Here is a 144,179-nt window from a genome sequence, read left to right as displayed (position 1 = left end):
TTTTTTTTTTTGTAATGTTAAAATAATTGAAAGTTAAAAGGAATTAAGAATTAATTAAAGGATATAGAAAAACTTTGTATGTTCTTACATATACATATATATTTGTTTAATTATGTTGTATTATTCGAAAAATGGTTTTAATCTATCTTTGCTTACTGTCTGTTGTTTTTTCTTACTGTCTATGATTTTAACATTATTCCTATCGTCTATTTCTATTACCTTAAGGGGTTATATACCTTCTTTGTCGAAAAAAAAGAGGAAAGTTCGGATTTTTTTTTAGGTATGTAGCAATTATTTAATTACACGGGTGTTTTAATTTTTTGATAGTACACTTTATTAACTATGTTTGTGCAAAATTTCGTGGAAAAATATCAATTAGTTTTTAAGGGGTGGGTGTTTCCCTTAGAGGCCTTTTTTTTTAGAGCCTTCCGGTGATAACGCTCCTGGTCGAACCGGTCAATTGAAACCATAAAAGTAAAAAAATTTCATTAGTTTAGAGTAATATCTTGTGCTTGAACGAACGATTTTAAAATTTTTTATTTTTTTATGCGTACGGGAACGTTTTATGCTAAAAATGAGCTTTTTGGTCTCTAGAAATTTCACTAAAAAATTAATTTCGGCGAAAAAAAATTTTTGCGTGAAAAGTCGATCGTTCAAGCACAAGACAATTTCATTATGAACATTTAAAAAAAATTTGAAGTAAATCGCCTTAGTAGTTTTCCGCCAATCGTTATCACCGCAAAGTCATTTTTCAAGAAACACCATTTCGAGATATTCGCGTTTAAAGTTTCAAGTTCCGGTTCTAGCCGCTACGAGGTGCGCGGTTAGGAGCGCTGTAACTTTTTTCTACTGCTCGAATCTCTATGAAAATTTGGGAAAATATTCTCAAAGAGTTGTTCTTTAAGATAAAACAATAAAAAAAATTTTCGATTTTTTTGAAAATAAAAAAGGTATATAACCCCTTAAATGGTCCTAAATAATTCCGATCTAATTTGTGAACGGTTTCGTTCTTGAGTAAGACCTGGTCTCCGATTTTTAGGTCGAAGTTATTTACGTCTTTGTCGTATAGCGTTTTTCGCTTTTCTTTTTCCCTTTCTAGCATGGTTCTTGCCCGTTTGTATGCTGATTCTAGCCTAAACTTAATTTCCTTAGCATAATCATCTATGTTATATATAGGATCTATTTGATTTATTTTAGAAATATCTATAAATTTTCGAGCAGGTCTCCCAAACACTAATTCGTATGGGCAATAATTATGCGTGACTGATGGTGTAGTGTTGAAACAATAGGTGAAATATTTCAACCATATGTCCCAATCACTTTTGTCACTTGAAATATATGAACGGACATATTCGTTAAACGTTCGGTGACCGCGTTCAATAGTCCCTAAGGTTTGATGGTGGTGTGCAGTCGATGAGATGTTGTCAATTTTCATATATTTGCATAAGTCTCTTATTATACTGTTTTTATACTCTGTGCCCATGTCTGTTAGAATAACCTTCATTGGGCCGTAAACGAGTATAAAGTTTTCAAAAATTGCTTTTGCAACGGCAGTTGCGCTTTTATTCGGAATCGGTACTGTTACTAAGTATTTAGTTAAATCACAAATAATTGTGACTGCGTATTCGTTTCCCTCCTCCGAGCGCGGTAATGGGCCAATAGTATCAATTAATACTGTGTCAAAAGCTGATGTAGGTGTCTCGGTAATGGTCATTGGTGTTTTTGTATGAGTGATTGTCTTAGATTTTTGACAGGTCTGACATGTTTTTACGTATTTGGTGACTACTTTTGTCATGTTAGGCCAATAGTAATGTCGCCTTATTTTTAATAATGTTCTTGTTATTCCTGAATGGCCTCCCTCGATTGGATCGTCATGAAATTTTTTTAAGATTTCTCTTATACTTTTTTCATTGTTTTTGTCTACTATGGTCACTTCAGAACGTAGCGCTATTTGTACTTTTTGTAATGTACGGTTGCCCATTTCTTTAAATTCTCGTAGTAATACTGACTTTAGAATCAGTGCGCTGGGTGCCATTTGGAATTGTTTTATGTTTTGCACTCCGGCCTGTATCTCAAGCCTTTGGAAAAATTGTTTTAAATCAATTTTCCCATTAGAGTACAAATCATCAATTTCAAATTGTGAAATTATTCGTTTTCCTCGTTTAAACAAACACTTATGTTTGACGAATTTAAGTTTCACATATTTCCTGATGTAATTGTTATTGACAACGTCGTAGACTCTGGGCTCTTGAAGCTCTTGCTTCTGCAAGGGTTCCTTTTCTGATTTCTGATCCTGGTTTTTACGAGTTTCTGACCTAGTTGTAATTTTCATTACCTGTCAGTTTATTGACTTTAGGTCATTTATTGTGATCCTGGACAGCGCGTCCGCCACACAATTATTTTTCCCCTTGAGGTATTCCGCAGTAAAATCGTATATTTCTAAATCTAGCCTCATTCTTGTTAATTTTGAACTAGGGTCTTTCATTGAAAATAAATAAATTAATGGTCGATGGTCTGTTTTTACTATAAAATGTCTCCCATAAACGTATGGTCTGAAATATTTTATGGCCCAATGGATGGCTGCTAATTCTTGCTCAGTGGTTAACTTGTTGGATTCTCCTTTCGTGAATGATCGAGACGCATATGTAATTGGTAGGTGCGCGCCCCCATGTTCCTGCGTAAGTACTGCTCCGCAAGCGTATTTGCTAGCATCTGTTGTTATACAAAATTCTTTGTTGAAATCTGGGTATTGTAAGAGTTTTGGGCTCATTAAGGCCTATTTTAAATAATTAAATGCATCATTACAATCTTTATTCCATTCGAAGTGGACATTTTTCTTGCAAAGTTTTGTTATATGCCTAGAGTAATCTGCAAAATTTTTTATGAATCTTCTATAGTAATTACAGAATGCTACGAATCTACGCGCCTCATCTGAGTTTTTGGGCACTGGATAATTTTTGATTGCTTCGTATTTGTTTTCATCTGGTAATATACCCTTGTCTGTGCACCTATGACCCAGATATGTAACTTCGTGCATAAAAAATGAACATTTTTCTGGGTGAAGTTTTAAGTTAAATTTACGGCATAACTGAAATACTTTTGTTAAATTGTTAAACATATGTTGTTCAGAGCATCCTATGACTACTAGATCGTCCATGTATAGGAACGCCTGTGATGATTCGAGACCGGAAAATGCTAAGGTCATCATTCTCATGAATGAATTTGGTGCCACTTTTAGCCCGTACGGCAATCTCGTATAACGAAATGAACCTTTATTTGTAGAGAATGATGTAAGGTTTCTAGACCTTTCGGATAACTCTATTTGGTGAAATCCGGACATAAGGTCCAAGCAAGAAAAGTATTTAGCCCGTCCTAACTGATCTAATATATCTTCTATGCGTGGTAAAGGAAATTTGTCAGCTAATAATTTTTTGTCAACCACTAGTCTCCATCGTTTTTCTGTTGAATTTGGTAGACATTTTTTTGGAACCAACAATAATGGACTGTTATATTCTGAAATTGAAGGTTCGACTATACCATCCTTTATTAATTTGTCAACCTGTTTGTTTATTTCTGGCTTTTCACTTTCTGCATTTCTATAATTTTTTATATATACTGGTGTTTTATCGCTTAAACGAAGTTGTTGTTTATAAAAATTGTTAGCTGATATCGGTTCCGATTCAAGACCGAATATATCACTATAAGTTGTACACAGTTCTGATAATTTTGTTTGGAATTGAGAGGGGAAACTTAGTTTTGGGTTTGAGTACCTTGGGCTTTTGTATATCATAGTTTTCTAACGACTCGAATTTTATTGTGTTAACATTTAAACTAATTGTTTCGGAGTTTGTATTTAAAAATCGGACTGTTGCACAACCCGTGTTAACTAATGTGCTCGGAACCAGCACACCTTTAAATGGTTCTTGACTCGGAATAAAAACGGACGATTCTGTTGAGTTAATTTTCACTGTTCTAATTACTTCTGCTCTAGATGGCAGTAAGAGAGTATTTTCGGAAACCGAATTGTGCATTGGAATTTGTATTGAAAAAGTCAGGTTATTAGGTCTTAATACTAAAGAACCCTGTGAGTCTTGAAAATCTAAAATGCAATTGAACTCTTTAATAAAATCTATCCCCAGAATGCCATCGCATGGAATCGGAAAATCAGGTGGGACTATTTGAAAATCGTGTGGTATAATGACATTTTTTGTTTTAAGCTCCACTAGCGCTAACCCCAAGGATTTTATAGAACCTTGTCCAATTCCCGTTATATTCGAAATTTTAGAACTGTCTAATTCGGGGTACTCTTGATTACGTTGTTTGAGTCATGAAATCTCGGCTCCCGTATCTACTAACAATGTTAAGTTTGTGTTGGTTTTTTCATTTTTAACTTTTATGAAAAAACTGAGGCTGATATTGATTTTATATATTTTTACTGTTCTTCTTCTACCGTCAAGGGGTCCTCCTCGTTTTCCTGTGTGACCCTAACACTCCGATTAGAGTTATTTCCGCGGTTTGAGGAGTTTTGGACTCCTTGCGGCGTGGTGTTGTTGTGATAATAGCCACGGTTATTGTAATTACCACGTCCACCACCACGGTTTCCTCTGCCCCGGTATGTATTATTTCCTCGGGAATTGTTATGGTAATACCGATTATTATAAAATAATACGGCGTTTGACTGTCCTGTTGCTTCGGTACAACTGTTGACAAATTTAGTTACGGCTTCGTTCATGTTTGTGAACGTTCCCGCCTGCATGATAAGTTTTACCTTATCGATTGAGCAGTTTGTTGTCATTGCTTTTACTGCATTTTGGGTGCTATATTTAGATGCTAATTCTAATGATAAACCATCGTTTATATAAGCCCCTTGTAATGCTCTGGTCAAATCTTCTATTTCTTTGGCATATGCATTTGCCGTTTTGTTTTTCTGCTGTAAATTCATAAGTTTGGCTGATAAAACTTCAACCGACTCCCCTTTGACTGATTTACTCAGCTTTGCCACAATTGCTGCTATTGTGTTTTCCTCTCCAATAAGGTTGCGAGCATGTCATTTTAATTTTGTCTTTATTAATTGGACTGCCGTGTTTTCATATGACTCCTTTATTCCATCTACAAGCTCCAAGGCATCTATGAAACTCCGTTGATTTTCTGCTTTGCCATCAAACTCAGGAATGAGTGAAGCCGCAGTTTTTAAGAATTGGACATTGGTTTGGGCCATTGTTGTCTCTTCCAAGTCCTCACTTACTTCTGTTTTGCAGACTTCTAATGGCCTTTCGAGCCCTAAGAAATCTTCACAGGTATCTTCCTTAAAAATATCAGCCAACGAATTATCGTGGACGTCTGTGTTGGCAATTGTTATATTTGCCTCTATTGGTTCTTTAAAGTTCTCTGGTATATGGAAAACAATCTCATACTTTTCGAGAGCTTTTCTTACAATAGATATAATCTGATTATGTATAAGTATTACTTGACTTTCATGACAAGTAGATACTGATTCTCGACTTACTGCTATCGCTCTTCTTACTTTGTTGGCGTTAATGATAATTTCGCCCAAATGTTTTTCGAGCGTTTCTTTCCTTATGTGTGTATTTTTATTAACACACTTATAACTTCTCAAAATCTCGGTCTTTTTATTAGCCAAGAATTTTTCTAGTCTTAACCATTGGCTACTCATTAGCCTGATTAGCAATATTTAGGCTGATTTTGAATTGTATATTTCCTGCCAGCATTTCGTTGCGGTCTAGGGCAGATTCAACTTTCACTTGAGGAATAGTTGATAGTATTATTGCCTTTTGTGTACTTGAGCAGCTTATCAATGGTGAAAACCGTAAGCCAAACTCTTCCATGTACTTATATTCAAAATCATATATTGTAATCGGCTTATTATATTTTCCTAAAATGAACTTACTTCTGTTAACGAACTCTGGGTGTTCTACAATTACTCTCTCTAAAGCCTCCTTAGTTGTAGCCATTTCCCTATACCGCTATGATAAAATATTTCCCTTAGTTTTAAAAGTTTGTATTTCATTTCCTCATGTAAGCAAAGATATGGAATATATATATATATATATATATTTTTTTTTTTTTTTTTTTTAAATATTTATATATGCATATATAATCTTTTTATTAATTTTCGTGAAGAATATTTTTGAGTTGTTCTCTTTTTTTTTTTTTTAAATTTTGTCGAGGTCTTGTGCTCGGCTCATGTGTTCTTTATACAAATGTTCCCTTTTGATACATTTTTTATAAGTGTAATGCACTTTAAGCACTACTTGTATCAATAGAGCTACAGTTATTATTATTAAAAGAATATACATGGAGTTAAAAAGAGGAGTGTTGTCGACAATGACATTGTTCACGACATTAGCCGTATTGTCTTTTATTTCTTCCTCTTTTGAGCTCCACAGACCCATTTTTGCTTTATAATGTGATTAATTATTTTTTTTTTTTTTTTGTGAGTAGGGGGAAGGGCCGGCTCGCTGGCCGGACACTTGAGAAGGAATGTGTTAGTTTGTATGGGCATATACAATGTATGTATTTATGTAATTAAAATAAGAATTGAAATCATTTGCATGTGCCTATACAACGGATATATTTATGTAATTAAAATGGAATTAAAATTATATACTCCGCTCGCTACACCTCCCCCGTTAAAATGAATGACGTATATTTATGAAGTCATTCTAAAATAGTTTTTTAAAAGAATGAATATAAAATCAAAAAGAAATAAAATTGAATGCAATTGTATGGAATGATATGATGATGCATATATGTTGGGTGTTGAATTGTTTTTATGTGGGTCTTATTTTTAATTTTCAAAAAAATTTTTTTTTTTTTTTTTTTTTTTTTTTGTAATGTTAAAATAATTGAAAGTTAAAAGGAATTAAGAATTAATTAAAGGATATAGAAAAATTTTGTATGTTCTTACATATACATATATATTTGTTTAATTATGTTGTATTATTCGAAAAATGGTTTTAATCTATCTTTGCTTACTGTCTGTTGTTTTTTCTTACTGTCTATGATTTTAACATTATTCCTATCGTCTATTTCTATTACCTTAAATGGTCCTAAATAATTCCGATCTAATTTGTGAACGGTTTCGTTCTTGAGTAAGACCTGGTCTCCGATTTTTAGGTCGAAGTTATTTACGTCTTTGTCGTATAGCGTTTTTCGCTTTTCTTTTTCCCTTTCTAGCATGGTTCTTGCCCGTTTGTATGCTGATTCTAGCCTAAACTTAATTTCCTTAGCATAATCATCTATGTTATATATAGGATCTATTTGATTTATTTTAGAAATATCTATAAATTTTCGAGCAGGTCTCCCAAACACTAATTCGTATGGGCAATAATTATGCGTGACTGATGGTGTAGTGTTGAAACAATAGGTGAAATATTTCAACCATATGTCCCAATCACTTTTGTCACTTGAAATATATGAACGGACATATTCGTTAAACGTTCGGTGACCGCGTTCAATAGTCCCTAAGGTTTGATGGTGGTGTGCAGTCGATGAGATGTTGTCAATTTTCATATATTTGCATAAGTCTCTTATTATACTGTTTTTATACTCTGTGCCCATGTCTGTTAGAATAACCTTCATTGGGCCGTAAACGAGTATAAAGTTTTCAAAAATTGCTTTTGCAACGGCAGTTGCGCTTTTATTCGGAATCGGTACTGTTACTAAGTATTTAGTTAAATCACAAATAATTGTGACTGCGTATTCGTTTCCCTCCTCCGAGCGCGGTAATGGGCCAATAGTATCAATTAATACTGTGTCAAAAGCTGATGTAGGTGTCTCGGTAATGGTCATTGGTGTTTTTGTATGAGTGATTGTCTTAGATTTTTGACAGGTCTGACATGTTTTTACGTATTTGGTGACTACTTTTGTCATGTTAGGCCAATAGTAATGTCGCCTTATTTTTAATAATGTTCTTGTTATTCCTGAATGGCCTCCCTCGATTGGATCGTCATGAAATTTTTTTAAGATTTCTCTTATACTTTTTTCATTGTTTTTGTCTACTATGGTCACTTCAGAACGTAGCGCTATTTGTACTTTTTGTAATGTACGGTTGCCCATTTCTTTAAATTCTCGTAGTAATACTGACTTTAGAATCAGTGCGCTGGGTGCCATTTGGAATTGTTTTATGTTTTGCACTCCGGCCTGTATCTCAAGCCTTTGGAAAAATTGTTTTAAATCAATTTTCCCATTAGAGTACAAATCATCAATTTCAAATTGTGAAATTATTCGTTTTCCTCGTTTAAACAAACACTTATGTTTGACGAATTTAAGTTTCACATATTTCCTGATGTAATTGTTATTGACAACGTCGTAGACTCTGGGCTCTTGAAGCTCTTGCTTCTGCAAGGGTTCCTTTTCTGATTTCTGATCCTGGTTTTTACGAGTTTCTGACCTAGTTGTAATTTTCATTACCTGTCAGTTTATTGACTTTAGGTCATTTATTGTGATCCTGGACAGCGCGTCCGCCACACAATTATTTTTCCCCTTGAGGTATTCCGCAGTAAAATCGTATATTTCTAAATCTAGCCTCATTCTTGTTAATTTTGAACTAGGGTCTTTCATTGAAAATAAATAAATTAATGGTCGATGGTCTGTTTTTACTATAAAATGTCTCCCATAAACGTATGGTCTGAAATATTTTATGGCCCAATGGATGGCTGCTAATTCTTGCTCAGTGGTTAACTTGTTGGATTCTCCTTTCGTGAATGATCGAGACGCATATGTAATTGGTAGGTGCGCGCCCCCATGTTCCTGCGTAAGTACTGCTCCGCAAGCGTATTTGCTAGCATCTGTTGTTATACAAAATTCTTTGTTGAAATCTGGGTATTGTAAGAGTTTTGGGCTCATTAAGGCCTATTTTAAATAATTAAATGCATCATTACAATCTTTATTCCATTCGAAGTGGACATTTTTCTTGCAAAGTTTTGTTATATGCCTAGAGTAATCTGCAAAATTTTTTATGAATCTTCTATAGTAATTACAGAATGCTACGAATCTACGCGCCTCATCTGAGTTTTTGGGCACTGGATAATTTTTGATTGCTTCGTATTTGTTTTCATCTGGTAATATACCCTTGTCTGTGCACCTATGACCCAGATATGTAACTTCGTGCATAAAAAATGAACATTTTTCTGGGTGAAGTTTTAAGTTAAATTTACGGCATAACTGAAATACTTTTGTTAAATTGTTAAACATATGTTGTTCAGAGCATCCTATGACTACTAGATCGTCCATGTATAGGAACGCCTGTGATGGTTCGAGACCGGAAAATGCTAAGGTCATCATTCTCATGAATGAATTTGGTGCCACTTTTAGCCCGTACGGCAATCTCGTATAACGAAATGAACCTTTATTTGTAGAGAATGATGTAAGGTTTCTAGACCTTTCGGATAACTCTATTTGGTGAAATCCGGACATAAGGTCCAAGCAAGAAAAGTATTTAGCCCGTCCTAACTGATCTAATATATCTTCTATGCGTGGTAAAGGAAATTTGTCAGCTAATAATTTTTTGTTTATTTGTCTATAGTCAACCACTAGTCTCCATCGTTTTTCTGTTGAATTTGGTAGACATTTTTTTGGAACCAACAATAATGGACTGTTATATTCTGAAATTGAAGGTTCGACTATACCATCCTTTATTAATTTGTCAACCTGTTTGTTTATTTCTGGCTTTTCACTTTCTGCATTTCTATAATTTTTTATATATACTGGTGTTTTATCGCTTAAACGAAGTTGTTGTTTATAAAAATTGTTAGCTGATATCGGTTCCGATTCAAGACCGAATATATCACTATAAGTTGTACACAGTTCTGATAATTTTGTTTGGAATTGAGAGGGGAAACTTAGTTTTGGGTTTGAGTACCTTGGGCTTTTTGTATATCATAGTTTTCTAACGACTCGAATTTTATTGTGTTAACATTTAAACTAATTGTTTCGGAGTTTGTATTTAAAAATCGGACTGTTGCACAACCCGTGTTAACTAATGTGCTCGGAACCAGCACACCTTTAAATGGTTCTTGACTCGGAATAAAAACGGACGATTCTGTTGAGTTAATTTTCACTGTTCTAATTACTTCTGCTCTAGATGGCAGTAAGAGAGTATTTTCGGAAACCGAATTGTGCATTGGAATTTGTATTGAAAAAGTCAGGTTATTAGGTCTTAATACTAAAGAACCCTGTGAGTCTTGAAAATCTAAAATGCAATTGAACTCTTTAATAAAATCTATCCCCAGAATGCCATCGCATGGAATCGGAAAATCAGGTGGGACTATTTGAAAATCGTGTGGTATAATGACATTTTTTGTTTTAAGCTCCACTAGCGCTAACCCCAAGGATTTTATAGAACCTTGTCCAATTCCCGTTATATTCGAAATTTTAGAACTGTCTAATTCGGGGTACTCTTGATTACGTTGTTTGAGTCATGAAATCTCGGCTCCCGTATCTACTAACAATGTTAAGTTTGTGTTGGTTTTTTCATTTTTAACTTTTATGAAAAAACTGAGGCTGATATTGATTTTATATATTTTTACTGTTCTTCTTCTACCGTCAAGGGGTCCTCCTCGTTTTCCTGTGTGACCCTAACACTCCGATTAGAGTTATTTCCGCGGTTTGAGGAGTTTTGGACTCCTTGCGGCGTGGTGTTGTTGTGATAATAGCCACGGTTATTGTAATTACCACGTCCACCACCACGGTTTCCTCTGCCCCGGTATGTATTATTTCCTCGGGAATTGTTATGGTAATACCGATTATTATAAAATAATACGGCGTTTGACTGTCCTGTTGCTTCGGTACAACTGTTGACAAATTTAGTTACGGCTTCGTTCATGTTTGTGAACGTTCCCGCCTGCATGATAAGTTTTACCTTATCGATTGAGCAGTTTGTTGTCATTGCTTTTACTGCATTTTGGGTGCTATATTTAGATGCTAATTCTAATGATAAACCATCGTTTATATAAGCCCCTTGTAATGCTCTGGTCAAATCTTCTATTTCTTTGGCATATGCATTTGCCGTTTTGTTTTTCTGCTGTAAATTCATAAGTTTGGCTGATAAAACTTCAACCGACTCCCCTTTGACTGATTTACTCAGCTTTGCCACAATTGCTGCTATTGTGTTTTCCTCTCCAATAAGGTTGCGAGCATGTCATTTTAATTTTGTCTTTATTAATTGGACTGCCGTGTTTTCATATGACTCCTTTATTCCATCTACAAGCTCCAAGGCATCTATGAAACTCCGTTGATTTTCTGCTTTGCCATCAAACTCAGGAATGAGTGAAGCCGCAGTTTTTAAGAATTGGACATTGGTTTGGGCCATTGTTGTCTCTTCCAAGTCCTCACTTACTTCTGTTTTGCAGACTTCTAATGGCCTTTCGAGCCCTAAGAAATCTTCACAGGTATCTTCCTTAAAAATATCAGCCAACGAATTATCGTGGACGTCTGTGTTGGCAATTGTTATATTTGCCTCTATTGGTTCTTTAAAGTTCTCTGGTATATGGAAAACAATCTCATACTTTTCGAGAGCTTTTCTTACAATAGATATATCTGATTATGTATAAGTATTACTTGACTTTCATGACAAGTAGATACTGATTCTCGACTTACTGCTATCGCTCTTCTTACTTTGTTGGCGTTAATGATAATTTCGCCCAAATGTTTTTCGAGCGTTTCTTTCCTTATGTGTGTATTTTTATTAACACACTTATAACTTCTCAAAATCTCGGTCTTTTTATTAGCCAAGAATTTTTCTAGTCTTAACCATTGGCTACTCATTAGCCTGATTAGCAATATTTAGGCTGATTTTGAATTGTATATTTCCTGCCAGCATTTCGTTGCGGTCTAGGGCAGATTCAACTTTCACTTGAGGAATAGTTGATAGTATTATTGCCTTTTGTGTACTTGAGCAGCTTATCAATGGTGAAAACCGTAAGCCAAACTCTTCCATGTACTTATATTCAAAATCATATATTGTAATCGGCTTATTATATTTTCCTAAAATGAACTTACTTCTGTTAACGAACTCTGGGTGTTCTACAATTACTCTCTCTAAAGCCTCCTTAGTTGTAGCCATTTCCCTATACCGCTATGATAAAATATTTCCCTTAGTTTTAAAAGTTTGTATTTCATTTCCTCATGTAAGCAAAGATATGGAATATATATATATATATATATATATATTTTTTTTTTTTTTTTTAATATTTATATATGCATATATAATCTTTTTATTAATTTTCGTGAAGAATATTTTTGAGTTGTTCTCTTTTTTTTTTTTTTAAATTTTGTCGAGGTCTTGTGCTCGGCTCATGTGTTCTTTATACAAATGTTCCCTTTTGATACATTTTTTATAAGTGTAATGCACTTTAAGCACTACTTGTATCAATAGAGCTACAGTTATTATTATTAAAAGAATATACATGGAGTTAAAAAGAGGAGTGTTGTCGACAATGACATTGTTCACGACATTAGCCGTATTGTCTTTTATTTCTTCCTCTTTTGAGCTCCACAGACCCATTTTTGCTTTATAATGTGATTAATTATTTTTTTTTTTTTTTTTTGTGAGTAGGGGGAATGAGCTGTTTAGTAAATCTATAAATGATGAGGTTATTAAGTGCACAACTTTTAGTTTACATATCGGCAATATACAAGTTACAATAGCTTTACTTATATTAAGTTTACACCAAAAGTTGTGTGTTAGTACATGAGTTTATGTAAAAAAAATAAGTTGTTAATGAGCTTAATTAGCGCACCCCGCGTAAACGCGTTGCAAGTGCTAAAAAAAATCAAGCGGTGAACTAATTATTTAGTCCGCTTCTTCTTCTCCCGGTGGAGAAGGTAATTTTTTTTTCTTGGCCGCAGCTTCAGCTTTTCCTGGTTAGTTTGGGGTCTTCCTTCCTTCGGTTGCGTCTCTAGTGCCTCTTGAGGGCTTATCTTTTTGTGGTACGGGTGTACCATCCATACCTATCCAACGGTGGCACAGCCAGCGGATATTGCTTGCCGTACTAGTACTCCTGTTTTGGATCCCTGGCCGTTGGCATAGTGGGCGGTCCTGCCTACCATGCGTTGTAAACTGATGCACTCTTCGTGGCGATGACAGACTTTTATTACCTCCAAAATGTTCGTAATCCCACTTTAATGGTTTAACCGGTAATTTGATAAGGGGTTGTTAAACCAATTGAAAATTGTTCTGTTTTATATTAATTCAAATTCCGATTAATTCCAACATGAATTGTTTGTTTAGTCAAAAAAAAAAAATCGTGTATTGTTTTTAAATTCTCCTCATTCGGTATCCATAAAACATACGACAATCGTCGGATCTAATTGGAGCCAACTTTAATTTCACTCCGCGTTAAAAAAATGTTTCCGTGTCCTGTCACGGTCGCCATATAATATCGGGAGAAATAATAACGCGTTGTCGTTGTGAGTAGTGTCTCTAGACTGCTCTTTATTCTCAAACATATATTCTTAAAGGCTAAAAACTGAAGTGAGCAGCGATAGGAGTATATACTTGCATTGGCATATTTTCCTTATGTTTATATATACCACGAGACGGCTGGCTTTAAGTGTTAGTTGGTGTGAAGGCCAGTCGTCTCCGTGGGAATGCATGGTCAGCATTTTAGGGCCGGCTCGCTGGACGGACACTTGAGAAGGAATGTGTTAGTTTGTATGGGCATATACAATGTATGTATTTATGTAATTAAAATAAGAATTGAAATCATTTGCATGTGCCCATACAACGGATATATTTATGTAATTAAAATGGAATTAAAATTATATACTCCGCTCGCTACAATAGATAATTTAGTTTTATTGAATTTCATGGCCAACAAAAACAAATTATGTATGTATCTATTAAAAATTCCATGTTTTTTCATCATTAATTTTGAATGGGTTGACATCATCATCATTACAAACTGGTTCATCTGAAAAAATATTAAAATAAAAACAGTTTTAATAGCTTAAAAATGATTATCAGTAACATTTTTATTGCCCAAAATATTTATTTTAAAATTCCTCAGACGTCACGTTGATAAGGACTTTTATAGACATGATTAGTCGCATGCAGTTAAAGCCAAGCATCATTTTTTTTCCATAGGATAGCTAAGCTGCCTTTTTCTTTTACTTAGTCGAAGCTATGTCGATTTTTCTATTAAGTTTCAATATTTTCGACGATTGCTAATATGACAGCAATATGATACAGTCGTCCGATTTTCATGAAATTCAATTGGAAAATCGAAAGTCAATAGAAAAACTCTATCAGGCATGCTCCGGTTTTCACTTTTTTTTTCGTTTTCGTTTTTGGGCGAAAACGTACGTTTTTGTTTTAGTTGCTCTGGTTTTCACAATTTTTTTGTCATCGTTTCGTTATCGGAACGTTTCATTTTTTCATCGTTTCTCACTGTTCAAACAGCTGACTTGTTTGCATTTATATTTTCAATTGCCTGTTTTAAAGCAAAAAAAAATTAGAAATTGATTGATTTAAGAAAATCAACACATCTTAGATGCAACACATGTGTTTTTAATATGTCTGACATTTCATAATTTCATTTTATAAGTAGTTTTAAGTGGTTGTTTTGTTCCACTACAAGTACGGCAGCATTGACGATAACTTTTGGCAATAGATTTATCGACCCCATAGCAAAACGAAAGTTGTTGTTGGCGACGGCAAATATTTTATTTATGAAATCATGATGGGGTCAGAAAAAAATTATTTAAAAAATAAATACGAATTAGACTGATCTACTGATGGTGTGAAATGAACATCAATAGACCAAGGAGTCGACTATTTTTTTCCTTTTGCAATTAAGAACTGATTTGATGTAGAAAATGGCATTTACTTTTCATTTCGACAAAAAAAAACTAGCCCATTTTTTTTTTTTTTTTTTTTTTTGTGAAAACAGTTCGAATTCGAATCGTCGTCGCATGCAGACGTGTATTTATTGTGCTCCGGGAAAAAAGTATTCAATAATATCAAAAAAGTGCAGTGACTGGTTTCGAAAATCAACAACAACGCGAAAAGACGCTTTTAGCGATGAAATCGCTAATGTTTATATTGATTAATTAATTAATTAATATAAAACATAACACTTAAAACTCGAACAATCTCAACCTCGATTGCAATGAGTCTAAACGACGTTCGCACACAACGTCAACGTGAGCAAGACGAGAGACGGCTCTCAGTACAAAGAAACAACGCTTACTTCATTTTCAAAGCAACCGAAAGTAATGCAAGCTCAACACAAACACGGTCAATTACCCCAAACTTGACCGAATTCTTAAACGTAGAAAGCGAAAGAGCGCGATCTTGCTCCCCATCGCTACCATCGATGTCTCTGCAGCCAAAGAGCGCATTAACTAGCACCGCAATTTCTTTGACAACGTCAACCGTAACAACAACAACAACCGCAACTGTAACGACAGCGCGTTTAACGACGTCATCAGTTAGCAGCGCAAACATTAATACTTCTGCCGCTGCGCTGCCCGAAAAAGAGAACAATAACAAGGAAAATATTAAGCCGGCTGTGCAGACTGGTATGGATCGGTACATCCAAATCAAAAGGAAGCTGAGCCCCCTTAACTCTCAACGGAAAATAACCCGTGGCAATGCTAACATAGCTGCAATAGAAACGCCCACGAACTCAAACCGATTTAAAATCTTGGCAGACTATGAGGATGACGCCGAATCTACAGAAGTCGAAAAAAGGAAGCCTAAGCCCCCGCCAATTTACATACGAGAAAAAAGTTCCAACGTTCTTGTCAACAAAATTATAGAGCTTATTGGCAAGGACAACTTCCACATAATACCACTCGTAAAGGGCAATATCCAGGAAACAAAAGTTCAAACGAAGTCTGAAGATAATTACAGAGTATTATCGAAATACCTCACCGACAAAAAAAATAACTTTTACACGTATCAGCTAAAAAGCAGCAAGGGCCTGCAAGTCGTACTTAAGGGCATAGAGCCCGAAGTATCGCCTGCAGAGATAACAAAGGCGCTACAAGAGAAGGGATTTAGCGCCAAGACAGTCTTCAATATCCTTAACAGGGATAGAAAGCCACAGCCACTCTTTAAGGTTGAGCTCGAGCCACAAATTAAGCCCCTAAAGAAATACGAAGTGCACCCTATATACAATCTTCAGTTCCTGCTGCACCGCAGAATTACAGTTGAGGAGCCGCACAAACGCAATGGCCCGGTACAATGTGCGAACTGCCAAGAATATGGCCACACAAGGTCTTACTGTAAACTGCGCCCGGTGTGTGTAGTTTGTGGTGAGCTTCATGACTCCGCACACTGCCCAGCGAGCAAAGATGACCAGAACTCGAAAAAGTGCGGCAACTGCGGTGGAAATCACACTGCTAACTATAGAGGTTGTCCAGTTTATAAGGAGCTGAAAAGTCGCATCCACCAGAGGGGATCTACTGCCCGCACCCAAAATAATCAGCGCATAGCCTCCAGGTCAAACCCTGAAGTCTTCTTCTCGTCTGCAGCCAGATCCTCACTAGGACCCATAAACTCTGCCAAAAATGTCACATACGCAAGCGCTTTAAAATCAGGACTGGCTACCCCAGCCCCAAAAATCTCACTGCCGCAATCAGCACACCAAGAACCGAACACGGCTCAGCAGCATCAACCGCCGGAGCAGCCAAAAAGTAACTTTGAATCTTTGATATGCAGTCTACAACAAAGCCTTACGGAGTTTATGTCGTTTATGCGTACAACTATGCAAGATCTAATGCGAAACCAAAATCTACTTATACAAATGCTGGTTTCACAACAATCCAAATAATGACTTCCCTACGAATATCTACGTGGAACGCTAACGGCGTTTCGCAGCACAAACTCGAGTTAGCGCAATTCCTTCTAGACAATCAAATCGACGTAATGCTGCTTTCAGAAACACATCTTACCAACAAATACAATTTCCAACTACGAGGATATACATTCTATGGAACAAATCATCCAGATGGTAAAGCACACGGCGGGGCTGGAATTTTAATCAGAAGCCGTATTAAGCACCATTACCATACGAAATTTTCTAAAAACTACATACAGGCCACATCAATAAATATACACCTAAATACTGGCAAGCAACTAACTCTAGCCGCCGTATACTGTCCCCCACGCTTCACCATAGCCGAAGATGAGTTTATGCAGTTTTTCAACTCACTCGGAGACCACTTCATAGCAGCAGGAGACTACAATGCCAAGCACACACACTGGGGATCTCGTCTCGTGACCCCAAAAGGAAAGCAGCTCTATAATGCAATTATCAAAGCTAAGAACAAGCTAGACTATGTTTCTTCTGGCACTCCAACATACTGGCCGGCAGACCCAAGAAAAACTTCCCGATTTAATAGACTTTGCGATTACCAAAAACATTCCTAAAAATATGATAAGCGCCGAATGCCTTTCGGATCTTTCATCTGACCACTCGCCTGTCCTCTTTACTCTACTCCGACACCCAGGAACATGGGATCACTCATCAAAACTGACCTCACATAAAACCAATTGGGTTAAGTACAGGAAGTATATCAGCTCACACATTGAGCTGAGTCCCCACCTCAGCGACGAAGCCAACGTAGACAGTTTTGTTAACTCACTGGAGTCTGTACTCGTCTCTGCAGCTCGAGTTTCAACACCTCAAACTACAAACACACAATACATTCAAAAGAAGACAAATCTACAAATCGAACAGCTCGTCCTCGAAAAGCGACGCTTACGACGAGAATGGCAATGTCACAGATCGCCATCTGCTAAGCAACGCTTAAAACAAGCCTCACGTCAACTTGATCAAGCTCTACAGCAAGAAGAAACGTATGTCCACCGCCGCTACATAGAGAAATTGTCAACTAACAGCACAAAACACTCACTATGGAGAGCTCACCCAACTATGAGCTCACCGAAAGAAACCGTGATGCCAATTAGAAATTCCACAGGCGGGTGGGCGCGAAGCGACGCAGACAGAGCCAGCACGTTTGCCAAACACCTTAAAAATGTCTTCCAACCAAATCCTGCCACCAATGCGTTTACTTTGCCGACTCTATCATATGAACCCCAGCCTCAACATGAGCTAATCGAGTTTCGCCCAAACGAAATCGTTAACATCATCAAAAGACAACTGAATCCGAAAAAATCCCCGGGCTGCGACCTCATAACTCCCAAAATGATCATTGAGCTCCCATACTGCGCCGTTTGCACTCTCACCCAGCTATTTAATGCCATCGCAAAACTTGGCCACTTTCCAGTGAGATGGAAAAAGTCAATTATAATAATGATAGCAAAGCCGGGGAAAGACCACACTATCCCCACGTCGTATAGACCTATAAGCCTACTCTCTTGCCTATCCAAACTCTTTGAAAAATGCCTAATGACTCGGATAAACACATACCTGAGAATCCAGGAAGGAATCCCGTCACACCAATTTGGGTTTCGTGAAAAGCATGGAACAATTGAGCAGGTCAACCGGATAACATCCGAAATTCGGAACGCGTTCGAAAAACGGGAGTACTGTACTGCCATATTTTTAGATGTCTCTCAAGCATTTGATAGAGTCTGGCTAGAAGGTCTAATGTACAAGATCAAGACAATGCTCCCCTACAGCACCCACAAGATTTTAGAGTCTTACCTTTTCGACAGAAAATTTGTCGTGAGGTGCAACACTGCTATATCTGACGATTACACTGTTGGAGCTGGAGTTCCTCAAGGCAGCGTGCTAGGACCAATTTTATATGTCCTGTACACAGCAGACATTCCGACAAGCACACGTCTAACAACATCCACGTTTGCCGATGACACAGCTATTCTTAGCCGCTCAAAATGCCCGACTCAAGCAACTGCGCAGCTAGCTCTTCATTTGGTCGATGTTGAAAAATGGCTGTCAGATTGGCGAATTAAAGTGAACGAACTAAAATGCAAGCACGTTACGTTCACTCTGAACAGGCAAAACTGCCCGCCGATTACATTAAACAACACCCTACTCCCACAAGCAAACGAAGTAACATACCTAGGAGTACATCTCGACAGAAGACTCACATGGCGCCGGCACATTGAAGCCAAAAGAACACACCTAAAGCTAAAAGCCAGCAGCCTTCATTGGCTTATCAACGCTCGGTCATCTCTTAGCCTTGAATATAAAGTCCTGCTGTACAACTCGGTCCTAAAACCTATATGGATGTACGGCTCCCAGTTATGGGGGAACGCCAGCAATAGCAACATTGACATAATTCAAAGAGTTCAGTCGAAGATCTTGAGAACTATCACCGGGGCACCGTGGTACGTTCGCAACGAAAACATACACCGCGACTTAAACATCCTACCAGTCAAAGAAGTGATCGCTGAACAGAAGGCAAAGTACTTAACCAAGCTATCGGTGCACCCTAACCACCTGGCGAGAGGTCTAACAAGGTTGAGCAACCAATCACGCCTTCGTCGCAACGACTTACCCACCCAGCGAACGACATGAGGGACGCGCAACCAGAATCCAGTCTTAGTATACTGTTAGTTTAATTTTAATGTTAAGATTCGCCAACTTATTGTTAGTCTCAAAATTAAGAGTAGATTCAATAAATAAAAGCAAAGCTATAATGAAAAAAAAAAAAAAAAATTTTTGAAAACGAAAAAATTTAAGTAACAAAAAACAAATGTGAAGTTAATTTAATTTATATTTTTAAACAAGTAAATATTATATTTAGTTATATCTTGTCGAGTTTTTGTGTTTGTTGCATTATAGTACGAATAAATCAACAATTTCGCTTTGTTGCAGATATGCATCAAAGTAGCTTAACACATTAAAAAAATACTGCAAATATACGAACTTCACTGGATTCTCCCAAACGGAGTGCGAAAAATGTGTAGTTTTTTTAAGTTTTAATAATAGAAATAATTGCTTTAAAAAATTTAATTTAAATTGACATATTTAAAATATAAATTACTATATATTAATATTGAATGAATGTTATTATCTTTCTAAAACACATATTAAAAAAATTTTCCTTTTAAGACCATTTGATGCAGAAGTGCATCACACCCCTTGTTGAATCATTTCATTTTATATGTTGAAGTTTTACTAATTAGATATATATGTAATTATAGTTAACTTAGGTACTCTTATATTAAGCTCGATCTGAATTACCTGAAGTACTACTCTTAAGCTAATAAAAATTTACATTCTTTTACTCCACCCGGGAGCTTAGAGCCTCTACAATTTCTTGTAGAGGATTCATTATCATTGATTTTCGATCGTACCGGTGATAAGCCAGTAGCGACTTATCCTAGCGGTGGGGATGCCACCTGGCGCCATCTAGGAGTGACGAAAATTCTATTGTTGGGTCCATAGTAACGTGGACGAGGGGGTGTGCGGGTCCGGGGAGCCGAAATTTGTTACTAATGTTAAGTGAGCGATAGAGCATAGAAGTGGTGGAGATTTGGAAAAAGAGACCGTTTCTTTTTCTCGGGGAGCCTGGGGCTCGACTTGAACCCGGGCCTTCCGAACCGGAGGCCAGCGCTCTACCTGCTGGGCCACCGTCCACCGAAGCTAATATTACGCTCTTTAACTCTCACTTGAATCTCTCTTGGATATTGAAATTCGCTCATTCTCCAATTATCTTGTTGTTATCTATGATTTGCATGCTTACATATACACGCGCAATTATGCCTGCGCTTAGCTTAAGAACAAATATTGGAAATTATAACGATCACTTGAGAAAAGAACTGAAACTGAAGCACACGCAAATTCATTACACTGTCTGTCCCGTCCGCTTACGCAAGTTGGCCTTCAATTATATTATTGATATTTTTGCTCTGAAGTTGCTTGTGGCACAGGGCCACATTAGTCGTAGACCCCTTTTTGGATCTACATTTGTTGGCGCCCCCCAGGTGGACAATTTTGCAAGGCGTTTTCGTTGGGACTTGGTTGGACTTCGGAACTCTTATTGGACTTTGACTTGGATCTTTTTGGGAAGTTGACGTTTTGGAAAATTTACCTATGGATTTTACATTGGCTAGGAGTACACAGGTAACGAGTAAAAGTGAACTACGAGGCATATAGTGTGTGAATATTTAATAAATAAATTTGGTGAAAAATATTGTGCGGCAAAAATAAAAAGTTGTTCAAGCCCTGCAGTTCTGGCTGTCACCTGGTGTCTCGTGGCATTCAAGCAATCAATGTGTAGGAAAGGAAAAGGCATATTCCTAAGTTGCCCTCTCTTTCTCACTCTTATAATACGATTTCGTTGCTTGCACCCGACCGCGGCCCGACTCCAAATTTGGCTTCTATTCTTTCGTTTTTCTAATTGCACTGTTGTCATTCTCCGTTAGAAACAAAAAATTGGTTTTCGATGGAAAATACGGCTAAGGGGCGCTCGACTTATGTATACTCTTTTGATGTTAAAGTTCTTCAAATATTAAATATAATATATGTATATATAAAGTTATATACATATATAATTTATTTTATATATACAACATTATTTAAATTATTGAACCAAGATAACCACAACATAACATTGCTTGCAAATATAGATATAATATAACTCGCGTGTCATTTATGGTCGGTTATACCCAAAAAAGAAGGGTATACTAAAAGGGTGCAAAATAAAATTGAACTGCTCATTCTTTTGCGTTGTGCGTTGACAGTTAGTTGTGAAATTACTTAATTTGCGCAACGGGCAGCGGAATTGTTTAAAAATCATGTAAGTGTCGTTAAGATTACAAAAATATTATGTCTTTTACTACAAACTTATTTAAATCTTTTTAGGATTCAGCCTGTTTGTACGATAAATTCGTTTGAAAGGTAAGTTTGCTTTAAACTAAAAAAAGTAATACATATATAATATGTAATAATAAAAATATTTTTTTTACCATAGATGGACGCAAAACAGCCGTTGTCCTGCAAATATTCCTCATAAATGGTAAACAAAAACTTTCTGATTTCATATTATTTATGTACTTATCCCTTATGTTTCAAAATAAGATTAATTAATAAAATAAAAAAAAAATATATATATATATTGTTTTTCATATGAATTTGGGGATGACATTTTAGACATTGGGCTAGATGACAACATCGCCTCCACGTCAGCAACGAAAGCATCAATAGCTTATACGAATTTTCTCCATACAAAATTTGTATAAGCCATCGATGCCTCGCTCGATGACTCGGACAAAATGGTCATCGAGAGCGACATGCATGTCAAATCCTTAAATGCCATACAACTACTTTATATGAAATGGCATCAGTGCGGCTCCAGGTGCTTCGGACACTGGCATCAGTGGGTAGTCGTCCATGTCATCCACGACAAGGCACTTTTGGAACTGCAGGGAGCCTACGCGCATACACACATATGTACATATGCACTAAAGCAAAGAGTGGACCGTAGTTCACTTATCACTCGGTGTAAAAACTTATATTATTCAAAACTCAAAATTTCCGGCATATAAAATACAAACATAAATTTGGCAATATACAAATATTAAATTATAATTTTGTGTGGTAACTTATTTGGATCACCCTAATTAATTTGCACAAGCCGCTGTTGAGCGCGAAAATTGTTGGTGTTTTCTTGTGCCTTACTTCCGTGGAAACCAGTAAAAGAAAAAAGAGGTCCCGTTGGAATTTATGCTAATAGAAAAGTGCGCATCGTTGTCGGTACAGTTATCAAATTTTGCTGTACAATTTTCTTCAGTTCTCTCTTTCGTCACTTGCGCTGCGTCGGCAGCGAACTTTCGTTTGTTGGTGCATTGACTTCGATTGTCTTTGCATTGTTCCCGTTTATTACTGCTTGGGCAGTGAACTTTGGTTTGATTTGCGTTTGATTTTGTGTTACTTCTATCGCTGCTTGGGCAGTGAATTTGGATGCCCATCTCATATACACACATACATATATGTATATATATAGTGCGCGAATTGCTTAGTGGTATTCGGCCACTTTCGGTTTAAATTTTAACATCTCGCCATACACACATATATATATAGTGCGCGAAGAACTTAGTGGTATTCGACCGCCTTTGTTTGAATTTAACAGCTCGACATACAGTAGTGGACACGAGTTTAGCACACTATGCAATCCCCATTTTTGAACTCCAATTTCACCTTTCCCCGGAGATTTTTCGAGGATTTTTTTTTACGTACGTTTGCTCTATTAATAGGAGAACATGCACCGTTAATTTTGTCCCAATCGCTTTTACCGTTTTCCTATACCAAGCCTCTGAACCTAAATACCTCAAAATCAGGCTGGACACCAGTTTAGCACACTCTTCAAATTTTTAGTTTTTAACAACGGCGGTCTCGTTTTTTTTGGTTAAAGTTAACTGATAATTCATGTTGTCATTAAGAGAGAATAAAAAGATGTGTTTGCAATCCCACCAGCTTCTAAGTGCTTAAAAGGACAGCAGGAAGTCATCCAGACTCTTAAATCAGCTGGAAAAACGATTTCAGAGATTTCTAAAGACTTAAAATGTTCCCGTAAAATGGCTTACCATGCTCTAGGACATATTAAAATCAATCAAAGTACCAAACCCACCAGGGCAAACCCCAGATCCCGAAAAACATATGAAAAAGAAAACCGACTTATCAAAAGTGTTTCTGAAAAATACCCTTTTAACGGCTCTAGAACAATAAATATCATCAATATTTAATGTAGATGTATACTCGAGGACTGCAAGAAGGCGATGAAATAATAAAAATGTCCGAGGGTGCATAGCTTTGCAAAAGCCGCACGTATCCAAAAAAAATTTGTATGCCAGATTTCAGTTTGCAAAGGAGCATTTGAAAAAACCACTGATTGTTTGGAAAAACGGTTTTGGAAAAAAATATATCTGATCGATCTATCAGATCCAAATCGATAAAACTTGGATTCATCATCCCACAGAAAATTTTTCCAAACAATCAATGGTTTTTTCAAATGCTCCTTTGCAAACTGAAATCTGGCATACAAATTTTTTTGGATACGTGCGGCTTTTGCAAAGCTATGCACCCTCGGACATTTTTATTATTTCATCGCCTTCTTGCAGTCCTCGAGTATACATCTACATTAAATATTGATGATATTTATTGTTCTAGAGCCGTTAAAAGGGTATTTTTCAGAAACACTTTTGATAAGTCGGTTTTCTTTTTCATATGTTTTTCGGGATCTGGGGTTTGCCCTGGTGGGTTTGGTACTTTGATTGATTTTAATATGTCCTAGAGCATGGTAAGCCATTTTACGGGAACATTTTAAGTCTTTAGAAATCTCTGAAATCGTTTTTCCAGCTGATTTAAGAGTCTGGATGACTTCCTGCTGTCCTTTTAAGCACTTAGAAGCTGGTGGGATTGCAAACACATCTTTTTATTCTCTCTTAATGACAACATGAATTATCAGTTAACTTTAACCAAAAAAAACGAGACCGCCGTTGTTAAAAACTAAAAATTTGAAGAGTGTGCTAAACTGGTGTCCAGCCTGATTTTGAGGTATTTAGGTTCAGAGGCTTGGTATAGGAAAACGGTAAAAGCGATTGGGACAAAATTAACGGTGCATGTTCTCCTATTAATAGAGCAAACGTACGTAAAAAAAAATCCTCGAAAAATCTCCGGGGAAAGGTGAAATTGGAGTTCAAAAATGGGGATTGCATAGTGTGCTAAACTCGTGTCCACTACTGTACATACATATATAGTGCGTGTACTGCTTAGTGGTATTCGGCCACTTTTGATTAAATATTTAAACATCTCGACATATATACATACATATATAGTGCGTGTACTGCTTAGTGGTATTCGGCCACTTTTGGTTAAATATTTAAACATCTCGACATATATACATACATATATAGTGCGTGTACTGCTTAGTGGTATTCGGCCACTTTTGGTTAAATATTTAAACATCTCGACATATATACATACATATATAGTGCGTGTACTGCTTAGTGGTATTCGGCCACTTTTGGTTAAATATTTAAACATCTCGACACACATACATACATATATAGTGCGCGTATTACTTAGTGGTATTCAGCCGCTTTAGTTGAAATTTTAACATCTCGCCACATACATACATATATATTGCGCGTATTACTTAGTGGTATTCGGCCGCTTTAGTTTAAATTTTAACATATCGCCATACACACATACATATATCGTCCGTGTACTGCTTAGTGGTATTCGGCCACTTGGGTTTAAATTTTAACATCTCGTCACACACACGTACATACATAAATTGGCATAAGGCGTGTGCATCGCTTACTGGCATTTGACAAGACTTGTTGCATCAATTCCTTTTTTGTTTGGTTTTATTTTACATTTAATTTCGTTTGTATAATTGTTGGCTGCTATTGGAGCAGAGTTGTACAATTATGCCGGGTAAAAAAGGAAAAGGTCAAGACAAATCGCTGGGCGAAACAACTTTAGGTCGCCTTGATACATTGTTAGATCAGTTTAAAAATGTTGTTGCTGATATTGAGCGTATTAAAACTACAGTTAAAAATTACTCAGGGTACGTTGACCCAATTGAAATTGATTGCCGATTGGAAATACTTGATCGATATGTTGGAAAAGCCTTTAATATTCAACAGGATTTGGATGACATTAATACCGAGCTTGTTTCTCGAGCTGATCTAGAAGACCTGTGTGCAACTACAAAGGCTCTGCTTAAAAGCAAAGGCACTAGTCAACACGTTATTAAAGACAATCATGCGAATTCAACAATGATAGGGTCAACTCTTGCTCAGAGCAAAAAACTGCCCCATATGAAACTGCCAAGGTTTGGTGGGGAGTATTCGGAATATAAGAATTTTATAGGACTGTTCGAAAACCTCGTTGAAAATGACCTTTCTCTTTCAAATGTTGAAAAATTTAACTATTTGTTGTCTTGCTTAGAGAAAGAGGCTTTAGGCACGGTGAAATCGTATCAAGTAACCGATGCTAATTACCCAAAAGCATTAGCTGCCTTAAAAAACGTTTACGATAACAGTTGCTTGATTGTGTTTGAGAGTATTTCAAAGTTATTCGACCTTCCAAAAATGCATGGAGCATCTGCGTCTTCACTGCGTTCGTTGATAGACACAGTAAGAGCGGTGTATGAGTCGTTGTTGTCTTTAGGAAATGACAAACAGATCTCCAACGCTATGCTAATACACTTAGTTATGGGCAAGGTGGATTCTACGACTAGGTCAAAATGGGAGGAGAATTTAGATTATACAAAACTGCCACTTTGGGATGATTGCGAAAAGGCCCTTAATAAAAGGTACCAGCACCTCTCTGCTGAAGAAAATTCTTCAGGTGGGGGAGCTTCTCGAGCTCAAAAATATGAGCGCAATGGTGGAAAGAAGGGAGGAAAAACGTCGCTAACAGTGGCTAAGCCAAATGAACAGCATAATCCAAAATGCTCGTTTTGCAAATCGGAGGATCACTTCATTCAATCTTGTTCCTCCTTTGCTGCTATCCCATGCAATAATCATTTTAAGTTTGTAAAATCGTTCCCCCTGTGTATAAATTGCCTACGAAAAGGCCACACAGTTACTACCTGCAAGTCGAGCACTTGCAGAGTCTGTTCAAAGCCGCATCATACTTTACTGCATAGGTATGCAACAGAATCTCAAGCTCCACCAGCACAAACTTCGACATCTAGTCAAGTGTCGTCCGCCAATCTCGCTGCTAGTGATTCTGACCAAGTCGTATTAGCTACCGCAGTTGTAAAAATAAAAGATCAGTTGGGATCTTACCATATGGCCAGAGCACTCTTAGACTCTGGGTCCCAGGTCAATTTTATTACCGAAAACCTGGCCAATATTTTGAAACTACCCAAATCGCGCAAGGATATAAACTTAGTAGGCATAGGCAAGACAAAATCTGCCATTCGGCATGCCGTTCAAACGGATATTGCCTCTCGTTTGAATCCCTTTGAAACGATGACTGAATTAAGCATATTAAAATCTATCACGTCCTATCAACCCGAAAGGCTTGTAGAAAATGTTGACATTCCAAGTCATATTGATCTCGCTGACCCCCTTTTTCATAAGCCGCAACGCGTAGACTTGCTGCTTGGGGCAGACGCTTTCTTCGATCTTCTTAAAGATGGGCGTCTGAGGTGTAAACAAGAGTCTTTAACTTTACGTGAAACAGTTTTTGGTTGGATCGTGTCTGGTCGTTGTAAAGCCCCACCAGATGCAAATGCTTGCTCAACGACGTTATTAAGTACAACCGGTGAATCGTCGTTAGACTCAATTGTTAAAAAGTTCTGGGAGTTGGAGCAAGCTCCAAATACTGCGAATCCAAATTTATATACCCCAGAACAGCTACTTTGCGAGCAATCGTTCACTGAATCTGTGAACAGATTACCTTCGGGCAGGTTAAGTGTTAAATTGCCGTTTAAATCTAGTCCGACTTGTCTTGGCTCGTCCTTTGAGACAGCTAAGAGGCGATTTCTTGGCCTGGAGAGGCGAATGGAAAAACAAGCGGAAGTCCGAGACATGTATATTTCTTTTATGAAAGAATACATTTCTCTTGGTCATATGAGTGCAATCAGTAACACAGTCCCGATTGAGCCACATTATTTTATCCCATACCAGTGTGTGCTCAGACCGCAAAGCTCTTCAACAAAGTTGCGAGTCGTCTTCGATGCGTCAAGCAAAACGTCATCACAAATGTCGCTTAATGACACGCTTATGGTTGGTCCAACGATCCAACCATCTCTCTACGCAACTTTGCTTCGTTTTCGATTGAATCCTTACGCAATTACTGCAGACATCACTAAGATGTACCGTCAAGTGGAAATTGACGAGACCCAGAGATGTTTTCAATTAATCCTCTGGAGAGAAAACCCGAAAGATCAATTACAAATATATCAATTGAACACGGTTACATACGGCACTGCGTCAGCACCTTTTTTGGCTATCCGGTGCCTGAAATATTTGAGTGAAATACACGCAACATCGCATAAATTAGCATCGAAATCACTTGCGAATGATTTTTATGTCGATGATTTATTAGCGGGAGCAGAAACGCCAGAGGAATTAGGGCTATTGCAGCAGGAGTTGGACTCTGTATTAAAACCATTTGGATTTGGTTTAGCCAAATGGTCTTCCAACTGCCAACAATTCCAAGTTTCTGATGCGTCCATTACAATTGGGTCGCAAGAAGACACCAAAACTTTGGGTTTGATTTGGAATCCCAGAAGTGATGTGTTCAAATACTCCGCAGACCATCTTTCACTCGATTTTGTGCCGACTAAGAGGTCTATTCTATCGTTTGTAGCACGTTTGTATGACCCACTTGGATTATTGTGCCCAATTGTTACTCGTGCAAAAATTCTCATTCAAGAAATCTGGCTGCATAAGTTAGATTGGGATGAAGCATTGCCCACAGATCTAATTGAGCAATTAAAATCGGTGACTAATTGCTTCTCGAATCTAGACTCGCTTAACATACCTCGACATATCGGAATTAGAAAAAATATTAAATACCAAATTCACGGATTCGCCGATGCGTCAAAGAGAGCATACGGCTGCTGCATTTATGTCAGAGTGGAGCATCGGAAGGGAACGTTTACCCGATTGCTCACAGCCAAGTCGAGAGTGGCACCTCTCAAAACCATGTCTGTGCCTCGGTTGGAATTATGCGCTGCTCACTTACTGGCGAAGCTATGGAGTGAAATCAGGGATCTGTTGAACTCACCAGTGGACGACGTTTTTTTGTGGTCGGACTCTGAGGTGGTGCTGTATTGGATCAAGAAGCACCCATCATACCTAAATACATTTGTTGCGAATCGTGTAGCAGAAATTCAAGAATTGACTTCACAAGCTGTCTGGCGTCATGTGCCTACCAACGCGAATCCAGCGGACATCCTTTCACGTGGTTGCTCAACTAGTGAGCTCAGGGAATCAATCTGGTTTACGGGCCCAAACTTCTTACAGGAAAATAAAACCTCTTGGCCAGTAAACTACCACCTAGAACCCCCCCAACGATCTCTCTGTGCTAGAGATGCGGAAGGATGCCACAGTCTTGATCGCGGCCGATGCACTGGATAATCCTTTTTTGGACCTCGTTGACAAATCTTCGTCATATTTGAAAATTCTGCGCACCGTATCATATATGCTCCGATTTATCAATGGAAAATCGCACAAAAAGACTTCACTCGTGCCATCAGCGGAAGAACTGAGTTCAGCGTTTTTAGCAGTGGTGTTTGCATTGCAGCGAATCGAGTTCGCAAATGAAATTGCGAGGCTAAATAAATCTTTGACGTTACAACCAAGTTTTCAGAAACTAAATCCATTCTTGTATCCTCATCAAGATGGCAAGCATGTGTGGTGGCTGCTTAGAGTCGGCGGTCGTTTGTTAAAAGCTCCTGTGCCACACAATGCTAAGTTCCCGTTGCTCATGCCAAAAGATAGCCGGTTCGTTAAAATATACCTGCAATACTTGCATCGTTCGAATTGTCATGCAGGTCCACGTGCTTTGATGGCTATTCTTCGGCAGCAAATTTGGTTGGTAAACGCTCGTCAAGCGTGTAATAGCATTGTACGGCAGTGTGTACATTGTTTTCGCTATAAGCCAGTCTTGGCAACCCAAATAATGGGAAATTTACCTGCTGATCGTCTTCACGGCAATAGACCGTTCGAAGTCAGTGGAGTGGACTTTTGTGGTCCAATTTTTGTAACCTTAGGAATTAGAGGGAAGTCAGCGGTTAAGATGTATATTGCCATATTTGTTTGTTTTGCCTCTAAAGCTGTTCACATAGAACTTGTGTCAGACCTCACATCTAAATCATTTATCATGTGTTTGTCTAGGTTTGTTGGCCGGCGTGGACGTGTCCAGAAAATTTTCTGCGACAATGCCACCAATTTTGTCGGTGCTTCCCGAATGCTGCAGGAGTTCAGGGACCATTTCATTGCCAACAAGGATGCCATTACGGAGTTCGCAGCCACGCGTGGGATCACCTTCTCGTTCATCCCGCCCCGAGCGCCCCATTTTGGCGGCCTATGGGAGGCGGCCGTGAAGTCAGCGAAGGGATTAATGGTCAAGGCCGTGGGCAGCGCAGTGCTCCGACAGGACGAGTTAAACACCGTCTTGGTAGAGGTGGAAGCAATTCTCAATTCGAGGCCCATCGTCGTGGACAGCTTCAACCCGACCGACGGCGAGGCGGTAACCCCAGCTCATCTGCTGGTCGGAGCAACGCTCGTTGCGCTGCCATTCGTCTCAAGTCAGCCAGTAACAGACGAAAAACTGAGCTTCTTGAAGAGATGGCAATTGATATCCGCCGTCAAGCAACGGTTTTGGGCAGATTGGCAAAAAGACTACGTCCTGAGCCTGCAACAACGACAGAAGTGGCTAAGCGAGAGCCACAATATACAAATCGGAACCATCGTCGTGGTCCACGAGGACAACAGTCCGCCTCAACAGTGGCTAATGGGAGTCATCGAGGAGGCCATCAAAGGCGAGGATGGAAAGGTTCGCGTGGCGGTCGTCAGAACTAAATCTGGCGTTTTCAAGCGGTCTATACGTCGATTAGCTCCGTTGCCAGTGGATGAACATTGAAGCCTTGCAGCCCTTCAACGCGGCCGATGTTGAATCATTTCATTTTATATGTTGAAGTTTTACTAATTAGATATATATGTAATTATAGTTAACTTAGGTACTCTTATATTAAGCTCGATCTGAATTACCTGAAGTACTACTCTTAAGCTAATATTACGCTCTTTAACTCTCACTTGAATCTCTCTTGGATATTGAAATTCGCTCATTCTCCAATTATCTTGTTGTTATCTATGATTTGCATGCTTACATATACACGCGCAATTATGCCTGCGCTTAGCTTAAGAACAAATATTGGAAATTATAACGATCACTTGAGAAAAGAACTGAAACTGAAGCACACGCAAATTCATTACACTGTCTGTCCCGTCCGCTTACGCAAGTTGGCCTTCAATTATATTATTGATATTTTTGCTCTGAAGTTGCTTGTGGCACAGGGCCACATTAGTCGTAGACCCCTTTTTGGATCTACACCCCTTTTTGTAAAAAAAAAGGGTAAAACCAACAAAAATTGAAAAACTAAAAAGAAGTGTATTTTTTATTTTCACTTATCTACCAACCAAAAAAAAAATCAAGAAAATCGGAGTTATTGCCATGTAAAGGGTTAAAGCGTTTTTCCCACAACTCACGTTTTCAAAGTCGGTACCCCTCATAACTTCAAAACTACTGCACCGATCCTTTTGAAATTTTAAACACTATTTCTGTACATGTTTCACAAGGTAACGCTGTCGAGTTTTTTTTTTCATAATTTTGATTTCGCAATGACAATTTAACCGATTTTTTCCAAAAAAAAATGTGTTTTTCACTTCAAAGTCTTCGAAAAAATTAAAAAATTGCAATTTTCAAAAAACCTTCACAGCGTTACCTGGCGCGAACTATTATCTAACGAATGAACTTTCATTTTTTGATTTCATATGATCCAGCACCGAGTTATGAGGGGCACCGCAATTCAACTTTTTTTGGCGACACGTCCGGACAATTGCTACCATTGCCATATTTTTTAATATTTTTTTGTAAAAATTTGATAAAACATTCATCTAATGTCATACTTTAATATACCGTTGGTTGAATAAATAAATTTTAACTGTGTCGTCAGGAAAAAAATCACAAAAACATGGCTTTTTTCGCATGATTTGACCTTACCCCCCCCCCCTTAAAGTTGTTATTGTTATAAATGTTGAACTTATTTATTTGTTTCTTCGTCAACGGAGTAACTTGCTTCTATTCTATTGGGTTGGCAAGAAAGTCATGTCGTTTTTGAAGTGAAAACTTCTTTAGCGGCGCTGAGCAGGGTAAAAACATTCAAACTCGCGTCAGGGTCCCGTTATGCTGATCGAAAAAGCGTAAGAGCGTGGGAAAGGGAGAGGAACTAGTATCTCCCACTCTTTCTACCGTGCCTGAGTCATGGTACAATTATACAAGGTAGTCTCGTCGGCTGCAAAATCGCCGTGCCTGAGTCATGGTACAATTATACAAGGTAGTCTCGTCGGCTGCAAAATCGCTCGGGTTTTTTCCCCCTATGGTTCAGTGCGCTCGGGATTTCGAAGTGAGAGGTTGTCCGCGGACGATTTTTTCTCAAAACGTTAACCCTTGTGTGCTTGTGAAAAATACTTGTTGCAATTATTGCAGCAAGCACATACAAGGCGTAACATGTAATATTGCAGAAAAATATTTTGAAATGTGAACAATATGGGAGCGAGTCCTGAAGGGCAGCTTTGTGTAAAAACCAAAAATTTCGGAAAAATTAATACGCATGGTCATATAACAGTCCTTTTTAAACCCCGTGCACAGCATAAGGGTAAAACGACAACATCTTCTTCTGTTTCTTTCGCACTTACGGGAAAACACCCTCTCACTCGCACTCATTGTAGTGCCCAATAGGGGGAAAAAAAAGCCGACGAGACTACCTTGTACTTACACTTAAATGGGTTCGAATCAAAACTGTTTGTTTCTTACTTCAGTTATCATAAACCAATTGTATCAGTTGTAAAAATTTGCGATGATGATTCTGATAATAACGATGGTGTAAAAGTCGTCGAAATTATGGATGGAAGTTGATTTTTCTGAGAGATAAAATTTAATGTAATATATAAATAACGATATAATATTATAAATAACAACATATAAATTGCCATATTTGTGTACGATAGCGCAATAAATAAACATTGTATTCTACCTCTCTCATAAATGATAGGTCTTTTATACTTATAATTAAACACAACGTTAATATTGAAGTTTTCACTTCTGCCGGCACTCCCGGAGTGCTACCGGTGTTTTTTTTTTCAATATTTTCAAAGATGATTTATTTATATCAGGACTTATAATTAATCAATTATGTATTGGCCGTTTTGTTCGACCACTAATGACCATTTTTCGGGCAGCTGCATAATTCCGCGCTCGAAGAACTTTTGGTCTTTTCCAGCAAAGAATCGAGACAAGTGGTTTTCGACAGCCTCATCTGAATCAAAGTTTTTACCATTCAAAGAGTTTTGAAGAGAGCGAAACAAATGGTAATCTGAAGGTGCTAAGTCCGGACTATAAGGTGGATGTGGTAGCACTTCCCAATTCAGCTCCGTTAATTTTTGCCGAGTGACCAAAGATGTGTGGGGCCTAGCGTTGTCATGGTGAAAGACTATACCCTTGCGATTAGCTAGTGCCGGCTCCTTTTCTTTAATTTTTTCCGCCAAATTGAATAGCTGGCGACAGTACACATCTGAATTGATGATTTCATTCCGTCCCAGCAGCTCAAAGTGCACTACACCCTTCCAATTCCACCAAACAGACAGCATAACTTTCCTCTGATGGATATCGGCCTTTGATGTGGCTTGGGCTGGCTCATCTTTCTTGCTCCATGATCTTTTTCGTTGGACATTATTGTAAACAACCCACTTTTCGTCGCCAGTAATGATCCGCTTCAAAAAAGGATCGTTTTTAATCCGTTGCAGCAGAGAATAGCAGATGTTGATACGCTTAGTGAGGTGAATTTCCTTTAAGTTATGCGGAACCCAAACATCGAGCTTGCTTACGTAGCCAAGTTTCTTCAAATGGTTTTCAACCGTTGTATGCGACACACTGAGCTTCTCTGACATCTCCCGCGTTGAATAACGCCGGTTTTCATCCAGCAAAGCCGTAATTTGTTCGTCAAAAACGGCCGATGGTCGACCAGAACGTGGGGCGTCTTTAACTCCAAAATCTCCAAGCCTGAATTTGGCAAACCAGCGCTGACATTGGCGATCACTCATGGCATCTTTACCATACACTTCGCACAATTTTTCGCGAGCTTCGACCGCTTTTTTTCCTTTTTGGAAGTAAAAAGCAAAATATGCCGAAAATGCTCACTTTGGTCCTCCATGTTTAATTTGCTATAGCTTCCACAAATGTTATCGAATAATTACCAAATTTTCGTCGATAGTACCTAAGACAATAAGCTTTAAAAGGTTCTAAAAAGTGTGACCCTGGTGCTCGATTAGTCGTAAATAAATTAGATTAAAAACGATTACTAAAAAAAACGACATGACTTTCTTGCCAACCCAATAGTTTTCTATTTTATTTATTTACTAGCAAACCCGGCGAACTTTGTTCTGCCTTTTTTTGGAAATAATTTCAAAAATAATCAAAAACCTACATTAATATTTAATTTTTATTTCTGTATTTTGGTACATAGGCGTCGATCAAGTTGTTCTTCCATGTTTCATTGCTTAATGATACATCTGCTGAAGATTTCTCGAAGCAATTGCTGACTATCGGCAATGGTCAAGTACCTGTCGATGAATCGAGCGGATTAATATCATTTCGAAATAATTTTTGTAATTTTGTCTCATCAAAAAAGGAACTTATCAACAATGTATTTGCAAACATTATTTCTAACTACAAAAATAAGGAATGGTTGAGTGAGAGAGCCATTTTAGCGGCTAAGAATAAAGATGTTGATGACCTGAACTACATAATTCAAAATAAGATCATTGGAACAATGCATTCATTCAAATCTATTGACTGAGTCACAAATGAAGATGAAGCCACCAACTATCCAATTAAATTTTTAAACTCTTTGGACGTGCCTGGCTTACCACTGCATAATTTACATCTAAAGGTTGGATCCGTAGTAAACATACTTCGAAACATAAACCAACCAAAATTGTGCAACGGTATGCGTTAATGGCAATAAATAAGCAGATTTTTTTTTTTTATAGGAAAAAATTACAAAAAAAATTAAAAACCTACTAAATAGGTTGCTCTTCACTTAAGTGCCTTGTAATACACGACATTTTTTGTTTTATTATCAGGCGCAAAAACAAACAACGCAGATGGTTTTCCGACCCGTGAACATGCCACGTATAATTGACCATGTGAAAAACATGAATGTTCTAGATTTAAACCACAAACTTTTAAGGATTGGCCTTGTGATTTGTTGATGGTCATGGCAAATGCAAGACGTATCGGAAATTGAATTCTTTTAAATTCAAACGGCATATCGGTTGGTATCATCGGTATTCTCGGTATGAGAACTTCCTCACCTTTGAATTTTCCTATCATTATCGTAGCGTAAATTACATTGTTCATTAGTTTTCTAACCACCAAACGCGTACCGTTGCACAGTTTTGGTTGGTTTATGTTTCGAAGCATGATTACTACGGATCCAACCTTTAGATGTAAATTATGCGGTGGTAAGCCAGGCACGTCCAAAGAGTTTAAAAATTCAATTGGATAGTTAGTTGCTTCATCTTCATTTGTGACGCAGTCAATAGATTTGAATGAATGCATTGTTCCAATGATCTTATTTTGAATTATGTAGTTCAGGTCATCAACAACTTTATTCTTAGACGCGAAAATGGCTCTCTCACTCACCCATTCCTTATTTTTGTAGCTAGAAATAATGTTTGGAAATACATTGTTGATAAGTTCCCCGGAGTCAACAATGGCAATTTAACTTTACCATTAAAGCAGCATAATCCAGGCGTTTCTCCGGAAAACTTCAGTGCACCGCAATACTCGCAAACAACGTCCATTTGCCCAATGCAAACGCTAGGATGCAAGCTGTAATCAGTGATGCAATCGTATTGAAACGCTGCTCGATTCAAATCAGCACTTGATAAATTTCTTCTGCGTCGCAAATGATCTATTTCTTGACCTCTGTTGTAAGCTCGACGATTCTGCATTGTCAACCGAGCCGTATTACGGATTGCCTCTCTTTGCTCTGCTGATTGAGAAGCACGAAGTCGACCTATTCTAACGCGGTTCTGTTCACGTTCAATGTTTTGTTCTTCTTCAGACCTTCCATTTGCAGTATTTTGTAGTCTTCTTGCATTACGGCTTTGTCGGGAAAGATTCGATCGTCTTGGTCGCGGCATTATTAATTAAACTTCCCTTCACTTCAATTCACAAAAAGCACGAAAAACTTCACTTCACTTCAATTCACCAAAATCACAAATAATTTCTACTCACTTTAAAAAAATTGAGTTAAAATGCTATGGTAGTGTGTGCTTGTCAGTTTGATGAGGTAATAACTCAGTTTATATGCGATTTTTGGTATGTCGAACGGAATAAAAAGTACCCTAACTCCTATTCCGGGCTCTAAGCTACCTTCCTACCAATTTTCAGCCAAATCTGTTCAGCCGTTCTTAAGTTATAAGTGGTGGAACTAACACAACTTGCTTTTATATATATAGATTAAAATTAGAACTAGTATACAATACTAAACCTAAATATTTAATGAGTACTAGCTAACAGGGCTTTCGACTCGAAACTTGAGTGTTTGTACCTTATATAATAAATTTAGCCTGGTTGACAAATTTGTTTAACAGGGCCTTCGACTCGAAACTTGAGTATTTGTACCTTATACAAGTATAATAAATTTAGCCTGGTTGACAAATTTGTTGATATTTATGATATTTACTTGAGAAGTGTTTTTTAAACAATCTGAGGGGTATTGTGTGCCAAATATTAAAGATCTGATTGTTTGTAATCGGCTGCAGGTGTCGAGGATGTGATCTACGGTAAGATCGTCACCGCATAGTTGACATGTTGGCCTAGTCGTTCCTATCAGTATGTGTTGGTCTGTGGATTGTGTGTGCCCTATGCGTAGGCGGATGAAAGTTGCGCATGCTCGTCGGGGTACGTTTGGTGGTGGCTTAAACTTGATGCAGTTTGGGTTTATGGTTTGGTATCTGTGCGTAAAAGTGCCCATTCGGATAGTTTTTTTCTTTGAGGTAAAGCTGAATTTTGCTTTGTATATCCTTGACATTGAACGGGGTGAATAGAAATGATGGTGTACGTCTCATTTCTTGGGCGGCCTTGTCAGCGAGTTCGTTTCCATTAATTTCTTGATGACTGGGTACCCAAAGAGTAGTGATTTTAGTTGCATGTAGACTCAGAATGTACCTGATTTCCTGCATTGTGGGATCGTTGTGATTCCATTTTCGCAGGGCGGAAATAGATGACAGACTGTCTGTACAGATAACAAATTTTCCAGTGCTTTTGGATGCAAAGTGGCAGGCTTTAAGTATGGCAAATGCTTCGGCTGTAAATATGGAGTTGTACGGTGGGAGCCTTCCTCCTGCTATTATTTTCTTATTGCAGTCGACCACCGCAAAGGATGTTGAGTTCGTGACTTGGGAGCCATCTGTGTAGATCCAGGTTTTGTTCTCGAGATCCTCTTGTGCACTCAAGAAACGTTGTTGGTATTCCAAATGGGAAGTATCTTTTTTTGCAGCATTGTATATTTTTGTGTTTATGTTTGGCTTTTTGGGGCCCCAATATGCTGGGGATTTTAAAGTCCTTCTGGGCTTAGGCAGAGCGAGGTCAAGCAGCGTGATGTAATTGGCGCAACGTCGAAGTGTGGAAAAGCATTTCATTTTCCTTTTCTGCTTGAAAATGGTTCCGAAGTCCTTAGCGAGTAGGCAGTTTGATGTGGTGTACAGCTTTGGGATGAGCATCATCGTTGTTTCTACTATCCGTTATTCAATGCTTGGCAGAATCTGGCCTGCCAATGTACATGCAACTGGAGAGGTGGGAAATGCGTGAATGGCGCGACGAACTGCTCCGTGATAGGGTGCTTGTATTTTTTAAAGTGTGATTTGGCACACCAACCGTAGATTGGCAGGCCATAGTCGATTTTAGAGATGATTAATGCGCGCGTAATTTCTATGAGGGTTGTTTGGTCATGCCGCAGCCTAAATCAAACCACTAATTTCAAATCGTAACGTAAAACCAAATTCTAGATGTTCTCCTTTTGTTTTGCTATTTGCCCTGCGCGGCAACACTGTTTTGATTGTCATTGCTAACTACCTTTGCACTTTTTGCTTATTCGCTTTCTGGCCTTGTCCACGGCAAGCTTCATAGCAGTTCGAATTTGTACACGCACATAGAAGGCACGGTCGCTGATCGCCTGCCAAATCTCGGCTCTATATACTTTCGCGACTAAAACGGCACAGACAAATCGGTCTGCCTGCCCATCATACTTTCGTCTAAAGCACAGACAAATCGGTCTGCCTGCTAACCTACCCTTTCGCTGCAAAAAGGCACAGACATTTCGGTCTGCCTGCCTAACCAAATCTACTACAACAAACTAACTTTGTACATTTAAGGCCTTGGTGCCAGGTTAATAAATAAGTGCATATTTAAGTCGAAATTTGTGCGTTATTATTTTACTTGGGCACCACCAAAGGTAATGGTCTTTGAAAAAGCTCACTGACCCAACATTTTGGTGACCCCGACGTGATAGTGATACTGAAACAATAAAACTTCGAAAAATCGAACAAATAATTTTATTATTTTCGTTCGGTTTAAAGTTGGTGATCGCGCATATATGTATGTACATATGTACATAAACGCAAGCTGAAAACTTCGCTAGAGTCTCGTACACGCCCGCCCCCGCGCATCGTAAAGTGCATTTTCGTATTCGCTTTGTGCCTTCGTTCCCGCTTTGAACGTTTTACAGCGGCGACAAAACGTTTGTGCGCGGGTTCATTGCCTACATTGCATATGCATTAGGCTTACACATAGATTCCGCTTCGTTTTCGCTGGCTTAGAATTTTGGCGCTAATCATTGCACAGTGGAACTCTTTTAGTGTGCAAGTGAAAAATTCTCGAACAATTAAAATCAAATTAATTAAAATGTCAACGAACCAAACTCTTTCTGCTCCAGTTGCGGGAGCAAAATATTTCAAGTTGAAGGCCGAGTCAATGCTTTCTAAAACGAAAGCCTTTGAGAAGGCCCTGACTGCCGACAAGCTCCAGGAAATGAGCGAGAAGGAATTGGAACTTCGTGTTCAACGCCTGGACGAGATCAAGACTGCCTTTTGCCAGATCCACGACAGACTTGAGCAGCTGGACTTTGATGAAATTGGTAGTGTGGTGCGCGATGACTTCGAGGAGCTTTTCATCTCAACAAAAACAAAATTGAATGTTGAATTGCGTAAGCGAAAAGGGACCAAGCGTCATAGCCCTTTGCACCCTGGCTCTCGGCCTTCGTCCGAGGTTCAGCGAGCTCCCGTGGCGGAACTAACCTTTTTATCCGTTCGAACGATGCATCAATTGGCGAGTGATGAGAAGAGAGGGCAATCAACACAGGAGGTTCTCGAAATCAACGACGTCCGTGATCAAATTCCTGACTTGGAAAAGGAAACATTTCGGAAGATAGACGATAGCAGCACCACGACGCTCGGTCTTGCCTGTGACCCTGTAGCGGATGTTTCTCGTTTTTCCCTTTCTTCCATACAGGTCTCTCCAAAGCCATCTGCCAAGGCCAAAATCTTCCTGCAACAAGTCTGGAGAGAAAGGTTGAAGTGTGATAAGAGCTCTCCTGTTGTCCTGTTACCATCTGACATGGGTCGTACCCATCAAATGGAGATTCTTCGACGTGCGTTGGATCCAGATGCTGATGGCGAACGAGAGGTGCATCTACTTTTTTCAAAGTCTCGTGTGGCACCTCTTACGGTTTCCAAATTGGAGTTCTGCACTGCCATGATACTAGCCCAGCTGATGCGGGACGTACGCAACATGGATCTTTTCGATTGCCCGTTTTATTGCTGGTCGGATTCCGCTGTAGCTTTATCATGGATAAGCGATGAGCCTTCACGTTTCCAAGTATTCATTGCTAATCGAATTTCTTTAATTCAAGAGCTATCCGGCGGCATGAATTGGCGCTATGTACCGATTAACTGCAATCCAGCCGACATCTTTTCAAGAAGTGCTTCCCCGACTGAGCTTCTGGAATTTGCCCTTTGGTTCAGAAGCCCAGCGTTTCTTCTCAAGAATCAGCACGATTGGCCTGAATCTTGTTTGCCTGCGAAGACTCCTCCCGAGTTCAGAAAGGGCATTTTGGTTGGCGTCTCTACCAAAGTGGATCTACCCTTAAAACGCAATCTCGTGAATTCCTGTCAAAAGATGACCCACACTTTCGGATTCGAATACAAATTTGCACGCCGTAAAAGACGTCCTGGTCTTGCCGTCAAATATGTCAAGATGGGCACTCAGATACTCATCAGATGTATCCAAATGAGCAACCTGGCTGATGACTACTGGAGACTGCATTCTAAGCAGCAAATTTCATCATCCAGCCCGTTGTCCTCTCTATTGCCATTCATCGATAGCTTCGGTCTGATGCGAGTTGGTGGCCGTCTACAGAATTCGTCCTTGGATTACAATGCGCAGCATCCTGTCATACTGCCACGCCAGCATCCAGTTACACGTGCCATTATACTGGACCTGCATCGGAGGAACTTGCATTCTGGTCCACGAGCTCTGCTCGCTCACATGCGCCTTCAGTTTTGGCCGATAGGTGGCCGGAAAACAGTGTCAGCTGCAACGTCAAAATGCGTCATATGCTTTCGTGCCAAGCCACAGCTTTCTCAACACATAATGGCTGACTTGCCCAATGATCGCGTAAACGCCACGTCTACGTTCATGGTTACTGGTCTGGACTTCTGCGGTCCATTTTATTACAAAACCGGAGTTCGAAGCAAGGTGCCTGTGAAAACATACGTCTGCGTTTTCATCTGTTTCGCGACGAAGGCGATCCATCTGGAGCTTGTCCAGGATCTTTCGACACAAGCATTTTTGGGAGCACTGAAGCAGTTTATTCTCACCAGAGGCAAACCTGTCCGAATATGGTCGAATAATGCCACGAACTTCGTTGGAGCCAAGAACGAGCTAGCTGAGCTGAAGAATCTGTTCCTATCGAGCCCCCACATTCGAGCGATTGAAGAATTCTGCCTGGAAGATTCCATTGAGTGGCGTTTTATTCCTCCTCGTTCACCTCACTTTGGAGGTCTCTGGGAGGCTGCAGTAAAAACGGCAAAATTTCATTTCTACCGTTCTGTTGGCCCATCGTTATTATCGTTCGATGAATTGCGCACTCTCATTTGCCACATTGCGGCGATTGTAAACTCACGGCCTTTACTCCCTCTTTCAGAGAATCCGGCAGATCTTGAGGCGCTAACTCCTGCACACTTTCTTGGAACAGTTCCACTGTTGTTGTTCTCTGAGCCTGACGTCACAAAGCTTAACTTCAACCGTTTGGACTGCTGGCAGAGAATTTCCTACTTCCAACAAATCTTCTGGTCACGGTGTCGTGAAGAGTACTTGACCCTGTTACAGCAATGGTCAAAGTGGCGCACTCCCAAACCTGCGCTACGAGTCAACGAGGTCGTCTCCACTTTGCCTTCATTGAAATGGCCAATACCCAGGGTCATGGAATTGGTGCCTGGATCCGATGGAGTCGCTCGTGTAGCAGTGATACGAATTTCAACTGGAGTCACTCGCAGAGCTGTCCGCAAGCTGTGCGTGCTGCCGAAGCTGGATCTGGTTGAAAGCCCTGGTCTTCCAACGGGGGGAGTATGTTTGGTCATGCCGCAGCCTAAATCAAACCACTAATTTCAAATCGTAACGTAAAACCAAATTCTAGATGTTCTCCTTTTGTTTTGCTATTTGCCCTGCGCGGCAACACTGTTTTGATTGTCATTGCTAACTACCTTTGCACTTTTTGCTTATTCGCTTTCTGGCCTTGTCCACGGCAAGCTTCATAGCAGTTCGAATTTGTACACGCACATAGAAGGCACGGTCGCTGATCGCCTGCCAAATCTCGGCTCTATATACTTTCGCGACTAAAACGGCACAGACAAATCGGTCTGCCTGCCCATCATACTTTCGTCTAAAGCACAGACAAATCGGTCTGCCTGCTAACCTACCCTTTCGCTGCAAAAAGGCACAGACATTTCGGTCTGCCTGCCTAACCAAATCTACTACAACAAACTAACTTTGTACATTTAAGGCCTTGGTGCCAGGTTAATAAATAAGTGCATATTTAAGTCGAAATTTGTGCGTTATTATTTTACTTGGGCACCACCAAAGGTAATGGTCTTTGAAAAAGCTCACTGACCCAACAAGGGTCTTAGTGTGTAAGTTATCCGACCCATGAAACCAGGCCACTTATGGCTTTTATAAACAATATTTTCAAACTCTGCATTTCCTTTGTCTTTGGCTTTGAGGCCCGCTCCTTTGTCTTTGGCTTTGAGGCCCGCTCTTAGTTCCCCAGCTAAGCTAAACAATTCAAATTTAAAGTAAACATCAGCTTCCGTTCGAAGCGCAATCAATTGCGCCGATTGAGTTTCAAGTCCCCACCAAATTGCATCGGTCAGCATAATTGAATTTCACAATAAGATGCGACAGTTTTATCTTAAGCTTTTATTCTAAACAAAAGCTCCTGGCCGAGGTTTATTGGAGCCGATTAAAAAGTTAAGCAGACAGTCCTGTTCAGATCGGCATCGCGTTCAGTTATATCTGTTAAAGTGTCTTGTGAAAAATTGTATTTATAAGTTAAAAGGTTTATCACCGAAATAAATATACAGGGTGGGCCATTTAAATTTGACCCATTTGGCAACCCTGTAACTTTTGACAGCGTCGACAGATCGTCAAATGTCATACCACGTTGGAAGCGTCAGTCGAAGACAATTGATACCATGGAACAATACACTCCAAAGGAACGCGCTCAAATTCTTCAGCTCTACATTAAAAATAAATTCTCAATTGTGTTGGCCCAGCAGGTAGAGCGCTGGCCTCCGGTCCAGGCTCCCCGAGAAAAAGAAACGGTCTCTTTTTCCAAATCTCCACCACTTCTATGCTCTATCGCTCACTTAACATTAGTAACAAATTTCGGCTCCCCGGACCCGCACACCCCCTCGTCCACGTTACTATGGACCCAACAATAGAATTTTCGTCACTCCTAGATGGCGCCAGGTGGCAACCCCACCGCTAGGATAAGTCGCTACTGGCTTATCACCGGTACGATCGAAAATCAATGATAATGAATCCTCTACAAGAAATTGTAGAGGCTCTAAGCTCCCGGGTGGAGTAAAAGAATGTAAATTTTTAACCCAACGTGCGTTTCGTAAAATGAATAAAGTTAAAAGTGCTCCAGTTAAAAACACAATTAAGTCTTTGTACGCAAAATTTGTAAACACCGGTAATCTAAGTAATGCCAGTCATGTATCCAGGCAACGAACAAGACGTTCTAATGAAAATATCGAAGCTGTACGAGCCAGTATTGATGAGACTCCTACGACATCGATATCGAGCAATGATAACCGAATTTCTGATGCCTATTATTCGTGAAAATGTCATGGATAACTTCTGGTTTCAACAGGACGGGGCAACTTGCCATACAGCTAGAGCAACAATCGATTTATTGCGAACATTGTTCCCTGGGCGGTTGATATTGAAAAGTGGTGATTTTGACTGGCCCCCAACATCACCAGATTTGACGGCACCAGACTTTTATTTGTGGGGTTATTTGAAATCCAAGGTATACACTAATAAACCAAAAACCTTAAGTCAACTAAAAGACAACATTAGACGTGAAATAGCCGCCATATCGTCTGAAACATTGACCAAAGTCATGGAAAATGCTGAAAAAATAATGCATTCGGCTGTCAGAGCTAAAGGTGCCCATTAACGTGATATCATTTTTAATAATAATTTGTGAAAAATCTCCTTGGACCAAAATAAATGATTTTTGGAATAAAAAAAAATTGTCCACTTTTTTTGTTTTTGTTTTAAGAATCAAGTGGGTCAACTTTAAATGGCCCACCCTGTATAAATAAAAAATAAAATATATTTTTTTAAATTCACCAACAACATCAAATTTAATTTGTATGCAAGAGTATTTAGATGATAGGAATTTAACAATGTTTAATCTAGTTTCAAGCTTTTTTCTTAGAATCTGACAGTGTTGTTGAAAAAGAAGCTTCGAGTCGAAGGTGATGCCCAGAATGTTTAAAAACTTAACATTTTTTATTGTGTGGTTATTCAAGACTAAGTCGGAAAGATTACATTGAATTTTACGGCAAATATGTAGTAACTTACACTTTTCGATAGCAAGAGAGGCACCAGAGGTTGCTCCCCACAAGTTAATTTCGTGTAATATTTCTAAAAAATTAGTTCTAACAGTGTTGATATTTTTTATTTTTGTGAAAATGATGGCGTCGTCTGCATACAATGAGACACGTATTTCTTTATAACGAGATAAAATACTATTTACTTCTTCAAAAAATAAAACCACAGACAGAGGAGAGCCCTGCGGAATTCCGTTGTGTAAAATGTGGGAGTTCGAGGTGACAGTATTTACCCGAACCCTGAAACAGCGATTGGTCATGAAGGCTTTAATTAAATTGTAAAGCCTTGGACCAATGCCCCAGCGCCCGAGTCGACAAAGTACGGCATGAATCCCCACGCGATCGAAGGCTCTTTCAAAATCCGTCGCCAGGATGGAGACGTGGTTTCTGATCGAAAGAGCGTTCGATGCGAAGTGTTGGATACGCAGTAAAGCGTCCATCGTGCTGTGGTTCTAATTAAATGCAACTTGATTTTGTGAAATTAAATTGTGGCAGTTAGTAAACCAGAGGAGTCTTTGGGATATTATGTTTTCTAAAGTTTTTCCTAGGCAGGATAACAGGGATATAGGGCGGTAGCTATTAATAACAGAGGGGGGTTTGTTAGGTTTTGGGATAGGAATGATGGTGGCTGATCTCCATGTATGTGGATAGTTGCCATCATTCAGCATTTGGTTAAATATACCCAAAAGTTTTGTTTTTAGAATGGGTGGTAGGTTTTCAAGCATAGGGTAAGATACCCTATCGGCCCCTGGGCTTTTTCCTTTTGCGTTTGCTAATGAGTTTTCTATTTCGAGCATTGTGAAGTTGGAATCTAAGTATGTAGCAGATGGGGACAGTGAGTCCAGGAGATAGGTTTCTGACAAATACCGATTTTTTTCTGCTATATACTCAGCGGAAAAATTGCTATCGGAAGATTATTTTGACCAAGAGCCGACAAACTTTTCGGCAATATTGAAGGACACAGTTAGCGTACCTGAGTCGGATTCTATGTATGTATTTGAAGGGTGTGGGCGGAATTCCAGCTAGACGTTTTATATCAGACCAGACTTTTTTGGAAGAGGATATCGGGGAGATATTGTAAGTAAATTGATTCAGCGAGTTACGCTTGGACGAGAGTATCGTTTTTTTTTAAAAAGAGCGTTTGCTTTTTTGTATTTGATAAGGTTTACATTATTCTTATTTGCCTTATAAAGGGAGAACAACAGTTGTTTTTGGTCCCTGAGTTACTGAAGCTCAGGATTCCACCATGGCACTTTGGCTTTATGGGCCACTCTTTTTGTTTGGGGTATGCTGCAGTTTGCAGCTGCACGTATGGCTTTTGTCATTTGAGCGACTTGCTGGTTTATGCAACCAGCTGCCCAATTTGCGGCTGATTTTTCGCCATTCTCCTGAAAGCGCTTCCAGTTGGCCAGATCTGTCTTGAATTTAGGCAGTGGCAGATTTTCTATATTTTCGACGATTGTTCTAAGGACAGCTATATGATAAAGTCGTCCAATTTTGATGAAATTTATCGAAACTCAAGAGTCATTAAAAAAATCTAAATTCAAAAAATCATGATTGACTGATGAAAAATATTATCATTTTGTTTTCGTTAATTCTCTATAGATTTTTGGATCTTTCCTTTGTAATCTATATGATATAGTTATCCGATTTTTATTTAATTTTGTTCTCGATTCAAGGGTTATTAAAAAATTCGATATTCTAAACATAATGCTCGTGGAGTTAAGAACAACCTCTTTATAATTTTTTTTCCATCGTTTATATATATATATATATATCTTTCCTATGGCAGATATGTGATATAATTATTCGATTTTGCGTGCATTAGCTATACTATTGATAAAGTTTCGGTAAGATAACTTTAAAACTAATTAACTAGTTTACATAAAACTGACAGGAGGAGGATCGTGATGCTTATCAAGAATATATATACTTTATGGGGTCTGAGGTATCTCCCTCACTGCGTTGCATTTTTTTTTATTTTACCAATCACAGGTGTATTTTTCTTTAAATTGTATTCATTGTTCAAAATTCTTAAGAACATATTTTACACATTTTAGTGCATGATAAAAAGCAATGGCGTTATAATTTTTCCGTTTTTGTTTGATTTTTTTCTTATGGGGGCTTTATGATATAGTTTCCTATTCAAACCACTCCAGCAAATGCACTGCCTTATTTTTCTTTTTTTCTTAGCAGAATAACCAATTAAGTGCTACTATGCACTATGGTCCAAAAGTCCATTTTTTTGGCATAAACTCTGAAAATTGACTTACAGACCTCAAACTTTGCACATTATTTTTTCTTTTTAAGAAGAGTAAGCAAAAAAAATTTTGAGTCCATGCGACCACGCCTTCTTTTGCCTCCCATACTAAATAATTCCTAGTATTATTCTTAAAAATTAAGATTCAGATAAGTTACTTACATTTATGTATGTGTAATAAATTTTAATAAATAAATTGGTTTTTGTTTTAAACATAGTCTTCTTCTTTTGCTTCTTCTTCTTCTAGTTCTATAGAGCATCCTTCGTTTAGGTCCTCATCAGAATCATATTCAGATTGCACATCCAATTCTTTTTCATTTGGGTTTTTGTTTTCGGCAGACGGCAACTCCAGAATACTTAAGGGGTTATATACCTTTTTCAAGCTCAAAAAATCGAAAAAAATTTTATAATTTTTTTTGATGTACATACTTTCAACAATTTATCAGCAAAATTTTTTAGAGATCGGGGCACTAGAACCTAAGATACAGCCGTTCATAGCGCACGGTGTACATGACTACATAATGTCCACCTAAAACTTTAAACGCGATTATCTCGGAATCACATTTTTGAGAAAAGGTCATTGCGGTGAGCACGATATCTCGGTAACCACTACATCGATCGATTTGAAATTTTGGGGGATTGTTTGTAGATACAATAGCTAGTTCGTGAACGAAGGAATTTTATTTTCGACAAATTTTTCTATTTTTTTGGGGCAAAAAACTAAATTATTAGACCTCGAAATATCGGTTTTTTTGAAAAAATAATCACTGTAACTGTAAAAAATTTTTTTTGTTTTCTCTGTTGAGCCGTTTCCTTGTTTTCATGCTCACCGTGAGCCACTACTGAAAAAAGGACTTCTGCGGCAAGGGCTGTAACTTCCAAAATTATGAAAATTTTCACTCGAAATTTTATACGAATTTACTTAAGGACACGTACGTTGATAAAATTTGTATTGTATTTCAATAAAACAATGGTAACATGGTAAAAAAAAATAAATAAAAACCCTGTATTTCTCTGGAGAAAAAGGTATATAACCCCTCAATACTTCTGTAGGAAGAGGTATTTTTATGTTTTTCCCTTCTCTTTTATTTAAACAAATGCTAGATAGTAAAGGATCCGAGGAATATATCGCCCTGTGGAAAAGGTCAGTCATAGTATTGATTCGACTATTTTTCCTTGCGTGTAAGAGTCTGTCCCTTTTGTAGATTTTATTCCGTGCCTCTGAAGCATTTTCGCCTAAGCACCCTACCTTGTGAATTGTTGGTGACATTGGGTACCACAGGTATTTATGCATATACAATAGAGTCCGCTTATAGCGACTTTCAAGGACCGACGAGTTTTCGTCGTTATACCCGGAAGACGCACTAAGCAAAAGGATATAAGTGTATAAGTCTATCTGGGGACCAATCAAACCATCGAGTTTTCGTCGCAATACCCGGACAGACACTATAAGCGGAGTCGTTATAACAGAATTCTACTGTATAAGTCAAACGTTTTCTTACAAAAAATTCGAAACTTTTCAGAGTTTATATAGTGATTACAGGAAATTGCTACTAATATAACGTGGAGCTTATTTAAAAGGGTTTTTCTTTTATAAAGGATTCAAAATGACTTATTTTTTATTTATATCTAATCTTTTCCTATATTCTATGGGGTATTTGCTCAGTTTTTCGTAAATCCAATCAGACACAATTGGTATTTTGCGATTGTTGCTGCGCCAAATATCGAAAAGATCGCTATGGCTAAACTCGAACGTCCCTGAATATTGTGGATTTGTAAGAAAAGGGGGACGAACGGGGAAAATGTGTTAATTAGCGTTGAAAAAGGACATTTATGTGAACAAACTGACGTTGTAAGTTTTTGTCGGCAGACATGGGGTCGTTTTTTTTTATCCACGAAACACAGGGGACGCATGTTAATTTTCTACAAAAATACACATAAATTGGACATTAAACTCAGCTCAAATACTAAAACTAAACATAAATATACAGTGAATACTACACACCTTGATCTTCAATTTACATTATTAACTTGAGTTTGTTTGGACAGATAATTTTTAATTGCACGTACAAACGTAAACAAAATAATTTGGCGCCAATTTCCTAATCCTAAACAACTGAGCGATGGCATTCTTTTGAAAGCTCATACAAAGCTTCAGTGAAGCTTTTAAAGATTTATTATTTAAGTTTTTAGAAGTATGATGTATTAACTTTAAGAATTTAAAACCAAAAATACAAAACATTAACATAAAAATTTCGACTTTATGCCAAAAAATCCGACTTTTGGACCATAGTGCTAGTACAACTAATGACCTCATTTTTATGGATTATCATTTTCAATAGCTTATCGCCTGATTATATTATAATATATAGTATACATTAAAACATCTCAGCTGTGTAAAATTAAAATTATTGGGTTGGCAAGAAAGTCGTGTCGTTTTTTTTAGTAATCGTTTTTAATATAATTTATTTTCGACTAATCGAGCACCAGGGTCACACTTTTTAGTATCTTTTTAAAGCTTATTGTCTTAGGTACTATCGACGAAAATTTGGTAATTGTTCGATAACATTTGTGGAAGCTATAGCAAATTAAACATGGAGGACCAAAGTGAGCATTTTCGGCATATTTTGCTTTTTTACTTCCAAAAAGGAAAAAAAGCGGTCGAAGCTCGCGAAAAACTGTGCGAAGTGTATGGTAAAGATGCCATTAGTGATCGCCAATGTCAGCGCTGGCTTGCCAAATTCAGGCTTGGAGACTTTGGAGTTAAAGACGCCCCACGTTCTGGTCGACCATCGGCCGTTTTTGACGAACAAATTCAGGCTTTGCTGGATGAAAACCGGCGTTATTCAACGCGGGAGATGTCAGAGAAGCTCAAAGTGTCGCATACAACGGTTGAAAACCATTTGAAGAAACTTGGCTACGTAAGCAAGCTCGATGTTTGGGTTCCGCATAACTTAAAGGAAATTCACCTAACTAAGCGTATCAACATCTGCTATTCTCTGCTGCAACGGATTAAAAACGATCCTTTTTTGAAGCGGATCATTACTGGCGACGAAAAGTGGGTTGTTTACAATAATGTCCAACGAAAAAGATCATGGAGCAAGAAAGATGAGCCAGCCCAAGCCACATCAAAGGCCGATATCCATCAGAGGAAAGTTATGCTGTCTGTTTGGTGGAATTGGAAGGGTGTAGTGCACTTTGAGCTGCTGGGACGGAATGAAACCATCAATTCAGATGTGTACTGTCGCCAGCTATTCAATTTGGCGGAAAAAATTAAAGAAAAGAAGCCGACACTAGCTAATCGCAAGGCTATAGTCTTTCACCATGACAACGCTAGGCCCCACACATCTTTGGTCACTCGGCAAAAATTAACGGAGCTGAATTGGGAAGTGCTACCACATCCACCTTATAGTCCGGACTTGGCACCTTCAGATTACCATTTGTTTCGCTCTCTTCAAAACTCTTTGAATGGTAAAAACTTTGATTCAGATGAGGCTGTCGAAAACCACTTGTCTCGATTCTTTGCTGGAAAAGACCAAAAGTTCTTCGAGCGCGGAATTATGCAGCTGCCCGAAAAATGGTCATTAGTGGTCGAACAAAACGGCCAATACATAATTGATTAATTATAAGTCCTGATATAAATAAATCATCTTTGAAAATATTGAAAAAAAAACACCGGTAGCACTCCGGGAGTGCCGGCAGAAGTGAAAACTTCAATATTAACGTTGTGTTTAATTATAAGTATAAAAGACCTATCATTTATGAGAGAGGTAGAATACAATGTTTATTTATTGCGCTATCGTACACAAATATGGCAATTTATATGTTGTTATTTATAATATTATATCGTTATTTATATATTACATTAAATTTTATCTCTCAGAAAAATCAACTTCCATCCATAATTTCGACGACTTTTACACCATCGTTATTATCAGAATCATCATCGCAAATTTTAACAACTGATACAATTGGTTTATGATAACTGAAGTAAGAAACAAACAGTTTTGATTCGAACCCATTTAAGTGTAAGTACAAGGTAGTCTCGTCGGCTTTTTTTTCCCCCTATTGGGCACTACAATGAGTGCGAGTGAGAGGGTGTTTTCCCGTAAGTGCGAAAGAAACAGAAGAAGATGTTGTCGTTTTACCCTTATGCTGTGCACGGGGTTTAAAAAGGACTGTTATATGACCATGCGTATTAATTTTTCCGAAATTTTTGGTTTTTACACAAAGCTGCCCTTCAGGACTCGCTCCCATATTGTTCACATTTCAAAATATTTTTCTGCAATATTACATGTTACGCCTTGTATGTGCTTGCTGCAATAATTGCAACAAGTATTTTTCACAAGCACACAAGGGTTAACGTTTTGAGAAAAAATCGTCCGCGGACAACCTCTCACTTCGAAATCCCGAGCGCACTGAACCATAGGGGGAAAAAACCCGAGCGATTTTGCAGCCGACGAGACTACCTTGTATAATTGTACCATGACTCAGGCACGGCGATTTTGCAGCCGACGAGACTACCTTGTATAATTGTACCATGACTCAGGCACGGTAGAAAGAGTGGGAGATACTAGTTCCTCTCCCTTTCCCACGCTCTTACGCTTTTTCGATCAGCATAACGGGACCCTGACGCGAGTTTGAATGTTTTTACCCTGCTCAGCGCCGCTAAAGAAGTTTTCACTTCAAAAACGACATGACTTTCTTGCCAACCCAATAGAATAGAAGCAAGTTACTCTGTTGACGAAGAAACAAATAAATAAGTTCAACATTTATAACAATAACAACTTTAAGGGGGGGTAAGGTCAAATCATGCGAAAAAAGCCATGTTTTTGTGATTTTTTTCCTCACGGCACAGTTAAAATTTATTTATTTAACCAACGGTATATTAAAGTATGACATTAGAAGAATGTTTTATCAAATTTTTACAAAAAAATATGGCAATGGTAGCAATTGTCCGGACGTGTCGCCAAAAAAAGTTGAATTGCGGTGCCCCTCATAACTCGGTGCTGGATCATATGAAATCAAAAAATGAAAGTTCATTCGTTAGATAATAGTTCGCCCCAGGTAACGCTGTGAAGGTTTTTTGAAAATTGCAATTTTTTAATTTTTTCGAAGACTTTGAAGTGAAAAACACATTTTTTTTTGGAAAAAATCGGTTAATTTGTCATTGCGAAATCAAAATTATGAACAAAAAAAAAAAAACTCGACAGCGTTACCTCGTAAAATATGTACAGAAATAGTGTTTAAAATTTCAAAAGGATCGGTGCAGTAGTTTTGAAGTTATGAGGGGTACCGACTTTGAAAACGTGAGTTGTGGGAAAAACGCTTTAACCCTTTACTTGGCAATAACTCCTATTTTCTTGATTTTTTTTTTTTGGTTGGTAGATAAGTGAAAATAAAAAATACACTTCTTGTTAGTTTTTTAACTTTTTTTGGTTTTACCTTATTTTTTTTACAAAAGGGGTGTGATGCATTTCTGCATCAAATGGTCTTAAAAGGAAAATTTTTTTAATATGTGTTTTAGAAAGATAATAACATTCATTCAATATTAATACATATATAGTAATTTATATTTTAAATATGTCAATTTAAATTAATTTTAAAAAGCAATTATTTCTTTTATTAAAACATAAAAAAACTACACATTTTTCGCACTCCGTTTGGGAGAATTCAGTGAAGTTCGTATATTTGCAGTATTTTTTATGTGTTAAGCTACTTTGATGCATATCTGCAACAAAGCGAAATTGTTGATTTATTCGTACTATAATGCAAAAAACACAAAAACTCGACAAGATATAACTAAATATAATATTTACTTGTTTAAAAATATAAATTAAATTAACTTCACATTTTTTTTGTTACTTATATTTGGATGAGAAACTGCACAACCAATTCAGATTTCCACATTCACCAAATTGGCGAGAAAATTAATCAGCTGTTGAGTATTGGACAGAATTCTGACTGACTAACACTTGTTATATAAAAAACGAAAGTTTCTGAACTGCATTAAAAAGATTTCAGACAGTTTTGCAATGCCCGTTGAAAAATAATTGAATTTGAACGGTATGATGCAGATATGCATCACCACCATGTAAAGGGTTAAAGTTTTAAATACAAAAAAATCCAGTGTAAAACAAAAATCCGACAGGTAGAAAAATACTAATAACTTCGTCAATTTTGCTTTAATTGACTTGAAATTTTGACACAATATTCTTCAGATATTATGCATTCAATTTAAAAAAAAAAAAAAAAAAAAAAATTTAATACCCCCCTTAAGGTATTTTTGGCTGCTGCCACCACAATTGCTTTTAATCATAAGTAAACAAAAGTAAATAGATAATTTAGTTTTATTGAATTTCATGGCCAACAAAAACAAATTATGTATGTATCTATTAAAAATTCCATGTTTTTTCATCATTAATTTTGAATGGGTTGACATCATCATCATTACAAACTGGTTCATCTGAAAAAATATTAAAATAAAAACAGTTTTAATAGCTTAAAAATGATTATCAGTAACATTTTTATTGCCCAAAATATTTATTTTAAAATTCCTCAGACGTCACGTTGATAAGGACTTTTATAGACATGATTAGTCGCATGCAGTTAAAGCCAAGCATCATTTTTTTTCCATAGGATAGCTAAGCTGCCTTTTTCTTTTACTTAGTCGAAGCTATGTCGATTTTTCTATTAAGTTTCAATATTTTCGACGATTGCTAATATGACAGCAATATGATACAGTCGTCCGATTTTCATGAAATTCAATTGGAAAATCGAAAGTCAATAGAAAAACTCTATCAGGCATGCTCCGGTTTTCACTTTTTTTTTTCGTTTTCGTTTTTGGGCGAAAACGTACGTTTTTGTTTTAGTTGCTCTGGTTTTCACAATTTTTTTGTCATCGTTTCGTTATCGGAACGTTTCATTTTTTCATCGTTTCTCACTGTTCAAACAGCTGACTTGTTTGCATTTATATTTTCAATTGCCTGTTTTGAAGCAAAAAAAAATCAGAAATTGATTGATTTAAGAAAATCAACACATCTTAGATGCAACACATGTGTTTTTAATATGTCTGACATTTCATAATTTCATTTTATAAGTAGTTTTAAGTGGTTGTTTTGTTCCACTACAAGTACGGCAGCATTGACGATAACTTTTGGCAATAGATTTATCGACCCCTTAGCAAAACGAAAGTTGTTGTTGGCGACGGCAAATATTTTATTTATGAAATCATGATGGGGTCAGAAAAAAATTATTTAAAAAATAAATACGAATTAGACTGATCTACTGATGGTGTGAAATGAACATTAATAGACCAAGGAGTCGACTATTTTTTTCCTTTTGCAATTAAGAACTGATTTGATGTAGAAAATGGCATTTACTTTTCATTTCGACAAAAAAAAAAACTTGCCCGTTTTTGAAAACAAAAAAATCTTGTGAAAGTGAAAACGGAAGCACCAATTCTCGTTTTTGAAAACGAAAGAATCTTGTGAAAGTGAAAACCGGAGCCTGCCTGTATATTCCAAAAATTATTCTTGTCTGATGAAATACCACGATGTTATCATTTTCTCCGTTTACGTTTATTTTTTTTCCTCGATTCAAGGGAAGTCTAAGAACTCGCAGTTTTAAAACTCATGATCGTGGGAAAAAAGACAAAGACGTTATCATTTTTTTGCCATTATTTATATATATTTTTTTCGATCTTTCCTATGGCAGCTATATAATTTAATTATCCGATTTCGTTAAAATTAAATTCGAAATTCAAAAGATTCGATATGATAAAAAACACCCGCGTGAGAATTTTTTTTCATTCTCTCCTCTGGGAGCTATCCATATAGTCGACCGATCCGACCAATACAATATTTACACAACTTTTGGTAAAGTTTCAGCAAGATAGCTTTAAAGCTGAGGGACTAGTTTGCAAAGAAGCGGACAGACGGACAGACGCACAGACGTACTACGATTCAGATCGTGATGCTGATCAAGAATATATGTACTTTACGGGGTATGAGGTGTCTCCTTCACTGCGTTGAAAACTTCTGACTGATATTATAGTACCCTCTGCAAGGGTATAATAAAAATATTACAGAGGAGTTATCCCCACAAAATGCAATTAGCATAGAAGGCGTACTTTTCTGCTAGATATGCGCTACTATGAGCATGTCGCATTGCAGAGCGGAGGGAGCAGTCAAATTGACAGTCCACCCAGATTGCCGAGGGCGCTGTCATACCCTAAGAAAGCGACCACATAACTACGAGGTTTAAGTTCCTATAAGCAAGCAAGTATTTTATTTTAAGCGGACAAACCCTATCTAAAAGACATCCTCTTGCTACGAATACAGTCGGCTACGTTATCTAATAAGCAACGACTGGCGGCAAGGATGTGGCAAGTTAAACGTGGGGAGCCGGTTGCATGGCGTTAGCGTTATGTATCGGACTACTGTGCAAATATTGTGGACAAATAAGTAGGTATAGTTTAAGCCCGTTTATCACAAAACACTCGCCAAGCAAACTGATTGTTACGAACACAAAATCCCGACCGTTCACTGTGAGGAGTTAAAATAGCAGGGGCGTAGCTACCGCCGTATTTGCCGTATCAATTATACGTGGCCTGGGGCCCCCAAAGTGTGAAAGAGTGAATATTTAAAATTTGACCCCATAAGGTACATATATTCCACGAGAATTTTATATATTAGATTAATGGAAATAAATTGATAACATCGTTGTTTTTTATCCCACGAGCATGATTTTTTGAATATCAAGTTTTTAAAAACTCTTATATTGAGAAAAAAGTTTCATAAAAATCGGACAACTATATCTTATAGCTGCCATAGGAAAGATCGAAAAATCTATATAGAAAAACCGGAATCAAAATTGTAACATCGTTGTTTTTCATCAGACAAGCATGATTTTTGGAATATAGAGTTTTCTAACGACTCTTGAATACCGAATTAAATTTCATCAAAATCGGACGGGTATATCATATAGCCGTCATTTGAACAATAGTCGAAAATATAGAAAATGAATAGAAAAATCGTCTTAGCTTCGATGTGGTTTAGCCGTTATGTATTTTTTTTCGACATATTTGATGACTGCAAGGGTATAAAAGCTTCGGTTTGCCGAAGCTAGCTTCCTTTCTTGTTTTCTTTTGTGAAAAATCTTTACTTCCATATAAGGGCCTCCAAAAAATTTGTTATACGGGGCCCCGACAAGGCACGCTACGCCACTGTAAAATAGGCTAACTTTGTATGAAACCGATTTTCAAAAACAATTAAGTTAGTGAACATTTCTTTAACTGAGTATCTTGAATAGAGGCACTGTTTTAATGTCGATCAAATTTCTTGTCAAACTATAAAAAGAGAAAAGTACGAATCTTCCTATTTTTGTTTCCTTGTATCTGGGTGCATGGTAGATTTTTTTGCTATGTACCATACATACATTAAAGTAACTAATCTATGCTTACCCAGTCTAATGTTGAAAAGTTTTATATTTCATCTTTTACTGATCTTTTTTTCAGTAACCTTTGGGATCGTTTGGGTTTCGCTTTCATTTTCTTTTTTTTTCAGTTTCTGTGCAGAAGATAACATATGTTTATCCTAGTGCTGGTCAGACTAACATCAGTTACAGAATTAAGGTGGATTTATCGACGCATTTCCGCGAAAGTATCGTATGTTGCTTTTTTTCGAAATTGAGATTTTAATGCAAAATTGTTAGGCACCTAATGTCTCACTACCCTGTGAAATATTATAACTGAAAACCATATAGTTCCGATTAAAATTAAGTTTCAATTTTATCGTATGTTACAGTGCTCCTAAGAGATTAAATCAAAACAAGAAAGGAAGCTAGCTTCGGCAAGCCGAAGCTTATATACCCTTGCAGTCATCAAATATGTCGAACAAAATGCATAAAGGCTAAACAACATCGAAGCTATAACGATTTTTCTATTCATTTTCCATATTTCCGACTATAGATCATATGGGAGCTATATGATATAGTTGTCCGATTTTGATCAAATTTAATTCGTAATTTAAGAGCCGTAAGAAAACTCTATATTTCAAAAATCATACTTGCCTGATAAAAAACCACGATGCTATAATTTTACTTCCGTTATTTCTATATAGATTTTTCGATCTTTCCTATGACAGCTATAAGATATAGTTGTCCGATTTTTATGAAACTTTTTTCTCAATATAAGAGTTGTTAAAATACTTGATATTCAAAAAATCATGCTCATGGGATAAAAAACAACGATGTTATCAATTTATTTCCATTAATTCTATATATATTTTTTGATCTCTCCTATGGCAGCTATACGATAGAGTTATCCGATTTTGATTAAATTTAATCCGAAATTCAATAGTAGTTAGAAAACGCCATCTGGAAGAATTCAAGTCGATCTGATCAAAAACAACGGCCTGAGAATTTTTTATTTCATTCTCTCGTATTGGAGCTATCCGATATAGTCGGCCGATCCGGCTCGTTTCGACTTATATAGTGCGTGCAATCACTATACACCTTTTGGGAAAGTTTCAGCAAGATAGCTTTAAAACTGAGAGACTAGTTTGAAGAGAAACAGACAGACGGATAGACGGCCAGACGGACAGACGTATTCTGATTCTACTCGTGATGCTGATCAAGAATATATATACTTTATGGGGTCTGAGGTGTCTCCTTCACTGCGTTGCAAACTTCTGACTGAAATTATAATACCCTTTTGCTCAGAAAGGGTATAAAAAGGCTTCTCCTGTAAAATTGCATTTTTCAACATACGATACATTCGCGGAAATGCGTCGATATATTCAATTGGCAATGCCAAGCTTATCCTCTTATATCCGTGGTGGGATATTCCATCGTACTGTAGCAATCGAGACGTTATTTTAATTTGATACAGGGGCCTTGTATACAACATAACTTTCCCTAATTAAATCAATAAGTGCATTCCGAAAAAAGTCACGAAAAACCGCAAATAACGTTTATATTTCTTAATCTTACCAAAGACGAAAAGCCAAGCAATGGTCAATGACACCAAGTCCGAAGAACCTTACTTTCAGTCGCTACGACTTTTACGTCCAGCAGCGCAGCCGCCCATTTCGCCTTTCACCAATCGATGCACTGTCAGTGCTTATGGGGAAAACAACGAACGTGAATATGTATGCGACAGTGTATGTTGTTAACAATAAATCTGAGTTGAACTGGACGCCAGCCGAAAGCGCGGCTTCTTAAAAAAAAAACTATCAAATGTAGCTTAGCTGAAAATATAACATAGACATATGTACATTGATGAGATAACGAAGATAACAAAAAGGACCTTAAAGAGCGGATAAGAGATCGATCTGCAGGTGCAGCGGTACACATATGCGCACCTGATTAGGTGCTGGTGGTCTGCTCTGAACAGTCAGTTTGGGCACTCCCTTGTATGGTGCCCACAGTAACTACCGTTGTTTAAAGCTATCGTCGTCGTCTCAACAGCCAATTCCGTCATTGCAAGATAATTCTGACTCTGTTACACCTTTTATAAAAACTGCTTATTTTGCAAAAGTATATAAATAAGTCTGAGAAAGCTTAGCCCAATGTTAGGCTGGACCTCCCGAGCAGGGCTAAGCAAGAACTGCATCGCCAACAGGTTAGAAGGAGTCCTTCCTCCAGCCACTCTCAAACGCCTCCAAATACTTCGTGCCTCAAGCTTGTAGACGCGCCTACACCTTACCTAGCACCTTTCACTGGCACTTGGTTTCTCTGGACTCTTACTCGGGTTGATACTTTCACTTGAATGTGTTTCACTAGGCTGCCCCGTTCCTGGCGTAGGTCCTAGGCATAACCGTCCTACATACCCGAAATGTTAATACGATGCTTCTTTCGAAAACCTATCTAACCAACAAAAACCACAAAACCACTACACGCCACTTCTATATGCATAAATAAATATTTGGGCAGTTACAATAAATTAAATAAAAATAAATTCTTTAAGAAACATCAATACTCGGGTACTCGTCATGTTAACTCCAAGAGTCGTTAACTATCATCAGCACAGCTAGTAAGTCAGAGCTTGTTTCACCGAGTAGACTTGGATTTGGGTTTAACAATGATCACCAAACCAGGCAAAGAAAAATCGCGTCATTTTCGTTTAGACCTATTAGACTAGTTGCTTATCGAACCTTCGAAGACACCTTAAAAATAATAGTTCAGCATCAATTTGGATTCAGGAAAATCCGCAAAGATATCGAGTGGGTTAACCCCATAACACCAGAAATACGCGCAGTTTTTGACTATTGCTATCAAGACAGTCGGATACGTTATCTATAAGCAACGGCTGGTGGCAAAGATGTGACAGGCTGAACGTGTGTTCAGTTATTTACAAGGGAGGCATATTCGGTGTCTTGCATTTTGGTGACCCTGACGTGGTTTTTGTTTTAATCCGAGTCTGTAACTTAATTTTTGTTTTGTTTTAATATCGGTTAAACATTTGTTGTTGTTTGCGGGCATTTGGTCCACACAACACACAAACGTGCATACATAGTGTATTTAGCCGGTGGTTTTATTTTTGCGTATTTCGCGCTGTCTATCAGTTTTTCGTCGATGCTAAGCGGGAAAAACTTGAGCAACAACAACAAAAACAAAATCAACAGTTCCTTAATTTTTTGGTCACGCTTGGTGCCTTAACATTTTCGCGCTTTAAACTATAGGGTGTTACGTGCAACGTGAACTCGTTCAGATATTTATTTTTTATTTTCTATTTCTTTTGTGTGATTTATAAAATGCCTAGCTCTGTAAAAGAGGATTCAGCCTCAAAATGGCCAAAGTGAAATAGAATTCTTTCGGGCCAAAGTGCAATCCATTTTGCGGCAAACCAGCGCACAGTGGTCCGGATGCTGCCATAAATCCAATTTTTCAATAGTCCTGGACTTAAAAATTTCTAACTCTAATCAATTCGTGAATATTTGAACTATGGTTCCCCAAAGTATTAGCTTGTTTTAATTCCGTTTACATAAAAATTTGTAACCTTAAAAGTGACAAGTGACGAAAATCCTATAAAAATATAATATCATTTTTTTTATTTATTTATTTATTTATTATTAAAGATAGAGAAGTTTACAAAACTAGACTAACTTAGATGGTAAAGCGCTGGCAGCAAGGCCTTCGGCTCTTAAGGTTAATGTTATTTAAGTCTATTAGTTTATTTACATGTTGTTTATTGTAGTTTTGCTACTTAGTTGGTAATATTAGTAATTTCTGTACATTTTTGTTTGTGTTTTATATTTTATGGTAAAGGTTTGAGGTTTTTAAGAAAGGTAAGATTTTTTCTACATTGTTTGGGTTGAGGTCGTTAAGGAGGTTTATTGGGTTTGTGTTTTTGAAAATGGATAGTTTAGTGGATAGGAGTGATGGGCATGAGTTAAGTAGGTGGGGTATGGTATTGTCGCCTTGGCAGAAGGGACAAGGCAAAGTTTGATTTTGATTGAAGTAGTGTTCATTTGTAAGTTTAGTGTGGCCTAACCTAAGGCGTATTATTTTTATTTGATCGAGTCTGTTCGATTTGGGATGGATGGATCTAAAGTAATTGTCTATGTTTGAAAAGTCTTTGTTCATAGTTTTGTACCATTGATTGCAGTGTTCTATATTTTGTCTATTTCTTGTTCGGAATTCTTGCTTTACGAACATTTCTACGATACAATTTTTTTTTTTAACAGTTCATTATTACTGTATACTATATTATCAATGAACATTTGTACCAATATGTATTGTTGTATTGATGGGATTCTCATTTAATTAGCAACAAATTGTTTTTTTTTGAAAATAATTTTTTTCGAATCGAATATTTTTAGCCTTCCATCAGCTTCCAACCAGAGACCATATAGGTAATATTAGTACACATCTATACTACAATTCCCAATTTAAAACTTTTGCGCGAAATTGCGCAAACGCAAATGCAGTTAATGCGTTCGATACAGCGAAAATGTATGTGGACTTTTATAATTTGTATAATATGCCAGCTTCCGTCCATAAAATACTGATTCATGGTGCATCCATTATAAAAACGGCTTTGCTGCCTATTGGACAGCCCTCTGAAGAGGCACAGGAATCATGTAATAAAGATTTAAAAAGATTTTGCGAAAATAATACATGAAAAATATCTAGAAAAGATACCATGATGGATTTGATGCATAATTTGCTAATTTTTTCTGATTCAGTAATACTATCAAAATCAAAATGCTTTTAAAAGTAGCAAAAGAGGCTGCCGGCCATTAAATTAGAACGTCTAGAATCAGATAGTGGTTCTTAGTGGTTTCTTTAACATTTTTTTAGTTAAAAAAAAATTTTTTAAATAAAAAAACAAAAATCCAAATAAAAAAGTAATAAAAAAAAAAAAAAATTCAAAGAAAAATAAATAAAATTAAAACCAAAATTTAAACAAAAATTAAAAAAAAAATGTTTTAAAAATATAAAAAAAAGGAGAGTCCTCCACGTGGTACTCTCTGGGGTCGTGAAAAATGAGATAATATATTCACCAGCTAATTACGGAAGTCACAACTGCCATATTGGAGCCGCCATTTTGAATTTTGAAATTTCCACTTTATACAAATGTATATGTACAAATTTTGAACTCTATACGTTTGAGTTTTTTATTTATGACCACTTTTTCCATATAGCCGGACCACTGTGCAACGGTGAAAAATTATTTATATTGTCCGATTTGATGAAGCCGATATTCTTGCGCGGTTAAAATGGATCGAAGCACAAAACTTGGCATTTGATTCTGCCCAGATATCGCTGGAAAGGCTGTACTTAGCCGAGATTGCGGGTGATACAAAGATGGAATTTTCGGAAGTCGTCATGGATGTGGAGGCTAAACTAAATCGATGCTTAGCGGCTCAACGCAAATTGCAATTTGCTAGGGCCACAGCTGACAATTCGACGTGTTTTGATATAACAAATAATGTATCTTTCCTTGCGGTCTAGAAAACCTCAATTTCCAGCTTTGGAGATTGCGCGTTTTTATGGATCCTACTCCGACTGGCCAGACTTCTTAGCAAACTTTTCTACGGTCATTGGCAATAATGACGAGCTAAGTGGAGTTAAAAAAGAAAGGAAGCTAGCTTCAGCAAGCGGAAACTTATATACCCTTGCAGTCATCAAATATGTCGAACAAAATACTTAAAGGCTAAACAACATCGAAGCTATGACGATTTTTCTATTCATTTTTTATATTTGCGACTATTGTCCATATGGCAGCGATATGAAATAGTTTTCCAATTTTGATGAAATTTAAAGTGTAATTCAAGAGTCGTTAGAAAACTCTATTTTCCAAAAATCATGCTTGTGTGATGAAAAACAATGATGATATAATTTTATTTCCGTTATTTCTATAAAGATTTTTCGATCTTTCTTGTGGCAGGTATATGACTACTATACGTTGTCGGATTTCATTGAAATTTTTTTGTCGATTAAAGGGTTATTAAAAAAGTCCATATTTTTAAATCATGCTCGTTATATAATATATATATTTTTCGATCCTTCCTATGGCAGCTATATGATAGAGTTATCCGATTTTGATAAAATTTAATCCGAAATTCGAAAGTAGTTAGAAATCGCTATCTGGAAGAAATAAAGTCGATCTGATCAAAAACAACGGAGTAATATTTTTATACCCTTGCAGAGCAAAAGGGTATTATAATTTCAGTCAGAAGTTTGCAACGCAGTGAAGGAGACACCTCAGACCCCATAAAGTATATATATTCTTGATCAGCATCACGATCAGAATCCAAATCCGTCTGTACGTCTGTCCGTCTGTCCGTCTGTCTGTCTGTCCGTCTGTCCGTCTGTCCGTCTGTCCTCCTGTCGGTTTCTATGTAAACTAGTCTCTCAGTTTTAAAGCTATCTCGCTGAAACTTTCCCAAAAGTTGTGTAGTTGTTGCACGCAGTACATAGGTCGGAACGAGCCGGATCGGCCGACTATATCGGATAGCTCCCATACAAGAGAATGAAATAAAAAATTCTTATTCCGTTGTTTTTGATCAGATCGACTTTATTTCTTCCAGATGGCGTTTTCTAACTGCTATTGAATTTCGTATTAAATTTTATCAAAATCGGATAACTCTATCATATAGCTGCCATAGGAGAGATCAAAAAATATATATATAAATAATGAAAAAAAAATTATAATGTCGTTGTTTTTAATGCCACGAGCATGATTTTTGGAACATCAAGTTTTTGAAATACTTTTAAATCGAGAAAAAAATTTCATAAAAATCGGAGTACTATATCATATAGCTGCCATAGGAAAGATCGAAAAATCTATATAGAAATAACGGAAATAAAATTATTACCTCGTTGTTTTTCATCAGACAATCATGATTTTTGGAATATAGAGTTTTCTAATGAGTCTTGAGTTACATATTAAATTTTATCAAAATCGGACGACTATATCATATAGCTGTCATATGAACAATATGGTAAATAATAGAAAAATCGTCATAGATTCAATGTTGTTAGCCTTTATGTATTTTGTTTGACATATTTAATGACTGCAAGGGTATATAAGCTTCGGCTTGCCGAAGCTAGCTTCCTTTCTTGTTTTTCTTTCAATCATTCGTATGGGAGCAATCCGATATAGTCGGCCGACCCGGCCCGTTCCGAATTATATGCTCCGTGCAATAACAACACAGCTTTTGGGAACGTTTCAGCATGATAGCTTTAAAACTAAGAGAGTAGTTTGCGTAGAAACGGACAGGAAGACAGACGGACAGACGTACATACGAATATATATATGTACTTTATGGGGTCTGATGTGTCTCCTTCACTGCGTTGCAAATTTCTGGCCTAAATTATAACACCTTTTGCTCTGCAAGGGTATAAAAACTTCTGTATTTAAGGTCCATACGCACCATACGCTCGCTTGAACCGTCGAGTGCAAATGATCAAAAAGCATTGAAATTGTTGATTAATCGATTTGATAATAAAGTGTTACATTTCCATGCACACTTAAAGGCAATATTTGGGTTGAAGGGTGTCGAAAAGGGATCTGCCAAGGGGCTTCGGGAGCTCAGAGTTTTTGTGAACTCACATCTTCGAGCAATCCGAACCTTGGTCAGTACGGATCAAATTTTGGACGAATTCCTGATTCACACCGTCATAACCTGGATCAGAGGACGCTAGAAAAATGGAAAGAGGCCTTGCCCATTGCTAAGCTTCCAAAATGGACTGCCACGGAGTCGTTCCTGGAAAAGAGGTGCAGGATGATGGAAAACCTGGATCAAGCCTTAGTAATTTAAGTAAGGATCAATTCCTGCCGAAGAGTTCGCGATTTTTAAATTTGAGTCCAAATATTCAAATAAGAGAAGTAAAGAAGATGCACCTTTGCCTAAACTGATTTCGCAAGTGGCATAGTTTGCAACAATGTAGGGCTTCGCATTGCAGAAATTGTCGGATGAGGCACCACGACCACAGACCCCTCAACAATATCGAACTCATTTTCGTCTACATCATCTGACCCACTCGTTAACTCTCAGCCATTACCATTTACATCATCAGCATTAGTTTCGCGCTAACATTCGCAATCTAATTAACATTTGGCAAACCCTACACCCAGAACCTCAAATATTATGCCGTCGGACTACGTGTTGCTTTCAATTGCCATAAATTACGTCAAAAATAGTTGGTGCTCTTTTGCCTTGCCGAGCCATTTTAGATTCAGGTTCCCAATTTTATAACTTTGCGTCTAGCTAGCTAGCCTAACTTGAAGTACAGGTGATCGTTCACACTTGTTTCTGGAGTCGAAGAATCTTCCATGAGCTCTGATAGGGCATTTGATATTCGTGCAACATTTATAGCTATCGTGACTCATAGTATCACTGAATATCAGCCTCATTTTGACATAAATGCAACAGGATGGAGGACTACGCTCGCTGATCCTTACTTCAACAATCCACAACGTATTGACCTTTTAATTGGAGCTAGTCTGTTCATTGAAATAATTGCAATGGGGTAAATTCATTTGGATAATAACTTGCCAACACTGCAGAACACCAAGCTTGGTTGAATCGTTTCTGGAGGGATGTCAAGTATTCCAAATTATTTGTCTTTTCTAGATGCCGTTATTAAGGATCCATCTGATCATTCTGATGATGAACGATTTTGGGAAATAGAAGACGTTAGTTCAGCGTAGCCAGTTTTGTTGCCTGAGGACTTGAGGAGCGACCAGCTTTTTAAGGAAAACTGCACTAGGCTTGAGAATGGTCAATACTCTGTTCGTCTCTTGTGCGCTTCAGGATTCGAGTCTCTATGTGATTCCTATTGCTTGGCTGGTCGTCGTTTCAAGAGTTTAGAGCTAGATAGAAAGCTCGCCCTGAAGGTTCAGTACTCGACCTTTCTAAGGGAGTACATAAATTTAGGGCATACGTCCCTCGCAGCAAAGGTTGCAGCGGTAGCTCAATTTTTCTTGCATCCCCATTGTGTACACAAGCATGAGAGCACGAGCACAAAACTTCGTGTCGTCTTTGATGGGTCTGCTAAAACGACTTCTGGTACCTCCTTTAATGATTAACTTCTCGCAGGGCGACCATACAGCAACAAATCTTTAACATATTGCTTCGCTTTAGATTTTTTAAAGTAGCTCTTTTTGGAGACATATGCAAGATGTACCGCTTTGCAGTTGAGTTGAGTGTTCACAAGCTTAACACAAAGCAAGCTGCTTTTTTGGCTGTAAGAGCTATGCATCAGCTCTCTTATGATAAAGAGGAATCATTTCCAATTGGAGTAAAGATTTTTCGTAGAGATTTCTATGACGATGGATTAAATTCTGGAGGTGCTACAATCCTTCTTCTGATCAATTCCCATTCAATGTTTCTCAAATCTCGTCAAATCATCGAGTCACCAAACGAGGCGCATGTCGACAAAAACCAAATTCTATGATCCACTCGGCTTAATAACACCAATTGTTACGAAATCCAAAATTTTTTTGTGAGCACTATGGAAAATTTCCTAGATTCGTAACGCGTCCGCAAAAGTCCATCGAGTTACATGGATTCTGCGATGCTAGCATATCAACTTGCCTATATTTGCGGTCGGAGGACAATGAAGGCACAAAAGCTTCGAGAGTAGCCCCCTTGACAATTCCAAGATTAGAACTTTCAGCAGTCCTTTTTTTGGCTGAGCTTATCGTAAACGTCAGGGAAACCATAGATTTCGATTGCGACTTTCATTATTGATCGGACTCGTCTATCATGTTAGCATGGGTTCGACAACCTCCGAGGGCGTTTAACGTGTTTGTCTCCAACCGAATCGCAAAAATTCAGGAGATGACAAAGGAATGTATTGGCATCATGTTCCAACCAATCTCAATCCGGTGGATGCCGTGTCGCGAGGTTGTACCCCTAGAGAAATGCTGGAGAATTCCCTTTGGGCAAATGGACGCCAATTTCTTTTGCAAAACTCGTCGGTTGGCCTTCCCTGCTAGATGTAGTAAAGGATCTTTCGGAGCGTCGTTCCGCGACTCTAATTGGAATCGTTTGTGTTGATATTTCTACTAACTGCAAATTCCTTAACTCGTTGGTAAGCTGCAGCGTGTATTTCCGTACATGTATCTTTTTATTTCGAATTGTATAGCCAAAGCTTTACCTTCAAATGGCCGTCTTTCACTTAGCCAAGGAGTATAGATTTCTTAGCCAGAGTAAGCCATGTTCACAGAAGAGCAAGCTGATTTCTCTGAATACTTGGCTCCGATGGATGACTTCGCGTTGGTGAAAGGATTCAGAATGCAAACATGAACTACGATACGAAGCATCCGATATGGCTTCCAAAGGACCATCCAGTCTCCAAGGCAATTATCGTGTATTTTCATAATAAATACATGCACGCAGGATCCCAGGCGTTGCTTGCCACATTACGAGAAAAGTATTGGCCAATTGAAGGCCGGAAGTTCGTGGCTAGCGTCATCAACAAATGCGACAGATGCTTTCGGATGAAGCCTGTGACTTGGGAGCACGTCTTGGGTAGTTTTCCAGCGAATCGAGTTCAACCTAACCCAGCATTTCATATGACAGGAGTGGACTATTGTGGGCCATTCCATCATAAAGCAGAGTCCCGGCACAAGGCACCTCAAAATGTTAAGATCGCCGTCTTTGTCTACTTTTCCACGAAGGCCGCTCGTCCAGGAGCTTACAACAGATTCCTTCATACCACCTCTGAGAATATTCATCAGCCTTAGAAGCAGTTCGCGAACTATCTGGTGTGGTAATGCGACAAACTTTGTCGGCGCTAAGAGCGAGTTAGGCGAGTTGAAGGAATTAGTTTTGAGCGGACAACATATATCTTTGGTAGCTTCTTCGTGCCTACACACGAGGAGGCCGCTGACAAATCGGCCAAGTTTCACTTTCATACGACTCTGTACGTCAATCCATCCATCTTATCCCTCGATGAATTGCTTAACAGGTTTCTGCTCTCCTTAACTCCCCTCTGTCCAATTTCAGAAAACGCTGAAACCCTGAAGGTGCTAACACCGGCGCATTTCCTTAAGGGCTCCAGCTATACCAAATTTACTGAGCCGGATGTCATGCATCTCCTCGAAATTGTGACTCAAATGCAGCAACTATTTTGGAGAAATTGGAGCAGCGAATATTGGTCACTTCTGCAGGAAAGGAGCAAATGGCGTTCCGAAGCATCTAATATCAAGATCGGAAGCATCGTGTTGTTGAACGAGGAGAACATTCCATGGTTAAAATGGCCACTTGGACGCATTTAAGAAGTCATACCCGGCGAGGACCCCGTCGTCAAAGTAGCTATGGTCTAAAAACTAGCCGTTTTGCCCACCGATTCCCATAAAGTTGGGGGAATCCCGTACCTCTTCCAACGGGGGGAGTATGTTCGGAGTAGACAGCCAGCACCTAATCTGGTGCGAATAGGTGTATAGATTTATCATCCGCTCTTCAAGCCGCTCTAATTTCTGTTTATTTTTGTTATCTATACTCGTGAGAACGACTGTATAAAGAAGCCGCGCTTTCGGCTGGAGCCCGGTCAAACATATAATTTATTTTCACATATCAGATACATGGTTCAAAAATATTTCGAAAACACAAAACGAATAGTTGCAGCTACAAAATATTAGGTTGTCAATAAAGTCTTGCGGTGTTTTCGCTAATTGGCGCTGAAAGCGCGTAGTTCTTGTTTTATTCGTCGCATCAGGTCATACTATACCTTTTTGGAAAGCTCACGCGCTAACACGTGTTTGATTGATTGTCTTTTCTTTTAAGTCGTTCGTTAGTTATAGCGTCGCAATTATGGAACAAAATAAAGAGAAAATACGGCATATTTTACAGTACTACTACGATAAAGGCAAAAATGCATCTCAAGCCGCCAATAAAATTTGTGCCGTTTATGGACCCGATACAGTTTTCATTTCCACCGCACAACGATGGTTTCAACGTTTTCGTTCTGGTACCGAGGTGGTCGATGATGCGCCAAGCTCTGGAAGGGCTGTCGTCGAAAATTGCGATAAAATCGCTGAATTGGTCGAAAGAGACCGGCATAGTAGCAGCCGTAGCATCGGTCAAGAGTTGGACATGAGTCATCAAGCCGTTATAAACCATTTGTAGAAGCTTGGAGTCACTAAGAAGCTCGATGTATGGGTGCCACACGAATTGACGCGAAAAAACATCTTTGACCGTATCGACGCATGCGAATCGCTTCTAAATCACAACAAAATCGACCCGTTTTTGAAGAGTATGGTGACTGGTGAGCTGCTCGTTTATGGCCAAACGCTCAATTCGGACCTGTACTGCCAACAATTGGACCGCTTGAAGACAGCACTCATGCAGAAGCGGCCGTCTTTGATCAACAGAGGCCGAATTGTCTTCCACCAGGACAACGCCAGGCCACACACATCTTTAGTGACTCGCCAGAAGCTCCGGGAGCTCGGATGGGAGGTTCTTTTGCATCCACCGTATAGTCCGGATCTCGCACCAAGTGATTACCACCTGTTTCTGTCCATGGCGAACGCGCTTGGTAGTCTGAAGTTGGTAGTCCTGTGAAAATTGGATCTCCGAGTTTTTTGCCAATAGGGAAGCGAGCTTCTATGAGAGGGGCATTATGAAGTTTGCATCTCGTTGGGAACGCGTCATCGAACAAAACGGCGCATATTTGACTTGAATCGCATTATTGTAACCAATTTTATGAACAATTGAAAATGCAATAAAAATACCGCAAGACTTTTTGACAACCTAATATATAAATAAAATAATTAAACCTACTGCTACGTTTAGTTATTTGCAAGGGTGGAATATTTGGCGTCTTCCCCATAAACAACGATTCTTAATATTTTTGTTTCTTGATCAACCCATTATTTCTTAAAAACCCCCTTTTCCTTGTTTCTGGGTGGATGGTAAATTTTTCCTGCTATGTACCATACAATACATACGTTAACGTGAATCTATTTCAATTCTATTGAAAAGTTATATATTTCATCCTTTACTGATCTTTTTTTTAGTAAGGGAATAACTTTTGGAACAGTTCGGATTTCGCTTTCATTTTCTTACAGAGCCGTTTTGTTTTTATACCCTTGCAGAGCAAAAGGGTATTATAATTTCAGTCAGAAGTTTGCAACGCAGTGAAGGAGACACCTCAGACCCCATAAAGTATATATATTCTTGATCAGCATCACGAGTAGAGTCGGAATACGTCTGTACGTCTGTCCGTCTGTCCATCTGTCCGTCTGTCCGTTTCCGCGCAAACTATAAAAATCGGTCATCTATATCTTATAGCTGCCATAGGAAAGATCGAAAAATCTATATAGAAATAATGGAAATAAAATTATAACATCCTTGTTTTTCATCAGACAAGTATGATTTTTGGAATATAGAGTTTTCTTACGACTCTTGAATTACGAATTAAATTTGATCAAAATCGGACAACTATATCGTATAGCTCTCATATGATCTATAGTCAAAAATATGGAAAATTAATAGAAAAATCGTCTTAGCTTCGATGTTATCTAGCCTTTATGCGTTTTGTTCGACATAACATATTTGATGACTGCAAGGGTATATAAGTTTCGGCTTGCCGAAGCTAGCTTCCCTTCTTGTTTTTTTTTTTCAATTTTGGTGCAGAAGGTGTGCTAGTCAGACTAACATCAGTTAGAGAATTAATGTGGATATACTGAAAATATTAGGTTGTTTGGTAATGACATACCGGTTTTTACATTCAAATTTCGCGCTTCGCTTGTGAAGTCAAATATAATCGTATCTGGCAATGCTGTATATCGTTTGAAAGGTATAGTCATCACCTTTAAAATGACATATAGTTTATTTTCATGAGCTTCCACGTTAAAAAATTACAATCGATTGAAATGGAGTTCACAAACGCAGAAATTCGGGCAATTTTGAAATTTTATTTCGCACAGGGAAAAACTGCTGCGGAATCTCGCAGACAGATTACTGCTGTCTTAGGAGATAACAAACTTTCCGATTCCGAAGTGGCAATTTTAATACCGAAACACCCAAGCCTTCCGGACGACCAGTGACCGTTGGTACGGATAAAATCATGGAAATAGTGGATCGAGATCGTCATGTGACTATTAGAACCTTCGCAGAGGAGCTGCAACTAAGCACGGAAACCGTTCATAGGCATTTAAAGTCGAAAAATTTAAAAAAACTCGATGTATGGGTGCCTCATGAGTTATCCCAAAAAAAACTTTTTGACCGTGTATCAATCTGCGAATCTTTGTTGCACCGTAATAAACTCGACGCATTTCTGGATCGGTTAGTCACTGGTGATGAAAAATGGATCACATATGACAACATAAAGCGTAAAAGATCTTGGTCGAAGCACGGTGAGTCGTCTCAAACGGTGGCAAAGCCAGAACTGACGGCTCAGAAGGTGTTGCTGAGTGTATGGTGGGATATCAGAGGAATTGTCCATTATGAAGTGTTGCCCTATGGCCAAACCATCAATTCTGACCTCTACTGTGAACAACTGGAGCGATTGAAGATTGCACTTGAATAGAAGCGGCCAGCCATGGTGAATCGTAAGGGCGTTGCGTTCCATCTTGACAATGCCAGGCCCCATACATCTTTGGTGACGCGTCACAAGCTACGGGAGCTTGGTTGGGAAATGTTAATGCATCCACCTTACAGTCCGGACATTGCCCCAAGCGATTACCATCTGTTTTTGGCCATGCAAAATTTTTTCCATGGACAAAAATTGAGTTGAAGGGAGGATTGTGAAAATCGAATCGCCGATTGCCAGTAGAGACAAGGACTTCTTTAGGAGAGGCATATACAAGTTACCATCAAAATGGCAGAAAATCATCGAAGACAACGGTACATATAGCACTTAAATCGGACAATGCAAACTATGTTAAAATCGTCGTCAAAAATCAATAAAGAAACCGGTATGTCATTACCAAACAACCTAATATATTCAACTGTCAATGCCAAGCTTATCTGTTTATATCCGTGGTAAGATATTCCATTGTACTGTAGCAATCGAGTTTTTCGCTAATGGGGAGGCGAGTTCCTATAAGATATTATGAAGGAGACATCTCGTTGGCTACAGTCATCGAACACATATCGCATGGTTGTAAGCAATTTTTGTAATCAAATGCAAATTCGATTAAAATTCCTCTGGTCTTTTTTGATACCTTTATATATCCTAAAAACAAGAGAGGAAGTAAGCTCCGGCAAGCCGAAGCTTATATACCCATGCAGTCATTAAATATGTCAAACAAAATACATAAAGGCTAAAAAACATCGAAGCTAAGACGATTTTTCTATTAATTTTCCATATTGTTCATATGAAAGCTATATGATATAGTCGTCCGATTTTGATCAAGTTTAATTTGAAACTCAAGAATCATTAGAAAATTATATAATCCAAAAATCATGGTTGTCTGTTGAAAAACAACGATGTTATCATTTTATTTCCGTTATTTCTATATAAATTTTTCGTTCTTTCCTGTGGCAGCTATATGATATACAAGGTGTGTGTCAAAAGTTTCCGAACTTTTCAAAAAGAAAAAAAACTACAAAATAGTTTGGAATGAATCTTTGCATTTATACAAAATAGTCTCCCTCCGACTCAATACAACGATTTGCACGATTTAAAAGTGATTCGAATGAGTGTTTTAGCTCGTCAACCGGGATGGCCTTGAGTATGTCGGTCGTCGCCTTTTCAATGGACTTTATGTCATCAAAATATCTTCCTTTCATTGCCAATTTTAATTTTCCGAATAGGAAAAAGTCACACGGAGCTAAATCAGGTGAATATGGTGAGTGGTTGACGGTAAGAATGTGATTTTTTGTTAAAAAATCGGTCTGAATGCGAAGCGCCTTTTCGTGCTCTTTGAGTGTGTGTGGAACAAACCGTGCACAAACCTTCCGCATACCCAAATGTTCAATCAAAATGCGATGAATAGACTTATAGGATATCTCCAACTCCATTTCCATGTATCTCAACGAAGATTTTGGTTCTTTTTTGACAAAATCACGAACAATTTGAATGTTTTCATCAATAACAGCACTTTTCGGACGGCCCGAACGTTCGTCGTCTTCCCGGCTTTCACGACCATTTTTAAAACGATTAAACCACTCGTAAGTTGAGGTACGGGATAGACAATCATCACCATAAACTTGTTTCATCAATTTATGAGTCTCGGTGAAAGTTTTACCGAGTTTAAAACAAAACTTAATAACCGCTCTTTGCTCCATGATTTTTCGTCGACCAACTAACACAAGGTACTGTCACTTAAAACGCAATAATTCCAATTCAACTATTCCAAATGTCTTGAAATTTGGAGGGAAAATCGGTGAATAATGTATCTTTCAAACGCATATACTCACACAAAGATGGCGGCACCAGAAAATGCCCTGCCAGAAAAGTTCGGAAACTTTTGACACACACCTTGTAGTACTCCGATTTTTTTGAATTTTTTTCTCGATTTAAGAGTATTTAAAAAACTTGCTGTTCTAAAAATCATGCTCGTGGGATTAAAAAAAAACGACATTGTAATTTTTTTTCCATTATTTATGTATATATTCTTTATGTATCCTATGGCAGCTATATTATAGAGTTATCCGATTTTGATAAAATGTTATCCAAAAATTAATAGCAGTTAGAAAACGCCATCTGTAAGAAATCAAGTCGATCTGATCAAAAACAGCTGCCTGAGAATTTTTTATTTCATTGTCTCGTATGGGAGCTATCCGATATAGTCGTTCCGACGTACATATACTCGTATACTGCGTTCAATAACTACAAAACTTTTGGAAAAGTTTCAGCAAGATAGCTTTAAAACTGAGAGACTAGTCAATTTTCAATATTAAGGCAACATTCTCTCTCCTATCGGACTTCCCGGACGGGATAATCGGCTTCGATCTGTTAATAACATAGGCTGGGGCATCGTTTTGCTTAGAATCCGAAAATCTTAAATGGGGCACGGAGTTCGAAGAAATTTCCTTCCACACCTGCGCTGATGTCAATATTACTAACGTAGAATGTTCGATGCACCCACTTTTATTAAAGACGCATTCATGAAAATGCTAAAAAGTAGAAAAAAGGTCTTTGCGGACCCTAATTACGCTCTGCCATATAATACGTCAGTAGTAGCTACTATTAGAACAGAAAATGAAGAGCCTGTTTATGCCAAACTGTAACCGTACCCCAAGGGGTTGGCCGGTTTTGTTAACAAAGAAATTCAAAAACTGTGGAGTAACGGTATAATTCAAAAATCAGTGTCAATCACAATGACGACATTTCATGGGAATCGCCAAATTTTGTTACGTTTTTTTTTTTTTTTTGGAAAACGAAGAATCCCATGTTTCGCGCGTAGATTGGGTTCCTAAGAATCTTTACGAAGCAAACATGAGGGTGTCAGTAGAAAAATCAAAAAGAGTGTAGGTTTTCTGGGGTGCATAGTCATCAGTAGCGGTGCAACAAGCGACCCAGAGAAGGTCAAAGCCATTCCAGACTTCACTGAACCAATTTCCGTATTTAAAGTTAGTTCATTCCTCGGCCTGGCAAACTACTATAGATATTTTTTATAAAAGTAAAAAGAAATACATACTCGTAAGTAAGTAATAGCAAGACCCATTTCAGACATCTTAAAAGGCGAAAACAGAAGTGTTAATAGGCATAGGTCACGAAACATTCCGGTACCGTTCTCTAAAACGCAGTAACAAGTGTTTCAGAAGCTTCGTAGCTTAGTATCTGAAGATGTGATGCTAAGGCAGTGGCGGAACTTCGGAAACCTGCGTGTTACATACAGCGTGTCGCCAGTCCTTCCTTGCCCTACTTCTTCCCTTGTCTATCCCTCCTCCTAAGACTAACTGGCCTAGCATTGCTACATACGCATTCCGAAATCAGTATTCACATCGAGAGAGTTATAGAAAAGTTTTTAAAAAGAGGGAAAAGAAAAATGGAATTCGCCATTTAGATTAAAATTAATAAATTTATTTGTACAGTGTGTTTTGAATAAAACTGCGTATAATTTTTGATTATTTGCCACCTGCTACTTGCATTATTTAAAAAAAATTTTGATCGCCCCCCCAAGGCAGATACCTGTATCCGCCCCTGTGCTAAGGTACCCTAATAACAAAAAGGCGTTGGATTTTACGACAGACGCTTCTGCCTATGGTATTGGTGCAGTCATATCTCAAGAAGGAAAAACAGAAATCATTTACACCACAAATGAGAGGGAGTTATTAGGCATTGAATGGGCTTGGCCAAACTACGGCACTATTTATATGCGGAAAAAGATATAAATATCTTTACCGACCACCAGATTTTGCGGTATCCGAATCCAATCCGAATGCAAAAAGCAAAAGGTAGAAAGCACGCATTGACGAGTTTGGTGAGCGTATTTGTTACAAACCCGGTTAAGAAAATCCTGTTGCCGATACACGTTCTCGGCAGCAACTTAATGTCATGGGGAAAAGGGGCTGAATCGTGGGCAGTCACTATACACAGCAGACTCTCCCTGATCCACACAATCGAATCAACGGATAAGCCCGTGAACTGCTTTCAGAATCAAATAACTCTGGAGAAGGCACGCTTTCAGTTAAAACGGAGCTTTGTACTCTTTGAAAACAAGAGACGACACGCGGTAAACTTTTTCTGCAAAGAGGCATTACTTCATGAACTCGCAAGCCATGAAGAAAGACTAAAGAAAAGAGGCAACACTACGTTGCTTGTATATGCATGTCTAGAGGGCAGTGATTTTTCTTCAGATCAAGTGAAAGTTTGAAGTCGATCAGACGTTCTGTTTGTGTTTTATGCGTGTTTCTCGGAAGTGATTTTTTAAGTTGCGTCACGAAAATGACCGATTTTCCATACAAGCAACGTGTCGTGATCGAATCGGTCTATTGGTTGTACGTGACTTCTTGGCTAACAAGGAAACTCCAACGTTGCCGCAGCCACCCTATAGCCCTGATATAGCCTCCTGCGACTTATTCTTATTCCCTAAGATGAAGTCATTCTTCAAAGGAGTACATCATGGTGACGTACGGGAGGTCAAGAAAGCCGTGACGAAGGTGCTGAACGGTCTAACTTCGGAGGATTCCCAAGGGTGGCAGCAAGGTTGGAAACATTGTGTAGAGTTAGATGGAGACTATTGTGAAGGTCGATAATAAACTTTCGACTCAAACTTGATTTGCTCGTGTTTTTCCACACCTCGGATCTAATACTTTGTCTATTCCTATCCTTGGTGTCGGCTCACAGTACTGATTATTTACAGGCCAAGTACATCTCCATCTTTGATGGTGAGGTCCTAGTATGGGAGGAGTTCGCATTCGTCACACATACGGCGAACCTCTCATAATATGCGCGCGTAATAGAAGAATCAAACAACATGATCGACATGTTTCCACGATCCCACATGAAGAAGCTTCTAAGCGTAGATACTGGTCACTATCAGGACTTGTTAGCATCGTTGGGTGTTCACCACAGAGTAGCTAGGAGTTTAGATTTCTTAGGATCGATACTAAAGGTCGTAGCAGGGACACCGGATACCGGTGACTTAGAAAAAAAATCAGATTTACCGAAATGAAGTTAGTTAAGCAAATTCAAATAAACACTAAAATTCAAAACCAAATTAATTAACTAACCTCTACTGTCAACTTAGTTTAGAGCTCGGCTAAAAACTCACAAGTAGACACTGGACACATATATAAGACACTACTTGCTAGAAACAGAATGCCTATGATGAAATTACAAAATTTTATGCATGCGATAACCCTTGCCAAAATTAATATTGTTAGTCCGAATATTTTAGATCATGAAGACTTAAAATCAGTTGGCTGGCCCACTAACACACCCATAGGATATCTTTTGTCTGTCTCGTCTGTAAAAGTTTCTTAAAATTAAACTAGCATGTAAATAGATAACAGTTTTTCCAGTTGCCCATAGTGAGACAATTTTGCAGATAAAAGACAACGTCATAGCGGAATTCAATGGAGAAATTCATGTCATTATAAACTGCTCCGTATCACCTGAAGCCACATTCTGCCGTTTGGCATCAAAGAGTTCATGCGCCAAAGAACTGCATGAAAAGGACGATAATCACCCGTACATAATAAAGTCGCTAATATACCCTCGTCTATATCAGAAAATACTCCTGCCTTATCCGACAAATTAAAAATAAAATAGGGAAAGTATCTTTCATACTACCATCTAGAAAAGAGGTAATATACCAGATACAAATCTTTAAGTCCTCAATAAAAACAAATAATGCAGTGTAACGAGTGTGCTTTCCTTACACATAACGGGTGGCCCACGAAAGATTTGCGTTTTAAAATCGCCATAAAAAACGAGTATCTATTTAAAAAAAAAAAAAAATTTATTGGATAGCCTCAACATTGCGTTTTATGTATGAAACACCACTTCGTTCATATGGCTGCCTGGGCTGGCTTTACAGTAGCAAATTCGGTCGACCCAATTTTTAAACACATTTTCGATAGTATGGCGACTTCAATCACGTCAATCATGACGTGACTACAAAAGTAGTCCAACGGGATCAAATTGCAGCTGCGAGGCGGCCAATTGTCATCTCCGTTTCGGCTTATTATGGGGTTTTCGAACCAAACAGTCACTCGTTGTGGATTTTCTTAAACCCAAATGCGACAGTTTTGCTTATTAACATAACCACCGAGGTGGAAATGGACATCATCAGAAATCACAATTTTTCGTGGGTCTTTGGTTAAAATCCGTTGCAGAGAAGTGCGCGACTTGTCCAATTCTTGAGCACTGGACTGGACGAGCACGTAAACGTGCTGTTTTATCTATCAACGATCCAGTCTCACGCACACCCTTCTCAAAACTCTCTAAACTGCCTGGAAGGCGCCTAATCTTTTCCGAATTTCGACCGCAATATTCTTGCAGTTTCTGTTGAAGACTCTCTTTTCAATATTTCCCAATTTTCTCGAGCGTAAACTTAACCATTTCGTAATCTGCAAACCTTCTACAAAATATCTGACACATTGAAAATGACATTCGTAATGTCAAAGTCAAAATTATTGATAGTTCAAAAAGCAAACGCTAGATAGGCCACCCTGTAGTAGGTATAGAGTCTTATCATTCTGTGACACTCACAGTTATTATATTACAACATCACATATGGATTCTACACATAAAAATGCAGCAAAATACCTTTTCGTCAAATTTAAGATTGTTTATTTGAATAACAGGTATCTGATAGTCGAGGCCCTGGACTATAGCGTTTTCTCTTGACATATCTTACATTGGTTTAATGAAAAACTTTTTGATTAATTATAATAATTAAGCAACTTTGTATTCCTTTTATTGTACTTACGTTCTCTTATTTTGTGTGCGGAAAAATCAAGGTTAACACCTTTTAATTGTTCTAAAAAACTCGTATTCCGACATTGTTTAAGAAATGAGTGCGTCATTAATTTGGTAGCAGTCCATCGAGACAAAGGAGTTTTATTTAAACATAGTTCAATAAACTGAAGAAAGTTATCTGAAAATACTTTTTTCATTGATAAATCACGGGAACACAGTTGTATTTTACGGTCCAATGAAACAGAGTCTAAAAATAAAAAAATGGTAAATGTAAAGGATATTTTTAGAAAATATAAGAAAGGTGGTACCTAATTCATTAGTTATGTATAAAAATATTCCCTATGCCATAAAACCATTTCTTGTGAACTGCCAATCAAGATTTTTTAAAGAAAGGAATCATCATTAAGAAACAAACATTACCTTTAAAGCTATTTTATCGTAACATAAAATTACACATTTTTATATTTGTTGTTGTATTTTCAGGATGTAAACATAAAAATTTAGGTTTATTTTAGAACAAAAATTTTTTTTTTAATTTGTTAGAAACGATTATAACATAACATTATAGAATAAAATCGACGTTAATATTTTTTATGCATTTTATTTCTCTTATGGCAGCTATATGACACAGTCGTTCAATTCCGACAACGAATTACTAACTGATTGACGACTTAAGATGGTTCCCACTATGACTATAATACGTAGGTGGGCATAATAAGTGCGGTAGGTGAACCAATTATAAGCTGTGTCACATACGGTAAGACGTGTTACACAGTATACGACGCGATGAAAGCACACTTTCGAGAGGTTAATGTAACTTGTGTTACAAAAGCAACTGCTTTTGATCGAATTGTAATGTTATGTAATGACTTGTAGCAATAAGTAAATATGAATATGCGAAATGTGATATGTTTTATTGTACAATGAACTGACTTAAACTGTAAATAAGTTTTGTTGTCCTCAACTGTGATGGTAATGCCTCAGTGACCTATATTACAGACAGTAGTTGGCTTATGCCATCAGCCATGTTATATATAGGGTGTTTTTTTCGAGAACATTGAAACATTAAGTTGTCATTACTGTTTAAAATGGCGACCGATTTTACAGCTGTCAATTGATTTATTCTCAGTTTGGTTTGGCAATTCACTCTTGAATTGGCTCGGTGGTCCAGCTGGTCTCCGAGTTGGAAGGGCCGCGTTCGAATCCCAGGCTCCCCGAGAAAAAGAAATGGTCTCTTTTTCCAAAGCTCCATTTTTTCTAGGCTCTACCGCTCACTTAACATTAGTAACAAATTTCGGATCCCCGGATCCGCAAACCCCCTAGGGAAGCAGATATGGAGTAGGGATATTTGTAGCCATAAGAATGAAGGAAGCGCTAAACTCCTGGACCCCCATTTCAGACAGACTCATTAAGGCGACGTTTAGATGTAGGGCCAGGCCAATAACAATCGTGCAATGCTACGCCCTAACCGAAGACGCAAACGACGACATCAAAGACGACTTCTATACAACCTTATAACCACTCTCACTGACATACCTCGAGGCAACATCACCGTTCTCATGGGCAACTTCAATGCAAAAATAGAACCCAACGTAATAACAATGGAGATAGACTAATAGAAGTATGCCAAATGTTTCAGTTGATTATTGGAGGTAGTAGTATGTTCCCACACAGAGATAAATTGACCTTATTTGTATAAGCAGAAATGGAATGGAGCAGAATGGAGAAAGTCTCTACTGGATGTAAGAAACAAGAGGGGGAGCATCGATAGACAGCGACCACGAGGTGATCATTGGGGAGCTTTCAATCAAGCTGGACCGCAATCGCCCGCGAAATGCTGACTCAAGGACCCACCGCCCGTCCCCCCTCAACCTACACCTACTTGGCGAAACGGACATCAGCGCCAGACTTGCATCAACATTACGCACCCACCTACTACCGCATCAAGGCCAGACATGGGAACAGACGTGCGATACACTAAGGACCACCGCAGAAGGCATCATTGGCACCCAACAACGAAGAAGAAACAACTGGATATCTAGCGCAACGTGGGACACGATCAGCAAAAGGAACTCACTGAAATTACTGGCTGACCGCGAAAGCAATAGGCGCGACGAATACCGCGTATTATGCAAAGCTGTCAAGAGAGCAGCCAGAAATGATAAGAGAGCCCTACTGAATAAAATAGCAGATAATGCAGAACGCGCAGCAAATAAAAACAACATGCGATCACTTTACCAGATAATTGACCAAATCTCAGGAGGCTATAGGAGAAAGACCCAGCCAGTCAAAGATGCCAATGGAATACTAGTGACGACGACTAAATCCACAGATGGCGCCAACACTTCATGGAAATCAGCAACTCCGACATGCCTAGCCGGAGCGATGACTACAGAAGAATTGCGCCAGCAAATGGGAACCGGAGGATATCATCCGCCCCACCCTCAGTGAGAGAAATCGGAAATGCAATAAATAAACTGAAGAACAACAAAGCTGCCGGAATGGACGGCATACCAGCCGAAATCCTCCAAGTTGACACTCAACTGATGGCAGAAACATTGCACCCGCACTTCTCGAGTGCATAGAAGAGCGAACACATTCCCGATTCCTGGATATGCGGAGTCATAGTGAAATAACCCAAGAAAGGAGACCTTAGCAATTGCAACAATTGGAGAGGAATCACACTACTGAACATCAGTTACAAAGTCCTAGACACAATTATGAACGAACGCCTAACTGATAAATTCGAGCCCACACTAAGAGATGAACAGGCAGGCTTCAGACCACACAGGAGCTGCGTAGACCAAGTCAACACCCTACGCATCATAACCGAACAAGCTGTGGAATGGAGAGCACCACTGTACCTCCTGTTCATCGACTTCAAACAAACACTGGGGTCAAGCCAGGATGCCCACTATCCCCACGAGGTTATGAGAGAAGTGTGTAAACACAAGCATGGAGCTTCACCAGACATCTTGAAGACCTGGACTACGCAAACGACATCTGCCTAATCTTTAACAAACTAAGTGATATCCAATCCAAAGCTGATGACCTCGTGAACCTAGCCAGCCGTGTGGGTCTACAAATAAACACGGCAAAGACAAAAGCGATGCGCCTCAATCACGCCAGCCAAGGAAATATCATCGTAGGTGAAAACCCAATAGAATACGTCGAGAGTTCTCCATACCTTGGCACCGTAATCTCCAACAACGGTGTCGTGACAGAGGATGTGATGAGCAGGCTAGCCAAAGCCAGGTCTCTGCCTTCGGGAGACTCTACCGCATATAGAGAAGCCGTCAAATAAGCAGAAAAACAAAGATACGGATCTTCAACTCATGCGTAAAATCCGTCATACTATACGGAAGCGAGACGGGGCTCACAACACAGATAATAATCCAGCAATTGCAGGCTTTCACCAACAAGTGTCTCAGAATAATATGCGGGATTTTCTGGCCAAACAGAATCTCCAACATAGACCTCTAGAATATGACGGGTGAAACAGCAATAAGACTCCAAATCAGGAAGAACAAATGGAGATGGATAGGCCACGCACTGCGAATGGCGCCAGAATGGAACCCACAGGGAAGCAAAGCAACATGGAGACGAACCGTCCTTCAAGAGCTGTCCCAATACAACATCACATGGGGTACTGCGAAACAGACAGCAAGGAATAGAGTAAGATGGAGAAAATTAGTCGAGACCCCATGCTCCCAGGAGGAGTTATAAAGGAAAAAAAAAAAATTTCACTCTTGAATCACTCTTGAACAACGCTTGAAAATAGTGCAATTTGATTTCGAAAGTAATAGTTCTGTGCGGAATATGTATCGCGAACTACATCCATTTCATCGTCGACAAAATCGTCCATTAGAGTAGTTATTTCAATTAATCATGGAATGATTGCGCACCTCTCATTGCTCTTTGAAATACAACATTCGCTGTGTTATTGCCGATATAAGCCTTCCGGACGACCAGTGACCGTTGATACGGATAAAATCATGGAAATAGTGGATCGAGATCATCATGTGACTATTAGAACCATCGCAGAGGAGCTGCAACTTAGCACGGAAACCGTCCATAGGCATTTAAAGTCGAAAAATGTAACAAAAAAGCTCGATGTATGGGTGCCTCATGAGTTATCCCAAAAAAAACTTTTTGACCGTGTATCAATCTGCGAATCTTTGTTGCACCGTAATAAACTCGACGCATTTCTGGATCGGTTAGTCACTGGAGATAAAAAAATGGATCACATATGACAACATAAAGCGTAAAAGATCCTGTTCGAAGCATTGTGAGTCGCCTCAAACGGTGGCAAAGCCAGAACTGACGGCTCAGAAAGTGTTGCTGAGTGTATGGTGGGATATCAGAGGAATTATCCATTATGAAGTGTTGCCCTATGGCCAAACCATCAATTCTAACCTCTACTGTGAACAACTGGAGCGATTGAGGATTGCACTTGAACAGACGCGGCCAGCCATGGTGAATCGTAAGGGCGTTGCGTTCCATCTTGACAATGCCAGGCCCCATACATCTTTGGTGACGCGTCACAAGCTACGGGAGCTTGGTTGGGAAATGTTAATGCATCCACCTTACAGTCCGGACATTGCCCCAAGCGATTACCATCTGTTTTTGGCCATGCAAAATTTTTTCCATGGACAAAAATTGAGTTCAAGGGAGGATTGTGAAAATCGAATCGCCGATTGCCAGTAGAGACAAGGACTTCTTTAGGAGAGGCATATACAAGTTACCATCAAAATGGCAGAAAATAATCGAAGACAACGGTACATATAGCACTTAAATCGGACAATGCAAACTATGTTAAAATCGTCGTTAAAAATCAATAAAATAACCGGTATGTCATTACCAAACAACCTAATATTTTTCGATCTCTCTCATGGCAGCTATAAATTAGAGTTATCCGATTTTGATCAAATTTCATCCGAAATTCAATAGTAGTTAGAAAAAGCCATCTTGAAAAAACCAAGTCGATCTGATTAAAAACAACGGCGTGAGAATTTTTTTTCTATATATCGTATGGGAGCTATCCGATATAGTTGGCCGATCCGGCCCGTTCCGACTTATATACTTCGTGCAATAACTCCACACCTTTTGGGAAAGTTTCAGCAAGATAGCTTTAAAACTGAAAGACTAGTTTGCTTAGAAACAGGCAGGAGGACAGATGGACAGACGTACAGACATATTCAGATTCTGCTCGTGATGCTTAAATTGAGAAAAAGTTTCAAAAAAATTGGACAACTATATCTTATAGCTGCCATAGGAAAAATCGAAAAATAGGGGAGAGTGGGGATAGGTGAACCACTTTTTTTGTTGAACATTATTATGTCTGAACAATTCGACGTTAGGGTCTGCTGTTTATAGGAATCTAAAAGAGCATTCATTCCTTTGCATTTAAAGTATTTTGTAAAAATAATATGTCACGTTTTTTTAACTTTATGAGCATTTTAAATTTTTGTTTCGAATGGTTCAAGTATCCCCACAAACATAGTTGAACCACCTTTCAGGCTAATGGAATATTTTGAAATGCGTGAGATATACGTGAAAATAACATAATTTGCGTCTATTTAAGTTAACAAAAAATTTTCTAGAGTTCAATGCCACAGGCGGAGCACAAGAAATTTTTCCCAAGAAAACGTCAGGTCGCAAATAGCTGCGAAAGGCGCACAAAAACTTTAATTAGTGATAGAAATGACAGCAATTGTTTGACGTGATCACGCGTACGTGTGTTGTTAAGATACCGATTGGATAAACAACACAAATGAAGATGGTGCACAAAATCCTGATAGAAGGTGAAATATTAGTAGTGGTTCATCTATCCCCATGGTTCAGCTATCCCCACTCTCCCCTATATATAGAAATAACGGAAATAAAATTATAACATCTTTGTTTTTCACCAGATAAGCATGATTTTTGGAATATAATGTTTTCTAACATTGTTTGAATTACGAATTAAATTTGATCAAAATCGGACAACTATACCATATAGCTGCCATATGATCAATAGATATGGAAAATTAATAGAAACATCGTCATAGCTTCGATATTGGCTAAAGGCTAACCTTTATGCATTTTGTTCGACATATTTGATGACTGCAAGGGTATATAAGCTTCGGCCTGCCGAAGCTAGCTTCCTTTCTTGTTTGTTAATTTCACGTCCCATTTTAAAAAATTCAAACCATCAATTTCCACAAAGGAATTCACGAAGCAAGCATCATGCACGCATACATGCGCAAAGGACTTTTTGAATCGGGACTTTTTAGTCGTCAAAGGGTCCGAGAATGAGCAGACCGAAAGAGAACAGAAAAGACTGTTCTTCTGTTGACCACGAGCAAAATTAGTATACGAGCACTTAAATCTGTTGCTCAAAATCTGAGTGAACAACACTTATTTTGTTGTGGACAAATGTCCAATGATGTTGTGACTCCTAGTATCACTGACTTTCAGCCTCATTTCGTTTCTCAAATAAATACAGAACACGAAGCTTGGTGGGATCGTTTCTGGAAGGGTGTCAAGACTGCCAAATAATAAATCTGTTTCATCTGCCACTGTTTAGGATCCTATTGATTGTTCTTCTTTTACTTCCATAGGAAAGCAAGTTTCGGAAATTGAGAACTTCAGTTTACCAAAGGCAGTTCATCTCTAAAATGGCCGCTTAAACATTGTCAGAGTAGCTATGGTCCGTACAGCTAAGGGCATCATCCAGAGAGTCGCCTCCAAGCCCTTTTGCTTATCGATTTCCATATAATTGGAACCGTATCTCTTCCAACGGGCAGAGTATGTTTAGAGCAGACCGCCAGCCCCTAATCTGGTGCGCATAAGTGTACCGCTGGAGTTACATATCTCAAATCCGCTCCTTAAAGCTGCTTTTATGTTATCTGATCTTGGTTATCTCAGCTATGCTATCTATTCAGCCAAGCTTCTCTTGAAAAATACTTTATAAATAAAACGCGCTTTCGGTTAGAGTCCAGTTAAGCACAAAATTATCTTGTTATCAACATACACTGTCACATATTTGAAAACACAACAAACGAACAAAGTTGTAGACCGAAATATAATACATATTTTAATTAAACCCACTTGTGTGATTAATTATTTATCAAGGGTGGCTTTATCGTTGTCTTTCCCATAAACAAAGTGTTTTGTCAAAAATATCCAGACAATAAAACATGATTGTTCCCATCAAACCACAAATATCTTTTACATTCGTCCCAATCAAAAATCTAGATTCCTGGACCGATCGGACATAGCCAGCATGGAGTTTCAATTCCTACATTTAGCAAATGGGGAGATTTAATACAGAAGAAGCTTTGAGGACTCCAATCAACAAAGTATCAGCGAATCCCGAGAAGATTACTAATAATAAGAATAATTATTGAATTGCGCAAACTATAGTCTGAGAGGCAGGTACCTCCTATAAACAGCCCTATATCTTACGCTAGATCGACTTTGCCAACTATGGCACATTTATACAAAAAACTTTCTAAAAAGCTTTCTTTATACTTTTCCCAAAGATGTGTGATGTCAGCTATTTGACAGTATATGATATTAACTTTATAGCAAAAAAATCATGAAATTGAATTGGAGGTTTGCTAAAGCTTCGTCTAAAATATAATCCCAACGTTTGTCATCTTCTAGTAAGCCCAATATCTTTCAGACCCGTTAAAATGGAAAAGCTTGGGTAAGGTTTTAAAAACTTTTTTTTTACATTTGTTTTTTTTTTTTTTTTTCTGAATGACCAATATGTCGAGAACATTGTGTACAAATTTTGAGTCAATTAAAGTCAAACTAACGGAGTTACAGCGTTTTGAACAACCGTATTTGGAAGTATTTTCACTTATAAAAATACTTTGAATCGATTTTGCCAAAGACGCTATTTTGAAAGTCGGTGAACATCAGAACTCAAAATCTACAGAACCGATGCTTTTAAAATTTTGTAACACAAATTCTCAACATAAATACGCAGGTAATCAGGAAGAGTTTTTTTAATTTTTAATTTTTTTCTATTTTTATACCCTTGCAGAGCAAAGGGTATTATAATTTCAGTCAGAAGTTTGCAACGCAGTGAAGGAGACACCTCAGACCCCATAAAGTATATATATTCTTGATCAGCATCACGATCTGAATCGAAATCCGTCTGTACGTCTGTCCGTCTGTCTGTTTCTATGTACAGGGTTGCCCATATTCGACGGACCATTGTTTTTTTTTTTTAAATCAAAGAAAAAAATAAAAATTTGGCGGTTGGCAATCTTAATCATTTAATTTGTTCCAAGAAGATTTGTTTACATCAATTTTTGAATATGATATCTTTCAAATGGCCGCCTCTGGCGTTGATGGCGTATTGTGCCCTTTTTGCAGCTTTTTCCATCGTTTTCGCCAACATTTCGGCCGGAATAGCGGCTATTTCTTCAAGAATGTTGTCCTTGAGCTCTTCTAGGGTCCTTGGCTTGTTAACGTAAACCTTTGACTTCAAATATCCCCACAAGAAGAAGTCAGGCGGCGTCAAATCGGGCGAACGCGGTGGCCAGTCCAAATCACCACTTTTCGACATCAAACGGCCCGGAAACAATTTCTTCAGAAAATCGATTGTTATGGGACTTGTGTGCGGTGGAGCGCCGTCTTGTTGAAACCAGAACTGCCTTATACGCTTTCGACGAATAATTGGCATCACAAAATTGGTCATCATGTCGCGATAACGCTCCTGGTTGATGGTAACAGCATGGCCATTTTCATTTTGGAAGAAAAACGGCCCAATGACCGTTTTCGAACTAACGCCGCACCAAACTGTGACTTTTTCGTCGTGAAGAGGCACTTCTTGAATCTTCTCAGAATTTTCAGTGGCGTAAATACGGCAATTTTGCTTATTTACGGTCCCATTCAATGTGAAATGGGCTTCATCGGACATGATAATTTTGTTCCAAAATTGATCGTCATCTTCGGCCATTTCGATGACTCTTTGGGCCCATTCCAATCGACGAGGCTTGTCCGTAAGCAACAATCTTTGCGTCAATTGAATTTTGTACGGGAACAAATGCAAATCAACGCGAATAATCCGTTGTAAAGTGGACCGAGCCATGCCCAACTGCTGAAAACGGCGTTTTTGGGATGTTCTTGGGGACCTCTCAACACTGGCTCGTACGGCAGCGATATTCTCGTCCGATCGCCTTGGTCGACTTTTATTTGTCCTCTTCGGATTAGAAAGAGCCTCACCAGTCGTAAATTTTTCGTATAAACGCTTAATGGTGTTCTTAGAAGGCGCACTTTTCACATTTTTTAATTTTTTAAAAGCACGTTGTGTTTTCACAATTGACTTGTTCTGTTGAATGTAAATTTCAACTATTTCAGAGCGCTCGCGTGGCGTGTATTGTTCCATGGTAAAAATCTGCTTGGACTGACGCTTCAAACGCGGTATGTCATTAAGCGATCTGGCATCTCTGTCAAAAGTTATGGCGTCGTCAGATGGGTCCGTCGAATATGGCCAACCCTGTAAACTAGTCTCTCAGTTTTGAAGCTATCGTGCTGAAACTTTCCGAAAAGTTGTGTAGTTTTTGCACCAGTATATAAGTTGGAACGAGCCGGATCGGCCGACTATATAGGATAGCTCCCATACAAGAGGTCAAAAAAATAAAGGAAAACAAGAAAGGAAGCTAGCTTCGGCAAGCCGAAGCTTATATACCCTTGCAGTCATCAAATATGTCGAACAAAATGCATAAAGGCTAAACAACATCGAAGCTATAACGATTTTTCTATTCATTTTCCATATTTCCGACTATAGATCATATGGGAGCTATATGATATAGTTGTCCGATTTTGATCAAATTTAATTCGTAATTTAAGAGATATTCGAAAAATCATGCTCATGGGATAAAAAACAACGATGTTATCAATTTATTTCCATTAATTCTATATATATTTTTTGATCTCTCCTATGGCAGCTATACGATAGAGTTATCCGATTTTAATAAAATTCAATCCAAAATTCAATAGTAATTAGAAAACGCCATCTGGAAGAAATCAAGTCAATTCGATGAAAAACAACGGCGTAATAATTTTTTATACCCTTGCAGAGCAAGAATGGAAGCTAGCTTCGGCAAGCCGAAGCTTATATACCCTTGCAGTCATCAAATATGTCGAACAAAATGCATAAAGGCTAAACAACATCGAAGCTATAACGATTTTTCTATTCATTTTCCATATTTCCGACTATAGATCATATGGGAGCTATATGATATAGTTGTCCGATTTTGATCAAATTTAATTCGTAATTTAAGAGTCGTAAGAAAACTCTATATTTCAAAAATCATACTTGTCTGATAAAAAAACACGATGTTATAATTTTACTTCCGTTATTTCTATATAGATTTTTCGATCTTTCCTATGACAGCTATAAGATATAGTTGTCCGATTTTTATGAAACTTTTTTCTCAATATAAGGGTTGTTAAAATACTTGATATTCAAAAAATCATGCTCATGGGATAAAAAACAACGATGTTATCAATTTATTTCCATTAATCTTATATATAAAAATGAATCGCAAAATGTGTTGGTAAGCGCATCACATGAAAACGGCTTGACCGATTTGGCTGAAAATTGGTAGGGAGATAGCTTAGAACAAGAAGAAGGTTGTAGCATAAGAAAATTATGAGAAAACCTTCTGGAAAAGTCGCTAGCGGCTTAACAGATGTACACAATGTTGTATGTAATTACGCAATCGTTCTTATGGGGTAGGCAGTAGGCATTTGGTTTTAAGTAAAAAGGTTTGCTTTATCAAAGTTTTTATAAAAAAAAGTGTTTTGTTTGTGAGTAGTGAAAAAATAATGCCTGCTATAAGACGAAGCAATTTAGGTAGAAGAACCAGAAATGCTACAAACCAGTCTAATTACCGATCTAATCGTACTGCACAAGAACGTGAATACGTAAATGAACGTGAAAGAATTCGGATATCACAAACGCGTGAAGCGCGAGCGCGACATTCAACTAATAATCGCGCAAGTTTGAATCGAGCTGCTTTCAGTTACGATGTGTCAATTGACTACAGTAACTACCAATGTGTTGTTATTGGTTCTATGAACTACGTTTGCTCAAACTGTAAGGCATTAAAATACAAAAACGAAGCCAAAGGATTGTGTTGCGCAAATGGTAAAGTGAAATTGATACCATTGGATCCACCACCAGAACCATTGTACTCATTGGTTTCAGGAATAGGAACAGAATCTATACACTTTTTGACACATATCCAACAATATAACAATTGTTTTCAAATGTCTTCATTTGGGGCAACAAATGTAGTTCGGGCAAAATTTTATGCCAACTTTCAACATTCATCAGGTTGAATCAAACCAAACTTCGATCTGAAGAGTATATTCACCTTCGAGATGCGATTAATACTGATGGAAATGCACAGAATGTCGGTCGGATGACTATTCTTCCATCAACATACATCGGAAGCCCACGGCATATGCACGAATATGCTCAAGATGCCATGTCGTATGTTCGTCATTATGGTATAGCAGATTTGTTCATCACATTTACATGCAATCCGCAATGGATAGAAATCAAGCAGGAGTTATTCTCTGGGCAATCACCCATTGACCGTCATGATATTACAGCCAGAGTCTTTAGACAAAAGTTAAAATCTTTAATGGATTTCATCGTAAAACATAATGTGTTTGGTGAGACACGCTGCTGGATGTATTCTGTGGAGTGGCAGAAACGAGGATTGCCACATGCACACATTTTGATTTGGTTGGTTGAAAAGATAAGGCCAAATGAAGTTGATGCAGTGATATCAGCTGAAATCCCTAATGTACAAGTAGATCCTGGATTGCATGAGGTAGTTATCAAAAACATGATACATCTAGAGAACCCATGTTTCTCACATGGTCACTTGTATGTTGCCTGTTCCCGTGTTGGAAAACCATCAGATTTGTTTATCTATGCGCCAGGTAATCAAACAAAAAACATCGTATACCACAAAGCACTACAATGATAATAATAAAAATTATGATTCACATGATTAACAATAAAGCGATTACATACTTTTAAATCCTTATATATGTTTTATTAAATTATTTTTTATTCACAACGCCCTATTACAGGGTGACGGTTCTGTTTAGGAGATTTTTTTTAAATACGTAGGCACAAAAACTGCCACATTACAAATCTTTTTGACAGGACGAAGTCTGTCGGGTCAACTAGTTCTATATATATTTTTTGATCTCTCCTATGGCAGCTATACGATAGAGTTATCCGATTTTAATAAAATTTAATCCGAAATTCAATAATAGCTATAATACTATAGTTAGAAAACGCCATCTGGAAGAATTCAAGTCGATCTGATCAAAAACAACGGCGTTAGAATTTTTTATTTCATTCTCTCGTATTGGAGCTATCCGATATAGTCGGCCGATCCGGCTCGTTCCGACTTATATACTGCGTGCAATAACTACACACCTTTTGGGAAAGTTTCAGCAAGATAGCTTTAAAACTGAGAGACTAGTTTGAAGAGAAACAGACAGACGGACAGACGGCCAGACGGACAGACGTACAGACGTATTCTGATTCTACTCGTGATGCTGATCAAGAATATTTATACTATATGGGGTCTGAGGTGTCTCCTTCACTGCGTTGCAAACTTCTGACTGAAATTATAATACCCTTTTGCTCTGCAAGGGTATAAAAAATTATTACGCCGTTGTTTTTTATCGAATTGACTTGATTTCTTCCAGATGGCGTTTTCTAATTACTATTGAATTTTGGATTGAATTTTATTAAAATCGGATAACTCTATCATATAGCTGCCATAGAAAAGATCAAAAAATATATATAGAAATAATGGCAAAATAATCATAACGTTGTTGTTTTTTATTCCACGAGCATGATTTTTACAACATCGACTTTATGAACTACCCTTGAACCGAGAAAAAAATTTCATAAAAATCGGACAACTATATCATATAGCTGCCATATGAACAATAGTCGAAAATATGGAAAATTAATAGAAAAGTCGTCATAGCTTCGATATTGTTAGCCTTTATGTATTTTGTTCGACATGTTTGATGACTGCAAGGGTATATAAGCTTTGGCTTGCCGAAGCTAGCTTTCTTTCTTGTTAAAAAATAAATTAACAGGGATTTTTTAAAGCAAAAATCGCACTTTTCACTTTCAAGTGCTCCCAAAAATAGACAAAAAATAAATTTTAAAAAAACTCTTCATGATTACCTCGGGAATTCATTATTTTTACAATGCATATCACATTTTATTTTTAAGATGGTCCGTTAACGCCCTATGATGTTCACCGCAAAACAACTTTTTCTTTGGGCGAAGCGCGAACCTCCACAGGCTTATTTCTAAATATTTTTTATAAAATTTTTTTCTAATACTCTTCAAAAGTTGAACAATAAAATATAATTAAGCTCAAAAAAATAAACTTACTCATTTCGCCGCAAAAAAAATCAAACATGGCCCTTTTTTTTGGCCTTTAAAACCTTACCCCCCAAAAAAACATTACTAAAAATGTAATGCAAACGTTTCTTTTAAGTAAAATAATTCTCAAAATAAACTAAAATGACTTAAAATTTGAATTTAAAAACAAGAAAAGAAGCTAGCTTCGGCAAGCCGAAGCTTATATTCCCTTGCAGTCATCAAATATTTCGAACAGAATATTCAAAGGCTAAACAACATCGAAGCTACGACGACTTTTCTATAAATTTTCCATATTTTTATAAAAAAAATTTCATAAAAATCGGACAACTATATCATATAGCTGCCATATGAACGGCCATATGAACGGCCATATGAACGGCAGATATGATATAGTCGTCTGATTTTGATACAATTTAATTTGTTATTCAAGAGTCGTTAGAAAACTCTATATTCCAAAAATCATGATTTTCTGATGAGAAATAAAGATGTTATCATTTTATTTCCGTTAAATCTATATAGATTTTTCGATCTTTTCTATGGCAGCTATATGATATAGTTGTCCGATTTTTATGAAATTTTTTTTTATAAATCAAGGCTAGTTAAAAAACTTGATACCCAAAAAATCATAGTCGTGTGATGAAAAACAATGACGTTATCAATTAATTTCTATTAATTTTATATATATTTTTTGATCTTTCCTATGGCAGCTATACCTTCTGTCAAAAAAGTACCGGGACTGGGTTAATAACACTCACATTTTCTATTTATTCATCCAAATTTATTTTGTCGCCTTCAAAGTAGTCCCCATTAGAGGCAATACACAGCGATTCTTCCAGTCTTCCAGCGATTCTTCCAGTCTTCGAAACATTTTTTATAAGCGTTTTCCGGGATAGCCTTCAACTCCCGTGCCGAATTTTGTTTAATGTCTTCAATGGTGCTAAAACGGGTTCCACGAAGCGGCAACTTGAGTCGAGGAAACAAAAAGAAGTCGCACGGAGCTAAATCTGGCGAATACGGAGCTTGTTCGATGGTATTTATCGAGTTTTTGACCTTGTATTCGTTGACAATGGTAGCTCGATGCGGCGGAAATTCAGCTCTTTTGGAACAAGCCGTGCAGCGACTCGTTTCATACCCAAATTTTTATTTACATTCTTTTACTCCACCCGGGAGCTTAGAGCCTCTACAATTTCTTGTAGAGGATTCATTATCATTGATTTTCGATCGTACCGGTGATAAGCCAGTAGCGACTTATCCTAGCGGTGGGGTTGCCACCTTGCGCCATCTAGGAGTGACGAAGATTCTATTGTTGGGTCCATAGTAACGTGGACGAGGGGGTGTGCGGGTCCGGGGAGCCGAAATTTGTTACTAATGTTAAGTGAGCGATAGAGCATAGAAGTGGCGGAGATTTGGAAAAAGAAACCGTTTCTTTTTCTCGGGGAGCCTGGGGCTCGACTCGAACCCGGGCCTTCCGGACCGGAGGCCAGCGCTCTACCTGCTGGGCCACCGTCCCCCCCATACCCAAACGGTCAGTCAAAATGGTACGAATTGACTCGTGAGAGATGTTCAGGACTTGTGCTATCTCTCGTAAGCTGACATGATGATTTTCAAAAATAAATTCCTTCACTGCATCGATGTTAGTGTCGGTGAGAGAGGTGGATTGTCGTCCCGAACGAGGCATGTCTTCGCCAATCTCACAACCCTCTTGGAATGCTTTGTACCACTCAAAAGCACGTGTTCTCGATAAAACTGCATCACCATAAGCCTTCTGCAACATTTTTAACGCGTCAGTACAAGAAATTTTGTTCGCAACACAAAATTTAAGACAAATTTTTTGTTCAATATAGTTGTTCATTATAAAATTCGGCAAGCAATCAGAACATAGACTGACGTAACCAGCGACTGTAAACAAACTACTTCACAGATCGCGATCAAACTTTACTTAGTAATGCAGAGCAGTGTTACCAACATAACAAAAAAAAAATTTCCGAAATCGGTTTAGCACAGGCGTTTTAATTAATCCAGTCCCGGTACTTTTTTGACAGAAGGTATGATAGAGTTATCCGATTTCGATAAAATTTAAACCGAAATTCAATAGTAGTTAGAAAACGGCACCGGGAAGTCGATCTGATCAAAAACAACGGGGTGAGATTTTTTTTTTTTCAATCTCTCGTATGGAAGCTATCCGATATAGTCGGCCGATCCGGCTCGTTCCGACTTATATACTGCGTGCACTACCTCCACACCTTTTGGGAAAGTTTCAGCAAGATAGCTTTAAAACTGAGAGAATAGTTTGGGCAGAAATGGACAGGAGGACAGACGGACAGACGTACATTCTGTGACGACCCAATTTGGGCCGCACAGTCTTTTCATATGTACATATTCCCTATTTTTGCTTAGAGTTAAGACCATAGTTGGTAAAAGTAAACATGAAGTCCAGTCGCTAAGTTAGTAGAAGTAAGATCATGAAGTTTCTTATTATTTTTGTTATTATTAATAAATAAGTCTTGGCTAAGTACAAACTAAACGAGCATCACTTAGCAGCAAGGGGCGGGGAGAGTAAGACGACAGAACCAGAGAGAACGAGAGAACATGAACTTGACATAGAAAGACGACAGAATCAGAGAGAACAACCGAAATCTAAGTCAACGTAGCAATTGCGTGGACCAGCGCAGACGCCGACTAGCCAGGCAGAGGGCAGCGGAGCGAGCGCCGAAGCCCAAAAATTACGTCGCGACCTGCATTTACACCACGAAAGGCAGGCCCCGCTCGGGCGAGCAGAGGGCGGCCGAGCGAGAGAGAGTGTATGCAATATAATTACGACGCACTAAAATATGTCACCGATCATGCGAGCAGAGGGCAGAGGACGCCGGCAGAGGAGAACTGCAAGAACTTTGGCTGATGAGTTCGGTGTCAAAAAGAGAATCAATCATTGTCGAGGATCAGTCGCGAACATACGCAATTTCGGCACCCGATTCGGCACGGTTGCAAACCTCTGGACCACGTGCCAGGCCCTACGGAAGTATCGGGAAAAGTGAACCAAGCCCTCGAAGCGGCACACCTCGCCCACCGCGCACACCGCGACCCCGCCGCGAATACCCGCCGCGCACCGCACCACGTGGCAGGCTCCGCGCCGCCATTTGTGACACACGCCAGTGAAACCACCACCATCGAACGAGGCCCCGCTCCAGCATCCAGGACGTCGACTCCCCCGCCCCGAGCTCTCAAAAATCTGAGTGAGTAGTGCTAAGAAACAGGAGTGCGGTATAGGCAGGGACCATTTCTTTTACCACATTTAAATAAACACGTGTACATAAAACTGAACCAACCCGCGCTTGCATATTCAATTCTCGTACCCAGTAGTTAGAACCGGCAGCCAGGCGTCCAGCCTCTGCTCCCGCTTGCGTGCCACGCCCCCTTCCCCACGTGGATCTCGGTGACTGCAGCCAGGCGACAAGCCTCTGCTGCCGCTTGCGTGCCACGCCCCTTTCCCTGCCCCACGTGGAACCCGGTGATCGCAGCCAGGCCACAAGCCTCTGCTCCCGCTTGCGTGCCACTCGCCCCGTCCCTGCGTGCACCCCGGTGACCGCAGCCCGGCATCCTACCGCTGCGCCCGCGTGTGTACCGCTTCCGGCGATCACAGCCAGGCGCTCAGCCTCTGTGTGCCCGTGAGCGCATCGCTACCCGTTACCCTGGCAACTGCTATCGGCGACCAGCCTCAGTTGTTTTCCCCATATTTTCCGCCCTTTTGCGACCCACACTACCGTGAGCCCGACCCCTCCATGTCCGTCGGCTCACCCTCTATCAAAATTTCCGATAGTCCCGCAGGTAAAAATTTTCTGTAAGCGATCCTGGACAGACTGAGTCATATCCCAGCTAGGAAACTACTTTACAATTCATATTTCGATTCAGATGGTGATGCTGATCAAGAATATATATGGGTGATTCCATATCAGATTTACAGTCGATATCGGGAAATTCGATGAGATATTTTTTTCATGCTCTTTATCGAAAATAAATCGACACGTATTTTTTATATGGCTCAGAAAATTTTTTTGACAAAGTTATGATTTTTTGAATTTTTGATGAACTGCCCTTTTTTTGATGACAGTCGCGTTTTCCAGCCCCAATAACTCGAAAACCGTACGTCGCAGAAAAAAATGTATAGGAAGTAAAAATTTCATCCTTCCTTCTTCTTTGCAAAACTTTCGAGAAATAATTTTTTTAAACAATTTTTCACCACAAAAAGTTCAAATGTTTACAACAAATTAATTTTTCTCCAATTTGGACAATTTTGATTTTTTTTTTTTTATCTCAATAAATCCCTCAAATTCTTCTGATGAACATACTAAAATTTCAGAATGGTATCAAAATTAGTTTTTGAGTTATAGAATATTCAAGATCATCATGCACGGTCCGCGCGCTCGGCGTGCGCCGACCAACGACTCTAACGAGCGTCAATTCGCTTCGCGCGCGCATAGTAAAGGTCAATGAAATGAATTTTTAATGCTATTTAATTCTATAACTCAAAAACTAATTTTGATACCATTCTGAAATTTTAGTATGTTCATCAGAAGAATTTGAGGGATTTATTGAGATAAAAAAAAAAAAAAATCAAAATTGTCCAAATTGGAGAAAAATTAATTTGTTGTAAACATTTGAACTTTTTGTGGTGAAAAATTGTTTAAAAAAATTATTTCTCGAAAGTTTTGCAAAGAAGAAGGAAGGATGAAATTTTTACTTCCTATACATTTTTTTTCTGCGACGTACGGTTTTCGAGTTATTGGGGCTGGAAAACGCGACTGTCATCAAAAAAAGGGCAGTTCATCAAAAATTCAAAAATCATAACTTTGTCAAAAAATTTTCTGAGCCATATAAAAAATACGTGTCGATTTATTTTCGATAAAGAGCATGAAAAAAATATCTCATCGAATTTCCCGATATCGACTGTAAATTTGATATGGAATCACCCATATACTTTATGGGATCTGAGGTGTCTTCTTCACTGCGTTGCAAACTTCTGGCCAAAATTATTATACGCTTTGCTCTGCAAGGGTATAAAAACAAATGCATTAAAGTTGAAGCCACTGTACCAAACAATGCGCTAATAAGAAATCGATTTTCTATTCTGAGTGACCCAAAAGAAGAAATACCGCCCAAAAACCCTCAGACCAAGCAACTAAGGCCACCACCAACGAACAAGACTATCGATCTGTTGCCAAACACCTTGACGCCGGAGAAATAAGTTACTACACCAACCAACTTAAAAGTTGCAAAGGACTACAAGTAGTTATTAAAGGTAATATTTTTTAGTGTATAGATTATATTTGGATGGCCCTGATGGGCTCAAATTAAGTTTTTTTCATCGGAAAATTTAATCCAAACATTAAAAAATTTTAAAATAAAGCTTAGCAGGAGACTTTTAGAATAGTTTACTGAGCGCCAATTCGTTGCAAAATTTTCTTCTCCAAAATTGTGCTTGTTCTTGGAGAACTTGCCATTTTTGATGGCACCAAGTGTTGGCAAGTGTGTAAAGTCCGCCAAATGGTGATTTTAGGCTTGTAATTTTTATTCTAATTCTAGCAGCAATCCGGCTTCTGGGCATATCTACGAATTGCTACGCAATAAGAGAAGGCTTCGGAGGGAGTGGCAAGCCCACAGATCGCCTGCCTCGAAGGAGCGGCGTAAAACAGTCAACTATCTTCTACGCACAGCCCTAGAAGATGAAAATAATCGATGTCAATTATTCTATTTGGTGAATCTCTCCCCTAACAGCAGACAATATCCACTGTGGAAAGCTTAATCAGGTATATGTCCACCAATTGAAAGCGAATCGCCATTACACACACAAACAGGAGAGTGCAAATGTCGCAGCAACGAAGAGAGGGCAAATGTATTTGCTGCACATTTAGAAAAAGTCTTCAAACCGCTTCCATCCCAACAAACATCACTCCAGAGGCTATCCTGCCTATCACGTTGCAATCAAGGGAAGTGATAAGAGTTATAGAGGCTCAAGAAAAAAAGAAAGCGCCAGGACACGATTTAATCTCTCCCAAAATGATTATGGAATTGCCGAACTGTGCGGTAAATCTTCTCACTACGATATTCAACAGCATGATGAAATGGGGCTATTATCCACAACAATGGAAAAAGTCTGTCATCACAATGATCCATAAAGTCGGAAAGGACAAGACCCAGCCTTCATCAAATAGGCCAATCAGTCTTCTGCCGTGCCTGTCAAAGATATTTGAAAAGCTGCTCCTGAATCGTATAAAGGAATACCTGCAGTCCCATAATGCCATCCCAAACCACCAATTTGGTTTTCGCGAGAAACATGGAACCATTGAAAAAATAAATCGAATAACGTCCGAGATACGAAATACATTTGAAAGTCGGGAGTATTGTTCCGCAGTTTTTCTGAATGTTGCCCAGGCCTTCGACCGCGTTTGATTGGACGGCTTGATTTATAAAATTCAAAACTTTCTACCACAGAACACCCACAAAATATTGGAATCATATGTTGTGCATATGAAGTTTCGCAGTACGATGTAAAGATTTCCTCTCTGATTACCACTCCATTGAAGCTGGAGTACCTAAAGGGAGCGTGCTTGGAACAACGCTGTATATACTCTATCCAGCAGACCTTCCGACAACAGGTCTCACAAAAACTTCAACATTTGCTGATGATACTGCCATTCTAAGTCGATTATCTGCTAATCTCACGCTTTTGGAGAAATGGCTAGCAGATTGGCATATAAAGGTTAACGAGCAAAAGTGCAAACACAAACACAAACAGCCCAATCAAAGATACGGACAACAATAACGGGTGCACCGTGGTGCATACGGGAACATTCACAGAGATTTAAACGTGGAATCTGTTAAAGAGGGAATCGACAAAGTAAAAGCAAAGTATACGATCAAGCTACAGGCTCATCCAAAAAGGCTGGCGCGGTCTTTGACGTGGAACACTAGATCTTCCCACCCAGCAGCAGGCGATCTGCGACCGTGCCTTCTGTAAGCGAGTACCAAATCGAACTATAAGCTGCTAGCCGTGGACAAAGGGCCAGTCAGCGATAAGCAAAAGAGTGCAAAAGTAGTTAGCAATAACAATTAATACAGGAGTTTCCACGCAGAGCAAATAGAAAAACAAAGCAAACATCATGAATTTAGTTTACGTTACAATTTGAATTTAATCATTCGAGTTCGGCTGCGTCATGACCGAAAATTCGCCCCCCATTGGAAGACCAGGGCTTTCAACCAGATCCTGCTTCGGCAGCACGCACATTTTGCAGACAGCGCTTCAAGTGATTCTAGGTGAAGTTCGTATCACTGCCACACGAGCAACTCCATCGGATGCAGGCACCAATTCCATGATCCTGGGTAATGGCCATTTAAATGGAGGCAAAGTGGAGACGACTTCGTTGATTTGTAGCGCAGGGAGTGCGCCACTTTGGCCGTTGCTACCAACATTGAAGACGCATGTGAGCGAGCAGCGCTCGTGGACCAGAATGCAGGTTCTTCCGGTGCAAGTCCAGTATAATGGCACGTGTAACTGGAATTGCTGATAGTTAGAATTGCTGGGTAAAACCCATGTCAGTTGATAATAGGACAACAGGAAAGTACTGCATGAAGATTTTGGCCTTGGCAGCTACAGGACCAATGAGACCAAAAGGATCGAAAACCCGAGCAGTTGTCGACAACACCAGTCTTTTACATGGCATTGGAGAGACTTGTCTGAAAGAAAAAGATAAACGAAAAACATCCGCTGCAGGGTCCCAAGCAAAAGGCAGTGTCTTGGTAAGGTCGCTGCCATCGCCAAACGTCAGGAAAGTTTCCTTTTCCAAGTCAGGAATCTTGTCAAAGACATCGCTGTTTTCGAGGACCTCCTGTGTTGATTTTCCTCCGGTGATCAGATCGTCAACGTCATACATACGAGCAACAACCAATTCACGATGCACAGCTTGATCCTGTAATCAAGTTGCCTTGATAGAAGAAGATCCACCTCCTGTTACGATCCAACCAAGCCTTGAATTCTGTAATAGGGGTAACCCAGCAGCCAACTTAATCAGCCCTACAAATAAAAGCTCAAAAAACATGCTTGCGCCAATGAGAAGATCTATACGCGTCAAATCGAGCATTTTCAATACCAGCAACTGTTACGGTAGACTTTGTTTTTGGCAATTCCAACTGGTGAGCAAGTCGGGGGTCACAACGTGGACTTGTGATCCCAAGTCTAGCAGCGCACAGCATCGGATCCAAGCACCTGATCGACTTTGAATGCTTATGACTGCAGTTGGAAGAAAAACAGTATCACAATCCACATTCTAAGCCAGCAAAGAGGTAGAACGGCTAGAAGCGATTGCGTTTGGCGTACTTAATTCCGCAAAGGGAGCTCGCTGAACCTCGGTCGAAAGATGCTGCAGCTTCTCAATGTTAGAAAGCTCAACGTCGTTGTCGATAATGGCCATAAACATTGACTGAAAGTCCGCAAATTCGGTATAGCCACCAGAAAAATCAGGCACTCTCAATTCGGGCAAATTACATGGAATGGAAATCCATGGAGGTTTCTGACCTGAGTGTGGAGCTACGAATTGCCGGACCGTTTCGCTTACCCAATTCTCGATTCAACCTGATTTTTGTTGATATGACTAGCTTCTCAAAGTCATCGCGAACCATACTTCCGATTTCGTTAAAATCCAGCTCCTCAAGCCTTTCATGGATCTGGAGAAATGCAGTCTTGCTCTCGTCCAGGCGTTGAACACGGAGTTCCAGTTCTTCCTCACTCATTTCCTTGAGCTTCTCGACGGTCAGGGCCTTCTCAAACGCTTTGGCTTTAGAAAGCATGGAATCTGCCTTCAATTTGTAATATGTTGCTTCTGCAACTGGAGCAGAAAGAATTTTGTCCGTTGACATTTTTATAAATTTGGTTTTTATTGTTTTGAGAATTTATCACTTGCACACCGATCAAGTTCCACTGTGCACTGATTTGCGTCAAAATTCTTGTGCGTTTATGAGCTTATATGCAATAAACCAGCATTCGCTAAGATTTGAATGCTTGTCGTTAGTCTCGTTAAAAGAAGATTCGATAATTAAACACCGTAATTTAAAAAAAAAAAAACAAGAAAAGAAGCTAGCTTATATACCCTTGCAGTTATTAAATATGTCTAACAAAATACATAAAGGCTAACAACATCGAATCTATGACGATTTTTCTATTAATTTCCATATTGTTCATATGAAAGCTATACGATATAGTCATCCGATTTTGATGAAATTTAATTTGTAACTCAAGACTAATTAGAAAACTCTATATTCCAAAAATCATGATTGTTTGATGAAAAACAGCGAGGTCAGAAGTTTATTTCCGTTATTTCTATGTATTGAGTTGGCAAGAAAGTCATTTTTTTTAGTAATCGTTTTTAATCTTATTTATATACGACTTATCGAGCACCAGGGTCACACTTTTTAGTATCTTTTTAAAGCTTATTTTCTTAGGTACTATCGACGAAAATTTGGTAATTATTCGATAACATTTGTGGAAGCTATAGCAAATTAAACATGGAGGACCAAAGTGAGCATTTTCGGCATATTTTGCTTTTTTGCTTCCAAAAAGGAAAAAAAGCGGTCGAAGCTCGCGAAAAATTGTGCGAACTGCATGGTAAAGACGCCATGAGTGATCGCCAATGTCAGCGCTGGTTTGCCAAATTCAGGCTTGGAGATTTTGGAATTAAAGACGCCCCACGTTCTGGTCGACCATCGGCCGTTTTTGACGAACAAATTCAGGCTTTGCTGGATGAAAACCGGCGTTATTCAACGCGGGAGATGTCAGAGAAGCTCAGTGTGTCGCATACAACGGTTGAAAACCATTTGAAGAAACTTGGCTACGTAAGCAAGCTCGATGTTTGGGTTCCGCATAACTTAAAGGAAATTCACCTAACTAAGCGTATCAACATCTGCAATTCTCTGCTGCAACGGATTAAAAACGATCCTTTTTTGAAGCGGATCATTACTGGCGACGAAAATTGGGTTGTTTTCAATAATGTCCAACGAAAAAGATCACGGAGCAAGAAAGATGAGCCAGCCCAAGCCACATCAAAGGCCGATATCCATCAGAGGAAAGTTATGCTGTCTGTTTGGTGGAATTGGAAGGGTGTAGTGCACTTTGAGCTGCTGGGACGGAATGAAATCATCAATTCAGATGTGTACTGTCGCCAGCTATTCAATTTGGCGGAAAAAATTAAAGAAAAGGAGCCGGCACTAGCTAATCGCAAGGGTATAGTCTTTCACCATGACAACGCTAGGCCCCACACATCTTTGGTCACTCGGCAAAAATTAACGGAGCTGAATTGGGAAGTGCTACCACATCCACCTTATAGTCCGGACTTAGCACCTTCAGATTACCATTTGTTTCGCTCTCTTCAAAACTCTTTGAATGGTAAGCCTTCAGGCAGACCTAAACAATTTTCAAAACTGGTGTCACGACAATTTACTAAAATTAAACAGCTCCAAATGCAAGCTGATGACGTTCTGTCGGGTCAATCCGCATAACGTCACCTATTCGCTAAGTGGTGGTGCCTTGGAAAGAATAGCGCTTGTTGACGATCTTGGCGTCCTATTGGACCCCAAACTTAAATTCACTCTGCATATTTCGAGCATGGTTAATAAAGCTAGGGGAATGCTTGGATTTATTAAACGATGGTCGAAGGAATTTGAGGATCCTTACGTTACCAAGGCTTTATTTATATCGTTGGTCCGGCCAATCCTCGAGTATGGGGCACCCGTTTGGAGTCCTCAATACGGAGTACATGCTGATCGCATTGAATCAGTACAAAAAAACTTTTTAATTTTTGCACTACGCCGCCTTAACTGGAATGCAAACCTATTCCTACCCTCATATTCGCATAGATTGCTCCTCATTAACCTGCCCTCCCTTACTAACCGTAGAACGATGCTTGGTACTGTATTTATTCATAACCTTATACGTGGTGATATTGACTGTCCTAATTTGCTGAGTAGACTAAATTTCTCGGTACCAAGTAGATTAACTAGAAATTATGTTCCTTTGGTTTTAAATCAGTGTAGACGTAATTATAACGTGCATGAGCCTTTCAGAGTACTTTGTTCTGACTACAATAGACTTTTTCCTATTTTATCCTCTTCTGACTCTCTGCAGCTCCTTAAGCAATTAGTTTTAACATTTCTGGCACAAAATTAGATTGCTAAATTTAAACTTAAATTAAATTTAAAATTTTTCTTCGTTTTTTATTTTTTTTCTTAATTAACATCGCGTCAAATTTAACTTTTCTTTCGCGTCAAAATTATCGCGAATCGTGCCGTACGTTACACGGCGGTCGCCCCTCGGTCGGTTGGGCGGGAAAGTGGGCCGTGGGACTACGCGCGTTTAAAAAAAAAAAAAAAAAAAAAACAATGACGTTATAATTTTTTTCATTATCTTTCTTATATATTCACAAATTTTTCCCGCATTTAGCCTTCAAAAAAAGCCAGTTTTGACGGGAAAAAATCCAAATTGGCAGCACTGTCAGCAAGGGTCTCTTGCTCAGAGCGAGAGAGTATGAACTTTTTCGGTTGTGCTCGCACCGAGAGCACAAGATGAAAAACGGTCGACCGTTATTTGCGAGCTCTGCTCTTATGAGATAAAGTATGTAAACTTAATTAAGCTATATATGGTCTTAAGCAAGCTGCTAGATGTTGGCTCCAAGTTTTTGAAAGTGTGTTGATGGATGTTGAATTTGAAAACTTAGGAGTTGATCGATGTATTTATATTTTGGATAAGGGAGATATTTCGAGAAATATATACATATACAAAGAAATCTGATACAATGTCCAGTTTTAAATCTTACCTTCATGACAAGTTTCAAATTACCGATTTACGTGAATTTAGACACTTTATTGGCATAAAAATTGATAGAACTGATGGAGTGATTTGTATTAGTCAGTCAGCATATATTAAAAATGTATTGAGAAAATGGAAGGTTGTAATCCAGTTAATATTCCCCTCCCAAGCAAGTTAGATTATGCAGCTACGCAATCAGAAGAATTATGTGATGCACCGTGTAGAAATTTAATTGGTTGTGTGATATACATAATGTTATGTACATGGCCCGACTTAAGTACTTCAATAAGTATTCTAAGCAGATATACAAACAACAACAATAAGGAACTATGGCAATGCCTTAAAAGAGTTCTTAGATATCTGAAGGGAACTGTTAATATCAAGCTTAGATTCAAGAAAATAGATAATTTTAATAATATTCTTACAGGATATGTAGATTCCGATTGGGGTAGAAATGAAACTGACAGAAGAAGTACCACTGGGTATCTTTTTAAAATGTTTGAAAATTGTTTGGTTTCATGGAGTACCATGAAGCAAAAGTCGGTTTCTGCTTCATCTACTGAAGCAGAATACATGGCCTTGTTTGAAGGTGCATATAGATACATATCTTTCTTATATATATAAATCTCCTGTCACGATGTTTGTCCGCGATGGACTCCTAAACTACTTAACCGATGTAAAAATTAAATTGGCATACCATGAGCAGTCTGGTCCAACTTGAGAGATAGGATAGCTTAGATCTTTAGTTATAGTCGCAATTTTATTTTATTGCTAATTATTTGTCTATAATTAATTGAAAGTCACAATTATCTGTTAACTCCAAAAGAATCTAATAGATGTCGATACTTTTCGACTAGATTGAGTAAGTAAACAATAGATGGCACTGCTATGAACAATTTTGATAGAAAATATGTAGATTCTGGGACTGAAGTTCGTAGGTTTGCAAGAAAGGCTTAAAGTACGTAGATCTACGTAAAAAGACGTAGAGTTGGCAAATTTGCTGCTTTGGTAAACCGACAATAGCCTGATTACCACGTGTTATTGAGGTTAAGGTATAAATTAAATTTATTTTGTAGTAAACGAAATAGCGTGAAATTCAATTATTTCTACTTTTTTAATTTTTGGTTTTAGCATAGCCAACTACGTATGTACGTAGACCGAAGTGTAAATCAAATTCAAATTATAGTGACGATAATACAGTAAAATTATTCCTTCTTTTTAGTTATTTGTGCTTCATTATTCAAAATTCTATAATTATAAAATATATACATGTAAGTATTATCACATAATTATAATAATTAATTAATGTATTAATGAAAAAATGGTTCAAAGCTCCCCACACTTTTTCAATAACTTTACAAATATTTTTCTTTTATTGTTTTTATTTGACCTCTATTCAAAATTTATTACTTCAATTTCAATGTGCAATAATAGCATGTTTTTTAGTTTTTTTTTCAAATATTTAAACGAGTAAAATTATTATTCTCAGTAAAATGCCGCCGAAAAAATCTAATCTCAACAACGTGAGCAGCAGAGGCACGACGCAAACGTGTTGAAAGAGCTCATCAGTTGCCAGAACAAGTCGATACAAGAAATACAGCTCAAAGAATTAGGACAGCGGAAGGTCGTGCACAAGAATCTCAAGAACAGCGTAGCGAACGTCTGCAACAGAATATTACGAGAACAAGAGCGGCACGAGAACGAAACATAGATACAGTACGAGCACAAGAACGACAAAGGCAACGGATCAGCCGCTCATTAGTACGTACATCATTCGTTCGTCTTGCTTTTGAATATGCACCAGATATTAACTACTCTGCGCATTCAAAAATTGCTATTGGTGGAATGGATAAAGTATGTCAATATTGTCAGGCGTTGAAATTTCGAAATGAAACTGCCGGTATGTGCTGTGCAGCAGAAAAAGTCGTGCTGCCACCTCTACCCTCTCCGCCAGAACCTTTATTATCCCTTCTTGCTGGGAATTCAAATGATTCAAAATTATTTTTGCGTAAGATACGCAAATTTAATTCTTGCTTCCAAATGACATCATTTGGGGCAACTAAAATTTGTGATCTTGCATCCGATGGACGTAATTTTGAAACTACATTTAAAACCACAAAATTGGATCATTGATGCCAATGCCTGATGATAATCCGAAATTTCTTCAAGTTTATTTTATGGGCAATTGTCAAGAGCGCGCAACGACTCGGTGCCAGTATAATTTCATTAAACAAGCAGAGAAAGAAGCAATTGTGATATTACTGGAAAATTTTTTAGAAGATCAGAATCAACTACTTCAATTAATCAAAAGAGTTTCGCCACGATTGCAAAATGAAATCAATCGATACTGTTGTTGATGAAAATAAAAATGTAAATTTTACAACTGAATTTTTGAATTCATTATATCTACCTGGAATGCCACCCCACAATCTTCAATTGAAGATTGTTTCCCCATTATTCTCCTACGTAATTTAAATCCACCTCAATTATGCAACGGTACACGTTTAATCATCAAAAAGTTCACCGGAAATATTCTCGAAGCAACCATTTTAGCTGGGAAGTTTAAAGGAAAAGTGGTCCTGTTGCCACGTATTCCAATAATACCGTCGGATTCTACCATACCCTTCAAACGGCTGCAGTTTCCAATTCGTTTAGCTTTTGCCATGACAATAAATAAGTCTCAAGGCCAAACAATGTCCATTTGTGGTTTGGATTTAGAAAGTCCGTGCTTTTCTCATGGGCAACTATATGTTGCATGTTCACGTGTTGGAAAATCGTCAAATCTATTTGTGTTAGCTAAAGACAGGTTAACCAAAAATATTGTGCACCGATTAGTGCTAAATTAAATTGAAATCGAAAGTATTTATAGTTTAAAATAATAAATATTACTGTTAGAGACTTAAGACTATCTGCCTTACCTACCGTTCTTCTTAAATTGTATACTTCAATGTAATATAACAATAACTTTAGCTACAGCAACGCGTGGCCGGGTCTGCTAGTTTATATATATATTTTTTGATCTTTTGTATGGCAGCTATATGATAGACTTATCCGATATTAATACAATTTTATCAAAAATTCAATAGTGGTTAGAAAACGCCATCTAGAAGAAATCAAGCCGATCTGATCAAAAACAACGGCGTGAGCATTTTTTATTTCATTCTCTCGTATGGGAGCTATCCGATATAGTCGCCAGATCCGGCCCGTTCCGACTTATATACTGCGTGCAATAACTACACACCTTTTGGGAAAGTTTCAGCAATATGGCTTTAAAACTGAGAGACTATTTTGGGCAGAAACGGACAGGAGGACAGACGGACAGACGTACAGACGTATTTCGATTCAGATCGTGATTCTGATCAAGAATATATATACTTTATGGGGTATGAGGTGTCTCCTTCACTGCGTTGCAAACTTATGGCCAAAATTATAAGCTGTTTAGCCTTTATGTATTTTGTTCAACTGCAAGGGTATATAAGCTTCGGCTTGCCGAAGCTAGCTTCCCTTCTTATTTTCTTTTCTTTTTTTCCTTTCCTTTTTTTGTCCTTTTCTTTGCTATGAAGACGTCACGGAAGACCAACGGGTCGCTTCTGCATATATTCAACCCATTCTTTTTTAAACATAATTGTAATTAATTGTTGTCATGGACGTATTTGTTTTAGAATTATTCAATAGTTTTTTATGTTTTATTTTTAACTAGTAAATCCGGCGAACTCCGTTTCGCCACCAGATGGCGATAGTTTTATGTGAAATTTTGTTTGGTGATTAAAAGATAAAAAATTTTTTTTTTTTTTTGATTTATATATGAAAAGGAACAATTTTATTTCATTTCACAACAGTAATGAATTCATTTTGATTTCAAAAAGTGTTATTTAGTTGAACTCTTCTAAGTAAATGAAAGTGAATCCAAAGTAAATACTTAATCGAAGCGTTTTACGTGTCCGCAAATTATTCGTTTCATTGAAGTCTTTTTGGTAAACCACATTTTTTGTTTTTTGGTCTGACGTTAACACAAACAAAGCGGTTCCCAACTCGTGAATACGCAATATATAACTGCCCATATGATAAACAATGATTTTCTAAATTTATCCCGCAAACCCTAAGCGATTAGCTCTGCGACTTAATTGTCATTGCGAACGCATGGCGAACTGGAAATTGCCATCGTTTGAAGTCAAACGGAAGATCAGTCGGAATCATTGGTATTCAAGGAATACAAACATTTTCACCTGCCTACTTTCATTTAATGCCTCAATCAGTCGGCATAAGTCTTTTTACCGAAACCCCTGTCTTGTTAATTTTTGGAAATTAGCTGTAACATATTAGACCATTTGTTCTCTTACGTTGACATTGCTTGCCAATTTGATTTAATCGACGGTCACGGACCAGTTGCGTATAATAAGTACGTCGCCCAATATTTTTTCCTCCTCTGCGAAGACGCGACATTTCATCTCTTTGTAAACGTACTCTTCTGGCATTCACTGTACTACGACCTATGTCCCAACAACGTCGTCTTCAAAACATGACTTTATGATTTCTGAACAAAATTTGCTCAGTTCTAGACTTATGTATAACTAGCTGCCCGTCCCAGCTTCGCCCGGGTTTTTTTTTAACCTTTCCACCAGAACAGCACATACCTGGAGTTTCTTCTTTCCATTTCAGTGCTTCACAATATCTGCATTTTTTATCCATTCTCCCAAAGATAACCAATCGGTGATTAACATAGTCGATCAAAGGGTCATACTCAAAGAGGCACCATTAAATGTTTCCCACGTTCTCCATTAAATGTTTCCCACGTTCTCCTTGAAAATGTACGTGTTCTTTCTGCCTGCCGTTCAGCATTTAAAAGACGTCGTCTTTGTGAATCTTCGTAAGACTCTGCCGCAATCAATTGCGCGTGACGTTCAGCATCTTAAACTCGACGTGTCTAAGTCTGTTCCACTGTCTCAGCAGCTCTTTGAGATGCGTGGCGTTCAGTATCCAGGGTCTAACGGGCCCGAGTCTGCGCATAGGTCTCAGAAGCTCTTTGAGTCGCATGACGCTGAGAATCTAACATCTGACGCGTCTGAGTCTTCAGATTCTTGTCTTCTAGCCACTTTTGTAGCTCGAGCTCTGCTAGAACTACTGCTTATATTGGATTTACGTTTGCGTGGCATATCGAAAACAATAATTAAAGATTTAAAAAACGGGAGATTTAAAAACTACAACGTAAGACAATTTTTTATAAAAACTTTGATAAACCTTTTTACTTAAAACCTAATGCCTACTGCATTGCGTGATTATTCCGTTTCGCCACCTGCTGCCTACCACCTAAGAACGATGGCGTGATTATTTATAGCCTATTATCATTTCTAGGTTATCATCTATCACCATACCAAATTTCATCAAAATCCGTTCAGCCGTTTAGGCGTGAAAGAGTAACAGACAGACAGAAACATATTCGCATTTATAATATTAGTATGGATTACCCACTGAGTTTACAATGTAAATTAGCGGAAAAATTAAATTATTAAAACATTTAAAACCTCAAAAATAATAAATATTTTTTAACATATAGGAATCTAAACCATCCCTAAACCCCCTGGATCACACACAAAAAATTTTATCAAAAGCGGTCTAGCCGTTTAGGAGGAGTTCAATGACTAACACACGTACAGAAGATTTTTACAGAAGATTTCCCGTCACACGGGAACCACAAAAAACTTCACTTCACTTTAAATCACCAAAACCACAAAAATTGAGTTAAAATGCTATGGTAGTGTGTGTTTATCAGTGTGATGGTGTAGTAACTCACTTTATATGCAATTTTCGGTATGTCGAACGGGATAAAAAGTATCCTATTTCCTTTTCCTGGTTCTAAGCTACCTCCCTACCAATTTGAGTTATAAGTGGTGTAACTAACCGGACTTCCTTTTATATATTAGGTTGTCAAAAAAGTCTTGCGGTATTTTCGCTAGTTAGCGCTGAAAGCGCGTAGTTCTTGCTTTATTCGTTGCATCAGGTCATACTATACCTTTTTGGAAAGCTCATTTCACGCGCTAACACGTGTTTGATTGATTTAAGTCGTTCGTTAGTTATAGCGTCGCATTCATAGAGCAAAATAAAGAGAAAATACGGCGTATTTTACAGTACTACTACGATAAAGGAAAAAATGCATCTCAAGCCGCCAATAAAATTTGTGCAGTTTATGGACCCGATACAGTTTCCATTTCCACCGCACAACGATGGTTTCAACGTTATCGTTCTGGTGTAGAGGTGGTCGAAGATGCGCCACGCTCCGGAAGGCCTGTCGTCGAAAATTGCGATAAAATCGATGAATTGGTCGAAAGAGACATAGTAGCAGTCGTAGCATCGTCAAGAGCTGGGCATGAGTCATAAAACCGTTATTAACCATTTGAAGAAGCTTGGAGTCACTAAGAAGCTCGATGTATGGGTGCCACACGAATTGACGCGAAAAAACATCTTTGACCGTATCGACGCATGCGAATCGCTTTTAAATCGCAACAAAATCGACCCGTTTTTGAAGAGTATGGTGACTGGCGATGAAAAGTGGGTCACTTACGATAACGCAAACGGTCGTGGTCGAAAAGCGGTGAAGCGGCCCAGACGGTGGCCAAGCCTGGATTGACGGCCAGGAAGGTTCTTCTGTGTGTTTGGTGGGATTGGCAGGGAATCACTTGCTATGAGCTGCTCCCCTATGGCCAAACGCTCAATTCGGACCTGTATTGCCAACAACTGGACCGCTTGAAGACAGCACTCATGCAGAAGAGGCCATCTTTGATCAACAGAGGCCGAATTGTCTTCCACCAGGACAACGCCAGGCCACACACATCTTTAGTGACGCGCTAGAAGCTCCGGGAGCTCGGATGGGAGGTTCTTTTGCATCCACCGTATAGTCCGGATTTCGCACCAAGTGATTACCACCTGTTTCTGTCCATGGCGAACGCGCTTGGTAGTCTGAAGTTGGCCACAAGAGAGTCCTGTGAAAATTGGATCTCCGAGTTTTTTGCCTATAGGGAAGCGAGCTTCTATGAGAGGGGCATTATGAAGTTGGCATTTCGTTGGGAACGCGTCATCGAACAAAACGCCGCATATTTGACTTGAATCGCATTATTGTAACCAATTTTATAAACAATTGAAAATTCAATAAAAATACCGCAAGATTTTTTTACAACCTAATATGTCTAGCAAAAGACATAAAGGCTGAACAACATCGGAGCTTTTAACGAGTTATAATTTTATTTCCGTTAATTCTATTTTAATTTAATTTTTTCTTGACTCAAGGGTAGTTAAAGAACTCCTTATTTTAAAAATCATGCTCGTGAGATATAAACAAGAAAGTAAGCCAGCTTCGGCGAGCTGAAGCTTATACACGGTGCGTCCATTAAGTTTCGAGACATGAACCATATCTCAGCAAATAGTAGCGCCAGCTAGGTGTTCGAAGGTGCATTTTAAAGCTTAAACCTTTTTCTATTGACATGTCAAACTTCATTACATTTGCTTGACAAATAACAAGGATATGACAGTTTTCCCTAAACAGTTTTTGATCTGATGTTGAAATTCCAACATGGAACAAAGAGCAAAGATCATTGCAGAGAAGTCGTTGCAGCCGCCAGAAATGATCCAAACTTTCTGAAATCAATTGTTACTGGCGACGAAACATGGTGCTTTCAGTATGATCCAGAAACTAAGCGCCAAAGTTCGAAATGGAAGTCGAAAAACTCACCACAAGCCAAAAAAAGGGAAAATCTCCTTCAAAAATCAAAACAATGCTCATCACTTTCTTCGATAGTAAAGGCATTATCCACAAAGAGTTCGTTCCAACTGGTCAAACGGTCACTGGCACGTATTATCTTGAAGTTTTAAAGCATTTGATGGCCAGAATCCGTCGTACTCGACCCGAATATCGCGATCCAGAGAAATGGTGTCTGTTGCACGACAATGCGCCGAGTCACAAATCAATCATTGTTCGTCAGTTTTTGGCCCGAAATCAAGTCTGTGTGTTGGACCACCCACCGTATTCACCTGATTTGGCGCCGTGTGACTTCTCCTTGTTCCCAAAGTTGAAGTTGAAGTTGAAAGGATGCTTTTTTGAAGATGTTGAGACCATTAAAACGGCTTCGACATGAGCATTGGAGGCTATTCCACAAAATGAGCTGAAGCACGCATTTGAATCACTATTGAATCGCTGTAAGAAGTGTATTAAAGCGAAGGGAGAATACTTCAAATAATAAATTTGAAAAACTTGAAATATCTTTTTTATTTTGCGATTTATGGAATCAGTCTCGAAACTTAATGGACGCACCGTGTATACTCTTGTAGTCATCATATATTATATGTCTATGGGCTATGACGATTTTTCAATTAATTTTCTGTTATATTGGTTATATAATATGTTGTAGTCGTCCGATTTTTATGAAATTAATTTCGAAACTCAAGATTTGTTAGAAAACTCTACAGTCCAAAAATCATGTATTTTTAATAAAGTAAAACGCTGTTACATTTTTTTTTATTATTATTTCTATATATCAGGTTGTCAAAAAAGTCTTGCGGTCATTTTATTGAATTTTCAATTGTTCATATAATTGGTTATAATAATGCGATTTAAGCCAAATATGTGCCGTTTTGTTCGATGGCGAGTTCCCAACGAGATGCCAACTTTATAATGCCCCTCTCATAGAAGCTCGCTGCCCTATTGGCAAAAAAAATCGGAGAGCCAATTTTCACAGGACTCTCTTGTGGCCAACTTCCGACTACCGAGCTCGTTCGCCATGGACAGAAATAGGTGGTAATCACTTGGTGTGAGATCCGGTGGAACCAAAAGAACCTCCCATCCGAGCTCCCGGAGCTTCTGGCGAGTCACTAAAGATGTGTGTGGCCTGGCGTTGTCCTGATGGAAGACAATTCGGCCTCTGTTGATCAAGGATGGCCTCTTCTGCATGAATGGTGCATTCAAGTGGTCCAGTTGTTGGCAGTACAGGTCCGAATTGAGCGTTTGGCCATAGGGGAGCAGCTCATAGCAGGTGATTTCCTGCCAATCCCACCAAACACACAGAAGAACCTTTCTGGCCGTCAATCCAGGCTTGGCCACCGTCTGGGCAGCTTCACCGCTTTTTGACCACGACCGTTTGCGCTTCACGTTGTCGTATGTGAGCCACTTTTCATCGCCAGACACGACCCGATTCAAAAACGTAACGATTTGGTTGTGATTCAGAAGCGATTCGCATGCATCCATACGGTCAAAAATGTTTTTTTGCGACAAGTCATGTGGCACGCTTACATCGAGCTTCATGTTGAATCCAAGCTTTTTCAAATGGTTTATAACGGTTTGATGACTTATGCCCAGCTCTGGGCCGATGCTACGGCTGCTACTATGCCGGTCTCTTTCGATCAATTCAGCGATTTTATCGCACTTTTCGACGACAGCCTTTACAGAGCGTGGCGCATCATCGACCACCTCGGCACCAGAACGATAACGTTGAAACCATCGTTGTGCGGTGGAAATGGAAACTGTATCGGGTCCATAAACTGCACAAATTTTATTGGCAGCATGAGATGCATTTTTGCCTTTATCGTAGTAGTACTGTAAAATATGACACCATAACTCACGAACGACTAAAAACAATAAATCAAACACGTGTTAGCTCGTGAAAAAAGCTTTCAAAAAAGGCATAGCGTGAACCGATGCGAGGAATAAAACTAGAGCTATGTTACGCGCTTGCAAAGACACCTAGCGGAAATACCGCAAGACTATTTTGACAACCTTATATATTTTTCAATTTTTTCTATGGCAGTTATATGATATATGTAGTTGTCCGATTTTTATACCCTTGCAGAGAAAAAGGGATCTATAATTTCAGTCAGAAGTTTGCAAAGCAGTGAAGGATACACCTCAGACCCCATAACGTATACATATTCTTGATCAGCATCAAAATCTGAATCGAAATACGTCTGTACGTCTGTCCGTTTGTCCGTCTGTCTGTCTGTCTGTCTTGCTGAAACTTTTGATCAGATCGAGTTGATTTCTTCCAGATGGCGTAATCTAACTACTATTTAATTTCGGATTATATTTTATAAAAATCGGAATTATAACGTCGTTGCTTTTCAAAATATGGAGCTTTTATCCCTTGAATCAACAAAAAAATATGATTAAAATCCGATGTTATTATTTAGCTACCATAGAAAAGATCGAAAATCTATATAGAATTAACGGAAATTAACGGAAAAAAATTATAACAAGAAAAGAAGCTAGCTTCGGCAAGCCGAAGCTTATATACCCTTGCAGTCATCAAAGATATCGAACAAAATGCATAAAGGCGCTAAACAACATCGAAGCTACGACGACTTTTCTATTAATTTTCCATATTTTTGACTATTGTTCATATGGCAGCTATATGATATAGTCGTCTGATTTTGATAAAATTTAATTTAAACTCGATATTCCAAAAATCGTGATTTTCTGAAAAGAAATAACGATGTTATCATTTTATTTCCGTTAATTCTATATAGATTTTTCGATCTTTCCTATGGCAGCTATATGATATAGTTGTCCGATTTTTATGAAATTTTTTTATAAATCAAGGCTAGTTAAAAAACTTGATACCCAAAAAATCATAGTCGTGTGATGAAAAACAATTACGTTATCAATTAATTTCCTTTAATTCTATATATATTTTTGATCTCTCCTATGGCAGCTATATGATAGATTTATCCGATTTTGATCAAATTTAAACCGAAATTCAATAGTAGTTAGAAAACGCCATCTGAAAGAAATCAAGTCGATCTGATTAAAAACAACGGAGTGAGAATTTTTTTTTTCAAACTCTCGTATGGGAGCTATCCGATATAGTCGGCCGATCCGGCTCGTTCCGACTTATATACTGCGTGCAATAACTACACAACTTTTCGGAAAGTTTCAGCACGATAGCTTCACAACTGAGAGACTAGTTTACATAGAAACAGACAGACGGACAGACGGACAGACGTACATACATATTTCGATTCAGATGGTGATGCTGATCAAGAATATATATACTTTATGGGGTCTTAGGTGTCTCCTTCAATGCGTTGCAAACTTCTGACTGAAATTATAATACCCTTTTGCTCTGCAAGGGTATAAAAATCGTTGTTTTTCATCAGAAAAGCACAATTTTTGAATTATAGAGTTTTCTAATGACTCTTGAATTTCGAATTAAATTTAATAAAATTCGGACGACTATATCGTATAGCTTTCGTATAAACAATCGTTGAAAATACAGAAACTTCGGCCTCTTTCTTGTTTTTATTCCGTTTTATTTTGAGATTTCAATGATGATGATGCCAAACATATATACTTTAAGCAAATACTTTACTTTTTTACTACACGGTTAAGAGGTTTATTGATATGAGAATAGTTACCTTGGTCGTCTAGAATGTTGCTTTTTTCCATTAACAAAGATAGACTGCCACGAACTTTTTCAATATACATGTATGTTAGTTCTGTGTCTTTAAATGGTTGAAACCCATTTCCCATTTCGCAGCATGTAATTCCGACAGAGTATATATCTACTTTTTCTGTATAACCAGAAAGGTTTTGAAATAAGATTTCTGGGGCTGTCCAAAACAGCTGATCTTCTTTTCCCACTGTAGATCCATATAAAAAACTTTTTTTTTTGCCTCTATTAATTAAAGTTTGGCAATCACCAACATTTGATATAACAGCTTTGTTGGTATTTATAAGTATATGCTTAGCCCTTATAGATCCATGAACAAAATGCTGAGAGTGAATATATGAAAGAGCTGATAATACATCCTTTAAGATTAGTGCTATCATTGCCTCCGGAAATCCTGAAATATAATAAATTATAAGCAAGAGCATGTTATTAAAATAAAGTTAATAAAGTAAAGAAAAAATACTATGACATTCAAGAGCACTTCCAAATTTTTTTTTCATTTTCGGTGTGTTGGGTGGGGGAGTTTTTTAACTAACACTATAGTGGTGCCCTAAGAAAATAAAACCACACAAATTTTCAATTAATTTTGCATTTATTTATTTAAATGGCACAAAGGCCTTAATCTACAAAGTTAATGTTTATGAAGAGTTGGTTAGGCAGCCAGACCGATTATAAAACGAAAAGGAAGGGGCAGGCGATCAGCGACCGTACCTTCAGCGAGCGAGTACAAAATCGAACCTACTAAAAACAAGAAAGGAAGCTAGCTCCGGCAAACCGAAGCTTATATACCCTTGCAATCATCAAATATGTCGAACAAAATACATAAAGCTAAACAACATCGAAGCTATGACGATTTTTCTATTAATTTTCCATATTTTCGAGTATTGTTCATATGGCAGCTACATATATGATATAGTTGTCCGATTTTTATGAAATTCAATTCGTTATTCACGAGTCATTAAAAATCTTTATGTTCCAAAAATCACGATTGTCTGATGAAAAACAACGATGCCATAATGTTATCTAATATATAAAATTCTCGTGTCACAGTTTTTGTTACCATACTCCTCCGAAACGGCTATACCGATTCTCATGAAATTTTGTGAGCGTATTGCATAGGTCTGAGAATCAACCAACATCTATTTTCATCCCCTTAAATCCTGTTCGACATACCAAAAATCGCATATAAAGTGAGTTACTACCTCATCACACTGACAAAAACACGCTACCATAGCATTTTAAATCAATTTAAACTGGGGCGAAAATCCTTCATCATTAAGTAAAATCATTAATTCTATTTATGAGTGTTTTGTCCAGTGAGCAATGCCAAGGAAACGCAAAGGGGGAGATTTGATCCATTATAGAAGTAGATCTCGATACATGCGAAATAGAAGATCCGATAGAATAGCGCAATTGCATCAAGAAGAGCCAGAAGATACACGAGCTAAACGCAATGAAGTCAGAAGATTAGAACAACGACAACCACGCCGTTTCACAGTCAATAGACGCAGAACAAATGACCAACAACGACAACAAGTACATCGAGCATTTATATATGATTCATTACTGCGTCTAGCATTCCAGTATGAGCCCGATATTGAGTATTATGCTCACTCAAAAGTGGTAATTGGTGCTATGGAAAAGGAATGTCCGCATTGTCATGCTCTGAAATTTAAAAATGAGCCAGTTGGGATGTGTTGCGCGTCAGGAAAAGTGCAACTACCAGAAATTGAAACACCACCTGAACCATTGACCGGGCTTACTTATCGGCACGGATCCAGATTCTAACGTGTTCCTGAAGTCAATTCGAACATTTAATTCATGCTTTCAAATGACATCGTTCGGAGCAACAGAAATAGTTCGAAATACTAATGCAAATGGTCAAAATTACAATTCTACATTCAAAATTAGAGCCCAAGTTTATCATAAAATGGGCTCACTGCTGCCAATGCCAAATGAACCACATAAATTCTTACTGATATTGTTTAATAGTGTTACTGTTGTAATTTTTTAATTAATGATATATAACTATAAGTAATAACTTATAATAATTTAAAAGAAATGTTTGCTCTTTGTTATTTTTATATTCCCTCATGGTTTACAGCGCTCCAGATGACTTTATAAGTCTAGAACTGAGTAAATTATGTACAGAAATTATAAAGTCATTTGGTGGCAAAACGTTTGCCGGGTCAGCTAGTTTTAATATAGATTTTTTGATCTTTCCTATGGAAGCTATCGTTGTCGGATTTTAATGAAATTTATTCTCAATTCAAGGGTTACTCCACATTTTGAAAATCATGCTCGTGGGATTAAAAGCCACGACGTTATAATTTTTTTTCAATATTATTAATAGATTTTTTTATCTTTCTGCTATATCTGGCAGCTATATGATATAGTCGTCCAATTTTGATAAAATTTTATCAGAAATTCAATAGTGATTAGAAAACACCATTTGGAAGAAACCAAGTCGATCTGATCAAAAATAACGGAGTGAGAATTTTTTATTTATTTCTCTTGTATGGGAGCTATCCGATAAAATCGGCCGATCCGGCCCGTTCCGACTTATATACTGCGTGCAATAACTACACACCTTTTAAGAAAGTTTCAGCAAGATAGCTTTAAAACTGAGAGACTAGTTTACCTAGAAACGGACAGGAAAACAGACAGACAGACGTACAGACGTATTTCGATTCAGATCGTGATGCTGATCAAGAGTATACAGTAGAATCCTGTTATAACGACTCCGCTTATAGTGTCCGTCCGGGTTGTGCGATGAAAACTCGATGGTTTGGTTGGCCCCCATACAAACTTATATGAAAGGGCCTCCGCTTAGTGCGTTTCCGCTTTTAGCGACAAACCGCTTATAGCAACCAAATTTTTTAATAAAAATTAAAAAGTTCAACCGGATATTGCGTCGTGACCAAAAAATACAGTGCGATACTGCCAAATTTAAGCTTAACAAGAAAGGAAGCTAGCTTCGGCAAGCCGAAGCTTATATACCCTTGCAGTCATCAAATATGTCGAAAAAAATACATAAAGGCTAAACAACATCGAAGCTATAACGATTTTTCTATTCATTTTCCATATTTCCGACTATAGATCATATGGGAGCTATATGATATAGTTGTCCGATTTTGATCAAATTTGATTCGTAATTTAAGATTCGTAAGAAAACTCTATATTTAAAAAATGATACTTGTCTGATGAAAAACCACGATGGTATAATTTTACTTCCATTATTTCTATATAGATTTTTCGATCTTTCCTATGACAGCTATAAGATATAGTTGGCCGATTTTTATGAAACTTTTTTCTCAATATAAGAGTTGTTAAAAAACTTGATGAAAAATTCTATATATATTTTTTGATCTCTGCTATGGCAGCTATACGATAGAGTTATCCGATTTTTATCAAATTTAATCCGAAATTCAATAGTAGTTAGAAAACGCCATCTGGAAGAATTCAAGTCGATCTGATCAAAAACAACGACCTGAGAATTTTTAATTTCATTCTCTCGTATTGGAGCTATCCGATATAGTCGCCAGATCCGGCTCGTTCCGACTTATATACTGCGTGCAATAACTACACACCTTTTGGGAAAGTTTCAGCAAGATAGCTTTAAAACTGAGAGACTAGTTTGAAGAGAAACAGACAGACGGACAGACGGCCAGACGGACAGACGTACAGACGTTTTCTGATTCTACTCGTGATGCTGATCAAGAATATACATACTTTATGGGGTCTGAGGTGTCCCCTTCACTGCGTTGCAAACTTCTGACTGAAATTATAATACCCTTTTGCTCTGCAAGGGTATAAAAACGCGCTGTTATAAATGTATGTATTTATCAGTGATCGGCACCCTTGGCTGTGTGCGTAGCAGCGACACGAAGGATCTTAAACTGTCGTCACCACCATGTGTAAGCTCATTCAGTTTTCAGTATTATGAGAAACCCATGTGTTTGAATTAAATATTAGTTTGTCAAAAAAGTCTTGCGGTATTTTTATTGAATTTTAAATTGTTCATAAAATTGGTTACAATAATGCGATTCAAGTCAAATATGCGGCGTTTTGTTCGATGACGCGTTCCCAACGAGATGCCAACTTCATAATGCCCCTCTCATAGAAGCTCGCTTCCCTATAGGCAAAAAACTCGGAGAGCCAATTTTCACAGGACCCTCTTGTGGCCAACTTCAGACTACCAAGCGCGTTCGCCATGGACAGAAACAGGTGGTAATCACTTGGTGCGAGATCCGGACTATACGGTGGATGCAAAAGAACCTCCCATCCGAGCTCCCGGAGCTTCTGGCGAGTCACTAAAGATGTGTGTGGCCTGGCGTTGTCCTGGTGGAAGACAATTCGGCCTCTGTTGATCAAAGATGGCCTCTTCTGGATGAGTGCTGTCTTCAAGCGGTCCAGTTGTTGGCAGTACAGGTCCGAATTGAGCGTTTGGCCATAGGGGAGCAGCTGATTTGCGCCTTACGTTATCGTAAGTGACCCACTTTTCATCGCCAGTCACCATACTCTTCAAAAACGGGTCGATTTTGTTGCGATTTAGAAGCGATTCGCATGCGTCGATACGGTCAAAGATGTTTTTTCGCGTCAATTCGTGTGGCACCCATACATCGAGCTTCTTAGTGACTCCAAGCTTCTTCAAATGGTTAATAACGGTTTTATGACTCATGCCCAGCTCTTGACGATGCTACGACTGCTACTATGTCTCTTTCGACCAATTCATCGATTTTATCGCAATTTTCGACGACAGGCCTTCCGGAGCGTGGCGCATCTTCGACCACCTCTACACCAGAACGATAACGTTGAAACCATCGTTGTGCGGTGGAAATGGAAACTGTATCGGGTCCATAAACTGCACAAATTTTATTGGCGGCTTGAGATGCATTTTTGCCTTTATCGTAGTAGTACTGTAAAATATGCCGTATTTTCTCTTTATTTTCTCCATGACTGCGACGCTATAACTAACGAACGACTTAATGCGACTGATGCGACGAATATAACAAGAACTACGCGCTTTCAGCGCCAACTAGCGAAAATAGCGCAAGACTTTTTTGACAACCTAATATATTAAATTTTTTGTTTTAATTAAAAAATTAATTTGATTTGTTTTAAAAACCTATTACGAGGACGGCAACCATAAATGAGTAAACAACAAAAATTTGTTTGTTCCGTTTGCCTAATGCGTCTTCCGGGTATAACGACGAAAAATCGTCGGTCCTTTGAAAATCACTATAACCGGATTCTACTGTATATCATATAGCCGCCATACGAACAATAGTCAAAAATATGAAAAATTAAAAGAGAAATCGTCATAGTTTCAATGTTGTTTAGCCCTTATGCATTTTGATCGACATATTTGATGACTGCAAGGGTATATCAGCTTCGGGTTGCCGAAGCTAGCTTCCTTTCTTGTTAAGCTTAAATTTGGCAGTATTGCACTGTATTTTTTTCGGCACGACGCAATATCCGGTTAAATTTTTAATTTTTTTTTTTTTGAAAAATTTGGTTCCTATAAGCGGTTTGTCGCTAAAAGCGGAAACGCACTAAGCGGAGGACCTTTCATATAAGTTTGTATGGGGACCAACCAAACTATCTAGTTCTCGACGCACAACCCGAACGGACACTATAAGCGGAGTCGTTATAACAGGATTTTACTGTATTTTTTTCAGGGATTCCTTGAAATTACATTTTACTTCTTTTTTGTTTTTTGTCACAAATTTTTGACAGCGAAATTCCATTTTATCCATCGCAAAATTAGCTTCTTTTTGCAGCTGCCATCTGCATGAGTGGCAAAAAACCCACATTCAAATGCACAATGCTCAAAATGAGTTGAGTGAATTTGAGAGCAAAGCCAACATGAAGTGAGAGGGTTGACTCTCTTTTGCTTACTCATTTGCACAACTAGCAAATAGAAGGAAACGAATTGAGTGAATTGAGAACGTTGAAAACAGAGACGTTGCATTCGAATGATTCGAGTTGCAAATGTAAATAAAAGGAAATAAAAACCAATTAAATGTAGTGAATTTTCTTCGAGTCCAAAAAGGCTTTATATTTATGGTTTTTTATTTTATTTATTTCTAAATTAACAATTACTTACAACTTATTTAAATTGGAATGCAAAAACATTATTTTGTTAATATTTTCCGAATTAGTGGCTATTTGACAACGATTTTCTGTAATTATTCTGTAAAAATTTCTTGCGTTTGAAAATGTACGTTCCGAAGCCGCGCTGCTCGCTGGAATCCAAAATTTTTTGACTTTGTGCTGCAGTTCTCAAGAAAGGAAAGTACAGAAATTCTAAGCAAGAACTCGAATGATTCGAGTATTCAAGGCATACCCAAATCTCTCATTTCACTTTTCGTTTCGTTCATTCACTCTCATTTCGTTCGACGTCTCAAATTAAGAGAGAAATGAGTGCAAGCCTGTCATACAATGTCATTTCATTTTCATCATTCCACTCACTCCATTCTATTCGATTCGAATGTATTCATTTATACGTATGTTATGAATGTATTCATGCAGACTTCTAATCTTCACTAAGAATTATGAACTCACTCAGAGTCATTTCACAACCGTTAGTGTTCTAGACTTAAGGCCAGGTTCCTCTAAAAAACGTACTTTTTTCAATTAATTTTATTTTTATATACAAAAATTTTGAGTATTCAATTTTTTTTACATATGAAAGTATGTATGTACATATATAAAATTACTTGAAAAATTAAAAAAAAAAAAAACATTTTTTTTCAAAATGGCAAACCTGAAAATGACTGCTGAAACTCATCCGATTCGTAGATGAGTGACACGATTACTTGAAAAATAATTATCTGAAAGCAAAAACCAAAAGTAGAAGAAGCTATAACCTGAACCAGAATTTTCCACAAAAAAAAAAAAAAAAAAAATGGGGGGACTTTTAATTTCTTTTAACCTTTTTATTCACTTTTAATTGTTTATAACTTTTTTAAATAACAATGAATGGTTCTGGTTCAGGCCATAGCCAGACATCTAAAGAGTAAAATGCCGTTTGGTTCAAATCGATAAGTCCAATAGTTTTGAAATTAGAGTGTCACTCATGCGAAAAAACGTGGAGAAGAAAACCAGTTTGAAGTTTTTAAGGCGTTCGAGCGGCCGGATTACCAGCAGCGCTCCTCACTCTTTTATGCCTACTTCTCGGTCTATACCGAGTATAATAGTATATTCTATACTATATCGACGAGTATACAGTAGCAATTTATAAAACAAAATAAAAAAAACCCATTTTTTCAAAATTTTTTAGAGGAACCTGGCCTTAAGGGGGGAAATACAATTAGAAGGCCTGAAATGAGGGCTATCTTTGGGAGTGGATTGCAAGTAGAGTATTAAATGAATCTTAGTGATTCTTTTTGCATGTTATTGGGTAATTATTGAGCAATAAAAATCAGTCAAGTTTTTTGAAAAATATTGTAATTAAGCCCATTTATGATCAATAATGTGGAGTCGTGTTTTTAGGGAAGGACTTTGCGCCGTGCAGTCTCCAGGTCCAGGATCACGACTTAAACAAAAAACAGCAACTGGGCTTTAAACTTAAAGGTACAGCGCACACCATGAATTAAACCATATTTAAAAAAAATTATTTTTCCATTAAAAAATTTTAGGTTAAAAAAAAATTTCAAAAATAACGATTTTTTTTTGAGTTTGATTGTAAAAAAAACATGTTATAACAAACAAATATGAAAAACCGTTATATTCATGGTGTGGAGAATTTAATTTCAAACATAATGCAAAAAACCGCATTCGATTAAAATAAAATCTCTGACCTGTACATTGCACGGCGACTTTGAAAACACGACTTTTCAGGAGAAGCGTTTAAAGTTTACTTTTGTGCATGTCCGCCATATGACACACCCTCACTAAATTGCGTATAACTCTGAAAATAAGTACCGGACGGCTTTATGCTTTTAAAGGCTTACTCCCAGATATATTTGGAGTACATTAAGCCAAAAAAAAATTTTTCGAAAAAAAAAATTTCTAATTGTATTTCCCCCTTAAGGGGGAAATACAATTAGAAGGCCTAAAATAAGGCCTAACTTTGGGAGTGGATTGCAAGTAGGGAATTAAATGAATCTTAGCGATTCTTTTTGCATGTTATTTGGAAATTATTGAGCAATAAAAATCAGTCAAGTTTTTAGAAAAATGTTGTAATTAAGCCCAATTATAATTAATAATGTGGAGTCGTGTTTTGAGGGATGAATTTTGCGCCATGCAATCTCCAGGTCCAGGATCACGTCTTAAACAAAAAACAGCAACTAGGCAATAAACTTCAAGGAACAGCGCACAACTTGAATTATTCCACATTTGAAAAAAAATTATTTTTTCATATTTGAAAAAATCATTTCCCCGTTAAAAAATTTGAAGCTCAAAAAAAAATTAAAAAAAACACACTTTTTTCGACTTTGTTTGTTAAAAAAACATGTTATAACACAAACAAATATGAAAAATCCTTATATTCATGTTGTGCAGAATTTCATTTCAAACACAATGCAAAAAACCGCATTCGATTTAAATAAAATCTCTGAACTCTACATTGCACGGCGACTTTGAAAACACGACTTTTCAGTAGAAGCGTTTAAAGTTTACCTTTACCATTTCAGCCATTTGAAACTCACTCATTAAATTGCGTGTTATGTACTTTGAAAATAAGTACCGGACGGCTTTATGCTTTTAAAAGCTTATTCCAAGACATATTTAAAGTAGGGGAGAGTGGTCCCATACCGACCGGTCGTACCATACCGACCCCCCCCCATGTTTCTCAGAGATGGCGATGCTAGCCGAATTGTCGGTAACTTCAGTGAAAAGCTGTTATAACACAGACATTTTGGAGATAGATAGCCAATTTGACTTATTTTGTTTAACTGCAATTTTTCCGTTTGTTTTGTTTCAACGTCTGTGACATTCAGTTTTTTTTCTTTACTGAACTTGAGCTTAAATATTTTTAAAGTTTTTTTTCTCCGCATAAAAATCGGAGGGTAAGGTTTTCTGATAGTTGATAGTCCTAGCTGTCATTCACGCTATTAGAATTACATCGCTCTTTGCGTCATTAGATAATGGCGAGCAGTTAATTAGAAAAGGTTGTGGTGGTCCGAAACCGACCGCGAAGTGATGGTCCGAAACCGACCCCCATTTATTGGCAGCTTAATATGTCATAGCGTATTTTGGAGGGAAAATATGAAAAAGTAAACAAGATTCAGTAAAGAAAAGTAACAGAAACAGCAAAAACATCAGACAGCAAGCGAAGATACAGTCATCAACGAGCGGCTTTCGAAAAACAACGCGAAAACAATGCGAAAACTTACTATGAGAAAGAGGACAACTCAGACTTCATCAATTGACTACAGTGCCCTTTATTTCATACAATAATTTTTATTTTCTGGAAAGAACCTTCAATATATTTCTTAATAAACGTCAAAATCATTAAATTCTATTTTATGTTATTAAATTTTTCTGTTAAGAAATAGGGGGTCGGTTTCGGACCACTACTTTTGAGTACGACCAAAAAGTAGAGTTTTATATTTGCCTGAATATCTAACGCTTCAAAGCACCTACGCACTTACTAATCATTTAGATGTATAGTAAACTGATCCCTCTACATAGTACATTTTTGAACTGAACTGAAAAATTGATTTTTCTCACCTTTATCGCCTTTGCCTTTTAGGGGGTCGGTATGGGACCACCCTCCCCTACATTAAGCCAAAAAAAATGTTTTCGAAATTTTTTTTGTTCTCGCGGCAGTGATAATTGCTACTCTTACAAAGAAATAATTAAAAATCACGCTTTACGATACTCCCCAAGGTAGCCCTTATTAACGGACGAGTATTGAATTCATGGCTAAAAAATTTTTGAATTGTTATGTTAATTTTTTTTTTTTTTAGCTTTACAGTAGAATCCTGTTATAACGACTCCGCTTATAGTGTCCGTCCGGGTATTGCGACGAAAACTCGATGGCTTGATTGGTCCCCAGACAGGCTTATACACTTATATCCTTTTGCTTAGTGCGTCTTCCGGGTATAACGACGAAAACTCATCGGTCCCTTGAAAGGCGCTATAAGCGGATTCTACTGTATTTTTATATATTGAATCTTCTCTTGAAGAGACTTACAATAAGAATTCAGATCTTAACATATACTATGTGTTATTAATTTATATTAATTATTATTATTTATTTGTTAAATTATGATTTAATTGGTCGACAGCCCTCCATTGGGCAGGAGTGGGCGGTCGTTGCGCTGTAGACGAGAGTGGCTCCTCAGCCGCCTGAGCTGCCTGGCTAGTTGGTTTGGATGTATTGATAATCTATTTCCGTATTTCAGAACTTTACTATCAATTTCTTCTTTGACGGGCTTTATATCCAGGTCCCTATGGATATTTGCGTTGCGAATATACCAGGGGGCCCCTGTTATTGTTCGCAGTATCTTCGACTGCACTCGTTGGATTATTTCTATGTTGCTGCTGCTTGCGTTCCCCCAGAGTTCAGACCCGTACGTCCAGGTTGGCTTTAGAAATGAGTTATATAGTAGAACTTTGTATTCCAGCGGAAGAGGTGAGCGAGAGTTGATGAGCCAGTGGAAACTGTTGGCCTTGAGTTTTAGGGAGGTCTTCTTCCCTTCAATGTGTCTTCTCCAGGTAAGCCGCCTGTCTAAGTGGATGCCCAGGTAGGTGACTTCGTTGACTTGGAGGATTTGTTTGTTGTTTAGGGACAGTGGTGGGCAGGTTTCCCGATTAAGTGTAAACGTAATGTGCTTACACTTTTGATCGTTGATTTGTATGCGCCAATCTGCAAACCATATTTCCACGTCCGTCAGATGGTTTTTTAAGGCAGTGGTCTGCTTTAGGAGCCGAAAAAAGAGCGTTTTTTCAACAATTTTTTTGAAAGGGAAGGAAATGATTGCGGTAAACGAAATTTTGAGACGATATAATATTATATTTAAACTTTAAAAAACAATTTTTATTATTGCAAATAATTGAAATTAGCGGAAGTTGTAACGATTTTTCTGGGGCGCCTAGAGTGCGCACTTGTTAATCGGTGCCGGTGATGGAGTTCGTGCGATGCATCTGAAACAGTGGAACCAAATTTTTTTTTACTTTTTATAAGTTCCTTTTCTATATGAACTAAAAAAATTCCGAAGAAATGACGAAATTCCAAATTTTTTCTAAGTTTTAAAAAAAATTCACTTTTTTGGAAAAAAAGTTCACTTTAAGTTGCAAAACAAGTAATTTAAATAGTACTTTTATCCATTTTTTTTAGTTCAAATAGAAGATAATTCAATACTGAAGCTAGATCACTTTGGTTTTTTTCGATCGGACATATATTTTTTTTACTATGGCCGGCACCGCTTTCCAAGACTTGTGAAAATAAAAACTCGAGAAAACGGGCTGTAAAGTCTGCCCGAGCATACGAACTTGCTCGACGCTCGGCCACTAAAACTGATCTAGCTTCGAAAATATGTCGAATTGGCCTCTAAAATTTTGAACACATATTCTTGGATAGTTTTGGAATACACGGTGCGTCCATTAAGTTTCGAGACTGATTCCATAAATCGCAAAATAAAAAAGATATTTCAAGTTTTTCAAATTTATTATTTGAAGTATTCTCCCTTCGCTTTAATACACTTCTTACAGCGATTCAATAGTGATTCAAATGCGTGCTTCAGCTCATTTTGTGGAATAGCCTCCAATGCTCATGTCGAAGCCGTTTTAATGGTCTCAACATCTTCAAAAAAGCATCCTTTCAACTTCAACTTCAACTTTGGAAACAAGGAGAAGTCACACGGCGCCAAATCAGGTGAATACGGTGGGTGGTCCAACACACAGACTTGATTTCGGGCCAAAAACTGACGAACAATGATTGATTTGTGACTCGGCGCATTGTCGTGCAACAGACACCATTTCTCTGGATCGCGATATTCGGGTCGAGTACGACGGATTCTGGCCATCAAATGCTTTAAAACTTCAAGATAATACGTGCCAGTGACCGTTTGACCAGTTGGAACGAACTCTTTGTGGATAATGCCTTTACTATCGAAGAAAGTGATGAGCATTGTTTTGATTTTTGAAGGAGATTTTCCCTTTTTTTGGCTTGTGGTGAGTTTTTCGACTTCCATTTCGAACTTTGGCGCTTAGTTTCTGGATCATACTGAAAGCACCATGTTTCGTCGCCAGTAACAATTGATTTCAGAAAGTTTGGATCATTTCTGGCGGCTGCAACGACTTCTCTGCAATGATCTTTGCTCTTTGTTCCATGTTGGAATTTCAACATCAGATCAAAAACTGTTTAGGGAAAACTGTCATATCCTTGTTATTTGTCAAGCAAATGTAATGAAGTTTGACATGTCAATAGAAAAAGGTTTAAGCTTTAAAATGCACCTTCGAACACCTAGCTGGCGCTACTATTTGCTGAGATATGGTTCATGTCTCGAAACTTAATGGACGCACCGTGTAGATTTAAGACAAAAAAAAAAAATCGATTTTTTGAAGTCTGTAAAGCAGACCACTGCCTTAAGTGAGCTGTTGCTGTTTTTGGATATTTTGAGCGACTTGTAAACTAGACCTTCAATCCAAACGCGATCGAAGGCTTGAGACACGTCCAGGAATATGGTACTGCAGTATTTCCTGTATTCAAAAGCTGCGCGTATTTCAGCTGTTATGCGATTTACCTGTTCGATAGTTCCGTGCTTTTCCCTAAAGCCAAACTGATGCAGGGGAATCGCTCTGTTGTTTTGGATGTGTGTTCTTAGGTGGCATAAAAGCAGCTTTTCAAATAGCTTTAATAAGCACGGAAGAAGGCTAATGGGCCTGTATGACGAAGGTTGGGATTCGTCTTTGCCTGGTTTCGGTATCATTGTAATAACGGACTTTTTCCATTGCAGAGGAAAATAGCCCCATTTGAGAACTGAGTTGAATATGGTGGTGATGCATTTAACTGCACATGCAGGCAGTTCAATTATCATTTTAGGCGAAATTAAATCATGGCCGGGGGCTTTTTTTTGGATTCATCTGTTCTACAATGGCTTTTGTGACTGTACTTGTTTCAAGAATGATTGTGAAGGAAGGCTCTGCTGGTGGGATGTTTGGCAAAGTAAATTGATTCGCCGGCGGATGAGGTTGGAAGACGTTTTGTAAGTGAGAGGCGAAGATGTTGGCCTTTTCCTGTTGGTGATCGAATTGGAAAATCGGGCTCTATAGGTGGTTGAATGTTTGGGTGCGCTCTCCAGAGTGGAAATTTGTTGCTAGTGGGTGAAAGCTGTGCTATATACGCACGATGAGCCTGATTCTTCTCAGTTATTAAAGCTTTAGATAGCTTCCGACAGGCTTCTTTAAAGCTTTGTTTAGTGGCTGGGGATCGGTGTGTCTGCCTGTTTCGGCGAAGTCTACGGTTTTCTTGAAGGAGCGATTGGATCTGCATGTTTGTACGCGTAGTATTTGGGAGGGGTGTAGCTTAAGGGTCAGGTGTAGAGTGTTTGGCAGTTGAGGACATTACATCTGCTATGTGCTTAAGTGAGTTTTCAATGTCAGCTTCACACGAGATATTGGGTTCGATTTCAATGTGGGAGCTAATATATATTTTTTATACTTTAGCCAGTTTATTGTATTGGAAGTCAGAAATTTCGGTCGCTTCACAAGCTGTGGGTGTTCAAATAGACAGAGAAGAACAGGCGAATGATCAGATGACAGTTCCGACAGTGTTTCAACGCGTGTCAGCCTGGGCGGCACACTCCTAGTTACGGCAAAATCGATGTCTGGTTGTTTATTCGGATCTGATGGCCAGTATGTAGGCCTACCCGGTGAAACAAAATCTAGCTTATTACTAGGTTTGATAATAGCATTGTATAGTTGTCGTCCTTTGGGGTTAACAAGACGAGAGCCCCAGTAGTGTTGTTTTGCTGAGTAGTGGGTGGAGTTGTTCGCTGGGTATTTTGCTCTGGCAGTGAGTCATCTTTTCGATTTGGTATGGGCTGAAGAGAATGCACAACTTCAGGCTGAGTATAACTTACTGGCGATGCTCCAGAGTATCGAAGAGCTCTGGCAAAGGAGACTCCGGGTGTTGTTACTGATGGCGCGAAGTAGTTTGGTTGAGCAACATGTTGAACGGTAGTTGGTTTGCTGCGCCTCTGAGTCAGACGTGTCTTGAGTTCTTTATAGATAGGGCAGCCCCTATAGTTGGCTGTGTGGTTTCCACCGGAGTTACTAAATTTCCTTGTTACAGGGTCTTCTTTGTTTCTCAGACATGCATCTATGCAGTGCAGATCACCACAGGCGACGCAGACTAATCGCAAGGTGCAGTAGCTCCTTGTGTGCCCAAACTCCTGACAGTTAGTACACTGTACCGGGCCTTATCTTTTGTGAGGCTCCTCTAAGGTAATTCTTCGATGGAAAAGATAATGAAACTTGTAAATGGGGTGGACGCCAGTTCAATCTTAAATAGCGGCTGAAGGATTTTTGCCCTGTTGATTATATTGGTTACATGTTTAACGTCAAAACCTTGTTCTTTTAGTCCCTCGGCTATATCAGCTACTGGGACGGTTGATTCTATTCCTTTTACTACAACTTGTAGTCCTCTGCTACTTTTGAGCTGGTAGGTGTAGTAATTTACCGGCACATGGTCGAGGAAATTCGTTACAGTGCGGTAGTTGCTTTCATTTTTTATTTGGAGTTTGGTTTCTGATATATTATCTCTTTTTAGGTTGGTAATATAAAAGTTATTTGGACCGATTTTTTGTTTAAGATTGTTAATAAGCCCCGAGCAATTGTGTTCCCTAATGTAGATAGGGGGTGGCTTTACATCTTTGGTGGGTTGAGGCGCTTGACCCTCTTCTTCTCCAAGGTCACCAAGTATAGCAAATCTATTTTCAGAAGTTGCCTTGTTGTTGTTGCCTGAGGTTTTCGATACTTTCGGCAGGTTTGCATTAGTTTATTGTGGGCTAAGCTTTCTTTTTATTTATACGTACCGATCGATCCCGGTCTGTACAAGCGTAGTTTGTGGGAGAGAGGCAGCAGAGACACTTTTCAATTGCGATGATAATATCGGCCACAGATTTGCCACCGACGTTAAAGTTGTTGTTGTCGTCGTCGAAATAACAGTTATAATAGAGGGCACCGTGCTGGTCAGCGCAAGAGCTGACGTAGTCAGTGCAATGAGTGGTAAGAGTGGAGATGGGCATTGGGAGCTCCACGACTGCGTCATGGCAGCGCTGCTTGAGCTTAGGAGTGCAGGTGACAGAGAGCGCGCTCTCTCGGAAGCAGTCAATGACATTGCTTTTGTTGTTGCGTTTTTGTTACTTACTGTCTCCGAAAAAATTGCTACATAAGCATTATTCCGGACAGAAGACAGTCGGCGTTCGCCTTGCTTCTGTTGTTGTTGCACTCGACTTTGACTCGTGGGTTTGCCAGTTGCACTTAATATTGATTTGCCCGCAGACATTGTATTTTGTTTGAAATTAGTTGTTTTCTTCACTTTGATCTGTTAGAGAACAAATAAAGGAAGCTAATATGGTTTGGCATTGCTGCCATCGTCTTTTCGCTACTATTTTCAGTTTTTTATTTCACTTAATTATCAAGCTAATTGACTCGCTTGGCGGAGCGATCAAAAAACACGTCTGCACGGGGCAAAAGTAGAACGGCTTTTTTTTAATCTTTTGAATTCTTATGTTAATTTTCTTTTTTTTAATAATTTGAATTGTTATGTTTATTTTGTTTTTGTTTTTAATAATTTGAATTGTGTTATGGGCTGCCTTTTTTTCTCTTGTGTACTGTGCCGCTTGCCGACTAGCCATCGATATCCCAGGGAGGGGAACCACCTTAGCGAACACTTACACGGCAGTCACAACAAAAATAAACAAACCGGAATTCTAAATCAAATATCTGAACATGGACTAAAAACAACGGATTTTGGGACAGATACATATGGACTCAAAAGATAGAATTAGAGTCCTCGGAGGCCCTCCCAACCATGGGTGCATTTCGTACTGCACCTCCCTAATAACTTACTCGTGGAAATACGCACTCATCTCACCCCCCTTTTTGAATACTCTACTCACTCATGTTTTTCTTTTTTTTGTAACTCGTTATAATTCATATTTTTTTATACTTACATACTAACATATATAACACCTAACATCTAACCACGGTACCGCGGGACGAATTACAAGGACATATATATATATATACAAGGTGTGTGTCAAAAGTTTCCGAACTTTTCAAAAAAAAAAAAACTACAAAATAGTTTGGAATGAATCTTTGCATTTATACAAAATAGTCTCCCTCCGACTCAATACAACGATTTGCACGATTTAAAAGTGATTCGAATGAGTGTTTTAGCTCGTCAACCGGGATGGCCTTGAGTATGTCGGTCGTCGCCTTTTCAATGGACTTTATGTCATCAAAATATCTTCCTTTCATTGCCAATTTTAATTTTCCGAATAGGAAAAAGTCACACGGAGCTAAATCAGGTGAATATGGTGAGTGGTTGACGGTAAGAATGTGATTTTTTGTTAAAAAATCGGTCTGAATGCGAAGCGCCTTTTCGTGCTCTTTGAGTGTGTGTGGAACAAACCGTGCACAAACCTTCCGCATACCCAAATGTTCAATCAAAATGCGATGAATAGACTTATAGGATATCTCCAACTCCATTTCCATGTATCTCAACGAAGATTTTGGTTCTTTTTTGACAAAATCACGAACAATTTGAATGTTTTCATCAATAACAGCACTTTTCGGACGGCCCGAACGTTCGTCGTCTTCCAGGCTTTCACGACCATTTTTAAAACGATTAAACCACTCGTAAGTTGAGGTACGGGATAGACAATCATCACCATAAACTTGTTTCATCAATTTATGAGTCTCGGTGAAAGTTTTACCGAGTTTAAAACAAAACTTAATAACCGCTCTTTGCTCCATGATTTTTCGTCGACCAACTAACACAAGGTACTGTCACTTAAAACGCAATAATTCCAATTCCACTGTTAATGTATCTTTCAAACGCATATACTCACACAAAGATGGCGGCACCAGAAAATGCCCTGCCAGAAAAGTTCGGAAACTTTTGACACACACCTTGTATATAATAATAATAATGCACAATAAATAAATAAATAATAAATAAATAGGAAAAAAATATGGCGAATATCGCATGAGGTTAAATGATTATGAAATTACTATTGTATATGAATAAATAAATAAATAACTGAATAATTTAAATAAATAGGTTACTTCAAATTACTTAATTTTTTTGGAATTTCTGGGACTAGTATTCTTTAATTTTAATTGTTAACTTCTGGGTGGGTTTTTTTGTTGTTACTTAAATCTAATTAATTTTTTTTAACTAAGTAGATAAATAAATAAAAAAAACCTGGGGCCACCCAGAGCGAGTGGCCGATTTTGCACTACGAAAAATTCGCCCTCGTTCGTATGGTGCCTTTGTTTCAAATCGTCTGGAATCCAGTCCTCCAGTTAAGCTTCTATTTTTTGGATTTCGTTAAACAAAACAAAAAAAATTTGGGTTTTCACTATCATAACTCACTTATAAATCGATTATGTATTTTTTTCTTCACTTTGTATTTAACCTCCTTGATATTTTTTCTGAGCCTTTATCCCTCAAAAACCACTCAAAAAATTTTCACCTTGACTTCGGTTCAATTGGGAGTTAGTATATTCGGGAAACCAGTTCCTGGGGCTTAGTCGTTTTAAACACTACCTTTACTCACTTTATTCACACTACCTGTACAATCGATAACTTGCAGTCGACGGGCAGTTGGTAAACAAACATTGCAATGTTTACAATGCATTGTTAACATTTCTGTTTTGTTTTAATTTTATTTATCACCGCACATAACAAGCACACTACGGTATCGAGGCTTGTCGCGAAACAGGAGTGGAGGATGTGTTAATTTTGTCCAGCCCAACGTAGGCCACCGGCCACGACCCTGATTAAAAAAAAAACAAGTGAATACACGGAGCTAGCCGGGCACTATTTTTTTAGATCCTTGGCATGGAAAATTCCCAAAGGATGGCCGCGCAAGTTTTCCAAAGCGTACAAAGAATTTTCCAACGCCTTCGTGACTCGGCATTTAGTGTACTTTCGGGAAAACTTGGAGTTTCTGCTCTTGTTAAAGTCACTAAGTACGAAGTTCCTCTTATATATTTCCTGTCCAGGTGAGTATCGAACTTCTCGGGCCTTCAGGTTGTAATTTTTCGCTGCTTTCTCGTAGGCCTGATATATCCTTTCTTTTATCTTCTCCCTGTACAGCTGTTGTCAATCGGATCTAGGCATTTGGGCTATCTCTGATTCATTAAGAGCACCCAGCTTGCGAGCTAGCGAGTAATCTTTCCCATGCGTAAACATATCGACGAATTTCCGCGAATGTATCGTATGTTGAAAAATCAAATTTTACAGGAGAAGCTTTTTCTTTATTTTTGTATTTCGGTATTTTTGTACGATTGCATTATTTCCATGCAAATGAAAAAAAAATTGTATGGACATACGATAATTTAGCGCGCACATTGTAACATACGATAAAATTGAAACTTAATTTTTATCGGAACTATAACGCTTTCAGTTATAATATTTCACAGGGTAGTGAGACATTAGGTGCCTAACAATTTTGCATTAAAATCTCAATTTCGAAAAAAAAGCGACATACGATACTTTTGCGGAAATGCGTCGATATGTTGTCCGAACATGGCAAAATATGGAGAATTTCCAATGCTGTTGTGGACAGATGACCTCAATGACGCTTGTATGTCTGCTAAGTGTTCATCCCATCGTGTGTGGTCGTCCTGGATGTTCACTCGAATTGCGGCTAATACAGATTGGTTTACTCTTTCTGAAGCATTGGATTGCGGTGCGTATCTTCCTGTTTTCATATGTGTAAACCCGTACTCTTGCAGCATATTCTCGAATTCCTGGGAGATGAATTGTCTTCCGTTGTCCGTGTGGATAATTTCCGGAACTCCATACTGTGTGAAAATATTTTCTTGCAGGAATCGGATCACAGCTGTCGACGTGGCTTTCGGCATCGCTTTCAACCATACAAATTTGGTAAAGTGGTCTAACACAATGAATAGCATAGTATTTCCTCGGTGGGAGCGCGGATATTTTCCTAGGAAATCGAAGTACAACTTTTAGATAGGTCGATTCGACTGTACTTCCTTTCCCATCATTGGTCGTTTTATCTGTGTTGTATGTTTGTTTTCCTTGCAGTTTTCACAAGCTGCTACGAACTCTCAGACTTGAACCACCATTTTGGGGCAGTAAAACATCTGTTGGAGTCTCGCTAAGGTCTTTCCCATACCTCCATGCATTGCCATGTTGCCGCAGTGAGCTTGCTGGATTAAGGTCGTCGTCAGAGCTTCAGGAACCCATAGTTTCCATTCAAACTCGTCGCTTTCTTCTCTTTTAAATTGTGTCTTCTTGAAGAGAAGTCCTTCTTCGACACGTACGTTCGGAAACTTATCATTTCCCTGCACTTCAATTAACCGCAGTCTTTCCAGATATTCGGGACTTTCAAACTCTGTTGTCTCGAAGTCGAAGAGCTCCATTTCGGCTACCTCATTCGGTCGGGATAACATGTCCGCCTCGACGTTATCCTTGCCTTTTCGGTGTTCGATGTTGAAGTTGAATGCCTGTAACGCCAAAGATCATCGTACCAATCTCCCGTTCAAGTCCTTGAGCGTCATTAGCCATTGCAGGCTAGCGTGATCGGTGACTATGGTGAACGGCATCAACTCCACATACGGACGGAACCTCTCTCTACCTTAACAGCAGCTAAGCACTCTTTTTCGGTTACGCTGTAATTGAGTTGCGCTCCTCTGAGTTTCGCCGAAAAGAAAGCTATTGGTCGGGTGCACAGGTAAGTGCCTTTTTTAGAGTTTCAAATGCCACCGTCGCTTCTTCCGTCCAAATAAATTTTGATTTATTTTTCAAGCAATCAGTGCGGTGCACTAACTCACGAAAAATTTTGGATAAACCTGCGGTACCAGCCAGCCGTTCCTAAGAAACTGCGAAGCTGTCGAGTATTTTTCGGAACCTTGATTTTGTTTATCGCTTCGACTTTCTTTGGATCAGTTCGCAAGGCTTCATCGCCGATGATATATCCCAAATATCGTAAGTATTTAAAACAAAATTTGGATTTTTGCATGCCGATCGTCAAATTGGCTTTCCTTAAACACTCTGCCACTTCTTTCAGCAATCTGCAGTGCTCTTCGAAGGTCTTGGATATCATCAGCAAATCATCGAGGTATACAAATACTCGGCTGCGTAATCGTTGTAGGATCACCTTACCCATCACCCTGCATAATCTCTGCGCCGAATTGCATAGACCGAAAGGCATTCGCCGAAACTGATACAGTGGTCGACCCGGGATTGTAAAAGCCGTTAGAGGACGACTTTTCTCATCCAGCTCCACTTGCCAAAAGGCATGCTTCAGGTCGATGCTGCTGATAAAAATCGTATCATCTACTCGGCTTAGAATCGATTCGATATTCTGCAATGGGTAAGCATTCTTCACAGTCACGGCATTTAGCTTCCTTGCGTCTAAACACAGTCTGTTCTTCCCAGGCTTCTGAACCAACGTGGCCCGATTGTTCCATGGACTTTCACTCAGTTTAATAACTCCTAAGCGCAACATTTCATCCACTTCAGCGAATAATAACTGCTGTTTTGCCGGAGATACTGAGAAAAATCGCTCCTTGACGGGTACTGCGCCTTCAACCAACTGGATCGTGTGTTCTTCTACTCGCGTGAGTCCTAATCCTTCTTTTTCGTACGTTAGAAAACATGCTCTGGCTTCTTCTAGTTTCTCGGCCTGTCCTGATGACAATGTATGAGGTTCTAATGGCTCTCCTTTGGTAGTGATTCCACGCCGAATACTTCTGGTGCCAATTTAAACATTCTCCAAAAATCTATGCCCAAGTATAATTTTTGCTTCAATGATGGACACAGCAGTATTGGTAATCGCTGGGTAATCCCATTATAGGAGATGTTGGGATGGATCTTCCCTATTACTCGGTGCTGTGTACCTCCTGCTAACGTCTTCACTATTTTCAGGCAACCTTCTCCCAGTAAGCTGACGGATGCTCCGGAGTCCTGCAGACCCAAAAGCTCGAGTCCTTCCATCTTGACTTGTGCGAATGGTCTGTTGTCGCCTTTAACTGCAGACATGATGGCGGAACAGATTTTTCGTCGCTGTGTCTTCCGCTGATAATATCTTTTCCTTGCTTTAACTATTTTTGGTTGAAGATCTGGAACTCTGGCTAACACTTGTGTTCCAAATATTCGGTCCCGTGCCTCTTGATATCGTTGTTCTCGTATTTCTATCGGATCGCTTTTGGAAAAGCTTTAAGTATGTATAGGTCTAATTAAATTTATCATTATTCTACTAAAATTATTTATTTTAGATTCTTTACTATCGTCTAACATGCCGTTTTGCGAGGAATCTATTTGTTGTTGGCAAATGGGTTGGAACGTGGCTCCTCGCTCTTGGCCAGGTTCCTTCCACCGTTTCCCGTTCGACATCCTGGGCACTTCGGAAGTACTACATCGGGTAGTCCACATTTATAGCAAAATCTATTACGGACATCAGAGTCGCATTCTACGAACGTATGCCCCCGTTGTCCACAATTCCAGCAGGTGAGTGGCTGCCGTTCCTTGCCGTCTTCTCGATGCTTCTGTAATGCTTCTACCTCCTCCTGTTCCAGTGATGTACTTTCGTCGGCGCTTGGTTCCTGCCCAATCTCCTCGACTCTCGGACGGTCCCTATAAACCCGGTATGGCTCTGGATTGCTCGGATGTCTTGCCCACCGGGTTGCCAGCATCTTCTCCGCGTCGTGACACACTTGACGCAGTTGGTCCAGATTGGTGATATATATTGGATATATAATCTTCGAAACCTTATCCCTAACATTCATTTTAATAACTTTGATCAGGTCGAAGTCCGAAAACGACATCTCCAATCGCGACCTAAGAGCCAACACCGTCTGGATATAAACTTCGATGGTTTCTCCCGGCTTCTGTTTCCGTTTCCGCAGTTCATATTCTCGTTCGAAGTTCGAACGCTGGCTCTGGAATTGCTGCTGCAGGGCGTACCTAAGGCCACTCTGGTCGCTCCATCGACCTCACATACATCCAATACCATTCCTTAGCCTGTCCTTCGACTAATACGTGAAACTCTCTAAGAACTTCCTTCCACGGCACCTGATAAGACTTTTGAAGATGTTCCAACCGAAATATAAACTCGGATACTGGCATACCTTTCGGACTACCATCAAAAGTAACTCCCCATTTCCGTAATTTAACAACTTGTACTAATGGGTCATTTCTATTCCCGTTCCCCAAACGCGGATCATGCCCAGAATAATTGCCATTTGGCATTCTGCTTTGGCCGGACGGAGGTTCCTGATATGCTGCTCGCGACCAGTGAACTTGACGACCGCTTTCTTCCTCCGGCTGGTCGATGTTCAGGGACAACTGATTCGACTGAATCTGTTCCTGCGTTATCGCCGGTCTCAACAATCCTTCCCAGTTTCGGTCGCTCCTCTGTTGGTCAGACGGTGGCCCTTGTGGTGGAAAATGCACTCCCCCAGGAAGACGTGGGACTGGTACCATGCCTGGTGCTTGTTTTTATGGCATCCTACGATCGACTGGCTGACTCGGGTTCGGCTGCTGAACTTTTTGCTTTATCGGTGGAACGCCAGAAGTCGGCTGCTGCTGAGCTTGACCCGGACGGCTCTGACCCGATGTTCGCTATGCTGCGTTTTCTTTCATAACTTCTCGCCGCCACTCCGACATGCAGTCGTTTATGTCTTTCATAAATTGCATCATGTCCTGCTGCATCTGATGCTTGAATGCCTCGTACTCCATGGACATTCCCATCTGGTAAGTCTGGTGTGCTTACTCCTTATTTCATATGGCAGATTTTTCGGGATTGCACCTGTTCCGTCCGTAGGTTGATATCCGCTCGCCTCACCAGGACTCTCATCTTGTATTCCCGGAGGAATATGATCTGACGACGACTCCATGCCTTCAGGACGAGATGTGTTTTCCAGTTGTTCTTCTCGGTTGGACTTTGGTCGAGTTATTGGCGGACTCATACCCACTGGTCCTCTGTTTTTAATGAACTCTAAGCTTCTCCTTATCTTTCTGCCGATTTTTATCTTCTCCTTCTCAATACTTTGCATATCCTATTTGCCTCCTCAATTTTCTATATTCAATTTATTATTTTCTAAATTCTGTTTCTTAAATTTTCCTTAATCTAGGGGGTGAGATTTGTTCTATATTATTCCCACTAATTTTTCCCTCAAATTATATACCTGCTCCGAATCCGTTGTGCAAAATTTAAATTACTGGCAAACTTCTTTTACTCATCTACTAATTGAAATATTTTTCTTTCAGGATCCGTTTGCATATTTAACGGGCAACGATGTCACGACTAAAATTTATCGTACATGGACCACATTAGGGGGTTATATACCTTTTTTATTTTCAAAAAATCGAACATTTTTTTATTGCTTTATCTTAAAAAACAACTCCTTGAGAACATTTTCCCAAATTTTCAGAGAGATTCGAGCAGTAGAAAAAAAGTTACAGCGCTCCTAACCGCGCGCCTCGTCGCGGCCCGCAACTGAACATGAAACTTTAAACGCGAATATCTCGAAATGGTGTTTCTTGATAAATCACTTTGCGGTGATAAGCATTGGCGGAAAACTACTGAACCGATTTACTTCAAATTTTTTTTCAAATGTTCGTAATGAAATTATCTTGTGCTTGAACGATCGACTTTTCACGCACAAACTTTTTTTTTCGCCGAAATGAATATTTTAGTGAAATTTTTAGAGACCAAAAAGTTCATTTTTAGCATAAAACGTTCCCATATGCATAAAAAAAAATTTTAAAACCGATCGTTCAAGCACAAGGAATTACACTAAACTAATGAAATTTTTTTACTTTTATGGTTTCGGTTGACCTGTTCGACCTGGGGAATTATCACCGCAAGGCTCTTCAAAAAAAAGGCCTCTAAGGGAAACAGCCACCCCTTAAAAACTATTTAATATTTTTCCACGAAATTTTGGACAAACATTGTTAATAAAGTGTTCTATCAAAAAATTAAAACATCCGTGTAATTAAATAATGGCTACATACATAAAAAAAAAAATCCGAACTTTCCTCTTTTTCTTCGACAAAGAAGGTATATAACCCCTTATATCATTAGCATACAACGGACAACTAAATTAGATATGTGAGTAAGTTTTTTCATGCTTCGGTAGATTACACTTTTAAAAATTAAATACAGTAGAATCCTGTTATAACGACTCCGCTTATAGTGTCCGTCCGGGTTGTGCGACGAAAACTCCATGGTTTGGTTGGTCCCCATACAAACTTATATCAAAGGGCCTCCGCTTAGAGCGTTTCCGCTTTTAGCGGTTTGTCGCTTATACGAACAAAATTTTTTAAGAAAATTGAAAAATTTTACCGGATATTGCGTCGTGCAAAAATAAATACATTGCAATAGTGCCAAATTTGAGCATCAAAACACGCTGTTAGAAATGTATGTATTTATTAGTGATCGGCACCTTTGCTTGTGTGCGTAGCAGCGACACGAAGGATCTTACACTGTCACTACTCTTTGTTAGTTTTAGCTGTCGCCTTAACAACGTTGCTGCGAGAGAGAGAGTCGAAGTGCAATGCCGACGTCACACTGCGTGTGCAGACCTCATAGCCTATTGCATGAGATGTCCCGTTATAATTATAATTTTTACTGCTTTTTTTCTGAGTAAAACTGAATTCGTAAATTCGCCAAATGCAAAATGTGCAATAATAAAGAGCTCATTCAGTTTTTATACCCTTGCAGAGCAAAAGGGTATTATAATTTCAGTCAGAAGTTTGCAACGCAGTGAAGGAGACACCTCAGACCCCATAAAGTATATATATTCTTGATCAGCATCACCATCTGAATCGAAATATGTATGTACGTCTGTCCGTCTGTCCGTCTGTCCATCTGTCCGTCTGTCCGTTTCCGCGCAAACTAGTCTCTCAGTTTTAAAGCTATCGTGCTGAAACTTTCCCAAAAGTTGTGTAGTTGTTGCACGCAGTATATAAGTCGGAACGAGCCGGATCGGCCGACTATATCGGATAGCTCCAATACAAGAGAATGAAATTAAAAATTCTCACTCTGTTGTTTTTGATCAGATCGACTTGAATTCTTCAAGATGGCGTTTTCTAACTGTTATTGAATTTCGGATTAAATTTAAACAAAATCGGATAACTCTATCATATAGCTGCCATAGGAGAGATCAAAAAATATATATAGAATTAATGGAAATAAATTGATAGCATCGTTGTTTTTTATCCCACGAGCATGATTTTTTGAATATCAAGTTTTTTAACAACCCTTTTATTGAGAAAAAAGTTTCATTAAAATCGGACAACTATATCTTATAGCTGCCATAGGAAAGATCGAAAAATCTATATAGAATTAACGGAAATAAAATTATAACATCGTTGGTTTTTATTTGATAAGCATGATTTTTGAAATTTAAAGTTTTCTAACGACTCTTGAATTACGAATTAAATTTGATGAAAATCGGACAACTATATCATATATGTAGCTCCCATATGATCTATAGTCGAAAATATTGAAAATGAATAGAAAAATCGTCTTAGCTTCGATGTTGTTTAGCCTTTATGTATTTTTTTCGACATATTTGATGACTGCAAGGGTATATAAGCTTCGGCTTGCCGAAGCTAGCTTCCTTTCTTGTTTGTATTATGAGAAACCCTTGCTTTTAAATTAAATTTACTAATTTTTTCGTTTTAATTACAAAACTAATTTGATTTATTTTAAATACCTATACCGAAGACGGCAACCATAAATAAACAAAAAAAAATGTTTTTTTGTTCCTTTTGCTTAGTGCGTCTTCCGGGTATAACGACGAAAAATCGTCGTTTTAATACTGTATGTATTAAAATTTAAAATCGATATCTCAAACAATTTTAGAGTTATAACAATTTAAAGAGCAGCTGCTCTCATAACAGTACAAACGATCATTTATCTTTAAACGCTTTTTTCTCGGAGCAGCATTTTTCGAATTTGCTGCAGTGACTACTCAAAAACTAATGTTCCGATCACTATCAAATTTTTTTACATATTCTATATATAGTTCTCCATACCATGAACTATCGTTTTTTTTATCCGATCAAAAATCTAATTTTGGCAGGCCAAAAACGACCAAAATTTTTGGTTAAATTCGATTTTTTTTTTTTTAAACGCCGCCAGAACGGGCCGGATCGGGCGACTATATAGGATAGCTCCCATACGAGAGTTTGAAATAAAAAATTCTTACTCCGTTGTTTTCTAACTGCTATTGAACTTCGGATAAAATTTTATCAAAATCGGATAACTCTATCATATAGCTGCCATAGAAGAGATAAAAAAATATGTATACAGTAGAATCCGCTTATAGCGACTTTCAAGGGACCAACGAGTTTTCGTCGTTATACCCGGAAGACGCACTAAGCAAAAGGATATAAGTGTATAAGTCTGTCTGGGGACCAATCAAGCCATCGAGTTTTCGTCGCAATACCCGTACGGAAACTATAAGCGGAGTCGTTATAACAGGATTCTACTGTATGTACATATGCAACGTAGTAAAAAAATATTCATACACGTACATACATAAAATATAAATGTGGGGGAGATTTTAGTTTCCAGGGCGCCAAGATTTGAGGACATATTTTGGGTAATTGGCCCAAAATAAACACTTTTTAATAAATAAAATTTTTTTGGATTTCTCGCACCGTTTACAAGATATCGAGCCTTAAATTTCCGATTAGATTGAGGGCTGGTATCGGGCGAAAATACTTATTGCACATATTTTTCGTGGAACTTTCAATATTTGCGTTACTTTTGGCCGAAGACAGACACTTAAATTTTTTTTTCAGTTTTTAGCGCGCGCGGACTTATGCATTGATACATATGCTAAATTATTTTTTGAAGTAATTGTTATAAAAAAAATTTCCGCCTATAACGGTGCGAGATATTGAAAAATTTTGTTTATTAAAAAGTGTTTATTTTGGGCCAATTACCCAAAATATGTCCTCAAATCTTGGCTCCCCGAAAACTAAAATCTCCCCTAGCGCGGAAATGTATGACGTTCATGTAAGAGTTTTCCGCTGATTTTCGAGTAAATTTCCATTTTCCAAGGTAAAAATAATTATAGCTGAAGTCAAAATTCCGGTAAAGTTGCACTTTAGCGGCTTCTGCTAAAAATGGCCTAGGAATTTTTTTTTTGTAAAAATGGGTTCCTTGGGGCCTAAACATTAATAAAAAAGTGGCGGAAACCGTAAATTTTAATTATTTATTTATAAAAATACCAAAAAAAGAACATGAAAATTCATACACTTTTGTGGCACTTAATTTATTCTCCGTCCCTGAAAAAGGGCTACCTTGGTCCAAAAACATTCATAAAAGAGTATTGTAAAGCGTAATTTGTATTTATTTATTAAAATAAAAACAAAATAAAAACTTAACAATTCAAATTCAAAAAAAAAAAAAAATAAACTTAACAATTCAAATTCAAAAAAAAAAAAACTTAAGAATTCAAATAAAAAAAATAAAATTAACATAAGAATTCAAATTAAAATAAAAACAAAATAAACATAACAATTCAAACATTTTTTGGCCATGAATTAATCCTCGTCCGCGTTTTCTTCTAGGTCCAAAAGCTCGAATTCCGCGAGATGTTCGGAATTCGGAATATTAATCCTGGGATTATATGGATTGTACAGGTCAGCAATGGCGCAAAAATTCCGTGTATTCTGGTTTTTCGAAGGTGGTATGCTCTTTTGAAAATATACTCCGCCAAGTAGCCTTCGAAATGCTTATCCACTCTTCCATACTTGGGGACAGCGCTTCGTACGTCTCGCCATGTGCGTTCTATATTTTGGGTACTTTGGCCAGTATTCGGATCAACAAAATTTTTGGAGTGGTTGACCGTACTGTGCGTGTACTCCAAATTATCGCAAGCACTGAGAGCATTATAGGCTGCCCAACAGTCACTAACAATGTGGGTTTTTGGGGCAATTTTCTCTTTGATTATTTTTATTAAAGTTTCCGCCTTTCTATCAGGCACCGGGATTAAAAAGATGTTTTTGCTTCCCCTTTCGAAACCACCAAAAATCCACTGTCCTTCGATGACTCTTCCCCGATTATACTTTCTTTTGCCAAATTTGGCTTCGTCTATCTCCACCACTTTTCCTTCACCACCAAGTTTGCCTTCATGGCTGTTCAGTGCCAAATCAAAAAAAACTTCTCTTAAAAAATTTGACCAGTCCACGACTGTATGTTCGGCAATGCTAATTTCGTCCATCAGCAACTCCGTATGTGGGGGAGGAGTCATTACGAAATAAGCTACGAATCGACTGATTTGTTTATGAGTTAAATGTGATCCGGCAAAAAAAGTATTTTTGTTCACGGACTCCTTAAAATTACATTTAACTTTTTTTTGTTTTTTGTCACAAATTTTTGGCAGCGGAATTCCATTTTGTCCATCGCAAAATTAGCTTCTTTTTGCAGCTATTGCAAATTTGGGATTTCCGCAGCAACAAATGGTTTTCCAAAAATTTGCGAAGCTTTTCCGGATCTTCACTAAGAATTATGAAATCACTCAGTGTCATTTCACAACCGTTACAGCGTTGTAGATTTAAATTTTCCGCGTCCGACATGGTCAAATTCTTCTGTTGCTTTGTTTCTTTACCTATGCATTTGTAGAACTTTTCGTCCACAAAAGTTTTTTCCTGGTAAAGTGTTTCTCGTGAAAAGCATGACAATGTTTTAAAAACCGTTGTTCTCGCGGCAGTGATAAATGCTACTCTTACATAGAAATAATTAATAATCACGCTATACGTTACTCCCCAACGGACGAGTTTTGAATTCATGGCCAAAAAATGTTTGAATTGTTATGTTTATTTTGTTTTTATTTTAATTTGAATTCTTATGTTAATTTAATTTTTTTTTAATTTGAATTCTTATGTTAATTTAATATTTTTTTTAATTTGAATTCTTATGTTAATTTTATTTTTTTTATTTGCAATCTTATGTTAATTTTATTTTTTTTATTTGAATTCTTATGTTAATTTTATTTTTTTTATTTGAATTCTTAAGTTTTTTTTTTTTTTGAATTTGAATTGTTAAGTTTATTTTTTTTTTTTTTTGAATTTGAATTGTTAAGTTTTTATTTTGTTTTTATTTTAATAAATAAATACAAATTACGCTTTACAATACTCTTTTATGAATGTTTTTGGACCAAGGTAACCCTTTTTCAGGGACGGAGAATAAATTAAGTGCCACAAAAGTGTTTGAATTTTCATGTTCTTTTTTTGGTATTTTTATAAATAAATAATTAAAATTTACGGTTTCCGCCACTTTTTTATTAATGTTTAGGCCCCAAGGAACCCATTTTTACCAAAAAAAAAATTCCTAGGCCATTTTTAGCAGAAGCCGCTAAAGTGCAACTTTACCAAAATTCCGAAGTATTACCAAAATAATATAGCATATGTATCAATGCATAAGTGCGCGCCAATTTTTCTAAATAAAAAAATTTTTTCCAGTGTAACGGCCGCACTATTAGCCGACATTTAAGGCTCGATATCTCGTAAACGGTGCGAGATATCGAAAAATTTTGTTTATTAAAAAGTGTTTATTTTGGGCCAATTACCCAAAATATGTCCTCAAATCTGGGCGCCCGGAAACTAAAATCGTGCCTAAATGTGTATTTTTTATAAAACTAACTTTACCAGAAGTGAACACATTTTGAAGCAGCAACTCACAGTCTCCGTAACACATAAATGGGTAAACAGAATAAGCATACTGCTTGTAAAGAAAACAGTGTAGGACGGTATTAATATTTCGATGTTTAAACTGACGCATAGTAAGCATATCATTGCACATCGTTGTTAAATCTTCCGTAGGTTGATCCAAACATATTTTTTTTATAGCTAAACACTTATTTGAAAAATTTGCTTTGTAGACCGTTTTGAATTTCCCATATTTATGTATTTCTAGCAATTTATAGTTATGAATATTACTGCTGAACGTCATAACAATTGGAGCTGATAAACAATTATCAAAACAAAAACATATCGATCAGGCGATAAAAGAAAAAACAAGAATCCTTTAAATAACCAAAGCAAAATATATATCATTTCAGCTAAAGCGATTTAAAATATTCGATTTCGATAATTGTTTACAAGCTAGGTCCACGGTGTGAACAGCGTAAAAAAAGTAACATAAATATTAAAAGCAATTCAAGATGTGATTGTTACTATAAATTCGGACGCGCGTCACCGTATTATCAATATTCCGCTAGTGATGTGGTGATTAGTGCAGTCGTCTGGTATCGGATTATTGCAAATACGTTCACGCGGGACCGAATTTCTAGTACCAATCGCATCTTTTACTGTTTATAACAAAAAAAACGTTGATAAACAG

At 38.2% G+C, this 144,179-nt stretch overlaps 4 protein-coding genes across 5 annotated transcripts; 3 read left to right on the top strand and 1 right to left on the bottom strand.

Moving 5' to 3' along the window:
- Window positions 1-29,753: 29,753 nt before the first annotated feature.
- On the top strand, window positions 29,754-30,515 carry LOC122320077. Its single transcript, XM_043208153.1, has one exon. It carries the CDS (start codon window positions 29,754-29,756, stop codon window positions 30,513-30,515), a length of 762 nt encoding a protein of 253 aa, XP_043064088.1.
- Window positions 30,516-38,624: 8,109 nt separating this feature from the next.
- LOC122320076 lies at window positions 38,625-44,331 on the top strand. The gene is made up of 2 exons (XM_043208152.1): window positions 38,625-41,345; window positions 44,185-44,331. The coding sequence occupies exons 1-2, from the start codon at window positions 38,625-38,627 to the stop codon at window positions 44,329-44,331; spliced, it is 2,868 nt and encodes a 955-aa protein (XP_043064087.1).
- An 8,161-nt stretch (window positions 44,332-52,492) lies between these two features.
- LOC108101340 (putative serine/threonine-protein kinase STE20-like) lies at window positions 52,493-143,863 on the bottom strand. 2 transcript variants are annotated; one of them, XM_043208320.1, is made up of 4 exons: window positions 143,486-143,863; window positions 113,624-114,052; window positions 76,951-77,187; window positions 52,493-52,626 (listed from the first exon to the last, which is right to left on the bottom strand). In XM_043208320.1, the coding sequence occupies exons 1-4, from the start codon at window positions 143,787-143,789 to the stop codon at window positions 52,556-52,558; spliced, it is 1,041 nt and encodes a 346-aa protein (XP_043064255.1). In that variant the 5' UTR covers window positions 143,790-143,863; the 3' UTR covers window positions 52,493-52,555. The 2 variants fall into 2 exon arrangements, with proteins under 2 accessions (XP_043064255.1, XP_043064256.1); XM_043208321.1 differs by having other exon boundaries at window positions 143,519-143,620.
- Window positions 136,040-136,808, top strand: LOC108101341. Its single transcript, XM_017205647.2, has 2 exons — window positions 136,040-136,570; window positions 136,641-136,808. Exons 1-2 carry the CDS (start codon window positions 136,040-136,042, stop codon window positions 136,806-136,808), a joined length of 699 nt encoding a protein of 232 aa, XP_017061136.1.
- Window positions 143,864-144,179: the final 316 nt, after the last annotated feature.

Source organism: Drosophila ficusphila, unplaced genomic scaffold (assembly GCF_018152265.1).
Source record: "Drosophila ficusphila isolate 14025-0441.05 unplaced genomic scaffold, ASM1815226v1 contig_414, whole genome shotgun sequence".
Classification (NCBI taxonomy): Eukaryota; Metazoa; Arthropoda; class Insecta; order Diptera; family Drosophilidae; genus Drosophila; species Drosophila ficusphila.
Note: the sequence above shows the minus strand (reverse complement) of the source record. Positions and strands in the feature narration are given on the sequence as shown.

Coding starts and splice junctions, on each gene's coding strand:
- LOC122320077 (XM_043208153.1), top strand. CDS start 29,754: ATGTGTTTGTCTAGGTTTGTTGGCCGGCGTGGACGTGTCCAGAAAATT.
- LOC122320076 (XM_043208152.1), top strand. CDS start 38,625: ATGTCAACGAACCAAACTCTTTCTGCTCCAGTTGCGGGAGCAAAATAT. Junction 41,346..44,184: donor CTGGTCTTCCAACGGGGGGA/GTATGTTTGGTC, acceptor TAAATTGTAAAG/CCTTGGACCAATGCCCCAGC.
- LOC108101341 (XM_017205647.2), top strand. CDS start 136,040: ATGCCCAGAATAATTGCCATTTGGCATTCTGCTTTGGCCGGACGGAGG. Junction 136,571..136,640: donor TCCATGGACATTCCCATCTG/GTAAGTCTGGTG, acceptor TTCCGTCCGTAG/GTTGATATCCGCTCGCCTCA.
- LOC108101340 (XM_043208320.1), bottom strand. CDS start 143,789: ATGACGTTCAGCAGTAATATTCATAACTATAAATTGCTAGAAATACAT. Junction 114,053..143,485: donor TCAAAATGTGTTCACTTCTG/GTAAAGTTAGTT, acceptor ATTATATTTCAG/GATTTCCGGAGGCAATGATA. Junction 52,627..76,950: donor CGCACACAAAATAAGAGAAC/GTAAGTACAATA, acceptor ATATTTTTTCAG/ATGAACCAGTTTGTAATGAT.